Raw genomic sequence first — 144,179 nt, 5'->3', positions numbered from 1 at the left:
CCAGATACCGGTGACTATGCATAAGTCATTTGCTTGCCAGTGAACATTGCCAATTCTTCAAAGTGCTAGAGTTGATAAGTGATAGTAGGTGTTGACATCAATGACAAAACTATACCAAAATACCAACAATCTCCCCCTTTGGCATTGATGGCAACACAAGATGGAAAACCATCAAAGTGCCAAAACAAAAATGCCAAATACCAAAAACCAACAATCTCCCAAAAAGAGATCATAACCAGAAATCAAAATAGAGATACAGAGAGTAATCAGTTTCTCTCAAAATAACAATCTCTCCCCAAATGAATAATCTCTCCCCAAGAGATAAAGTGTTTTTCCATAGATATCTCTCCCCTTTGACATCAAATGCCAAAGCCAATTCAAATACAAAATACCAACCAATTCAATATACCAACTACTCCCCCTAAGAAGTAGCTTCCTCATCAAAGCCGGAGTAAAAGATTTCTCCGTTAATTCTGTCGGTTGATGACAAACATCAACTGTCTAAGTCTCTACCGGTGGGGGTATGACCCCAAGATGATCTTTAGGATATTCAAAGGTCTCCTTAGGTAGAGGTTTAGTGAAAATATCTGCAATCTGCTCTTTAGTATTCACATAAACCAGTTTTACTTTATTTGCTTCAACATTCTCTTTGAGAAAATTCAGTTTGATAGAAACATGTTTAGTTTTAGAATGTAATATTGGGTTCTTAGATATATCAATTGCTACAGTGTTGACACAATAGATAGTTATAGGTTCCTTGCATTTTACCTTTATGTCCTTCAACATCTTCTTAAGCCATAGTACCTGTGTACAGTTAGTTGCTGCTGCAACATATTCTGATTCAGCTGTTGATAAAGATGTACAACTTTGTTTCTTACTCAACTAAGAAATTAATCTGCTTCCAATGCTCCGCTAGTGGTGTTTTTTCTATCATCCACATCTCCTACCCAATTTGCATCTATGTATGCACATAATTCAAAGTTTTTATCTCTTGGATACCATAAGCCAAGATTTGTAGTGTCTTGTAAGTACCGGAAAATCCTTTTTATTGTTGATTCATGATTTTCTCTAGGATTACTCTAAAATATTGAAACAATACATACTGCATTCATAATATTAGGTCTTGTTTGTGTTAAATATAGTAGACCTCCTATCATAGATTTGTACCTAGTTGGATTAATAGGTGTAGATTCATCCCTTAGTGATAATTTGTCATTTGTAGTCATAGGTGTGCTTACCGGTTTAGAGTTTTCCATCCCAAATTTTTTTAGTAACTCCTTCAGGTACTTGGATTGACTCAAGAATATACCTTTATCAGTCTGTGAAATCTACAATCCTAAAAATAATTTTATCTCTCCAATCATAGACATTTCAAATTCTTGTTTCATTTCAATAGAAAAGTCATTACATAATCCATCTTCTCCTCCAAAGATTATATCATCAACAAAAACTTCTATAACCAAGATGTCATCATTAGTCACTTTGTAGTATAATTTTTTGTCAGCATTACCTTTAGAAAAACTAATCTTAAAAAAATACTTATCCAATCTTGCATACCAAGCTCTTTGAGCTTGTTTCAATTCATACAAAGCTTTCCTTAACCTGCAAACCATATCTTTGTTATCTGTCAAAGAAAATCCATCAGGTTGTTCAATGTAAACTTCTTCTTCAAGATCTCCATTCAAAAATCCACATTTAATATCCATTTGATATACTTTGTAGTTCTTGTGTGCTGCAAAAGCCAAGAATAATCTGACTGCCTCAATTCTAGCTACCAGTGGAAAGGTTTCATTATAATCAATTCCTTCTTTCTGAGAATATCCCTTACACACTAGTCTTGTTTTATTCCAGATTACCTTACCATCTTCATTGAGTTTTTTTCTGAATACCCATTTTGTTCCAATCACATTTTTGTCTTTAGGCCAGGGAACTAATTTTCATGAGTTATTTTTCTCAATTTGTTCTAGTTCCTCTTCCATAGTTTTAATCCAGTGTTTATCTTCACATGCCTCATTAATTGGTGATGGTTCAATTTGAGAAATAAGACATACCTCTTCATTTTCAAGTCTTCCTCTTGTCATAACTCCTTTATACTTGTTTCCAATTATCTAATCTTCAGAGTGATTTAGTCTTACATACCGAGGTGTCTTTGTTTGCTGTTGTTCCTCAGTTACAGTGGAATTTTCAGATGATACCGGTGTAATTAGATCTTCATTCTGTACCGGTGGGTTTAATGTAGATTCATTTGTCAGAATCTCTATTGCTGGTTCAGAGTCTATATACCTTGAAGTTCCTCTGAATTGTTCATCAATCTTCACATTTGTACTCTCAACAATTTTCTGTAATCTTTTGTTAAAAGATCTATATGCCTTGCTCTTAGATGAATAACCAAGAAATATTCCTTCATCACTTCTAGGATAAAATTTGTCAATATACTCATCTCTTCTAATATAGCATTTACTTCCAAATATTCTGAAATATTTAAGAGTAGGAGTAATACCAAACCATAGTTCATGAGAGGTCTTACCAGTTTCTCCTTTGATGTGAACTATATTGAATGTATAGACCCCAGTGCTTACTGCCTCTCTCTAATATACATGTGGTAAATTTTCTTCAGATAACATACTTCTAGCTGCATCCAAGATAGTTTTGTTTTTCCTTTCAACAACTCCATTCTGCTGTGGTGTCCGAGGTGCTAATAATTATCTTCTGATTCCATTCACTTCACAGAATGTAATAAATTCCTTAGATGTAAATTCTTCTCCTTGATCTGATCTCAGACATTTGATTTTCTTACCGGTTTCATTCTCTACCATTGCTTTGAATAGTTTGAACTTCCCAAGTGCTTCTGATTTTTCTTTGAGAAAAGTAACCCAACACATTCTAGAATAGTCATCAATGATTAGCATGAAATATCTATCACCTTGTAAACTTTTAGTTCTAGCTGGACCACATAAATCAATATGAATTAATTCAAGAGCATTATTGGATTTTTTTGGAATATTTTAAAAAGTTTCTCTAACTTATTTTCCAAATTGACATTCCTTACATACCAGATTGTGAGGTTTGACAATCTTAGGTAAATCTCTAACTGCTGTAGTAGTACTAATTTTTACCATGCAATCAAAATTTACATGACAAAGTATTTTATGCCATAGCCAACTTTCATCAATATGTGCAACCAACTATGTCTTTTCACTGTTATTCAAATGAAAGATATTACCTCTAGTTTGATTAGTGGTTGCAATTTCCAAACTAGTTATGTTCATAATTTTGCATTTACCATTTTTGAATTGTAATTGAAATCCTTTCTCAACTAATTGACCAAAACTCAAAAGATTATTCTTTAAACCTTCCACATAGTAAACATTGTCTGTATTGTGCTTACCATCAAGAGATATTGCACCTTTACCTTTGATCAAGAAAGCTTTGTCATCTCCAAATCTTACTAGATCTCCATTATATTCTTGAAAGTTCAAGAATTTACCTTTATCACTAGTCATATGATGTGAGCATCCTGAATCAATAATCCAATCATCCTTAACTTCAACTTTAGCTGCTAGGGCCTGCTCTACCAGTTGAAAAGTAGGTACCGGTTGATCTTCTATTATAGCAGCAAAAACCATCCATTTTTTGCCAGATCTTCATCAAAATCATCAGTGACTCCTTCATCAGCAAGATAATAAGATTTATCTTTATTCTTTTTAAATCTGTATCTCTGATATTTAGGGTTAGGCTTGTATGTTCTCCTAGCTTCTTCTCTTAGTCTAGCATGTCAATCAGGGCATCTAGAAGCCATATGACCAATCTTATTATAGTTAAAGCATTTAAAGTGTGCTTTACCTTCATACTTACTTCCAACTGGACCTTTAGGCATTTTTCTTGTTAATAGTGCTTCAAGTTTTTCAAGTTCTTCATTTTCTCTCCCTCTTTCTTCAAGTTCTCTTGCATAAAAGGCTTTCCAATCAGACTTGTCAAATGATGGTGCAGATGATGTTGATGCGTTAAAAGATAAATCTATCTTTATAATAGCAACAGGACCAAATTCCTCAATTTCAAAAGCTCAAACTTTTCCAATCAATGTATCCCTAGTTACTAATGTATTAGGCATTGTTCTTAACTCATTTATACCAATAACCTTCATTTTATATGCCAGTGGCAATCCTCTTAAAACTTTTGAAACAATTTCATCTTCACTTAAGGTTCCTCTACATCATTCAATACCCAAAACAATTTCATTTACTCTTTCCATAAAAGTAGAAATCCTTTCATATTCTTCCATTTTCAAATTTTCATACCTGACCCAGAAGCTTTCAAGTTTTACAATTTTGTCTATGGAATCTCCTTCATTCAATGTTTCCAAGTGATCCCAAATAGCTTTAGCAGTTGATCTATCTGATAATCCCATGATTTGCTGATCTGATAATGCGCTCAAAAGTTCTTCTCTAGCTTTGCAATCTTTTTCCTCATCTTTTCCTAAGGTAGGTGGATTAGGCTGACTGGGAATAGGAGCAGTATAGCCATTCTTTATAACTTCCCAAATGTCCTTTCCAGTTCAATTTAAATGTTTTTCCATCCTGATCTTCCATATGCCATAGTTGGTTCCATCAAGTTTAGGACTGTCCTTCCTAAAATAGTTAGTAGACATTGGATCTCCTCAAGCTGTTAAACTTCTGCAAAAAGAGGAATAGGCTCTGATACCAATTGTTAGGTCTTGGGGACAATTGAGAGTGGGGGTGAATCAGTTGTCAAATAAATTAAACCAAAACAACTTAACCAACTTAAATGCTTAATACCGGTAAACCAAACTTTTATGCCGGTAGACAGTTTTATCAGTTAATTACAATACCGATAAAGATTAATGCATGAAAAAGAAAGACAGTAACATCCACAACACATAACACTAATATTTGTACGTGGAAACACTGTAAGGGGAAAAACCATGCTGGGAAACCTTACCCACAATCAGACGATACTACTACAGATAGTATATGTATGCAAATGGGGCCTGCACATGCAGAAAGGCCAAGTGCCTAGAGCTCACTGCTCAAACACAAATAGGAGTCACACTGACTACAATTGGATGGTTAAATCCAATAAGGTTGTACTTCTCAAAATAGCATCTTACTATGCTGGATTCAGTACCGGTGTAGTTCTGATTGTCTTTAAAAAAAACTTGCTTCAACCTTCAAATGAAGTCTCCATGTAAAGCTCTGCTTCTTCTTGCATATACCAATTTATTCCTTTCTTTGCATTCCACACTTGATCTTACAAATAAGATCTTACATTTATATCATAACCTAAGACCAAATTTTAGTAGGTCGGCTCTAAAGGATATTACAATAAAATTAATTTACAAATAAAACAATATCCAATGCAATAACTGATTCAACATGTTGTCTTGATGCATTTACAACAATAATAAAACATCTCCATAGCATGTTGTATTGATCTAGAATAGATAAGCCTGTCGATCAATGATCTGGACTTATTTGCCAGTAACAACAAATATGCAAATACGAATATGCCAATGAACAAATCTCCAAGACAAAGTGTCCAAACGATGTCTTTGAAGAAACCAGGTGTTTTCCATGCCATTCCAAGTGTCAGTGAACATTATATCATGGTATTGTACCAGATACCAGTGACTGTGCATAAGTCATTTGCTTGCCAGTGAATATTGCCAATTCTTCAAAGTGCTAGAGTTGATAAGTGATAGTAGGTGTTGACATCAATGACAAAACTATACCAAAATAACAATAGTCTTCACCATCCTTTTCCCTTAATAAATCCATATCCTTTGCAAAATATTCAACACTTTTAAATAAGAACATGTGCATCAACAGGGAGTACCAATTGAAAGATCTATCCACCTTAGCATTATTTATCCTGATAGACCTTCATGAATGGCATCTTTAAGATAAGGTGCAAAATCATAGGTTACTGCTAAGGATGGGTTCAAAATTTGTGCCATCATAAGCATAAAATGGGTAGGCATGACATTTTCTACATCTTCCCCAAGAATTTGACATAGTGACCAATATATACCCTTAGCCCTTAAAGTAAAAAAAAAAATCATAGGGAAGGGCTCCATTGTGCTAGGGCCTACCAATGTCAATCCTCTTATCTTTGCAAAAGACTCCTTCAACAACCCACTCCTAAGATGATACCTTTGGGCATCATAAACCTTCTTGAACATCTTAGAATCAATGTGTTCCAAATAGTTTGAGGCCTCACTCAACCGGAAAACCCTTCTGAATTCATCATCATTAATTTCAATTAAGGCCCCCCCATTTTTATTTCTCATATTCCTAGTAATAGGGTCATAACTTTTTGCAATTTGGGTCAACAAATCGACTCTAGGGACCACCAATTTTCCAACATATAATTCCCATATACTATTTATAAGAGCAGGTGCATTCTACTGACCAAATCATACCTTGAACAAAACTAGACCTGTGATACCTATTTGGGAAGCTCTCACCCAACATCCCTTGTCATACAAACCATCACCAATCCGAAGGCGGGGAGATTTGGGCATGAGTTCATTTATCTTGGCCACACTATTAGTAGATTGAGCCAGTTGTTCTAAAACATCATCAGAGATAGCCCTCTCTTGGTAATCTATCTTTCCCTTGAATTCCCTTCATGGTGCCATCTTAAAACTATCCTTACTTCAATTATTATGCAAATAACCTCTTCTGAATTTCAAGCACTAAATAATGCCACACAAATAGGAATTGTAAAGCACAGTCGCATAAGAACTTACCTATTGCTTGTGAAATCACAAAACCATGCACCTATTCTCTGCAGATCTTCTTGAATTCTTCTTTGCAAATTTACAATTCAAAACAATGTTGTATGGAGGGACCTTAATTGGAAACTGAGCATTAATTACTATTAATAAATCTGCACACTTCTGTAATTAATCCTTTTAAAATTTCCAATTTCGGCTCCAACGGACCAAAAAGGCTTCTTCTATGTACTTTTTCCTTCTATCGCTGATCCGCAAAGATTAAAGTTCAAGCAACATTCAATTGTGATCTAGCGACTGCTGTCGGATCATGCGAAACTAGCACATCCTTTAATCATACTAGTTTTCAAAGTGGGCCCATCACTTAGTCACTTGTCTTCTCTTTGTCGCTGATCCACAAAGCTTAAAGTTTGAGCATCTCCTCATTGCAGTCCAGCAATAGCCGTCAGATCATTTCATCGTTACTCAGGATTTAAAGAACAATCATAGCTTAACCATCATCACTTAACCGCCAACACATGACAGATAAAACTTAACAGTCGGGACTACTGACGGCTTGTCACTGACTCACAAAGTTTAAAATTCGAGCAACTTCCAATCGTAGTCCAACAACAGTCGTTGATTTCCTTCGAACTTACCAATCTGTTAACACACCCGAACTGCCCATAATAGCTGAGCCCACCACTTAGTCTCTTGTTCACGATGAATAAAAGATGAGCATCTCTCAATCATAGTCTAGCAACAATCGTTGGATCATGAGCTAACCATTCGATCCCTAAGATCCTTCATTACTTAACTGCCACCACTTCACTGTTTGCACTAATTGCTTGCATTAACTGTCTGACTGGGCCCATTGCTAGTGGTTTGTTGCTGGGTGGTGATGAATATTCAATGCACAACTTCCAATTGCGGTATCATGACAACCGTTGGATAAAAATAAACTCATTTAGCCTTTAGGAACCTGACACATACATATGGAAAAACTTAGGACTTAGGAGAATAAGAAACATTTCAAATTTAAAATAGAGCCCGCCTAAGCCTAAAAAAAATCAAAATGTTCCCTTTTGATGACATGCTAACCCTTCCACTTAAGTGGAAAAAGAAACGAGTAAACAAAAGTGACTTGGAAATAATGCGACACAAAGGTTTATTGTTTAAATAATTTTGAAATTGTAAAACCCTATACCCTTAAGAACCATGGACTCACAGACAAGGATACCCCCCAAAATTTGAAAGACTTTTAAGGAATAAAGGTAGGACTTCCAACAATATTGAAAACACTGATAACAGAATGAATTTGAGATGTCATTAGTAGGGGAAATAAAAAATTTCATAGGATTGCAGATACATCAAATGAAGAATGGTATTTTCATTACTCAATCTAAATATGTGAAAGAGATTTTAAATTTTTTTGGCATGAGTGATTGTAAACCAGTTGGAAATCCAATGATTAAAGGTTGTAAATTGTCCAAGGAAGATGCATCTAAGTCTATAGATGAAAAGGAATATAGGTCAATGATTGACAAATTACACTATATTGTTCATAGTCAACCGGATATTGCCCATGCAGTTGGTATAGTTGCTAGATTTCAGAAAAATCCAAAGGAAGCACATTTGATAGCAACTAAGAGAAGTTTTAGATATCTGAAAGGTATAGTTGACTATGGGTTATGGTATCCATATGGAGGGAATTTTGATTTGAAGGCATACTCTGATGTTGATTGGGCAGAAAATATTGATGACCGAAAGAGTACCACCGGTGGAGCATTCTTTCTAGGAGAAAGGCTAGTTTCATTGAGTAGTAAAAAGAAGAGTTGTACTTCACAATCTACAGCTGAAGCTAAGTATGTAGAAGCTTACATGAATTGCACACAAGCTATTTGGATGACACATATTTTGGAAGGTTTTAAGATGAAGATCTCAGAACCTATAAATATTTTGTGTGATAATACAAGTGCAATAAATATTTCTAAGAATCCTATTTTGCACACAAGTACTAAGCACATTGAATTGAAGTATCACTGTTTGAGGGAAAAATCTCAAAGTAAAGATGTTATCTTAGAGCATGTTTCTACTTAGGAGCAACTTGCGGATATCTTTACCAAACCTCTTCCTAAGACCACTTTTGAGTATCTTAGAAGTCAGTTGGGGGTTGTCCCTCTTCATGAAGTTAGTTGAGCATGATGTTGATTGCATCAGTCACTGAATTACTTGCAAAATATTACATGGATTGGTTGTATTTTTGGAAGTGGATGTATTCCACAAGGGGAGCATTAAGTTGCAATATGTTGATGCACAATGAGAATTTGGAATTACATGTTTTACTTTCAATCAAAGGGGGAGAAGAATTATGTGATTGCGGAGAAGAATTATGTGTCCGATTAGGTGAACCTGTGACAGACTGAAGACAGAAAAAGCATGGCGAATACTTGGTAATGTAAACCGAGATTCCTATTCACTAATCACAACAAAAAATGAGAGGCGTTGATATTTGTATTTCCATCAATGCCAAAGGGGGAGATTGTTGGCATTTGCATTAATGATATGTTCTCATTGATGTCAATTGAACCGGTGAATGCTATTCATGATATTGCTGATATTATTGTTGTTATTGCTATTATCTTGTAACCGATATGATAAACTTTGAGGAATATGTTGTAAACCGATATATGGTAGTTTGTAAGTTGAATCGGTGTAAAGGGTTAAACCTCTCTATGTTATATAACCGGTAAACCCTACTAGTTGTTTTCTATTAAACCCTAACTGATCAAGTTTGTTGGTTTAAGATTTAATGTTGAGTGGTAATGATGGAGACATGTGTGATCATTGAATGAGGATTAGTTCAGATTGATTTGGCACGTTTGTTATCTTGAAAAGGAGCAAAGTTGATTGCATCTAATGCATAACACACGATGAGTTACAAAGTCCGATGAAGCGGTGATCATGGAGCAGTTGGAATTTTCTTGAAGGACGTGAAGAGATTGTTATGATTTTTAACGGTCAAGATTGTACCAACTTGTTTGTAATCTTGATGATGAGAATTAGGTTTTTGTTGTGTTACTGACCTAGTTGATTTGTATTTAAGGTCGATGATATTGTTTTGTTAAGTGTTGGCAAAGTTGACAAGATTCGTAGAAACTAGTTGAGTGTGTGGTTGCCTACCCAGTGGATGGATCTGTAGTTTGGGTAAAGACAAATTGAAGCTTAAGAAGGATTTGATCAAGCAGATGTAGTGCTATTCAGACAGATCAAGAAAACCTATTGTTTTCTAACAATTATAGTAGAAATTGAAATCCCTTAACTGGGTAAGCTCTAAGAAGCTTGGTTAATTTCTAAATCCTCTAACAAGGTGGTCCATTAGTTTTGATTCTCAAATCCTCAAGCAAGGTTACTCCTAACAGGGTATTGTGCTTTTCATCAAGGCATGTTTATAAATCCCTTAACCGGGTGATTCCTAACTAGAATTAGTTCTTAATAACCCTTATTGTAAAAGCTTTATTAGGATTGGATCCTAACAGGGCGAACTTCAGAAGAGTTTAGATAGCTATCCTTGTGAGTCTCATCTCACCGTGGTTTTTACCTATTTGAGTTTTCCACATATAAATATTTGTGTCAAGTGGTGAATGCCTTTGTGGTTATGATCTTATTTGTTGATTTGATTAACTACTTAACTATTCTGATAAGGCATGATAATTGGAAGCATTGAGAGATGAATATGTTGACATATGATTAAGCATTTTTGATGTTTACAAGATTGAAGTTGTTTACTATTAAGTATTCATAACTGTCAAACTGGTTGATGTTGGTAATCATTGATATATTATCTTGATTGAGTTACTTGTTGATAAGTTTATTTTTGAGTTTGGGAGTTTGTATCAGTTTTGTTGGTGTAAATAAATATTCATTATGGATATTATTACACTTTACTTAAGTTAACTTAGGATAATGCATTTCTTCGTAGTTTGGTTTTGAGACACTTAGGGAAGTGTGAACATAGGGATAGAGCTTGTAGGATAAATTCCACCTTTTGTGGTCTTATTTTGCTGTTACACTCCACATTCGGTGGGTCATCCACCTCTTGTGGAATATTATATTATTTCTCCTACCTACCCCTATTATTTCTTACCTACCCTTGTTTCTCATTGAGCCACATGTCATGATTGTGTGCTCGTACATCCATATGACCTTGCCTATATAAGAAGGCCTATATTCATTGTATTGGAGAATCCAGTTGATCATTTTCATATTGATGAGAATACAGTTTATTCTTGTCATTCTTTTGTCTCTATTTTTATACTTTTCATTGTGCCCTTGATCTTGGCAAAATCTCACATGGTATCAGAGCCATTGGGGCTTCATTTATTGGTTTTTGGAGACATCGTGGAAGGCTTCTATTTTTGGATATGAGGAACTGTATTTTTTGGAGGCATATTAGAGTGTTTCAACCTCACCGTTGCGTTCGGGAGGCCGTTTCCATAAAAATCGAGTATAAATTTGGCCTATTTTGGCGAAAATCGATTTTTGGGTGTGGAGGAAATTTTCTGCCCAATTTGAGTGGTATGTTACAGAATTTTCAGATTTTTTTCAAAAAATTTTTTTTTTTTTTTTTGCTGAAAATTGTTTTCCAGTTTGAAAATTTTTTTTGAAAAAAAAAAAAATTGAAAATTATTTTTGGGATTCATACCTTCTGCCCAGTCAGTAGTGCACAGTCAGCACCTAGTCAACAGCACCCAGTCAGCGCCCAGTCAGCATTTTCTTTGGAAATTTTTAGACCCTTCTCCATTGAGCAGTTTGTATTTTTGGGTCAACTTTGGAGGCCCATAACTTGCTCAATTTTGCTCCTTTTTGGATGCAATTTTTTTTATTTGGGCTAATTTTTTGTGCTCTTCGCAGTGGTGTGGTTATTTTTTAGTTTTGGTGCATAGGGTTTTTGGAATTTTCAGATTCTCTCAGCTATACCTATCCAATCCTTAATTCTGCAACTTCAAAGGCCTCATTTGAGCTCATACGACCTCCTTTTCAGGGGCTATTTTTTTTGAAAGTGCATTTTTTTTAATCTACTTTCATAATCTATGATCAGATTTCAGAGATTGTAAGTATAAATTGTACTTTCATATATTCATCTTATTTGGCCTATTTGGTACTTGTAAATTGCTTGGATTTTAGTTTAAATCTCTTGTATTATTAGTTTGAGTCTCTTTTAGCCTTATTGAGGCAGTTGTAAAATTGAAATCAGAAGTCCACTTTGCCATTTTTTACAAGTGGCCCATTGTACATGCACTAAGTATAAAGTGCCAAATCATCACTTTGGGGGGGTTTCTTTGATTGAGTGAATTTGGGGGGGTGTCTTGTGTGATTGCGCCTCTCTTTCCTTGTGCTCTTTCATTTTTGTTGCAATGAGTCCTCATAAATTTCCACCTTTAACTCCACATAATTATGCATCATGGAAAATTAAAGTATGGAGCAAATTAATGGAAAAAGGTCTCACGCATTACATAGATGGAACAATAGCAGCACCACCTAATCCTAAGGCTGATCTTAATGCTCAGTTAGAATGGCTCACTAAGAATTGCATGACTCTTGGAACTTTGCGCAAGTATGTATCAGATGACCTCATCTTTCATATTGAGAAGTGTACTACAATCAAAGATGCTTGGGATATGTTTCAGAAATTGTATGGTCAAGTTGATGAAATCAGAGGTTATAAGATTGACAATGAGCTCACCAACTTGGATCCCAAGAGTTTTGATACAATCCAAGATTATGTCACCAAAGCAAATGAGCTAAGAGCAAAGCTTAAGGATTGTGGAATTGACAAAAAGGATGCTCAATTGATATTCAACTTATTGGACAAGCTTGCACTAGAATATGCAGCATTTGTGTCTAGCTTCCAAACTCATTGTTTGATAGTGGAGAGTTCCTATGTTATGCCTTTATTTGATGCTTTCATAGAAATGTTGATATTGGAACAATCTAAGTTGTTGAACATGGGGTTTCTCAAGTCTTCAAATTCCAAGGCTTTGGTGGCTAATCAAGGGAATCAAGGAAATCAAGGCAAAGATTCCAACAAGAAGAAGAAGTAATCTAAGTCATAGCTACAATAGGAAAAAGGACAATCATGCTCTCCATCACAAGGCAATTTTTCATCCTCTTCCAAGAAGGGGACACCACCTAAGAAGGATAAGCCAACTTGTGCATATTGCAAGAAGTATGGTCATGATGAGCATCGATGCCACACAAAGCAAGTTGAAGAGTTAACTAATCTTCTTAAGAAAAACAACATCAACTTGCCATCCACCTACACAAAGAAGGATTCATCTCCTTCCTCTTCCTCACAGTCTAAGGGAAAAGGGCAAGCATTTGTGGCTACAACAAGTTCTTCACAGCAGTGAATACTTAACTCAGGTGCCTCATATCACATGGGTTCTACAAAGGAGTAGTCTTCTTCATTAGAGCCATCTAAGGTACCTCACATTTACATAGGTGATGATACACAAGTAGAGGTTGAAGGGAAAGGTTCAGTTGACATGGATGATGGAACATTTGAGAATATTCTCTATGTTCCTAACTTGTCTACCAACCTTCTCTCTATCTACCAAATTACTCACTATGGGAATGGGAAAAAGGTTGAGTTTACACCAGATTCAGTTGTGGTAAAGGAACTTGATGATGATGCCTTGGTAGCAGTGGGACAAGTCAATGACAACTCAAGGCTTTAATCGTTCTCCCACTTTGTGCCAAGTTCACCTTCTAGGGCCTTGCTTACTCATTCAAATTCAGAAAGTAAGCTATGGCATGAACGGTTTGGTCACCTCAACTACTGCTATCTTCAACAGCTCATCACTAAAGACATGGTCACAGGTCTACCTTGAATTAGTTTTTCAGAGGGTGTATGTTCAGGTTGTTCCATGGGCAAGCATCCCAAGGAAAAGTTTGATAAAGGGAAAGCTTGGAGAGCTTTGGAAGTTCTTCAACTTGTTCACAGGGATGTAGCAGGTCCATTTCCAGCACCTTCATTTAGTAAGGCTTGCTATGTTCTCACCTTCATTGATGACTACTCCCGCTTCACTTGGGTCTACTTTCTTATTCATAAGAGTGAAGTATTTGATAGATTTCAGGACTTCAAGACTCGTGTGGAGAAGCAATCCGGGAAAGTGGTGAAGATTCTTCGCACAGATAATGGAAGGGAATATGTGAACAAAAGACTTGAGGTTTTTTGTACATTTGAGGGGATTGATCTTCAACATTCTATAGCATACACTCCACAGTAGAATGGAGTTGCAGAATGCAAGAATAGAACTCTCAAAGAAATGGCTAGTTGTATGATTCATGCATGTTCTCTTGATCCCACTTTTTGGGCCGAGGCTATTAGTTGTGCCACACACATCCAGAATTGGGTTCCTCATAAAGCTTTGCAAGGTATTGATCCTTTTGAATCTTGGGCTAGTAGGAAACTGATTGTGAGACATTTCAGAGTCTTTGGGTGTCTAGCATGGGCTTGCATACCTCCACAGAAAAGCAAGGCATTGGAACCTCAGCGTCGGCCTTGCATATTTGTTGGATATCCTGAGGGTGTTAAGGCATATAGATTGATGGATCTTGAGACACATGAGGTGTTCATTGAGAGGAGTGTTCACTTTGAGGAAAGCTCTCCTAGCTTAGCCTCTCTACCTCCTCCACCTTCCTCCATTGTGGATAGTGATGCTAGTGATTCAGATGATGAGACTCCTTCAACTCTGACTCGCAGGGTTATACCTCCATAGGGTCCACTTGTAGTTGAGGAGCCTTGTTCTCCACCTCCACCTAGACCTCGTTGGGCTCGACAGACACTTGAGTTTGTGGGTTCTCTTGTTGGGGATCCTTCAGATACACAGAGAACTCGATCACAACATCAGGATTTTCCACATGCATTCATTTCTACCACTTCCGATCCACAAACATTTAGGGAAGCATCAGGGGTTCCTGAGTGGGACCAGGCTATGGAGGAAGAGTATAGTTCCTTGATGAGGAACAACACATGGGATTTAGTCCATCTCCCTAAGGGGAGAAAGATGGTTCGATGTAAGTGGATCTATCAGACCAAGTATGTTGTGGATGGTAGTGTGGATAAGTATAAGGCTCGGCTTGTTGTGAAAGGTTTCTCTCAGGTTGCAGGTGTTGACTATACTGAGACATTTGCACCCATAGCCAAGATGAACTCCGTTCGCTTGACACTTACTATTGCTGTAGCTCATGGTTGGGTTGTACATCAGATGGATGTGAAGAGTGCTTTTCTTCATGGTGACCTTGATGAGGAGATTTATATGGAGCAGCCGCAGGGTTTCATCCAGGATACTTCCTTGGTTTGTAGACTAAGGAAATCTCTTTATGGCCTTAAGCAGGCCCCCAGGGCTTGGTATGCCAAGATGGATTCCTTTCTTCTCTCCGCAGGGTTCCCCAGATGTCATTCTGATCTGAATGTCTACATTTTGCTATAGGATGAATCTCACTTGATACTTATGCTCTATGTTGATGATTTGATCATTACAGGGAGTATCACATCCATCATTAGCAGGGTCAAATCTGCTTTGCATGACAGATTTGCTATCACTGACTTGGGTCTTTTGCACTACTTTCTTGGGATAGAGATTTCATAGTCACCTTTCGGGATTACACTATCACAACCCAAGTATGCTCTTGATCTACTTGCACGCTTTCATATGGCCGATTGTAAGCCTACACCGACTCCCTTTCTTTTAGGAATCAAGCTTGAGGCTCAGTGTTCTTCTCCACCAGTTGATGCCACTTTGTATCATTAGCTTGTGGGTAGTCTCATCTATTTGACCCATACATGCCCTGATATTTCATTTGCAGTTGGCATGGTTTCCCACTTCATGCAAAAACCACATGAGCTTCATTGGAAAGCCACCAAACACATCCTTCATTACATCCAAGGTACACATCACTATGGGATTCACTATGCAGTAGGCACAAGACTTTGCCTGGTTGGTTACACAGACTCCTATTGGGCTAGCGATCTTGATGATCATAAGTCTACTTCCGGTTATAGTTTTCACCTTGGTTTAGGATAGTTTTCACCTTGGTTTAGGCCCCATTTGTTAGTAGAGAAAGATGTAGCATGATATTGCTCTTTCTTCGACTGAGGCTGAGTATCGAGGCGCTATTAATGTTGCGACTAAGACCATTTGGCTTCAGCAAATTCTCACAAAGTTTGGGTTCACCACTCCATGACCGACAGTTCTACATTGCGACAATTAGAGTGCTATTGCTATCTCGAAGAACCCGGTCCAACATCAGTGGACCAAACACATCGAGATTCATATGCACTATATCTGAGAGCTCATTCAGGAGCAAGTCATTGATTTGCAATATTGTCCTATAGTGGAGCAGGTTGCTGACATATTCACCAAACCTTTCACCGAGAGTAAGTTCCAGTAGTTGCGAGCTCTCTTGGGGGTGCAGGATGTGTCATAAGGGGGGGTTAGCTAACTTCTCCTTCCTCTCTTATGGGGGGGACTTTTTCCTCTTTGAGGTTTTGTCCATCTTCTTTGAGAGTCTTTTGTACATTCATCTCTCTTTTGGGGGGGGAGTTTTTTTCCACTGGGTTTTCTCCTTTTCTCTGTTTGTGAGAGATTTCATTGCATAGTTTTTCTTGCATTTGCATATTGTACATGGGACCCTATCATGGCCTAGTAGCTAGGATCCATCTTGCATTGTTGACTTAAGTCTTCATTCCCCTAAGTTGCACTTAAGGGGGGGTGTTGGTGTAAATAAATATTCATTATGGATATTATTACACTTTACTTAAGTTAACTTAGGATAATACATTTCTTTGTAGTTTGGATTTGAGACACTTAGGGAAGTGTGCACATAGGGATAGAGCTTGTAGGAGAGATTCCACCTTTTGTGTTCTTATTTTTCTATTACACTCCACATTCGGTGGGTCATCCACCTCTTGTGGAATATTATATTATTTCTCCTACCTACCCCTAGTATTTCTTACCTACCCTTGTTTCTCATTGAGCCACATGTCATGATTGTGTGCTCATACATCCATATGGCCTTGCCTATATAAGAAGGCCTATATTCATTGTATTGGAGAATCCAGTTGATCATTCTCATATTGACGAGAATATAGTTTGTTCTTGTCATTCTTTTGTCTCTATTTTTATACTTTTCATTGTGCCCTTGATCTTGGCAAAATCTCACAAGTTTTTTAGTATACTAATTTACACCCCCCCCCCTTCTTAGTATTTTACCGGATACTTATTCTTTCATCATACCATCATAGAGGTTCTTTTAATATGTGAGAGGTTCCCTTTAGAGTTATTACATTTATATATGTGTAAATACCAATTCCGCAACCTAATATTTTTAATCTTTATTTTGAAAATCACCATATTGTTTGTGATTATTAGTGTTCTCTTTCAATTCTTGTAAGTTTTGAGTAATTATTTCATATGCCTAAAACTTCTTCCTTCCATATCATACTCAACTTCGTCTATGGTATAGGAGCACCCTAGGGGCCTAGGTTTGGCCAATAAGGTCAAAATTTGATTTTCTTATTTATTTTGTGTGTTTTTTTTTAAATAAGGCCATTTGAGGCCATTTTGATGTTTTGGGACCTAATTGTGAAAGTTTGAGGTCCATTGGCCAAAAAGTTATCATTTTGCCATGACAACTTTTGCATTTCTTGTAGCAACTTCTTAAAAATATGGTTGGAAAGATAGTTTATGGTGGTTTGAGGTTTTAACCCACTTGGATGGGCATAAATAGGACTTTGGCATTCCATCCAAGAGTTTTTCTTAATGAAATTGTGGTTTTCTGCGCATTTTTAGACATTTTGATCTGATTCTCTTCATTTTTCATTATGAAAATCATCATAATTTGATAGGAAGTCAACTGGATGTGGTAGAGAAGTGAGTTAAATTCATTTTTTTTTTTTTGTGGTATCTAATTTCATTGTGTTTTAAATAAGATATCATAGTTTTTCCAAAAATTGTCAAAACCCTACCTAGGGTTTTAGTGAGAGGACTAAATAATGTATAGTTTGGTCTCCCATGCATATAAATTCACCCAAATGTGTGGGAAGACCTATGTTCATGCTATGTATCATATTACGTTGTGTGCATGGCTCCAAATTGGATTTGGTACGTGTTTGGGCATGATGACAGTCTAATATCTCTATGTATTAGATAGTAAAAGGCAGTAAGAGTGAATAATTTGGTGGGAAGACCAAACGATTGGTATTTTGAAGTGGTTGATGATAGAGAGAGGGGTGAGGGGACCCTATGCAACCTTTAGAAGGGCTTGTGGATCAAAACCAAAGGAAATGGATTAAATTTCTATGACTGTCCTAAGGGTATTAACTGTCACAGTCATAGTTTTACTAGTGATATTATTTTTGTTTTGACAGAGTTGTGTTTGTAAACCCAAGTGTGGACATGTAATGGAGTCATGAGATGTCTTAAGACTATATCAATACTTAACAACAACTTGAGAAGTTGATTCAAAAGGGTCATATTGACCAACTACTTTTGCATTGTGGAAGCCCATTTTGTACTTTCCAAGAAGAAGATGGGACATGGTGATTCAAATCGACCATTGGGTCCTAATCAAGACCACTATTAAGAACAAGCTTTTTGATCCCTCAAATTTCTGACCTCTTGAACTAGATCTGAGGAGATGAATTTTTCAACAAGATTTATTTGAAATCAAGGAACCATCAATTCCTTGTTGAGCTAATTAACATTTGGAAGACTTTCTTTGAGTCCAAGAAGGGCTTGTTTGAGTGGTTATTGATGCCCTTTGGCATAATCACTACACCAATAACACTCATTTGGATGATGAATAATGTACCTATATTCTTCATAAGTTGTTTGTGGTTGTCTACTTGGATGACATTCTTATGTTCAAAAAGATATGGGAATAACACGTGACAAGTTCTTTCCAACTTGCATCAACTTAAGTTGTATGCCAATATAGAGAAATGCTCTTTTATCATGGAGAGGATCTAGTAATTCAAGTACGTTATTGATGAAGATGGTGTACATGTTGGCCTAGAGAAGATCTTGATCTATAAAGAATCTATTGTTCCTAGGATTCTCATAAAGCTCTAAATCACCACAAAGCCATTAGATATGTTTTGAGATGAAAAAGAAGAGTTTAATGGTTTTGGTTCAGTTTACATTATTTCTATGTTCAAGTAATTTAATTTGGTATATTATACTGAAACGTGATTTCATAACTAACATTTCAACTTCTATATAACTAGTTTTATAGCCCGATTTTTTTGCCTGTGAAGAAACACCATGTTAGACAATATTAGCGAACAAAAAAATAAGGAGACAATTGCTAGATTGTGGTCTAATTTGAAAACAAAAGGTGATGGAAAATGTTATTGTCCCTGCAAAATTTGTAAGGGGTTAAATACTAGAAGACTTGTAATCAAAACATCTAAGAAACATTGTAGGTTGCATGGTCACATTGAAGGGGGACATGATTATCATCCATTGGTAAGTTTTTCATTATATCATTTTAACAATTTATATACATAAGAAATAACTTAATGATGAGATCATGATCATGGTTTATTTATGTTTATCATTTTTATATAGGTCGAGCACCCCAGAGCACATGATATGGATAAACACAACCTGAAGAATATGGTTTTCAAAGTGGAGGAACATGGAGGTGTGAATATCGAAGTTGAAGATAATGATCCCATGGAAGATGATGATCATGAGCCACAAAACACAATTGAATATGATGGTATAAATACATTGATCCATGACACTTAGTATTGGCATAGCCGATCATGATGATGAGGATGAACTTGATGTTGTTGATGATTTACCTCTACTTTAGAAGGCATATGAGGCCCTTTATGAAGGCTCATAGACAACTCCTCTCCATTGTATTATTGTTGGTGAACTTGAAGGTTATGAATGGTTTAACCAACATAACAATCTCATGTATGTTAAGGTATGTCATATATGTCATTATAGTTAATAAATGGTGAATCATGTACCATTAATATTATTTATATTAACAAATTATAATTTTTTGTTGTAGATTGATAGGTGAGTTTTTGTTACCACCATCAAATATTCTACCTCACTGATACCAAGAATTATCTTCAATTATGAAAGATATTGGAATGGAGTATCAAGCAATAGATGCTTGTCCCAATGATCATATTATATATCACAAACAACATGAATTTCGAACTAAATGCCCTGAATGTCATATTAGTAGATATCGAACAGATCAAATAACAAAAAAAGTTCCTCGCAAGGTTCTTCATTATATTCACATTATTCCATGTATGCAATGATTATTCAAGTGCACGACTACAAGAATTGAGTGGGCAAACACAAGATTATGATGCATCTATCACACAGGTAAATAAGCTAAATGAAAATTGTTTCAAATTGAATACTTTACCAATAATCTAATTGATGTTGAGTTTGTTAGGATTCCCAAAGATACTGAGAGGGGGGGGGGGGGTGAATCAGTATCTAGCCGGTTAATGGATTTTCTTATCTTATTAAATGAATTGTATCTCAAAATAGTGTACTGGTAAACCATAATTAATGTAGTAAATAAGAACAAAAACCACAACATAGAAAGCACACCATAACACAATATTTTTAACAAGGAAACCTAGTGTGGGAAAAACCTTGGTGGGATTTGTGACCCATAATATTCGCTCACTGGCCAGTAAGTGAATATTACTGATACAATAGGGGCCTACACATGCAGGAAGGCCAACTACCTAAAGCTCACTGCTTAAGTACAAAAAGGGAAGTCTCATTGACTTACAAAAGTGGATTATGTAAATCAAATGTTATGTACTACTTCGGTTCAGCATTTGCTATGCCAGGTTCAGTACCAGTTTAAGCTCTTGCTATAATCATAAACCTTATTCCACAATCTGCCTTAATATTCGCACATATTATCCATCTTGCATATTCCTATTACAGATGTTAGATAAGATCTCATACTTATATATAAGTCCTAATACAATTCACCTTGTCGGCTTAAAAAATATTTTACAATTAAATACAAAATAAAATAAACAAAATCTTGTCGGCCATGGTGCCGGTAAACATCTTTGCCACTATCAGTGTCAATGTCTGTGCTTGTGCTGGTGTCTATTGGTGCCATAGGATTGTAAGGTTGCCATCAATGACAATACCTTCAATCACCTACAATTTCTCATTGGAGTGTGCATTTTCCAACAATCTCCCCCTTTGGCATTGATGGCAACACTCATGAGAAAAAGCCAAAATGTGTATCCAAAAATATTGTCCAAAACTGTCTTACCAAAACTGTGTGCTCCCCCTGAGTAGATGATCTCTTCTATCATACATTTTTCTCATCCTTATTCCTTTTTCTCATCCTCTACTACTCCCCCTTTGGAATCAATGACAAAGGATGTCATTCAATGTCAATTGAGTGTAGTTCCTGTTATGATCCTTGGTGGGTTTACAAAAGCAACATTCAGACCATTGTAGAATCTCTCGCTGTCCTTTAGTGCTACTTCAATCCTCTATATTGTACTAGTGAGAAAGTGCATTTTCTCTTCCTATGTCTTAATTCCTGGAACAAGAGCCTCAGAAATCTCTTTTCTCAAAGAGATGAGGATATCCAATTTAGGACTTAGTCTGCACTTAAGTTCTTTTTCTTTATTTTTTAATCTCTCTTTATCTTTTTCAATTTTTTCTATTTTCTCTTCAAATCCTACAATTTCCTGTTCTAATACTGATATTGAATCTGATGAACCTATTAAATTATCATCCATATCATTGATTTCCTTCTGAGCTATGCTGATCTCTTTATCTATATCTTCTGTCAAAATGTTTGTTTTGCATATTTCTCTATACAATTTCTTGAATTCCAAAATTGTCTTGCCTAGTACTGGTAATAAGGTATCCATATGTTCCTTATTTTTCTTTACTATCTCCTCAAAGAATTTTTCCTTCTCTTTATTCATTTTCTCTCTGAAAGTATCCTCATTGATTTGATCAATTGTTAGTAGGTTGCCGGTTATGTACTTAGACAATGTGTCTAATTGGCCTAAAGAATCTTTATTCTCCATGTTACACTTGGGTACAATCATCTTCAAAATTCGTATGGTGTCATCAATAGCCTTATATGCTAGTGCATTACAATTTGTTATTTTCTTGATTGAATCTAGCAATACCTCTGTCACATTGGTTGGTCTAAATTCAGTCATAAAGGTTCCAGATGACTGTCCAACTACCTTCACAATTTGTAATCTGCCGGTGGTACTACTAGCTTTGCTTTCCTCTTTCTCTAGAGGGTTAGTTTGTGTCTGCATTTCAACTACCAAAGGTTTAGGTTTTTCAGTTGTAGCCAAGGGTACTATTTCTGTATGTACCTATGAATCCTATTGCTCTACCTGTTTCTTTGTACTCTCTATTGATGGTGCCTCTGATGATTTTTCAGTGATATCCACAGCCGGTTTTTCTATTTATGACTCTATGTTTACTACCGGTTTCTCTGTGCTTACTCATGAAATGTCTACAACCGATATCTCAATAGATTTTTTATTGCTATCAGTTGTCGGTTGCTCAATAGATACATCATTATGTACACCAGTGTTATATACTTTTCCTATATCTGTTGTCTATTCAGTTTGCTGCTCACTCCCAATTTCAATGTCTCCAACTGTATCTTCAACATTTGTCTCAACTATTGTGTCTTCTACTGGTGGCTCAGTTGCCATGTCTCTTTTCTCACTTGATACCTTATCAACCACAATGTTTACTTCCTATGTGTCGATATTCATTGTGTACAACACTTCTGAATCAGGATTTGTATCTTCATATGTTGTCTCCATACTCTCTGTTGCCAGTGGAGTATCAACAATTTGTGTCAGTGGAGTATCAAAGGAAGGTGGGGGTAAGTTATCTATCACCTTTATGCTCAGAGGTCCACCTACCTTGCCTTTCCCCTTATCCTTGTCCTTTTGATAGACTCTGATATTTTTTGGTCTCTTAAGCTCTTCTTGTTTTTCTTTTTCAACAAACAATATATCCCACTTGTTTGTAGTTTCTTCTGATATCTCGTTAAATATTCCTACCATTAGTGCTACATGTCGGTGACCGGTTGAGAATACTATCCAGTTTGCCTCACTTAGTAATTCATCTATCTCTTGTGTTGAGTTCACTGGGTGAATTGCAAGTATTTTTTCTATTTTTATCCAATTCAACAATTGCTACCCTTCTTGCTTCTAACTTTCTATATGTCATTGGGTATATCATCTACAACTTCCATCAATTTTTTTTAATAGATATCAAGGTGTAAAATAACACTATTTTCTATACTTTCTTTTTTATCATTTGATAGTGTGTTATACAACTTGTTGATGTTTGACAATTGCCTTCTTTAGTTATCTCACTCAAAAGTTTGTCAAGTGGAGGAACAACTTGTTTTTGTTTCCTCTCCTTTGATGTCAACTTCCTTGCCGGAGGCCTAACTGCTTGTTGTTTTTGTCTTGTTCTTTTTGGTGTAGGAGCATGTGTCGGTGAGGGTTTTCTTTTTCTCTCTACCCTTTTGAACTCTGTTGGTATTTCACTGTTAGAGGGGGTACCAATCGGTGAAAGATGTTTTTCCGGTTGTAGTCCTTCCAAGTCACTCTTCTTATTATCAATTTTATTCAATACATCTTCCTTGATTGCTTTAGCCTACCTTGTTCCTTTTCTAACTATCTTTTCAGTTTTCTTTATTCTTTTCTGTGATTGAATTTTGCTTTCAATTGTTTCCGCATTTCCAAATATTTCTTCTATTAGTTCTTTAGGGGCTTCAAGGAGGGATTTTGCATATGTTTCAATTATGTTCTCATCTGCCTCAAATCCCATTTCTGTAACCCAAATAGTCCTTGGGACCACTGCATCCATCTAGATTTCATCTTTCTTAATCACAAAGCATATCTCCTTTTGATATTTGTCAACAATAGCTTGAGATAGCCTTATCCTGGTTTTCATTCTAGCCTTTAGTATTTGAAAATGTTTATTTATATTCTTTTCTCTATCATCTCCCATGTTGTTGAGTATTTCTATAAGTTGTTTGTTAGGTCCTAGGGACAATTGAGAGGGGGGGTTGAATCACTTGTCTTATAATTACAAGCCAAAAACAACTTGAACAAATTACTGCTTAGTACTGATGAGACAATCTGTTATACCGGTGGACATATTAATAGACAAATGCAATACTGGTAAAGATTAATGCATGAAAATAAAAGACAAAGTCATCCACAACACATAACATCAATGTTTGTACGTGGAAACCCTGTAAGGGGAAAAACCATAGTGGGAAACCTTACCCACAATAAGATGATACTACTGTAGATAGTAAGTGTACTTAAATGGGGTCTGCACATGCAGAAAGGCCTGTTGGCATATGCACACTCCAATGAGACATTGTATGTGATTGAAGGTTTTGTTATTGATGGCAACCTTGCAATCCTATTACACCAGCAAGATAGTGCACCAGCATCAGCTGATCACACTCTACACCAGCACTCAGGACACCGGCACCGACACAGAAGAAAACAAGTATACCGGCATAAAGGCCAACAGGATTTTTGTTATACAATATTTTATTTATTATTGTAAGCCAACTTGGAAATTTTTTTAAATGACTCTTATATATAAAGGAGATCATTGTAGACATTTGTATAAAAAGTAGAAGCATAAAAGAAAATATTAGGCAGACCTAATGTGTGAAATATAGGTCAAAGGGTATATGTAAAGAACAGAGCAGGAACCGGTATTAAATCTGGCATTGAAGATGCTATTGTAAAATAGTAAAAGTTATTGGATTAGTATAATCCTTATTTGTAAGTCAATGTGACTTCCCATTGAGCAGTGAATTCTAGGCAGTTGGCCTTCCTACATGTGCAGGCCCCTATTGTAAGTAATATTCTCTTATTGGCTAGTGAGTGAATATTGTGGATCATAAATCCCACCGAGGTTTTTCCCACACCAGGTTTCCTCGTTAACATCTTGTGTTATGGTGTACTTTTCATGTGGATGTTCTTGATTCTATTTATTGCATTATTTCTTGCATACCGGTACACTGTTATATTATGTTCTGCATATTTTAACTCAAGAAATTCTCATTACCGGTTAGATACTGATTCACCCCCCCCTCTCAGTATCTGTGGGACCCCTAACAAGGCCAACCCCCTAGATCTCAATGCTTAAGCACAAATTAGGAGTCACACTGACTACAATTGGATGGTTAAATCCAATAAGAATGTACTGCATAAAATAGCATCTTCATATGTTGGATTCAGTATCGGTGTAATGCTGATATGCTTTCACAAAAACCTAGCTTCACCTTCAAATGATGTCTACATGTATAGCTCTGCTTAATCTCACATATAACTTCACACAATCCTTTTTCACATTCCACATTTTATCTTACAAATGAGATCTTACATTTATACCATAACCTAAGACCAATTTTAGTAGGTCGGCTCTATAAGATATTACAATAAAAACATTTTACAAACAATATAATATCTGATGCAATAACCGATTGACCATGTCAACTTAATGCATTTACAACAATAATTAATCATCTTCATAGCATGCCATGTTGATCTGAAAAAGATAAACCTACCGTTGTAACCCTAGACCTATTTGTCGGTAACAACAAATATGCAACTATGAATATACCAATGAACAAAACTCCAGAACAAGATGTCCAAATGATGTCTTCGACATAACCATGTGTCTTCCATGCCATTCCAAGTGCCAGTGATCATTATATCCTGCCAGTGTACCATATACCAGTAACTATGCAATAGTTACTTGCTTGCCAGTGAATGCTACTGGATCTCCAAAGTGCTAGTGTTTTAGTAGGTGTTGACATCAATGACAATACCATACCAAAATACCAACAATCTCCCCTTTTGGCATTGATGGCAACACAAGATGGAAAAACCATCAAAGTGCCAAAACAGAAATGCCAAAAACCAAAAACCAAAAATCTCCAAAAGGATCATAACCAGAAATCAGAGAGTAATAATCTCTCCTAAACAACAATCTCTCCCCCTAGGAGCAACATGTGTTTTCCTTGTGTTTCTCAAAGTTTTTCAATACCAATCTCTCCAAAAGATAATGTGTTTTTCCATAGATATCTCTCCCCCTTTGACATCAAATGCCAAAGTTACAATAAAACCAAGTTCATATACAAAATACCAATCAATTCAATATACCAACTACTCCCTTTGAGAAGTAGCTTCTCATCAAAGACCAGAATAAAAGATTTCTCTATTGATTTTGCCAGTTGATGTTAATCATCAACTGTCTAAGTCTCTACTGGTGATGGTATGACTCCAAGCTGATCTCTAAGATATTCAAAAGTCTCCTTAGGCAAAGGTTTAGTGAAAATATCTGCAATCTGCTCTTTAGTATTCACATAAACCAGTTTTATTTCTTTCGCTTCAACATTTTCCCTTAGAAAATTCAGTTTGATAGAAACATGTTTTGTTTTAGAATGTAATACCGGATTCTTAGATATATCAATTGCTGCAGTGTTATCACAATAGATAGTAATAGGTTCCTTTAATTTTACCTTTATGTCTTTCAACATTTTCTTAAGCCATAGTACCTATGTACAGTTAGTTGCTACTGCAACATATTCTGATTTTGCCATTGATAAAGATGTACAACTTTGTTTCTTACTCAACCAAGAAACTAGTCCATTTCCAAGAAAGAATACTCCGCCGGTAGAGCATTTTCTATCATCCACATCTCCTTCCTAATTTGCATCTATGTATGCATATAATTCAAAGTTTTCATCTCTAGGATACCATAATACAAGATTTATAGTGCCTTGTAAGTGCTGGAAAATCCCTTTTACTATTGATTCATGATTTTTTCTAGGATTACTTTGAAATCTTGAAACAATACATACTGCATTCATAATATTAGGTCTGGTTTGTGTCAAATACAGTAAACCTCCTATCATAGATTTGTATCTAGTTGGATTAATAGGTGTAGATTCATCCCTTTGTGATAATTTGTCATTTGTTGTCATTTGTTATCATAGGTGTGCTTAGTACCAATGAGACAGTCTGTTATACCAGTGGATAGATTAACAGATAAATGCAATATCGGTAAAGATTAACGCATGAAAATAAAAGACAAAGTCATCCACAACACATAACACCAATGTTTGTACATGGAAACCCTGTAAGGGGAAAAACCACAGTGGGAAACCTTACCTACAATCAGATGATACTACTATAGATGGTAAGTGTACATAAATGGGGTCTGCACATGCAAAAAGGCCAACCCCCTAGAGCTCACTACTCAATCACAAAATGGGAGTCACACTTACTACAATTGGATGGTTAAATCCAATAAGAATGTACTCCACAAAATAACATCTTCATATGCTAGATTTAGTACCGGTGTAATGCTGATATGCTTTCACAAAAACCTAGCTTCACCTTCAAATGATGTTTGCATGTATAGCTTTGCTCAATCTCGCATATACCTTCATACAATCTTTTTTCGCATTCCACATTTGATCTTACAAATAAGATCTTACATTTATACCATAACCTAAGACCAATTTTAGTAGGTAGGCTCTACAGGATATTACAATAAAAACATTTTACAAACAATATAATATCCAATGCAATAACTGATTGAACATGTCGGCTTAATGCATTTACAACAATAATTAATCATCTGCGTAGCCTGTCATGTTGATCTGGAAAAGATAAACCTGCCGGTGTAACCCTAGACTTATTTGTCGGTAACAACAAATATGCAACTATGAATATACCAATGAACAAAACTCCAGGACAAGATGTCCAAACAATGTCTTCGACATAACCATGTGTCTTCCATGCCATTCTAGGTGTCGGTGATCATTATATCCTGCCGGTGTACCATATACCAGTAACTATGCAATAGTTACTTGCTTGCCGGTGAATGCTGCTGGATCTCCAAAGTGCTAGTGTTTTAGTAGGTGTTGACATCAATGACAAAACCATACCAAAATACCAACATTGTTTTCCTATCGGTATGTCAAAACCAAAATCCTTTCTTCCCATACTAGGAACTTGCTTGGTAATATATAACATTAAACATACAAGAAGATTGTCTATTAGTTCATCTTTCAACCATTCACAAATATCAATTTTTGCATTGTTGTTTACCATGTCATAGGCACTTTTGATACATAAGCTGGAAACAGAGTTTAATTTGTTGGCATGTGTAACCTTGTATCCAAGAATCATGCTTATGAACCTTATGTTGATATCCTTAACACCATTTACTCTTAGGGATCTCTTATCAAAGGTTGCACCGGTTAGGGTTATTACAATGTCATTTGGAACCTTTTTAGTCTTGTCAAGCCTGCTATCGGTGGAAGGTAAGCTTGTCACTGCCTAACTGCTTCTTTGGTTATCTTATGAATTGAATCCAACCAAAAGACCTCTCCTTGTACTCTTCTTAGCACAATCCTCATAACATCCTTCTTAAAATCAGGGATACTAAGAATTTCCACAAAACCTAGGGTTTCAATTTGTGTCAACTTGAATTTCATCCTCAGAATGATACCTGCAATAAGTTAGTTTCACAAAATACTAATGGAAATGCTATAGGAAATCCAAACTCAACCAATGAAATTGCATGAAATACATATGAAATATAATATTAATATTACTTTCATGACTTATGTCTCATTGTTTCCTAACTCCACTATTCCTAGTTGCAAATGGTGTGCTCTCAGACAATGCACCGATGGCTTCCAAGATGACATATGAATAATGAACTGATAACTTGTAGTTAACTGATACTATGATATTCAATAATACATGATTTTGCTAAAATAATTATGCTAAATGATATTATATGATAATTGTTATTTCCTATTTGCTATTTGCTATTTGCTATTTGCTTCAAAAACTCATGGATGCATACGATTGATTTGAAGACTAACTCTCTCTCTCAACTGAAGCTCTTGATTTTATAGACCTTGAGAGATTAGATGATGTGGCTTAGATCAATGGTCATGATCAGATCTATAGATTTGGATGACTGTGAGCAAAGGTGAAGGTTGAGAGAAAGGGGGAAGGAGAAGACAAGTGTCACTCATCTCACCTTGACTAGGTTGCTGACTGACGGAATCTAGGGATAGTTAGAGACGATTTAGGCATGATAGGACAAGTGTGTTGGTATTTTGGTATGGTTTTGTCATTGATGTCAACACCTACTAAAACACTAGCACTTTGGAGATCCAGCAACATTCACCGGCAAGCAAGTAACTATTGCACAGTTACTGGTATATGGTTCACCTGTAGGATATAATGATCACTGGCCCTTGAAATGATATGAAAGACACTTGGTAATACCAAAAAAATTGTGTGGACATCTCATCTTAATGAATTAATCATTGGTATATTCATATTTGCATATTTTCTTTTACCAACAAATAGGTCCAGTGTTACCTAGGGTTACACCGACAGGTTTATCTTTTCCAAATCAGCATAGTACGTTATGGAAATGATTAATTATTGTTGTAAATGCATTAAGTCGACATGTTCAATTAGTTATTGCATTGGATATTATATTATTTGTAAAATGTTTTTATTGTAATATCTTGTAGAGTCGACCTACTAAAATTGGTCTTAGGTTATGGTATAAATGTAAGATCTTATTTGTAAGATCAAGTGTGGAATGCAAAAAAGAATTGTGTGAAGGTATATGCGAGATTAAGTAGTGCAATACACATAGACATCATTTGAAGGTGAAGCTAGGTTTTTGTGAAAGCATATCAATATTACACTAGTACTGAATCTAGCATATAAAGATGCTATTTTGTGCAATACAATCTTATTGGATTTAACCATCCAACTATAGTCAGTGTGACTCCCATTTTGTTATTGAGTAGTGAGCTCTAGGTTGTTGGGCTTTCTGCATGTGCAGACCCCATTTATGTACACTTATTATCTGTAGTAGTATCATCTAATTGTGGGTAAGGTTTCCCACCATGGTTTTTCCCCTTACAGGGTTTCCTCGTACAAATATTGGTGTAATGTGTTGTGGATGACTTTGTGTTTATGTTTCATGCATTAATCTTTACCAGTATAGCAATTAACTGTTAAAACTATCTACCGACATACTTAACTGGTTTACTGGTATTAATCATTAAGTTGGTTAAGTTGTTTTTGGTTTGAATTTATTTGACAATCGATTCACCCCCTCCTCTCAGTTGTCTCCAAGACCTAACAATTGGTATCAAAGCTTAGTCCTCTTTTGCAGAAGTTTAACAGCTTGAGGAGATCCAATGTCTACTAATTATTTCAGGAAGGATAGTCCTAAACTTGATGGAACCAGCTATGGTATATTGAAGATCAGAATGGAGACACATCTAAATTGCATTGGTAAAGACATCTGGGGAATTACAAAGAAAGGTTACACTGCTGCTGTACCTGGTCGGCCCAGTCCAACTACCTTCGCTAAAGATGAGGAAAATGATTGCAAAGCAAGAGAAGCACTTTTGAGCGCATTATCAGATCAACAAATCATGGGATTATCAGATAGGTCTACTGCTAAAGCTATTTGGAATCATTTGGAAACACTGAATGAAGGAGATTCCATAGTCAAAATTATAAAACTTGAAAGCTTCCGGGTCAGGTATAAACATTTGAAAATGGAAGAAGATGAAAGGATTTCTGCTTTTATGGAAAGAGTAAATGAAACTGTTTTGGGTATTAAATATTGTGGAGGAACCTTAAGTGAGGATGAAATTGTTTCAAAAGTTTTAAGAGGATTGCCACCTCATATAAAATGAAGGTTACAGCTATAAATGAGTTAAGAACAATGCCTAATACATCAGTAACTAGGGATACATTGATTGGGAAACTTTCATGTTTTAAAATTGAAGAATTTGGTCCTGTTGCTACTATTAAGATTGATTTAGCCTTTAAAGAATCAACATCATCTACTCCATCATTTGACAAATATGATTGGAAAGTCTTTTATGCAAGAGAACTTGAAGAAAGAAAGAAAGAAAATGAAGAACTTGAAGAACTTGAAGCACCATTTGCAAGGAAAATGCCTAAAGGTCCAATTGGAAGTAAATATGAAGGTAAAGCACACTTTAAATTTTTTAACTGCAATAAGATTGGTCATATGGCTTCGAGATGCCCTGATAGACATGCTAGACTAAGAGAAAAAGCTCCAAGAACATACAAGTCTAATCTTGAATATCAGAGATACAGATTGAAGAAGAACAAAGACAAATCTTGTTACATTGCTGATGAAGGTGTGATTGATGATTCTGATGAGGATCCAACAGACAATGGATGGGTTTTTGTTGCTATAATAGAAGATCAACCGACAACTACTGTTCAATCGGTAGAACAAGCCCTAGTAGCTAAAGTTGAAGTAAAGGATGAATGAATCATTGACTCAGGATGCTCACATCATATGACAAGAGACAAAGGCAAGTTCTTGAACTTTCAAGAATACAATGGAGATTTAGTAAGATTTGGAGATGAAAAAGCCTGTTCAATCAAAGGTAAGGGTACAATATCTCTTGATCGTAAGCATAACACTGACAATGTCTACTATGTTGAAGGATTAAAGCAGCATCTTTTAAGTGTTCATCAATTAGTTGAGAAAGGATTTTAGTTACAATTTAAAAATGGAAAATGCAAAATCAAGAATAGAACTAGTTTGGAAATTGCAACCGGTAATTAGACTAGAGGTAATATCTTTCATTTGAATAACAGTGAAAAGACATGCTTGATTGTACATATAGATGAAAGTTGGTTATGGCATAAGAGACTCTGTCATGTAAACTTTGATTGCATGGTAAAGATCAGCACTACTAAGGCAGTTAGAGATCTACCTAAAATTCTCAAACCTCAGAATACAATATGTAAGGAATGTCAATTTGGAAAACAAGTCAGAGCTAGTTTCAAAAGTATTCTTGAAAAATCCAATAATGCTCTTGATTTGATTCACACTCATTTATGTGGTCCAGCTAGAACTAAAAGCTTACAAGGTGATAGATATTTCATGCTAATCATTGATGACTATTCTAGAATGTGTTGGGTTACTTTTCTTAGAGAAAAATCAAAAGCACTTGGAAAGTTTAAACTATTCAAAGCAATGGTTGAAATTGAAACTGGTAAGAAAATCAAATGCTTAAGATCAGACCAAGGAGGAGAATTCACATCTATGAACTTTAATACATTCTGTGAAGTGAATGGAATCAGAAGACAACTATCAACACCTTGGACACCACAACAGAATGGAGTTGTTGAAAGGAAAAACAAAACTATCTTGGATGCAGCAAGAAGTATGTTATCATAAGCAAATTTACCACATTTGTATTGGAGAGAAGCAGTCAATACAGTGGTCTATACATTCAACAAAGTTCACATCAAAGGTGAAACTGGTAAGACCCCTCATGAACTATGGTTTGGTAATACTCCTACTCTTAAATATTCCAGAATTTTTGGAACTAAATGTTATATTAGAAGAGATGAGTATATTGACAAATTTGATCCTAGAAGTGATGAAGGAATATTTTTTGGTTATTCATCTAAGAGCAAGGCATATAGATGTTTTAACAAGAGATTGCAGAAAATTGTTGAGTACAAATGTAAAAATTGATGAACAATTCAAAGGAACTTCAAGGTATATAGACTCTGAACCGGCAACAGAAATTGTGACAAATGAACCTACACCAAATCCACCAGTACAGAATGAAGATCCAGTTACCCCAGTAACATCTGAGAATTCCACAATAATTGAAGAACAACAACAAACAAAGACACCCCAGTATGTAAGATTGAATCATTCTGAAGATCAGATAATTGGAAATAAATTTAGAGGAGTTATGACAAGAGGAAGATTGGCAAATGAAGAGGTATGTTTTATTTCTCAAATTGAACCATCATCTGTTAATGAGGCATGTGAAGATAAATTTTGGATTAAAGCTATGGAAGAAGAATTAGAACAAATTGAGAAAAATAACACTTGGACATTAGTTCCCCGGCCTAAAGATAAAAATGTAATTGGAACCAAATGGGTATTTAGAAACAAACTTAATGAAGATGGTAAGGTTGTCAGAAATAAAGCAAGACTAGTGTGTAAGGTATATTCTCGGAAAGGAGTTGATTACAAGGAAACCTTTGTACTGGTAGCTAGAATTGAAACAATCAGATTATTCTTGGCTTTTGCAGCACACAAGAACTACAACGTTTATCAAATGGATATTAAATGTGCATTTTTGAATGGAGATCTTGAAGAGGAAGTATACATTGAACAATTTGATGGATTTTGTTTGACAGATGACAATGATATGGTTTGCAGGTTAAGGAAAGCTCTGTATGGATTAAAACAAGTTCCTAGACCTTGGTATGCAAGATTGGATAAGTATCTTTTAAAGATTGGTTTTACTAAAGGAAATGCAGACAACAATTTATATTACAAAATAACTAATGATGACATCTTGATTATAGAAGTATTTGTTGATGATATAATCTCTGGAGGAGAAGATGGTTTATGTAAGGAATTTTCTATTAAAATGTAGCAAGAATTTGAAATGTCTATGATTGGAGAAATAAAATTCTTTTTTACGATTGCAGATTTCACAGTCTAATAAAGGTATATTCTTGAGTCAATCCAAATACTTGAAAGAGTTACTAAAGAAATTTGGGATGGAGAACTCTAAACTGGTAAGCACACCCATGACTACAAATGACAAATTATCTCAAAGGGATGAATCTACACCTGTTAATCCAACTAGATACAAATCTTGATAGGAAGTTTACTGTATTTGACACAAAACAGACCTGATATTATGAATGTAGTATGTATTGTTTCTAGATTTTAAAGTAATCCTAGAGATAATCATGAATCAGCAGTAAAAAGGATTTTCCAGTACTTACAAGGCACTATAAATCTTGGATTATGGTATCCTAGAGATGAAAAATTTGAATTATGTGCATACACAGATGCAAATTGGGCAGAAGATGTGGATGATAGAAAAAGCACCACCGGCAGAGCATTCTTTCTTGGAAACTGATTAGTTTCTTGGTTGAGTAAGAAATAGAGTTGTACATCTTTATCAACAACAGAATCAAAATATGTTGCAGTAGCAACTTACTGTACACAGGTACTATGGCTTAAGCAAATGTTGAAAGACATGAAGGTAAAATGCAAGGAACCTATTACCATATATTGTGATAACACTGCAACAATTGATATATCTAAGAATCCAGTAGTACATTCTAAAACAAAACATGTTTCTATCAAACTAAATTTTCTAAGGGAAAAATTTGAAGAAAAGGAGATAAAACTAGTTTATGTGAATACTAAAGAACAACTTGCAGATATCTTTACAAAACCTTTGCCTAAGGAGACTTTTGAATATCTTAGAGATCAGCTTGGAGTCATACCACCACCGGTAGAGACTTAGACAGTTGATGATTGTTATCAACCGACATAATTAAAAGACAAATCTTTTACCCCGGTCTTTGATGAGGAAGCTACTTCTCAGGGGGAGTAGTTGGTATATTAAATTGATTGGTATTTTATATATGAACTTGGTTTTATTATAACTTTGGCATTTGATGTCAAAGGGGGAGAGATATATATGGAAAAACACATTATATTTTGGAGAGATTGGTATGGAAACTTTGGAAAACACATCTTGCTCCCAGGGGGAGAGATTGTTGTTTGGGAGAGACTATTACTCTCTGTATTCTGGTTATGATCTTTTTGGAGATTGTTGGTTTTTAGCATTTCTGTTTTGGCACTTTGATGGTTTTTCCATCTTGTGTTGCCATCAATGCCAAAAGGGGAGATTGTATGTATTTTTTTTTTGATTTTTTCATTGATGTCAACACCTACTAAAACACTAGCACTTTGGAGATCCAGCAACATTCACCGACAAGCAAGTAACTATTGCACAGTTACTGGTATATGGTTTATCGGCATGATATACTGATCACCGGCACTTGAAATGATATGGAAGACACTTGGTTATATAAGACATCGTGTGGACATCTTATCTTAATGAATTAATCATTGGTATATTCATATTTGCATATTTTCTTTTTACCGGCAAATAGGTTCAGGGTTACCTAGGGTTACACCGACAGGTTTATCTTTTCCAGATCAACATGGCATGCTATGGAAATGATTAATTATTGTTGTAAATGCATTAAGTCGACATGTTCAATCGATTATTGCATTGGATATTATATTATTTGTAAAATATTTTTATTGTAATATCTTGTAGAGCCGACCTACTAAAATTGGTCTCAGGTTATGGTATAAAGGTAAGATCTTATTTGTAAGATCAAGTGTGGAATGTGAAAAAGAATTGTGTGAAGGTATATGCGAGATTAAGCAGTGCAATACACGGAGACATCATTTGAAGGTGAAGCTAGGTTTTTGTGAAAGCATATCAGCATTACACCGGTACTGAATCAAGCATATGAAGATGTTATTTTGTGCAGTACATTCTTATTGGATTTAACCATCCAACTGTAGTCAATGTGACTCCCATTTTGTGATTGAGTAGTGAGCTCTAGGCTATTGGCCTTTCTACATGTGCAGACCCCATTTATGTACACTTACTATCTATAGTAGTATCATCTGATTGTGGGTAAGGTTTCCCATCATGGTTTTTCCCCTTACAGGGTTTCCACGTACAAATATTGGTGTCATGTGTTGTGGATGACTTTGTGTTTATGTTTCATGCATTAATCTTTACTGGTATAGCAATTAACTGTTAAAACTGTCTATCGACACACTTAACTAGTTTACCAGTATTAAGCATTAAGTTGGTTAAGTTGTTTTTGGTTTGAATTTATTTGACAGCTGATTCACCCCCCCTCTCAGTTGTCTCTGGGACCTAACAAAGTGCACTCAAGTCCTTCCTAAGGTGTAGGGATGTTGGAGAGAATATAGGAAATGGTTATGAAATATGTGTACGTACACAATATTCATTAATTTTGGAGGTTGGGAATAAATGATAAATTAATATTTAAGAAATATTAATTTTCTTAGCCACATGTTGGATGAGTTGGCAAAGGGAAGATGAAGTGGAGATGGAAGGTGAGTTGGAAAACAAAGATTAAATAATTTAAGAAATCATTTAATATTTGAGACTATAGGATAGGAGAATAACTATTAAATATTGGATATTTAATTGTTTGAAGAGGATAATTAAATATTAGATATTTAATTAACTTGATTAAAAGAATAATTAAATATTAGATATTTAATTAATTAGAAGAATATGATAAATGAATTAATTAATAAAATATTAATTAATTGAAAGACATGAAAATGAATTAAATAATTAATCTTTTCAAATTAACTATTTAATAGAAGAATAATTATTAAATAAATATTTATTTAATTGCTCATAGCCAATTTTTATGTGCATACATTTTGACCCTCTTTGAAATAATGTCAAGACAACGTTGTTTCAAAGATTAAATCAAGTCTCGATAGTGCGCCTGATGAAGATAAAAAATCCCGACTGTGTGCCCCCTTAGGAGATTGATCGTGTAATTGTCAAAAATTGTTGTTTGAACGATTGATCTCATGATAATTGATAAAAATTAAGTCAATTAAATCCATTTGGAAAAAACAAATTAAATTGCCCCATTGAAATTAATTAATCTTCAAATAGTAAATATAAAATTAACCAAGGCTAATTTTAATTTCATTGTTATCCTTGTCAGCTTGTGGAGAAAATATTCTTGCTGAGGTGGCAAAATGGTGATTCTCGTGGAGAACCATCGTTTTGAGTGCATTCGACGATATCAACGACCTGTTGAGTATGGGTATCTGGTATGTATCTTATCCCGAGCTTTGTTTTCAAGTTTTCATGCAAGTTTTCATGTTTTTCACGTGTTTTTTTAAATTTTCAAATCTTTTTGCAATTTTTTTCAACGTTAGGTTAGCACTTTTGCAATTTTTTTTAGCGTATATGCTCTTTTTGTTAGCACATATGTTAAGAATATTAGTGCTTTTACATAGGATAGCGCAAATGATTCGTTTGTTAGTGCTTTTGCTCAATAAGGTAGCGCTTTTGCATGGATTTGCACAAATGTCTTTAGATTTAGCGCATTTGTTCAAAAGAATAGCGCAAATGCTCAAGTTTAGCACAAATGCCTTTAGATTTAGTGCATTTGTTGTAGTTTAGCGCAAATGCTCAATAAGATATCACTTTTGCTCAAATTTGATATTTTTGATAAGTGCAAAGGTTTAAGAATCACTTTGATGATTAGATTTAACGTGTTTAATACGCATTGATGATGAAATAGGGACTTGATTGAGCGATGTGTGCTTGATAGATTGATTGATAGTTTTGTTTGCTAGATTGATCGATAGGATTGCTTTGATTAGCTTGATTGATAGATTTCTTGGATTAGCTTAAGTGATAGAGTAGCTCTAAGATACCAATTTAGTTTCTGATATAAGAGCTTAGTAGAGTTTTGAGTGAACTTAGTGATTGATAGAAAACCATGATTGATAGGTTTTAAAATGTTTTGATAGCTTAAGTCACTTCAATTTGATTTGATAGGTAGATAGATGATGATTGCTTCAGTTTGGTTTGATAGATAGATAGATGATGATTGCTTGATTTCTCTTGAAAAATAGGAGAAACTTGATGTTCTCCAGTGTCGGGAAAAATTACCAGTAGTGCGTCATTTAACTCCAGAGTTGACATAGGCTGAGATTAGACATATAGATGCCTGTGGTTTACACCATTTATTGTATATGCCTGAGATTACACATAATAGAGGATTATTGATGGTGTTAGCCGAGAGATGATACAGCGAGCATAACACTTTCCACCTACCTACGAGTGAGATTAGTGTGACTCTTGAGGATGTCTATAGGATTCTGCATATCCTAGTGATTGGTGAATTAGTGTAGTATAATTTTCAGGATCGGGTTGGGACAAAGGCTTATAGAGTCATGTTTGCTAATGAGAGCATTAGTAGAGGAGAGATTCGATGGGTTTATATGGTGATGTATTACGAGGCTCTTCCCATTATTCTTGTTGGTCTGATTGGAGGATTTATATATCCTGATAGGAGATCATGAGGTTTTTCCGTTGGATGGGGGGAGGTTCTCCTGAGTATGATGCAGCATCGTACTTGATATGCTTGGGGTGTTTGCATGCTTGCACATTTATATCATTGTCTTCATCATGTGGTGTATGATGAGAGTGCAAGTTTGTCTACAAGATGCACTTTATTGCAGATTTGGTGCTGGGAGCACATTGCTATTATGCAACCTATCCATCATAGAGTTCTGGGAGAGAGGTAGCCATATGTGTATTCTTATGCAGGTATTCTTACTCAGCATAAGCTAGGTAAGATGGAGTATTGGCATTGGGTGCTTGATTCATTGGATAACATTACTTGGAGACCATATGTTGATTGTGAGCCATGGATGGATGATGCACAAACATTAACATTTATTATGCAGAGTAGATATCTCATTGGTCAGACTCCTTATATTGTTGGGCGATAGTTGATTGGTTGCATTTTGAGACAGTTTGGTATCACTAGCCTATGCCTACTGGTGTGACGATATATGCTCGGCAGTACAGAGATAGGCGAGATTGGGGAACTTCTTTGTCATTTGATATTTCTTGTGTAGAGTTTGTTGCTACTCTAAGAGTGGCTTATGATATGAGATTGCACATTCTTGATCCTAGGGTTACTGCAGATTATGCACAGTACATATTAGCCCATCCATTTCCTGACATTACTGATCTAGCAGATCCTCCTCCCAACTCAGAAGATGAGGATGATGATTCAGATGATCCAGTTGTTAGGAGATGGAGACGGAGACAAGAGCTCAGAGATGCTCATGAAGTTGAGGGAGGTGATTATGAGGGTGGGGATGGAGGTGGTGGTGGTGGTGGTAGGAGACCTGGATGGAGGGGAGGTCGACTGAGAGTCTGTGGACCATTTGGACCGACTGGAAGGATTGAGAGAGCATGTCCTATGGGTTGGAGAGATGTTGGATGAATTGGGAGGGAGCATGGTAGGGCAGGTATGAGATCATCGAGAGAGTTTCCATTGACAGGAGGCAGGGTGATTGGATTGGATGGGGGTTGCAGGAGAGGCATTATTTTGGACATATTCAACCAGACTCTAGGGTTATTGCAGCGCATGGTGGAGATGATGAGGATCCTGAGGATCATGTTCCCCTAATTAGGTGACAGGTTCAGAGAGTTACTCAAACCGAGATTCCAACAGTTGGACAGGGTGGTGGTGAGGGGATTGGGGTTCATGAACCACAATGGGATTTACAAGAGTAGGATGCACCAGTACATGATATGCCAGAGAAGGATGCATTAGAGCATGATGTGCCAGGGTAGGATACCATAGAAAGTCTAAGAGAACAAATTGATCAGCTTATAGAATAGGTGCAGACTCTTATGACTGAGCGGGATAGAGCTGTTAGGAGATAGCAAGATACTCAGGGCCTTCTTGATCACATTCAGCAGGTTGGATCAGGTACTGTCTCAACTGACATTGTTAGAGCATTAGTTTGGGCTGGGAAGGAGACTTCCCACTGGCGACAACAATATGAGGAGGTAGTTGCAGAGAGCCAAAGAGCAGGTAGTTATTATACTACCATGTTGATGGATACTAGCAGTGGTGGGTTCATGGGACCTTAGAGGAGGAGTGGTGAGCATGGGAGACAAGCATCTGGAGAATCTTCTCATGCACAAAAACAAAGATAGATAGAGTTAGTGTTGGCATATACACATTCCAATGAGACATTGTATGTGATTGAAGGTTTTGTCATTGATGGCAACCTTACAATCCTATGGCACCGACATCAACACAAAGAAAGGAAGTATACTAGCACAGAGGTCGACAGGATTTTGTTATATTATATTTTGTTTATTATTGTAAAAACTTTGTAAGCCGACTTGGCAAATTGTAAAATGACTCTTATATATAAAAGAGATCATTTTAGACATTTAGAGAGAGAGATGTGTAAGCGATAAGAAAAATATTAGGCAGACCTATTATGCAAAATATAGGCTAAAGGGTTTATGTAAGAAACAGAGCAGCAACCGATACTAGATCAGGCATTATAGATGCTATTGTAAAGCAGTACAAGATATTGGATTTGTATAATCCTCATTGTAAGTTAGTGAGACTTTCCATTCAGTAGTGAGCTTTAGGTAGTTGGCCTTCCTACATGTGCAGGCCCCTATTGTAAGTAATATTCTCTTATTGGCCAGTGAGTGAATATTGTGGGTCACAAATCCCACCGAGGTTTTTCCCACACCGGGTTTCCTCATTAAAACCTTGTGTTATGGTGTGCTTTTCATGTGGATGTTCTTAATTATTTTTATTGCATTATTTCTTGCATACTGGTACACTATTATAATATGTTCTGCATGTTTTAAGTCAAGAAATTCTATCCGCCAGTTAGATAATGATTCACCCCCCCCCCTCTCAGTATCTGTGGGATTTCTAACAGTCAGGTGGTAGTGGTATAGGACAACCATGACTTGATTTGTATTTGATGAGGCATTTGTATTATTTATCTGATATCATTGTATACTTGGACTTTTATTGTTTTATGATGATCTATATGCAGACATGGACTCTATATGATGATGATGATTTATATGCATGTTACTCTATATGATGATGATGATGCTTATATTATTTGATTATATGGATGCAGTGATTCGATGGATGATGATATGATCTTTTCTTTTCATTATGATGATGCTTTATATGATGATGCGATGATAAATGCTTTTGTTGATTTTCGGTTTTTGATGATCTTGGATGCAAATGAAAATGATTACTAACTTAAATGATATTCAAATGATGCAAAAATGTAATGATGTATATGGAAATGCAAATGAATGATTGATTTGTTTTTAATGATGATGCAAATGATCTATGTGAAATGTTTTTTATTTTTATATTTAATGTTTTATGAATCTAAGTGCAAAGATGCAACTAAATGATCAGTAATGGAATCATAATGCAAATAATAATTATGATACACTACATGATGAATGAAATGCACTTAATTGAATGCTAACTAATGCAAATGATTTATATACAACTAAATGAAATGGAAATGATTTAAAATGATTCTAAAATGAATGCACCTATAATGATTAAATACAAATTGTTTTTGTTTGTCCATTTATACTCAATCTTTATTTATGACTGTTGATCTGTTAATGAAATGAAATGCTTATAATGCAACTGACAAATGAATTCTTATAATGCAGATGAATAATGAGCTAATCCAAAATGATCTAACTAAAAATTGTACTGCCATTCTTCATATGTTATCTTGTAATAGTGCTTTGATTTCATCATTGAGCTTTAAAATGTTGTAAGAAAATACAAGCAACTTGACATTATGATTCAAGATGACCTGAGTATTCCTTACATGGATTTTGATATAGCAAGTTAATACAAGCAACTTGATATAATGGGTCAAGTTGACCTGAGTATTGCTTGCAGAATAGATAAGGATTATCTCCTTTCATGCATGGCTTGGAACGTCCTCCTTTATCTTTTGTCGATCATATCCTTAGACAAATTCATGCCGTAGTAAGAGATAAACCACAGAGAGCAATCAAAGAAAATAATCATGCCTCATCAAAGCTTCTCTAGTCATGGACATCCTTGAGTTGCATAGAGTACATTATTAGCAATAAAATCAAGATATAAACATTGAATCTTGTATGTCATTCACATGTTCTTATGGTCATTAATTGAAATAATCATCTTGATGAATGATCTTTGATAATCCTTTATTTCTTGCTGATTGATTCTTCGGTGTTTTTTTAGTTTCATGATTCAGCTTGTTGATGAAATGTCTTAATTTTTGTTGCTTTGTTTGCTCGTTATCTGTTTCAAAATCCTAGGTGTTTTTGGTTTTTCTAAGTTTTTTGAATGTTTTGGATTTTCAAAGATTCAAAAGATCACCTTAGGAAAAGGAATTTGTATTTTGCTCCTAGTGGAAACAAAAATTTATTATGGATGTATGAATTGATCGAGATCCAAACCATGGAGGGATACAAATGTAGATTGATTGATTTTGATAAGGTCCAAGATAGTGACTACGACAAGTATGTCAAAGATTGATAATTGTTGGTAAGCTGCATATTTCTTGCTAAATGGTTCAGAGCAATGGATGTGAAAGATGGAATGGATAAGCTAAAATATATGAAAGCGATAGATGTGATATGATGGAGTAGATAGGTGCACAAAGTGATCTCATAGATGGCGTAGCTTACTTCTTAGATAGTGCCTGTTTACCAGGTTTTCACCATCTAAATTTATTGCATTTTGTTGGATTTTATATGCTTTTTATTGATTTTTTCAGGACTATATATGTTTTTTATTGATTTTTTCAGGACTATATATCTCAATCATAAAATTTCTTGAGATGGATAGAATTGATAGGTTCATCAAACCAATCACCTTCAGGGGTAGATAACTTGTATGCTCCTAATCCATATGTTGCTACTATGACAAAAGGTCCTAGCCAATTTGGTTCAAATTTTCCCTTCTTTTCCCTATCTTGCTGATTTCTTAGATTCTCCCTGAGAACTATATCTCTAATCTAGAAAATATGTGGCTTGACTCTGTGGTTATAGCTTCTTGGCATTCTTTGTTGGTATACTTTCAAATTCTTTGTTGCATTTTTGCGACATTCCTGAATCAATTCTAGTTCTTGGAGTCAAGAGACTCATTGTTCTTGTTCTAGTATAAGACCTTGCAAGGATACTTGCAGAGAAGGTATCTCTACTTCTATAGGTAATATAGCATCTTATTCATAGACCAAACAATATGGAGTTGCCCCTATTCGAGTGTAGATGCTAGTTTGATATGCCTAAAGAGTAGGGTTTAGCTGAATGTGCCAATCTTTTCCAGCTTCATTGACTATTTTCTTCAAGATTTTCAAGATAGTGTTGTTTGATGCCTCGGCTTGACCATTACCTTGTGGATAATATGGAGTAGAGAACCTATGTTGGATATGAAACTATTCACATAGCTCTTTCACATCTTGATTTTTCAATGGTCTTCAATTATCAGTGATAATGGTCATAGGAACTTCATAGCGACAGATTATGTAATTCAAAATGAATGATGACATTTATTTTCATGTCACTATTGTTAAAGGTACTTCTTCAATCCACTTAGTAAAATATTTAGTAGCAATCAAAATGAACTTATGTCCATTAGAAGATGAAGGATTGATCTTTCCTACGAAATCAAGGCCCCATTGTGAAAATGGCCATGATCCTGTCATAGGATATAACTCTTGTGCTGGTGCATGAATGAGATTTCCATGGATCTGACATTGTTTACATTTTCTAGTATAGGTGAATGATTCTCTTTCCATAGTAGGCCAAAAGTAACCCATACGAAGAAGTTTCTTAGCCAATGTTAAACCACCTGAGTGTTTACCACAAATACCTGCATGAATGTCATTAAGAACTCTCTCAGATTCATCTTTTTCAAGACATCTCAACAAAGTACCACCTAGACCATGCCTATATGGGATATCAAAAATTATAGTATAGTGAGAGGACTGACAAATAAAATTTCATTTCTGATTACGAGATAATTCAAGAGGAAGGATATGATCTTTCAAATATTGGTAGGTTTGATCATATAAGGATTGACTAGTTCCTGATATATGGCAAATTCAATAGGTATGCTAGGATTGGATGGCAGGGGTTAAGATATCTTCCATGAGAAACCCGTAACATTGTTGATTCTCCTTATTTTACAAGAGAGATGCTATTGTAGCCATTGCATCTACTGCTTTATTCTCATTTCCGGGAATCTAGGTGAATGTGATTTCTTTAAGTGTTCTTTAAATTCCTCCACCAACTGTTTGTATGGCGTAATATTATCATCCTTTGTTTGATATTCATCATTTACTTGATTGATGATAAGTTGTGAATCACCATAGACATGTAGTTCTTTGATAGTCCACTCAATAGCCATTTTAAGCCCTATAGCTAATGCTTCATACTTTGCAGTGTTATTTGTGCATGGAAATTGTAGTCTATACAATTTCAGAATTGTGTGTCCTTGAGGTGTGATGAAAAAGATTCTTGTGCCTGATCCATATTGGGTATAAGAACCATCAAAGTACAATTCCCAAAATTTTGTACTTACTGTTAGGATATCTGCATCAGGAAATTTGATGTGCAAAGGCATGTCATTTTGTAAAGGTGCATCAGCTAATTGATCAACGATGACTTGTCCCTTGATAGCTTTCCGGTCAACATATTCTATGTCAAATTCACTCAGTCTCATAACCCATTTGGCTAGTCTCCTAGTCAATGTTGACTTGCTCAACAAATATTTGAGAGGATCTATCTTTGCTATTATTTTTACAGAATGAATCAACATATAATGTTATAGCTTCTGAGTTGCAAATACAACTACTAGACATGTCTTTTAAATTGAGGAATAATTTAATTCGTAGCCAACAAGCATTCTAATGATATAGTAAACTGCTCTTTCTTTTCCTTCATCATCATGTTGAGCTAGGAGAGAACCTAATGATACACTTGTTGCAAAGATATAGAGTATCAATGGTTTCCCTTTGGCTACTGATATTAGTACTAGAGGACTCATAAGATATTCTATAATTTGCAAGAAAGCTTCTTCACATTTTATATCCCATTTGAATGGAACCTTTTTATGTAGAAGATGGGTAAATGGAAGACATCTATTGGCCAACTGAGAAACGAATCTCCTGATTGATTGCAACCTTCCTTGTAAAGATCGTAATTGACTTATGTTTTTGTGTGACTCCATCTCCATGATAGCTTTGACTTTTTCAGGATCTACTTCAATGCCACAAGCTGATATAATGTACACAAGGAGCTTTCTAGAGGTTACCCCAAATGCACATTTCTTTGGATTTAATCTTAATTGACACCTTTCCAGCATATCAAAAATATTGCTTAAAATGTTCAAATGTTCTTTTCTTGTGTGAGATTTTGCAAGTATGTCATCAACATAATCTTCCATAAATATGTGCATCATATCATGGAAAATTGTCGTCATAGCCCTTTGATAAGTTGCTCCTGCATTCTTGAGCCCAAATGGCATAACATTCCAACAATATGTTCCCCATGCACAGGTGAAAGTTATTTTCTCTTGATCTTCAAGTGCTATTCTTATTTGATTATATCTTGAGAAGCCATCCATTAATGAAAACATCTCATGTCCTGCTGACAAGTCCACTATGATATCAATGTTTGGTAGTGGGAAATCATATTTTGGACATGCTTTATTTAGGTTTATGAAATCTGTATAGACTCTTATGCTCTTGTCTGGTTTTGATACTGGTACAATATTTAAAACCCATTCTGGATAAGCAACTAGTCTTATGAAACCCACTTCTAATAGTTTCTTCAGCTCATTCTTTAAAAGAAGAGCAATGTGTGGATGCATTTTTCTTAGCTTCTTCTTAATATGTTTTGCTTTTGAATCCACATTAAGATGATGCATGATAAGATCAGGATTAAGTCTTGGTATATCGGCATAAGACCAAGCAAAATTTATTTGTCTTTGCTTAAAGAATTCCATGTATTCTTTCCTCTCTTTTTCTAATAATGATGCAGCAAAATGAAGGATCCTTTGATGTATCAATGTTTACTACTTCTGTTGGTTCTATCAAAATAGCATATTTCTCTTGAAAATATGTAGGAAGAATGTCAAACTTTCCATTTTCTGGTGCCTCAAGGAGGTTTTCACCATCAGATATGTCCTTTGTTTTCTCTTTTGATTGATCTAATGTTTCTATGAAATGTTTTTCTACAATAGGTCTCTTTCCTTGTTTTATTTCGCTTTTGTGACTAGAAAATTTGGCATTCTCCTGACTATGAGAAACATCACTTGATTCTGCAATGGAAGATATCTTAGTTGGGATGGGTTCTGTTATCACTGATTAAAAATGGGCTTTTCTTTTCCCATAATTGGCTATGGTTTTTTGAAATTTTGAGTAAGGTGCATTTTCAAATGCTTCAACTCTGTTTTAGGCCTTAAAGGTTAGGGTTTCTTGATTTTAAATCCCTTGATGTCTGTTTAAAACCCTCTGGTTTATATTCTTTTGTTACTTTATCCACTTAAATCATAGGTCATGGGATCATAGGAAGTGTCCCCCCTTTTTGTTTTCCTAGGCGGTCATGTTAATTAATTGCAAAAAATTTATGCCTTATGTGTATTCCTCTTAAAGTTGTCGAGCCCAATAAGTAGTGTGCATCTCGCGGATGGATCTATGGCTTTTTGCTATTTCGCTAGGTGAAGTTGCGTGTAGTTTAAAACCAGCAAAGTTGCAAAATTGACATGGCATGCCAACTAGGTGGTCTAGCTGGTCAATGAGGGCGATTAAAATAGCGGCACACGACATAAGCTACAACAGTCAGCAAGTCGAGATTAAAGGTTAAAAGGTGGGTCCCAGAGATGAGTCACATCGCAGGTTAGGAGATGACATGGCAGATACAAGTGTCAAGAATTAATCGAATCCCGGTGCTTTCTCTCGGCAAGTAAAAAAGTAACATGTCAGCTCTAAAGATGACTGTACGCCAGGTGTTCAAAGTGAGTCAGAGGGCCCACCCCTCCCGAAGCCTATTCAGATGGTTAAAAGTTGATGAACTAAAAGTGATCTGACGGCCTGTGCTATTTCGCAAGGGTAAGATGCTCGTGCTTTATACCCTGCAAAATAGTGAAAGTGAACAAGGACTGTCCATGTGTCGGGATGGATGGTAATATGTCCAGAGACACGTGGTCTTAGAAGAAAGCCATGGGCCCACCAGGGTGCAACCGGCAGTATAAAAGAAAGACACGCAGCCAGTGTCGAGTCGAATGCAAAAGGCATTTCAAGGCCAGTGGTTGAGTGCCATGTGGTACAATGTAGCCAATAGAGAAATGGGACCCAGCGTGGAGCCAAGGCTGTTAGTTAGTGTAACGATTGATCAAGTTTCTTTTGATCAGACGGTCGCCACTATTTCACAAGACTAAGCTGCTCGATAGTTATGCTTCATGAAGTTGCGAAAGAACGAAAAGAAAGACTTGCAGGAACGTTGTGACCCGTTAGAGCGAAAAATATGAATTCTCCTATGAATTCAATTTTGAAGGGATGGCCAAAGCATGCGGGATCAATGTTGTAGTTAAGACCCTAGGTACAATATATGATCTCCCATCAACTGGATGAAGATATCTTTTTAAAGAATTATTGCAGAGGAGTGGATGCAGAGTTATCTTCTTCAGGTACAGAGCAAGTCAATTCAGTTGTAGAGTGAATTCCATCAAGTTAAGAATAGGTTTTCTCGTACTCTTGTGTAGCAATTTCTGTGTGGTGTGTTTCAGATATAGATATTGATTCATCACAGAAGTATTTAGGGGTGGTATTCATTTCTTACATTTTTTTAAATGGCACCTAAAAGAGAAATTTCTAGCAAAGTCAATTATTCAGAAAGAAGTGTCTGTGATGATTTTCTTGAACAGTTGACATTGTCAACTAATCAGGCATCAAAGGCAAAATAATTAGTGCCTAGAGCTCCCTGTTTGAAAATAGGAGAAGGACTATATGACAAGGGTAATTGGTTGAGAGACCCATAGGTTGGATTGTCTGGGTTGGGGTTATTTAAGATTGGATTTGGAATGAGAAATTCTTCGGCCCTGCAAAACAGTATTTGGGAATTAGATGTTGGGAAATTGGTAGTCCCAGGGGTATTCATGGACATAGATTTGTTGACCCAAATTGCACTCAACTATGATCTAGTCACAAGTAGTATTTGGGATATAAATGGAAAAACCCTTATTGAGATTAATGCTGAAGAGTTCAGAAATACTTTTGGGCTTAATGAATTTACCAATTTTCTAGAGCCCATAAATTTCAAGTCACTAGCTCAAATTTATAGTGCACAGAGGAATCATCTCAGGAATGGGCCACTCAAGGAATTTTTTGTAAAGATAGGTGGGTTGGCAGTTGTAGAACCCAACACAAAAGAGCCCTTTTCATTGAGTACGTTCACCCTTAGGGCTAAGGGAATGTATTGGGTACTTTGCCAAGTTTTGGGAGAAGATGCTGAAGCAAATATGCCCAATCACTACCTGTTAATGATTGCTCAGATCTTGAATCCTTCTCTTGCAATTACATTTGATTATGCTTCTTTCATTGCTGACACTATCCATGGAGGGTTAATAGGAATAAAGAATGGAAAGGTGGATAGGCCTTTCGGATGGTACTCACTCCTGATGCATCTATTTCTTTTCAAAGGTGTTGATTACTTTGCCAGTGGGTTGGACCTTGTCAAGGAGAAAGAAGGAGAAAAGATGCCAGTACAACTATGGAGTACTGTGTTGTCATGGGATAGGGAGGATGCTAGTTTCTTGAAGTTTGACAAATACTTTGCATCCAAGATCAGGACTCTCCTCTACTCGGAGAACCCAAGAATCCCCAAGGTTATTTTAGAATTCATAAGACCAAAAGAATTTGCAGAGAACATAAAAATTGTTCTGTTGGGACTGATTAAAATTGAGTCAAAGTTTGTAGGCCTATTTCAAAATTTTGCTCAGTATGTCAGAAAGGCACCCAAATAAGTCAGTTTGAATGGCCTAGTTAGCAAGGGGGTAAAATGGAGCCAGTTGATTTTCAGAGGGTAAGGCTCGAGATTCATGTCCCACACCTTTCATTGGCCTATTCAGTGTGTTGCAACTTTCAAAATTCAGTTTGGAGAAGTTTATCAAGTACCCGTTTTGAGGGGTGAGCTAAAAGTGCATTCTAGGCACAAGTGCAAATTTTATTAAGTAGCCTACTTTGGGTGTTTATATCTTTTTCCCTGTTGATCGTCATGGAGAAATTCAATATGGATTCAATTGTATGCATAAAAGTGAGTTACCCTGCAAAATTTCAAGTCTTGACGAATCCGTTTGCTCCGTTTTCATAGCCAAATCCGTTTGTTGTTTGTGATGTTTGCACAAGTGTAAAAATGTTCTGGTGAGCGTCACGTCAGAATGTTTGTTCCGGGATAATGTTGGTATAAATGGTGAGCTATGTTTCAAATTTCAAGGCTCTACCAATCCGTTTGATCGGTTTTCAAAAGAGCTCATTTTGCCATCAAATTCAATTATCCGCACTCCCAGTGTTAGATCAGTTAATGTAGCCATTTTGGTGAGTGCGCCGTTTGCATCCTGTCAGTCTGGTGATTGAACTGAGAATTCAAAGATTTAATATGTACTTAAAGGTACCTATGTTCCAAATTTGAGGGCCTACGGAGGTCGTTTGGTATTTTTAAGAAAGGCATCATGTGTTGCCAGAACATTGACTTCATCAGGTCCGCAGTGTCGACAAAGCCAGTTGGCCGTTTTCGGAAATTAATATCTATTCGCTCAGGACTCATCTTGAGAAACCGTTTGGTAGATTTCATCCTTATATATCAAAGTACATGCCTGTCAGATGGCGAGCTCCAGAAAGGTGTTTTGACAGGTTTGAGAATTACGTCATCGCGATTAAATGCGAAAATTGTGGCGTAATTGCCTGAAGGATGTAAAATGCAATTTTATGATCCGAAAATGGTGCCGATCGATTCCAGAGGTGTGTTTGAGGTCCACGAAGATATTCCAGAGGTCAGTTGCGTGAAAACGAAAATTTTTTTTAGTCGGACCCACTTTGGGGCCTACCTGGCTCTTGCCTGTGCATTGTTATTTTATTGGCAACTTTGTTTATTGAGGAATTTTAGAATATTTAAATGTGGATTGTGATGCAATTGGCATGTGAGTACAAAGTAAATGGGATGTGTTTTGAGAAGGTTTTTTGAAACATTCAGCCAACTGTGTTTTGGCGACTGGTGTAGCGTTTAAAAGAGCAAATGAAATCCAAGCAAATGTAATTCAGCTGGTGGAGGATAATTAAAATGGAGCTCTAACAAAAAATCTCATTGGTGTAAATTTAATTCCACAACCTTTGCCAGTTCCCAGCCATGAAATGGAGGGTGATGGTTTAAAGAAAACTTTCAGCGAAGTGCACAATGTAAAATTGTTAATAATGCATTTAGAAACCCTCAGGAAAATGCCAATTGATATGTGTATTGCACCAATCCTCCCAGTGGCAGATGGAGTGATAATTGAAAGAGAATAAGAGTTTAAACTATGCAATTTGGTGCCTATAAAAACAAATATAATGGCAGCCCTCCCTGTGGGTTACCATTTGAACTAAAAATAAAATACAACAGGCAGCATGGAGTGTAGAAGAGTGCTGGTTGGGAGGTAGCAGCTACAGCAGCAACAAGAAACTCCAATCTATGCACATTGGCAGGTTGAAGGCACATCTCCAGTGCTCACATGGTGCGTTGGAAAGTTTGAAGCAGCAAAGTATAATTTCAAACAGCAAAATCCAAACATTTGCACCCTCCCCTTCCATTCTCTCCTTGCTGTGCATGGCATGTTGAAAAGCCACAGGGAAACATTCAAACAAATTTAAATGCTGGCAATGTTTTGTGCCATTCTCCTCCCCATGTGAAGTCTCTTGTAGCAGCTACAGCAGTTAAAGGATTTCTCAAACAAATGCAATGATCAACAAATCCATTATTCCCTCTCACATGGTAGGGTAAAGGATTAAAACTCTTGCATCAGATGTTTCAAACAAACAAAATGCAAAACGCCATTGAAGAACACTCAAAAATCTTCAAAATACATAGTCCCAGGCTTAATGTTTTAATCCCACATTGGCTGTGCACTGGGCGTTTTTGGTATTTAAATACAAAAACGCACAATAGTATAATGTCTAAGCCTTAAAGGCTTTTGACACAAGGTGCCCATGGGCGCCCAAAGTGGGCCCACATGCGAGCACGCTTCTCGAGGCAATGGAGGAGTTGATTGGACGAAGGCCAAGTGGACCCCACGCAGGCACGCTTCCCGAGGCAAACAGGCGAAATTTTGCAGACGAAGGCCGAGTTAACGAGCTAGCAAGTCCGAGAGAGATCAACGGTGTGCGCTATTTCGCGAAGGGAAGATGCACGTTGTTTAAACCCCGCGAAATAGCGAAAGTGAACGAGAGCCGTGCACGTGGCGGGTACAGTCAGTGGTCCAGCAGGCGGGTCCCGGTGAGGTGGCGCACAGGTGGCAGTCCAGTGGTGATGACGTGGCGGCCAAGTGGCAGTGACGAAGCAGATGACGTGGCAATGATGAGGTGTCATCCCAGGTGGCGTCCGGTCAACCCCATCGACCAATCAGAGGCCGCCACGTGGCAAGGCGTCAGAGCACAAATGGAGGCAAAAAAATCAAATTTAAAATGATTAAATAATATAGTTCAAACTATATTGAAATTCGAAATATTTAAATGATGGATCCATGATGAGAATTAATTCGCCCAGGGTCCAATTTTTGGCCAAAGTATAAAGTGTTATATGTTTTCGGAAAGCTCTCGGAGTGAGGAATCCGATTATGAAGTTAATTTTGACAAATGTGAGATATTTTAGAAGCAGTTTCCACGGGAACAAAATTCAGTTAGAGAGGAGACACTTGACAATTCAGTTGCAGATTTGATTTTCTTCTCTCCTCTTTTTATTCCGAATTCTTCTCAGTTGTAAGGGTTCCAGAATTCTGTGAGGAAGTGCTCCAGTTTTCATGGCTTCCATTTTCTGAAATTCTTGACCCAAACTAGTAAAGTTCTATGGATCTATTCAGGGTATAGAGGCTACATTGCAGGATGACAGATTGTTTTCTAGTTGCAGGTCTTACTTGTGTCAGGCATGAGTAAATTTCCCATGATATTGTCTCTGTGATATGTTTATTCATTATTATGAATTCAATCCTCAAGGAGGATGAAATTTGTCATCTCAAGGAGATTGTGTGACTGTTTGTAGGTATCCTTCAAGGAAGGTTTTAAATTCTATAGTCAGTCATAAATGATGAAATGTATTTCCAGATCTGATAAATTTGTGAATGAATCAAATAGTGCATTAATATCAGGTATTGGTGCATGAATATCTTGTTTAAGGAAAACAAATTTGCATCTATGATTCATATTTGTAGTTCTGTCTGTGACTCTATTGCCCAATGAACAAGGCACTGGTCTTGCAAGTTTTGGGGATGGTTTTAGATTAACATTTTAAAAGACAAATCTATTTCCCTTTATGTTTAGGGGTGTGTGTTCCATTCTTTCCAAGCTCTATTTCATCCTATTGTTTGTACAGATCTAGCCAATCTGTAATGTTTCCTAACCTGTTGAGCTTGTGAAATGATCTATCTGCTTAATGTTGATGCAGTCATGTGTCTGTAATTGTTGTATTTAGTGCATCAAAAGGGTGTCCCCCCCTAGGTCTAGCAGAACCTGAAGTGCAGGAGGATCAATTAGGGTCCTATGTTATGTTGTCCAAGCCCTGATGTGTTTTGTAGACTGAAATTGGCCATTTCATAGAAAGATTTGCAGGTGTTCTTGGGTTATCACTTTTGGTGAACAACATGTTCACAATTGGGGTGACATTTATTTGTATCCTGTCTCGACAGTTTTCAAAGTGTTTGGTTTTAGAGGCACCCCATTCTTGCTACCTTACCAGGTCCCTCTCAAAGTAGGAATTGCAAAGATCCTTAGACAAATTGGTGGTGTACAAGAGGCAGAACTGACAAGCAGGGGTAAAGGGACTATTTTCCCTACAGTTACCATAGCCCACCAATTTGTAATAACAAAAGGGGGTTGGAATTGCTTTGAGGATTTCCTCAAGCCTTATCATTTGTCTACTGCAGTATCCAGGTGTGCTGATCCAGAAGACTTCTTTAACGACATGTTTAGAAAGAGAGCAGCATGCAGAGGTAGGCCTCATCAATTTCAGTTTCCTGAAGACCTTATCAGAAATGAGTTTGATCTAGATGAGAAGGAGCTGAGGAAAGAGAAATGGGTGGCTTATAAGAAATCCTTGGATTTCATGCATTAGTTTGATGCCAGCTATGACCCATTGTCTAGTTTTTTCCCTCTGGAGGAGAAAATAAAGTTTTTAATTATTTGCTTTGAGGATGTGATGCATACCTTGAAGGAGAAGAGGGAAGCTGTAATCAAAAGCAACCCTGAAAAGGAAAGAATGGTCCTAAGTAGGTTAGCTTCTAGAAAAGCAATCCCTCCTAGTGATTATACACTGCACAAGAAATCTAGTTACAGTGTGTTGATGCCTACAACAGGGGAGCCCTCTACCTCTAAAGGAAAGAGGAAGATACAAGATGTCATTGACATCCAAGAAAGCCCAAAGAAGCAAAGGGTAAGGAAAGAAGTACAATCAGATGCACCTTTGTATTCTCCATCCCAATCCCCTATCCACATAGGAGATGAGCAAGCAGCAACTAAGCAACTCCTACAGTTAGGCAGTCTAGGGGAAATTGCCTACACTTATGATGAAGTGGAAGAAGGAATGCCAGAAGAACCCCTTGCTGCTGAAATGGACATTACCACTGCTAAACTCAAAGGCCAGGAGTGGGATCCTGAGATAAAGTAGGCAAGTAATGCCTTCTTGGCTGACAACAATTTTGTCACATCAGAAGCATTTATGCAGTTTATATGGAAACAAAACATAGATAAATACAATGCTAGATGTGAAAAGAGAAAAGGTGAGAAACCTAATAAAGATCTAGCCCTAGTAGAAGAGGAAATAAAGCAAGAGATGATGGAAGAATTCAAAACCATCACCCCTAAGCAAGGGAGAGATATGGTGGCACAAGCTGGAGTGCTTATTTTATCCAAGTGGGATATAGCAGATGCCCTGGTACTAGACACAGTGAGGAAGGAGACCAAACCCATGGAGGGAATTACTTTCAGTAAGGATAATGCTGCACTCGTCATGTGGTCTCTCAAGAGAAATGAGAGTAAAAAAACAAAGACACCCCAGGGTCAAGTTACCTTGGTGGGATGATGGTGAAGAGAGTGTAGAGTATAGGGGTAGTGGAAGCTACTAGCACTGTGCTCGAGACTACAAAATTTAATGTTGCAGTAGTAGAAAAGGAAGCCAAAGAAAAAGAGATCCTCCAAGTCAAGTTGGAAACAATTTTGAAGGCCTACAATAGTGCTAAGGAGGAGGTAAGAGGTAAGGATAGCATCATTGCTAAGCTGCAGAGCTAGTTGACTGGACAATACCATCAAGGTGAGTCTTCAACACTGATGATCTCCTCTTCTCCTGCAAGACCTCCACCCACTAGCCCTATCGTTGAGTTTCCACCATCTCCATCACCCTCTAGTTCTCAAATGGTTGAGATTACTCTTCAAGAATTAGAAAATTTAAAACAGGCTTAGGCCTTATATGCAAAGAAGTATGAGGAGAGAGTAAAGGCTACCATTTCCAGTTTTGCAGATACAATAAATGCCTCATTGCTATATAATAATGTAGGTAAAATTTTGGATATATGGAATGAACTTAGCGGAGATAAGGCCATTTTGACACCTATTTTTGACAAGTGGAGGCCTAGGGAGAAATATGTGCATCTTATGATGAAGAAGGGGCCAATCCTATCATTAAATCCACTTGTGACATCACTAAAGATTTAGTACAATTAGCAGCAGAGGTGGATAATGTTGATAGGAAAGTTAACTTATGCAAAAAGGAATATACTGATCAAGTTTTTGAGTTGCTCCTAGGAGTTTTTGCTATCCCGGATCAACTGAAGGATAAACAAATGTGGCTTAAGGAGATGGAAGCCAAACTGTCAACAAGGATTAAAGGAATTATTGATCTAGATGATGCTTCTTTCTTTGTTATAACAATACAGGAGATAGAGAAAATTAAGGCACATTATGGTTTTCTCAATTCAGAAGTCAACAAATTGAGAAACTCTTGGAAAAGGTTGACCAAGGCTAAAGCTAAGGTGATTAATTTCTCATGGCCTACCGATGATGTGTATGATGAGTGGACCACAAAATATGCCACCCATGAGCACCCCTGAAAAGGTAGAAGAAGTTACAACCAAACAACCTATTGAAGAAACTGCAGAAGCCGAAAAGAGCTTGTAACTGTTTTTGTGAAAAGCTTGTAACCTCTTTGTTTTGAAAGAAATGATTGTAAAAAACTCTCCTCGAGATGTCCGAAGCTTTGTGAATCCATGTTGTTATAAATGGATACTAGGACTAGAGGAAAGGGCATTGCAAAAGGAATTGTAAGAAAATGTTGCAGAAATTTATCTGAGCTTTTCTGAGTCTAATGGGGAATATTAAAAAACTTCTTGTAATATTTTTTTGAATATAATATCAATATAGAAACCATCGGTTTTGAGTAAAGCTTTGTGTCATCTTCGAGTGTGCTTACAATTTGTTTACTGTTTTCATTTTGAATAATCCAAGGTTATTTTGTTTGAATGGGGTAGCAAGGCTATTTTCAGTAGATGTGTTCACTGGCTTTTCTCTTTAGGAGGGAAATTAAAGATGCGGGGATCACTCATACCAGTAAATTCTTTGGGAGAAACTTTGAATCTTGATGATCATAATTTAATTTGGGATGCATAAATTCTTGTAAGTGTTAGGCATGTATAAGGATTAATTGAAACCAAGCCAATGGGATGCATAAAGATATTTTGTTTGAGTATTATCTGAGTTTTAGATGACTCTGTGACCTTGGATAAGGCACTGGTATTGATTGAAGTTGTTTATTGCATTTTTTGTTGATCAAAATATTGAATTTGAGTATAATTTTCATTCTTTTGTTTCAGTTAGTTTCAAGGTGAATAGATCCACTGGTTTTCTGGACTGGTTTGCTATGGATTTATCTTTTGAAAGTGTGAATTCGGTTCACAAAGGTATACCCGCCTAGACTCTAAATAAGTCCAAAGTGTAGAAGGTTGAATTAAACCTTGTCATATGTTGTCCTAAGAGTTTCCTTCCCCTTAACATCCCTCTTGCATAGAGTTTGATCATTTTATTATAAGGGTGTTGAAGTGAGTCAAATTTTGAAGACAATAGGTTCAACAACGTTAAGGTACATGGCTAGGTCATGATCATTGGAAAAGACATTCAATTCGGGGCTGTCTAAATTATCCCAATCAATTTATTTAGGTTGAAGAAGAGGTAAATCGTAATCAGTACGATCATTAAGTGTTTCAACATTCATGACATAATGATCATAGCTTGGCATAGAATAGGTACTGTTTAAATGTTTTTGAGAATTGTCTTTCCCAAGAGTTTCCAAATTAGTCTTAACAAAATTAATATTAGCATTGTGTAGTTCACACTCAAGTGGTTCTTCAATTGATTTTTGTACCTTAAATGAATGGATTATGTCCACATGCACATCTTCAACACTAAAAATTCCTTCTTGATTGACCTCATCTGTATTTTGGAGTTGACATACTTGTGTATGTGATAAAGAGGATTCTTTTGCTAGATTTCATTTTCTTTCAAATTCAACTTCTTTTGGACTAATAGTCAATCCAACTTGACTATCTCTTAATTCTTCTATGGTTCTTTCATATCTGATCTTTGTTTGCACTTCTTGTGCCATTGCTTCTCTATCTTTGTCATTCCCTTTTCTTTTTGCATATGCCTCTTTTCTCTGAATTCTAATTCTCTCTTGTCTTATTTCTAACTTCATCTTTTGTTCTACAATAGAATAGTCTTCTTTCGTGATAGCTGCTTGATCTTCATTGTTTTCCTTAATTGATATAGTAGATAAGACATCTGGACCCCATTCATATTCATTGGAATTTGTCTCTGAATCTTGATCTAAGATTACTCCACTATACCATACTGGAATGCCGTATGGTGCAAAAAGTTCTCTGATTTTTGTCATCTCTATTTTTACTGCTTCTGGAATATCTTGTTTAGATTTTGCCTTTGTTTGTATTTTAAGAACTTGTTGACAATATTTTTTGTCACCTTTGATGATAATCTCCTCTTCTTTCTTTTTATGTTCTTTCTCTTTTTGTTTATTGGTTATTGTTTCAGCTACTTGATGTAGCTTTTCTTGCCAATTTTCTTCTTTAGAAACTGATTTCTTTCTCCAATTTTGCTATTGATGATTATGTTGCTTTTGATTAGACTTTAGATATCCCAGCCCAGATTTATCTTCCATGGACTGTGAGTGTGGACAAATAGGTTCTGAAATACCTTGATGTTGCTTCCCAACTTGTCCTTTTCCTTCATATCCCATCGTTTGCATGATTTCATATCCTTTGCCATATTGTTTTATGGGAATATTGACTTATGTTGTTGTTGATATAGTTTTGTCTTCATCCTTGTACAACCAACCAAGAATGTCTTTGTCTTCATTTTCTTCTTCAAGAGTTCCAACACTAACAAATGTTCCTTTAAACATACGTTTTGGCTTTGATTGAATATCTGTAGTCTTACCATATGACTTTAGGGAAAGTGGAAAATTATGCAAAGAGTATTTTCCCATTCTTTCATCATTTAACTTGAGTTTTTCTTCAAAAGTTTCCCATAACTTTGCTTTAATTTCCTTGGTAGGATATACTGATTCTCTGTTATGTGGAACTCTTGTATCTTGTGTTGGCTTCAAATTATTGCAATATTGATTAGAATCTGCAATTATAGTGACCTCTTTTCCTTTATGTGGAAATTTCACACATTGATGATACATAGAAGGAATTGCTTGCATCTTGTGAATCCATGGTCTTTCTAGAAGAATGTTGTAAGATAGGTTCAAATCTAAGACTTGACACAATGTATCCCTTTCCACATGTCCTATCCTTATTGGTAGTAAAATGGTTCCTTTAGAAGAACATTCTTCTTCATCATAAGCCTTGATGGTTATTTTCTTTTTCGGGTCCACTACATTCTCTGAATATCCCAAATCTTTTATCAGACTTAATGCACAAATGTTTAAGCCAGCTCTTGCATCTATGAGCACACATTTGACATGAGTTTTATTAATGGAGAATTCAACATGTAAGGGAGCATTGTGAGGATGTTGTAAGGATGCATCATCATTTTCAAAAAATGATAAGTAATGAGGAGCTATAAGGTGTCCTACCATGTTTTGGAACTGATCTACATCCAAATCTTTTGAAACTGTTGTTTCCACTAAAGCTTTCTCCAAAATTTCCTTATGCATAGGTGAAACCTTGAGAAGTTCTAGAATTGATATTTGAGTGGGTATTCATTGTAATTGCTCTACTAAATTGTATTGTTGTGATTTGGATGTTGGGTCTTTTGCTATACTAGGAAAGGTAACCTTTGCTTTACTTCTCGTGATAACATTGATTGGTTCTGAAGATGGATTTTTGTTAACAATGATCACATTTACCACATCATCATATGTATTAGTATAATTAACTTTGGCTTTTCCATTGTCATCTTTTAATTGGGATGATTCACCTTTGTCATAATTCAGAAGTGGAGTTTTGAAAGCCAAGTGTGATTTGTTTGTCTTATGGCTATCCATAGTGATGGATCCATTATCGATTAGATCTTGGATAAGGTGTTTCAATCTCTAATAATCATTTGTTAGGTGTCTTTTATTCTGATGATAATTGCAAAAATGATTGTCATTCCACCAATTGGGCTTGACTGGTGGTTCATAACTTCTTGCTTCTGGTAAAACAATCAATTTATTGGCAAGCAAAGTTTTTAGGGCTGATTCCAAGGATTCTCCAATGTTTGTGAATTTCCTCTGAGGATTGGAGAAAAAGGACTTGGCTTTATTGTTTTTTGGATTGTTATTTCTTGGGATTTGACTTGATAGATTAAAAATTGGTTGTTGTTGTTTTGCAGTACTATTATCATCATTCCCTTCATTGCTAGCATTCCTATTCTTTGACCAGAACTTGGGTTTGTCATTGTTGTTGTCATTGTTATTGTTGTTGTTGTTGTTGTATGAATTATTGTAAAGTTTTATTTCTCCTTTCTTTACCATTGCGTTCTCTATTTTCAGACCATTCTCGATCATTTTGGCAAAAGAGGGAGGACATTGCATCCTGAGTCAATAACTCATTTCACTGATAAGATTATCAATGAATATGTCCATTTTTTCTTGATCAAGTACATCTTGGGGATACCTATTAAACATACATTTCCATCATTGTAAGAAAATCATGAAGGATTCACCATTTTTTTATTTAACATTGCAGAGATCCAACATTGTTATTTCATTCCTTATATTGGAAGAGTATTGTGAAATAAACCTATTCACAAGTTCTTCAAAGGATTTGATTCTGGATGGTAATCTTGAAAACCACTCCATTGATTGTCTATTTAAACTCCTAGGAAAAATATGCATAAGGTAAGTTTCATCATGAGAAAATTCCATGCTCATAGTACAAAACTCCCTAATGTGATCTTGAGGATCAGATTTTCCATCGTATTTGTCATATTTAGGAATCTCACAATGTTGTGGAAATGGCATCATATTTAGATTTTTATTGAACGAATATGGGCATATATCTTCTAGTGAATACTTCTTGGAGCTTGTCCCATTTTGCATGTCTTGCAGCTATTGTTGTAGAGTTTGTATTTGTTGAGTAAGATTTGACAATGGATTATCCACATAGTTTCTCCTTGTTTCTTTGTGATTTCTCTTATCACTATGCTATTTTCTTGTGTCATCCTTTTCTTTCCTTGTTTCTTCATGACTTTATTTGTTCATGTCCTTGTTATTTGGATCATCTATGTTTTGGGTGTTACTTGCCTCTGCATCTTGTGTCAAGCTTTCTATGTTAAAGTCTTGTGGTAGTTTAGCTCCAGATTTTGCCAACATCAAGAGATATTTTTCTTTTTGTTTTGCTAACAATTTTTCCATTAGCCTATCAAATTTGAAATCTTGCTCAAGGTCTCTAATGGTGCTATTGACTACTTCTTCGTCAATAATGGTAAATCCAAAAGTGTGGAATATAGGAGTATCTTCTTCCTCCATTTGTTGTTGTTTTCTAAGTTGTTTGTGTTAGGCTCTAGTCCAAACTGGCATGTGATTATTTCAAAGTTTGTTTGAAAGTTCGAAAGGACAAAATCAATAGGTGATTATTGGTTTAGGAAGATATGCCTTGTTGATTTTACCACTATTGTTTGTTCGTTGGGATAAAGCGTCTCTTTATTGAAAAGCACGTCTTTGCAAAATTTCACCGTCAATTTCTATATCGCAGCCACGTAGGTAGTGACGAAAACGGTGTAGAAATGTCCTATGCTTCAATAAGATCTTGCGATTGATATACAAGAATCTTATCCTTTTCTGAGTAGCTTTATAACTGGGTTTTATTTTCTTAAGGTGATACTTAAAAGTCATATAAGCATTTGGTAATCCAGACCATAGCCTTCCCAGCCAAAAAGGAAGATATGTTAGAAGGAAAGGTGTTACTCAAAAGAGGCAAGGTTAAGAAAACTCAACCCACAGTCAAAGAAAGTCTCACTACAAGTCAGATTCTTCTAGAAAAAGGAGGTATGGCCAAGAAAGATGTGATCAAGAAAGGAAAGCCTCTAAAGAAGATGGATAATTCAAAAGAGTAAACATCAGAAAAGAATCCAAAGGGTCTAGAGAGAAATTCCCAAAAGCTCTTATTATGTAGTGTAGAAGGTCAAGTTTTGGGCATGATAACTCAATGATGAACCACTAGTACCAAACCGGTACTGAGAGGGGGGGGTGAATCAGTACAAACATAAATACAGTCCAAAACTGGTTTGATAGCAAATACTCCAAATGACTGGCAATCAAGAATACCTATTCAACACAGACTGCAACTGGTAAAGTCAAGAGTGTCTAAAACAAGCATTGACCGGTTGAACACTTAGCTTTTTATTTAACTCAAAACAACACTACCATTTAACCCTCATGCATGAACAGGTAAACTATCCTCTGATCATCACAACAGTTAGTTCAGTATGCTTTATAGATAGGCATAAAACATAGAACCATCATATGCTCAATAGGTAGTAACAAAGCATCACAAGATAAAAGCATCACACATAACACACATATTTTTCACATGGAAACCCAACTGGGAAAAACCACGGTGGGGATGAATACCCACAAGTTGCTTTTGAACTCTTTTTGAAGTTCACTCTGTTAGGAGCCTTGTTTGGTTAAAGACATTATAATAGGTTCTGCTAGGAATCGATCCTGTTAGGGATCACCCAGTTAAGGGATAGCAATAATACCCATTAGGGTCACCTTGTTAGAGGATTTCAAGAACAAAATAGCTAAAGGATCTCCAGAGCTCTATAGCTTGTCAAAACTCATTAACCTTGAGTTACCCGGTTAAGGGATTTGAATCAAGCCTATTAAGACCACCCTGTTAGGGGATTTTGTATCAAGCCAATTAGGGCTACCCTATTAGGGGATTTTGCAACTATTGAAGTGGTTAGAGATCAATAGGAATTACAATGATCTGTTAACAACACACAGTGCTAATGCAGATCCGTTGAGGTTCCTCTTCTCCTTCTACACATTCACTTTGCAGGAATCTCTTCTCTCCTTTGGTCTCAAAAGAATCATGTATCACTTCCCTTGGATACACATTCACAACTTTTTCCAACAACCCTAGAAAGAAACACAACATCGACCTTATAGGAAACAGACAGGTTGATAGCAAAAACCCTAAACCTTAAACCTATAAGGTTAAGCAATTCAAGCGGTTCAATCCTAACCATTGATACATACTACATTAAATGCAATAGTCTTGAATCGATCTCAAGACATTCTCCATCATCCATTTTCCACCGATTTCATGGCAACTGATAACCCATCATGCATTATCACCATTTGACAGACTTCACACATTCCCGATGTAGATAGGAATAGTCTTCTTCATGCTAGATCCTTCACGTGCACAAAGCTTATGTGGCAACATGATCTGTCCTCCATTATACTGGTAACTCATCACACAAACATCACCGATTGAGTCACACAGACTTGAGGTACTCCAACCAGAAATCTTGAAGTGGAAGCTACCTACCAACCGGTAGTCATACAATGCTTCCATGTGCCAGTTCCCATAACTACATGCCAGTTCACCTTGAACAAATATACTACTTCACTCTGGCATATAAACTGGTTCATACATATGCTAGTTCCGTCTTCTCACATATCACATATGCCGATTCACTTCATAACACATATTGACATCAATGACAACATACAATGTCATTATGTCTTCATGCCGGTTCACATAATGCCAACAATCTCCCCCTTTGGCATTGATGGCAATATACAAAGATATCTTCTTCGCTTGACATCTTCTCCCCATTTGCTGTAGATATCTTTTCGCTTCACTCCTTCTCCCCCTTTGACAACAATGCCAAAGTGGAGGTACAAGCATCTCTGTTCCATCATGCTGCTCCCCCTAAGGAGTAGCATCCTTCAACACATCAATCAACCAAAAATTTGTCTTTCCAATACCTTACTGATGTGGAACAATTACTTTTAATTCACCTCCTGAAGGGGTAGTACCCCCAATTCACCTCTTAAATGCACAAATGTAGTCTTTGGGAGAGGCTTGGTGAATATGTCTACTAACTGCTCCTTACTGGACACATGCTCCAGTGCAATCTCTTTATTCTGAACCTTTTCCCTCAAGAAATGACACTTAATCTCAAAATGCTTGGTTCTAGAATGTAAAACCGAATTCTTTGATATATTGATAGCACTTGTATTATCACAGAATATACTTACCAGTTCAGATACAGGGATCTTGAAGCCTTCCAGTACATGCTTCATCCAGATTGTCTGAGTGCAGTTCATGAAAGTTGCAACATACTCCGCTTCCACTGTAGACTGAGAGATACAACTCTATTTTTTACTCATCCATGAGACCAGTCTACCACCGAGAAAGAATGCACCACCGATTGTGCTTTTTCGATCATCCACATTACCTGCCCAATCAGCATCTATGAACACTTTCAGATTGAAATCATTGCTGTATGGGTACCACAATCCATAGTCAACTGTTCCCTTCAAATACCTAAGAATCCGCTTGACTGCAATCAAGTGGGATTCTCTTGGACTCTTCTGGAACTTTGCAGTAATGTCAACTGCATGTGCAATATCGGATCTGCTATGCACTACATAATGCAACTTACCAATCATTGATCAGTATTCCTTCTTATCAACCAGTGCATAATCATCCTCTTTTGTCAATTTGCGACTGGTCACCATCGGTGTACCAACCGGTTTGATATCTTCCATGCCAAAGGTCTTTAATACCTCTTTGACATATTTGGACTGAGTGATAAAGATTCCATCTTCCATCTATTGGATCTGTAGTCCAATGAAGAACTTAATCTCCCCTATGAGTGACATCTCAAACTCTTTCTTTGTCTCATCAACAAACTCATGACTCATCTTGTCATCTCCTCCAAAGATAATGCCATCAACAAAAACCTCACAGATTAGGATCTAATCTCCTTCAGACTTCAAGTAGATATTGCTATCTTCACTTGTTCTCTCAAATCCAATCTTCACAAGATGGGAATGTAGGTGCTCATACCATGCCCTAGGTGCTTGCTTTAGACCATATAATGCTTTATGTAGCCTGCACACCATATCACTGTCTTCAGATAGGGAAAACCCATCTGGTTGCTCTATATATACCTCCTCTTCAAGTACACCATTTAGGAATGCAGATTTTACATCCATTTGATATACTTTGAACCTCTTAAAAGTTGCATATGCAAGAAGCATACAAACTCCTTCCAATCTGGCTACAGGAGCAAAAGTTTCCCCATAGTCTTCTCCTTCTTCTTGAGCATATCCTTTGCATACCAATCTGGCTTTATTCCTAATCACTGTGCCATCCTCACTCAACTTATTTCTGAACACCCATTTGGTGCCAATGACATTTTTATGCTCAGGTTTGGGTACCAAGGACCATGTACCATTTTTCTCTATCTGATCAATTTCCTCTTCCATTGCCTTGATCTAGTCTCCATCTTTATGATCCTCTTTGAATGATTTAGGCTCAAATTCAGAGATCATACATGATTTTTCTCTGATATTTCTTCTTGTAAGGATTCCTACATCCTTATCACCTATGATCTACTTAGGATCATGATTCAACTTGACATACCAAGGAATAGTCTTAACTCGTTCTTCTTGCTTTTCTTCTTCATCTTCATCTTCATCAGTATCAGGATTCACCGGTTCAGGGACACTGTTACTGGTACTTGGTTGGCTAACAACCGGTTCCCAGAAGGTTGCAACTAGTTCATTTACAGCTTGCTCACTACCATTTTCCTTAGTTTTCTCAGAGGATTCATCAACTCTTACATTGATACTTTCCATAATTCTCTGAGTCCTATTGTTATAGCCCTTGAAAGCTTTACTCTTGGTGGAATATCCTAGAAATATTCCCTCATCACATTTAGCTTCAAATTTGCCCTGATGTTCACTCCTCTTGATGTAACATTTGCTACCAAATACCTTAAAGTAGCTAACCACAGGTGTCTTACCGGTCCAATACTCATAAGGAGTTTTTTCCTTACCCTTTTTGATGAGTACTCGGTTCATAGTGTAGACTGCAGTGCTCACCGCTTCTCTCCAAAAGGTGTGAGCTACCTTTCCTTGAATCAACATGGTTCTAGCTGCTTCAACCAAAGTCCAGTTATTCCTCTTTGCTAGGCCATTATGCTATGGAGTCCAGGGGGCAGATAGTTGTCTCTTGATGCCAAATTCTTCACAATATTTGTTGAATTCATTGGAAGTGAATTCCCCTCCTTGATCAGTTTTGAGACACTTGATCCTTTTACTGCTTTCCTTCTCCACTAATGCTTTGAAAGCTTTGAACTTCCCAAAAGCTTCAGACTTGTCTTTCAAGAATGTGACCCACATCATTCTTGAGCAGTCATCAGTGAGGATCATGAAGTACCTATCACCCTCCACACTTCTAGTTTTCATAGGACCACACAAATCAGTATGTACAAGATCAAGCAAGTTGTCAGCAGTGAAAGATTTACCTTTAAAAGTTGAGGAAGACATTTTCCCCAATTAACACTCTCTACACAAGTTATTATCCAGTTTGTTTAGCACCAACAACCCTCTAATTGCCTTGATCTTACTAGCGTTTACAATGTTATCAAAGTTTATATGACAGAGTCTCCTATTCCATATCCAACTATCATCAAGCTTAGCCATAAGATAGGTACTTACATTTGCATGCAACTAAAATAAGTTACCTTTGGTCTGCATGCCGATGGCCACCGATTTACCATCTTTTCCTTTGATTCTGCAAACTCCATTCTTGAATTGTAGAGTAAGGCCACTGTCATTTAGTTGGGCAACACTTAGAAGGTTGTGTCTGAGACCATCAACCAAGTACACATTGTCAGCACTACTCTTTCCATTCAAAGAGATGGACCCTCTGCCTTTGACCATGCATGGTGTATCATTGCCAAAGCGAACTAAACCACCATCATACTCCTCTAAGGATAGAAACTTGCTCCGGTCACTTGTCATATGGTGAGAACAACCACTATCAATGATCCACTCATTTGAATTATCAAACCGAGAGACAAGAGCCTTCTTGTCTGCCACATCTTCCTTTACAGCAACAAACACAATGTCTTCATTCTCTTCATCTTCTGATTCCTCTTCTGTGACACCTTCATCAACTGCCACAAAACAGTTTCTCCAGTTTCCTCCTTTGAATTTCCTGAACCTTTATGGTTTATCCTTGTTGTCGCTATTAGGACAGTTCAAATCAATATGTCCTATCTGGTTACAGGAAAATCATTTCAAAGGGAGCTTACCTTTGTATTTACTAGTTTCTTTTGGAAATTTCTTGGCAAGAAGAGCTTCAAATTCCATCAGAAACTCTTCATCATTCTTTTATCTATTTTGACTAGGTTCCCCACTAGTGCTAGTCTCTTTTCCTTTTCTGGATGGTATAGCAGAGGCTTTAAAAGTTGATTCTATCTTTTGAACACTGCCATCAAAACTATTTAGCTCATAGGCTATCAACTTGGCTATGATGGAGTCCAAGGACACCTTAGACTTTTCTATTGATCTTAGCTCCTGAATAGCAGCAACCCTTATTGCATAGATTGGCAACAGGGATCTCAGGACTTTGCTTACAACTATGGAATCTTCTATTTTACCACCTACACTCTTGATTTCTCCAACAACTATTTTGATTCTTATTCCATACTGCTAAATGGTCTCTCCTTCAACCATCCGCATGTCTTAAAACTTCCCTCTCAGGCTTTCTTCCTTATCCTATTTTACATGCTCATCACCACCATAGATATTTTGAAGAGCATCCCATACCTCTTTGGGATTTTCCTTGTCCTGAACATCAATAAACTCAATGTTAGATAGACTACTAATGAGGGCTTCCATGACTTGCCCATTTTCTTGTATCTTTCTCTTTTGGTCATCGGTGAGAGTACCGGTAGGAACAACATATACATTTTCAACATAACTCCAGTGTTGATCACCCATGCTTTTGATGAATATCTTCATCCCATCTTTCCATATAACAAAATTTTCCCTGTTAAACTTTGGGCCTTCCCTCTTCATCATTTGACTAGGATCTTTTCCTCAAGCGGTTAAGCTTACAACACAAAGGACCTGGAGGTGCTCTGATACCAATTGATAACTCAATGATGAACCACTAGTACCAAACCAGTACTGAGAGGGGGGGGTGAATCAGTACAAACACAAATACAGTCCAAAATCAGTTTGACAACAAATACTCCAAACGACTGGCAAACGGGAATACCTATTCAACACAGATTGCAACCAGTAAAGTCAAGAGTGTCTAAAACAAGCATTGACTGGTTGAACACTTAGCTTTTCATTTAACTCAAAACAACACTACGATTTCACCCTCATGCATGAATAGGTAAACTATCCTCTGATCATCACAATAGTTAGTTCAGTATGCTTTACAGACAAGCATAAAACACAAAACCATCATATGCTCAACAGGTAGTAACAAAGCATCACAAGATAAAAACATCACACATAACACACATATTTTTCACGTGGAAACCCAACTGGGAAAAACCACGGTGGAGATGAATACCCACCAGTTTCTTTTGAACTCTTTTGAAGTTCGCTCTGTTAGGAGCCTTGTTCGGTTAAAGACATTACAATAGGTTCTGCTAGGAATTGATCCTGTTATGGATCACTTGGTTAAGGGATAGCAATAATACCCAGTTAAGGGTTAAACCTGGTAGGGTCACCTTGTTAGAGGATTTTAAGAACTCAATAGCTAAAGGATCTCCAGAGCTCTATAGCTTCTCAGAACTCATTAACCTTAAGTTACTTGATTAAGGGATTTGGATCAAGCCTGTTAAGACCACCCTGTTAGGGGATTTTGTATCAAGCCAGTTAGGGCTACCTTGTTAGGGGATTTTACAACTATTGAAGTGGTTAGAGATCAATAGGAATTACAATGATCTGTTAACAACACTCAATGCTAATGCAGATCCATTTAGGCTCCTCTTCTCCTTCTGCACATTCACTTTGTAGGTATCTCTTCTCTCCTTTGGTCTGGTAAGAATCACGTATCACTTCCCTTGGATACATATTCACAACTTTTGCCAACAACCCTAGAAAGAAACACAACATTGACCTTATAGGAAACAGACAGGTCGATAGCAAAAACCCTAAACCTTAAACCTGTAAGGTTAAGCAATTCAAGTGGTTCAATCTTGACCATTGAGACATACTACATTAAATACAACAGTCTTGAATCGATCTCAAGACATTCTCCATTGTCCATTTTCCACCGATTTCATAGTGGCTGATAACCCATCACACGTTATCACTATTTGACAGACTTTGCACATTCCCGATGTAGATAGGAATAGTCTTCTTCATGCTAGATCCTTCACGCGCACAGAGCTTACATGGCATCATGATCTGTCCTCCATTATATAGCTAACTCATCACATGAAGATCACTGATTGAGTCACACAAACTTGAGGTACTCCAACCGGAAATCTTGAAGTGGAAGCTACCTACCAACCGGTAGTCATACAATGCTTCCATGTGCCAGTTCCCATAACTACATGCCGGTTCACCTTGAACAAATATACTATTTCACTTTGGCATATAAACTAGTTCATACATATGCTAGTTCCCTCTTCTCACATATCACATATGCCAATTCACTTCATAACACATATTGACATCAATGACAACATACAATGTCATTATGCCTTCATGCTGGTTCACATAATGCCAACATTCTATACTGCAGCCATGTAGGTAGTGACGAAAATGGTGTGGGAATGTCCTATACTTCAATAAGATCTTGCGATTGATATACAAGAATCTTATCCTTTTCTGAGTAGCTTTATAACTGGGTTTTCTTTTCTTAAGGTGATACTTAAAAGTCATATAAGCATTTGGCAATTCACAAGTTTGTTTGATTCCAATGTTGGTGCAATTCTGGTTTTGATATAACCTAGGTTCAAAATAGGAAAGATATATCCAAGATTAGGAACCTAGTATAGATTGATCAAGCTTCGTGATAGAGGATTTGATACTCCTGATGAGAAACTTGACAAGGATGTTGATTTTTGTACTTAAGATGTTTGAATCAATAGCTTGTTGAATGTTGATGTTTATAGAACCTTTTGGGTATAACCTGTTGGATTAGTGACCTAGTTATTTGAGCTAGTTTGAAAATACATGATGGTTTAGAGACAAATCTACTTCAAGAATTATTTTGATATTGATGTTTTGATATTTTGATTTTGATCTGGCGTTTCAAGTGTTGGGAAGCTTTTGTATTACCCTTTTGATCACACTTTTTTAGTAATTTGTTGGATTTTTGCTTTCTTGTAGATGATAATTTTCATCAATCTTTGACCATTCGGAACATGTTACAGACATAGAAGACACAATGTTTAATAAACAAAATGCACAAGCAAGTACAATCCCTATGGCATGATGACAATAGTTGTTGAATCTCACATGGGGTTTCCCCCGAGGCTACGCTATTCAAAGCAAATATTTAGATGCTTGACCCCACTGGCTCCACCCTCGACACTCACTTCTTTGGGGCAGCCAAGTACCAGTTTCCATGAAAACTCCTCATGGAAAACTTTATATCTCTACTAGGAACCATATGTATGTGAGCTGATTTAGAGGTCTGCCCTCCTGCGCCAACAACTAGAAGGATTTTGGCAACTAGTACAAGTGGTTTTTAGTAAAGGCTTCTAGTCATGTGGCCATACATGTGGCACTTTCAGCTCTGTAAATACAGAAGGTTCCCAACCTATAGAGGTTACACTCCATAGGGTTTATGGGGAAACATAGTGTCGGTATGAACTTATCAGCACATGTTGTTTGGAACTTTCGTCACAAACATGATTTATTTATAGTGGATTGGAAGGACTCGGTATTAGCCAGTTTCCACTTTAGGTCATTCCCCTCTCACTAGCCCCCTCAAGGAAGCTCGAGAAGGCAAGCCCTCTAAAGGATTTAATTGCTTGAAAGTAAAGAAAGCGTAAAAGAGTGGGTTTGGCTTTTTGGTCACCCAATTAAGGGGAGAGCATATACCTACCATTTTTGAGACATAGAATACAAGTGTTCTTTTTAACCTTTTCAAAGCAATTTTTGGCTAAGTCCTATTTGGAGATGTTGCTCCAACAAGCATGGTGTTCATTTTAGCCCTTTTAAAAGTCTATGTGCAACTATTTTAGAGGAAATACTAAAAATGAAAGTTGCATGCTGTCAATTCATCCTCTTAGTTAAACTAGATGAACAAGATATGATATATTACTTCCCAAATAAAGACTTTGAATTAACTAGATGAGGAAATGCATAAAATTTGCCTTAAACACCATCCTGCACATGCATGTTAGTAGTTTGAAAATTTTGATTTCTTGGGCATTCGAACCTTTAAGAAATTTTTGACAGTTTGTAAACAAAAGCACTAATCTAACACATGCACTATCTTTTTGCTCAAAAGCGCTAACCTAGGCTGCAAAAGCGTTGCTCTGTGGATACAAAAGCATGATTTCTTTGACAAATTCACCAACCTAGGACACAAATGCACGAACCTGTAATGCATATGAGCAGACTTTAAGACAAAAATGCTAACCTAAAATGCTCATGCGCTAACCTATAGTGCAAATGCGCTAACCTAGAAGGAAAATGCGCTAACCTCCTAAACAAAAGCGTTGTCAGAATTCACACATGTGTGAATCTGCATTACAAATGCGTTAATTTAAATTTTTGCAAGATTTTTAAAGGTATATGCGAGGTCTATGAGCCCCATGATGGGCGCCAAAATGTGTTGACTTGAATTTCATCCTTAGAATGTTACCTGCAATAAGTTAGTTTCACAAAATACTAATGGAAATGCTACAGGAAATCCAAACTCAACCAATGAAACTGCATGAAATACATATGAAATAAAATATTAATATTACCTTCATGACTTATGTCTCATTGTGTCCTAACTTCACTATTCCTGGTTGCAGATGGTGTGCTCTTAGACAATGCACCGATGGCTTCCAAGATGGCATATGAAGAATGGACTGATAATTTGTAGTTAACTGATACTATGATATGCAATACTACATGATTTTGCTAAAATTATTATGCTAAATGATATTATATGATAATTACTATTTTCTATTTACTATTTTCTATTTGCTTCAAAAACTCACGGATGCATATGATTGATTTGAAGACTAACTCTCTCTCAACTGAAGGTCTTGATTTTATAGACCTTGAGAGGATTAGATGATGTGGCTTAGATCAATGGTCATGATTAGATCTACAGATTTGGATGACTATTAGCAAAGGTGAAGGTTGAGAGAAAGGGGGAAGGAGAAGACAAGTGTCACTCATCTCACCTTCACTGGGTTGCTGATTGGTGGAATCTAGGGATGGTTAGAGAAGATTTAGGCATGATAGGACAAGTGGACTCAAGTCCTTCCTGAGATGTAGGGATGTTGGAGAGAATATAAGAAATGGTTATGAAATGGTTATGAGATAAATGACAAATTAATATTTAAGAAATATTAATTTTATTAGCCACATGTTGGATGAGTTGGCAAAGGGAAGATGAAGTGGATATGGAAGGTGAGTTGGAAAACAAAGATTAAATAATTTAAGAAATCATTTAATATTTGAGACTATAGGATAGGAGAATAAGTATTAAATATTGGATATTTAATTGTTTGAAGAGGATAATTAAATATTAGATATTTAATTAACTTGATCAAAAGAATAATTAAATATTAGATATTTAATTAATTAGAAGAATATGATAAATGAATTAATTAAGAAAATATTAATTAATAGAAAGACACGAAAAATGAATTAAATAATTAATCTTTTCAAATTAACTATTTAATAGAAGAATAATTATTAAATAAATATAAAATATTTATTTAATTGCTCATAGCCAGTTTTTACGTGTATACACAATTATCTTGTGTTTCGGTTTAACATTTCCATTTTCATCACATATAACAGTCTTGTACATGTTCTTAATCTCATCATCTCCTAGTTCATCTATATGACAATGTATGTAGATTCTAGGATCCTCGACATATACAACTCCTTTGGGTATTTGTGAGAATTCTTCTGGGGTATCCTCTTTCTTCGCAATTTTGGGAATGATTTTAAATACGGGCCTAGGGCACTTAACAACTTCAATTACAATAGGGTTTGCAATGAATTCATGTGCAGAGGAGGAAGCCATTGTTATAAATACCTTAATTTGCCTTTTGGTATGAGTGCTTGAATGATTTGCTTCACTTATCATTGTGGATGCCTTCGGTCGGGATTTTTCATGCTCTCAGGAAATTTGAATGCTCGGTGAATGAAAAAAGAGCCAAAACACTTGCTTTATAGTGTCATTTCCTTCAACTGCCACATTTAATGTCTGCCAGTTAAGTGAAAACTTAACTCATGTGCCAGTAAAGAAGTATTTCAACTTCTCACCATCAACTGAGGGCAAACTAGCATGTTTTACATTTGTTGCCATACCCCCAAAAGGTTTCTTTTTAGTTAGATGAAGAATCTCCTACCGCTGGAGTGATACTATGTTCTACCGGTGAAGGGATAGCTTCATTAACATTCATATCTGACTTTATAATCCATTGTTTTAAAAATTCTTGCTTTACTTCTTCAAACTTTTCTTTACCTTTCAAACTGGGTCCTTTGTTATTTGTCAATGATGCCTTACTTCTACAAAATTTTGCAATATGTCCAATCTTGTTACAAGCATAACAAGTCACATTGTTTTTTTGAATTGCTTTTCCATATCCTATGCCGGTATGTGTTCTGCATTGATTAGATAAGTGTCCAAATCTTCCACAAACATAACATCTTACATTCATTCTGCAATTTTCTAAGTTATGTCCAAGTTTGTTGCATTTAGAACATTGACCGGTGGGTGCATTGGTGTTCTGATAGTTTCTAGATCTACACTGATTTACTCTATGACCATACTTGTTACAGTTAAAGCATTTTCCATTAAATTTGTAGGCATTAGGTTGTCTTACTGGTTTGTTGTGATCATGTTTGTTTGCAGTGCTGGAGCTTTCACCAACTTCAAAGGCAATTCCATTAGTGTCTCCATTAGGTTTCTGATTTTTTAGCATGTCATCAAGTTCTTCTGAACTTTTCTTGAATTTCTCCTTGTGTTGATTTGCAGTAGCCAACTTATTTTCCAATAAATCCTTCTATCTCATGAGTTAAGTTTTATCATGTTCCAAGTGAATCATATCTATTTTTAACATATCATTCTCATGACTGAGTCTTAGATTTTCATTTGCAGCATCATTGATTCTTCTAGCCAAATCATCTTCATTCTTCTTTTCGTTTTTAGTGTCTTTACAAAATCTCATGGTCATGTCTTGCATCTCACTTCTAAAAGACATATTCTCTTGTTTCAGTTTGCTTACCAGATCATTAAGAGTCTCTTTTTCATCATCATCACTCTGTATCTTCTCATGAAGTTATCTTCTTTTGTTCCTAGTAATAGTAAGATTCTCCTGAAGTCCTTGAATGATTTCCTGTGTAGCCTTCAGATTATCTTCAAGGTTTATATTTTTCAACTTTTCTGCATCATAATCTGCAAGAGATGTTTCCAGTTGCTTTCTCAGATTATCCATTTATATCGGTGTCAGAATATTCCTCAAGCTATTAGGCTTTTGAAAATAGAGGAGCAGGCTTTGATACAAATTGTTAGGATTCCCAAAGATACTGAGAGGGGGGGTGAATCAGTATCTAACTGGTTAATGGATTTCTTATCTTATTAAATTAATTGTATCTCAAAATAGTGTACCGGTAAACCAAAATTAATGCAATAAATAAGAACAATAACCACAACATAGAAAGCACACCATAACACAATATTTTTAATGAGGAAACCCGGTGTGTGAAAAACCTCGGTGGGATTTGTGACCCACAATATTCGCTCACTGGCCAATAAGTGAATATTACTGATACAATAGGGGCCTGCACATACAGGAAGGCCAACTGCCTAAAGCTCATAGCTTAAGTACAAAAAAGGGAAGTCTCACTGACTTACAAAAGTGGATTATGTAAATCCAATGTTATGTACTACTTCGGTTCAGCATTTTTTATGCCAAGTTCAGTATTGGTTTAAGCTCTTTCTATAATCATAAACCTTATTCCACAATCTGCCTTAATATTTAAACATATTATCCATCTCGCATATTCCTTTTATAGATGTCCTATATGATCTCATACTTATATATGAGGCCTAATACAATTTTCCTTGTCAGCTTACAAAAAGATTTTACAATTAAATACAAAATACAATAATAAAATCTTGTCGGCCATGGTGTCGGTAAACATCTTTGTTGTTGCCGCTGCTGGTGTCTGTGCTTGTGCTGGTGTCTGTTGATGCCATAGGATTGTAAGGTTTCCATCAATGACAATACCTTCAATCACCTACAATTTATCATTGGAGTGTGCATTTGCCAATAGAGTTCCAACATAAAGTGACTATATCTGTTTTAAATAAGCAAGCAATGATAACAATGCACATGACATTGGAATGCAGCCTGCTGATCATGAAACACGACCTGCACATGAAGGTTCGAATGTGCATCCCAATAGTGGAGGTATTCAGTTGCTATTCAATTTTTTTTTGTAATTATTAATACAATTAAACATCTTAAATTGTAATTAGTCTAGTAATTAATCTAACCTTTTTGGTTAATATTTTAGAGCATGTAGTCGGTGGTGACCAAGTGGAGCATGATCCGGGTGCACAACGTCAGGAATGTGATGTTCCCCAATCAAGTAAAGAGGACCACTATTATTCCTTTAAATAAATTTAATTTCAATTGGTGTTCAACATTAATGTAACCTTTAGTATTTCAAATCCATTGTATCTAGAGGGTGTTCATCATGTTGAGGTTGAGGCTAGACAAAATGATGTGGCCCCATCAGGTAAAGAGTGCCACAATTATGTTCTTTAAATTAATGAAATACTTATAACAATAATAAAAAATATTTTGAATTAACCCATTTCATTATTATTGCAGAGGACCCCCCTTCGCTTCAATGTCCTCGTCCTCAGTATAGGACTAGGCATACATCGAGATCGCGAGCAGAGGGTAGAACAACTGAAGAGGGGAAATTGTAGGGTCCAACAGAGCCAACATGAACAACAACACCACAAGTTTCTCGGTATAATGAAATCACATATTGTCTTGTATGTACACTAATAGTATGAGTTGCTTCTAGCGTTGATATCCATGGCGGGACTGCAAAAGTTATGAGTATGCCTCATCCTTGTAAATTTTTTTATTAGTTGACATTTTCTTTAACATTTTTAAATTTTCCTTTTCATTTTAAGTCTAACCACGTTTATATGGAATTTATTGTTTTATTTTTTACTATTTGCCAGACATTATCGATATAAGGACTTCCATTGCATCAAGTTTTTCAATTAGGTATTATAAAGGGTTGGTTGAATTTGTAAATGTCTCTTTGAGTTCATCCAAATTTTATAACTGATACCTCACATCTCGTTATTGCTGCAATAGGGATTATGGCCATCATAGGCTACGATTGCAACCTGTCGGTGCCTTAGAATCTCTTTGTTCTTAAAATTATAGCGGACTATCAGGTACATTCCCTCTTTTGCATTCCAAATTGTAGCGGTCAATGCACATGACCAAATTTCCTTCGACATCTAGAGCATAGTATTATCTTTTAAGTAATAGGGGGAGGAACCAAGTATTCAAATTGGTATCCAGTGATATAATATTACTACTACTTCTATCTTTCTTTTTTTCTTCATGGTTTAAACTATTCATTTGTTCTTTTTTGCTTCGTGTTTTGAATTATTCATTCAAGAACTTATTGTCTTTTTCTTTAGTTCTATATACTTTTTTTATGCATCTTGGATTTGCAAGTGCATCATAACTCAAATCCTCTAACGGATTTTTCTATTACTTGCATCCTTTAAAGAGCATGCAACTTTGCAAATGAATCATTATTTTTCCGCCACCAAAATAGTATAACACACAACCTTTTTGCACATAGATCTAGAGTAGCAATCATCAATTATAGACAATTATAACATATAATTGATTTTCAAAATGAAAGAATCTATAACAGCATTTGCAAATAAAGGAACTAGCTTTGTATTAATCTGAAAATAATGTGTTTTTCTTCAGTACAAAAAGAAAATCTGTTCTTCACTTTTTTTTATCTATTTTATCCTACCAAAAAACTCCCCTATCAAATGATTACATCGAATATTATATAACATATCAAAAGGTCATGCCTTTTGATCCAAGTCTTTTGAAAACAAAAGAGAACTAACAACTAATCACTTAGTTAAACACAAATGCACACTAGTTAGATGTGCTAGATACTTCTCATTGTATTTGGTATCACAATCGTAGATGGTGTCTCAGGCTTCTACTTCCATCAAAACCATGCTCTCTACGAAGTCCGCCACCTTTTCAACATCCTAGTCTTTTGTTGCTTTCAGTGCACTCTGAAGTATATGCTGGCAGTCACAAGTCTCAGACACCTTTTCCTTTTGTTCTCCATTATTGCTGTGAAATGAAGGAATACTATTCGTTTTTCCATCAAGGAAGGTTTCTCCTTCTCCTCTCAACTCCTCTAGGTATTTGTTGTGAGCCTTTATCAAATCTTCACAGTTTTGTATATCACTAGGGTGCCTCTCATCCCTATTTTGTAGTTCCAGGATTTTCTCATGTAGTCGCTTATCCAACTGCTCATGTTCTTCTATGACAGTGTGGTTCTTGTTGTATATATCCCAGTATTTATCCATCCATGTCATCATATTAGTGAATCTTTTCTCAATCAGGGCTAACATGGTTTCACTTTTCGTTGTCTTCAACTAGGCTTGCAGTTGGTAGTTTTCTTCCTTCAATTGATTGGCCTTAGTTTAGGGTTGGGAAGATTCACCCCATATTAACAATCTTTGTGGCTCCCCCTGTTTCATCATTTCTCTAAGTCAATCAACCTCTGTTCTCATTTTTATGATTTCAAGCTTATTTGATTGGTTTTCTTTCACTAAGAATTGAATCTGTGCTTTGTTCAATTTGGCTATGTTTACCCCTAAACCTGTTGTTATCTTGGGGTCTGCCTCTCAAACCTGTAAGGTCATAATGTGCTTGAAGTCCTTTTAAGTATCAATAACCATATGATTTTTGGTTGGAGGATATAGTGACCATATTTGCATGGCATGCTTGTCGGGGTTGTATATGATCCCATGTACACTTGGGTCACACCCTCAGGAGATAATTTGTGCTTGGCACCAATATCATTGAGAAAAATGTCAAAGATTAGGGCCGAATTCATATCCCACCTAGGAAAAATCAAAACACCAGCATCCTTTAGAAGCTTCCTCCCCTTTTCAAGAGTCATCAGAGCCATTTCTTGTGCTACTTTATTTTCTAAGGTGACTGATAATTGCCTTTCATTGGAGGTATTGACCTCATCGACATTTTTTGTGATTTCTTTCCCTTTTATCCTATATAAAAATGACATGAACTCAGGATATTCTATGAAATCATCATCAAATATCAGAGTGTCACATGCCAATTGGATCAACTCACAATAATGGTTCCCACTTTTTTGCCACTTTTGACACTGAGATGTACATTTTTAAAATAATCTTCAACTTCCGAGAACTATAACTTTTAAACTATTAAAAATTTGAAGATGATGTAAATTAGTGATTTCTATCATTTTGTTTGTAGATTCTATATACATTTTTTTCAAATTTTTTTGAAGGATTTTTAAAAAAAATTTCCATCTCCCTCGAAAAGTAGTTTTTTACAAACAAACTACATTTTTTAAGAGTGATGTGCCTCCCAAAACTCATAACTTTTTTTCTATAAATCATAAAAACTCAATTCTTTCAAATTTTGGTTTGTAACATCAATATCTAGAGCTTACATTTGGTTTTGTAGTGATATGTTCAATATTTTTAATTTTATAGACTTTTGAAGTCCGATTAGTCATAATTCAGACATAGGTTTACGTTTGAATACATAACTTGTTCTATATAAATCAAAATTCAATTTATTTATTTTTGTTAGAAAGAAGACATCAATACCAGGGGCATAGATATTTTTCAGAATTTTTTTGAATTAGTTTCTTATTTTTCCCAATGGGTTGAACAGAGAAGTTCATGTTCAGTGAAAAACCAATTTTTCATAAAATTAAAAAAACAAGAACATAATAAATTCAAAATATAAAAAAATTATACTCATTGGAAAGCTTGCTCCGAGTACTACCATCTAATATTTTGGGTTATCAAGATTATTTCATTCGTGCTTTGAACCAGAGCTCCGAAGTCATTAATTCTTTAGAACTCTGAAATTTTTTGGGAGAAACCTCTAATTGGAGGGTTCAAATGAACAATACTTCGAGCGAATTGGGTTCACTCAAACCATAAGGGGTTCGAGTGAACCCCCATTCGCTTGAACCAATGGGCTTGATTTTGGCCTGTAATTTTTTGTAACTGTCATGTTCGAATGAACTCGGCCATTTTTAACTGTCAGGTTTCGTTCGAACTCTAGCAGACGCATTTTTTGTTTTTTGTTTTCATTTGTGGAGTCGTATAAATGTCCATAATTTTTTTCATTTTTTATCACACAAATGATTAAAATAATTTGCTTTTTTGGATGAGAGAAGACATTTCAAAATTATTTTGAGGGCAATAATTTGAAGGATTTTTGTAAAAGCATAGGGAACAAGAAGAGAAGGCAAAATAAGACTTCAAGGAATTATTCTCCCGAAACGGAAGAAAGATATCGAGAACAAAGAAGACAAAGATATCATGATGCAAGTATGTATTTTTAATTTTATTTTGATTTAATTTAATATGTATTGCCGAACAATTAATTAGTTCAATATTTTTTATCTAATATTTTTAATGAAAATTAATTTAAAAATCTTAATTAAATTAATTGGAAATAATAGGATTAAAAATAATCTTGTTTTAATTGGAAAGCATAATTAATTTGAGATAATACATGTATATTTGCAAATTTCAAATTCCATCAACTTGCTTGTTGTGTAATTGCATTTTTCTCCTATATAATTAAGTCCATTTATAATAGATAAGATCTATTAAGTCATAAAATTAGTAAGCCCTATTATGTCATAATTTTTAGGTTCTAAATTATATATATTGAATATTTAATCTACATGTACAAGTAATTTCATGTGATAGGTCCTTTAATATCACATAATATATCTGTCTTAAGGGGAGTTAAGTATATTAATTGTGAAATGTTTTTTCATATGTGGTCATATTGATTTTAATAATAAGGCCTATTAGGACTATTACATTGATTATAGGTCTTAAATGTGACATAAATTTATAAGGTCTATTAAACATGTTGAATAATTTAGGTGAACTATTTATATGACTTCACGTACATGCAAAAACATTTCAGATTAGGAGGTCTATTATGCAATAATAGGTCTTAAATATACACAGATGTGACAAATTATAGTCCACCTACATTATGATCCATAACAAATTAATATGAGGTCACCTTTATCGTATGCATGCATCAAAATATTTGTACTTTTAATTTTCAAAATTGGAATTTCTAATTTATCAAAATTTTATTTTATGTGTTAAATTAGTGCTCAAAATTAGAGATTGAACTTTAATCCTAACCTGAGAACAAATTGAACTTTAAACCTAAATAGGGAATTTAATTAGAGTTATAACAATAAGGTCCTGAAAGTAATTAAATTTAATAAACCAAATTGAACGGGCTAATTTTAACATGTAAAGCTTTAAGCCAAATTCAACCCTATTCTTAAACCTAATTGAATAATCTCTGATTAATTCAAGAACCTTACACAAACTCTTAAATTATGTGCAGAATGAGCTCGAGAAGAAGGGAGTTCTGAAGTGAGAGTCGAGGCAAACGAACCTGTTGAAGAACACAATATAGTTGATGAACATAGGGAGGAGATTGTCCAAGTTGAACCAATGGAGACCTTTGAAGGAGAGGGGTCAGGATCCTTACCTCCTACCACTGATATGGATGAGAATATTGTGGATCTAGCTAAACAGGTGAAGAGAAATATTTCTTATAAAAATTTAGATCATTTACTTGAAATGGATGTGGATGAGTTGAAACGTCTCAGTGAAGAACCTAGACATACTAAAAGGAGGTCAATGAATAAAAGTGGAAAATAAATAATGTCTCATTTCAACAATCTTGATACTACACTAGAAAAAGCTCAATTGTTATCAATTGTACTTACTCATAAAGACTTAATAGATCCAATGTAATTGTTGGGTATAGATACAACAAGTCAAAAGAGGAAAACTTCTCAGCTACAAAAATCTATTGTTGAGAATGTTAAGAAAGGTTTGGTGAACATTGGTAAAAAATATTGAAAAATAGATAAGACCATTTCAAGAAGAGTGATGTTGACATCTTTAGTAAATGAAAGATTGCCTCAAAAAAGACAAATCTCTTCACTGTCATCTGAGTTTGGTTTTAGTAGAAGGACAATATCTAAATATGTTAAAAGGAGAAAGATTTTGGATGATACCACCTCAGAAGGGAATTGGGCAATTATGTGTAGAGCTCCTCATTCTGATAGAATTGAAGATGTTGTTAGGAACTTTATGACAAGTTTTTGGAATGATAATACTTGTCCTTCATCAAATAGTAGAGATGTTATCAAGCAAATGATTAGTCCTGATCGTTATGATCTCCATGTAAAACATTGGATAGACACAACAAAACATGAATTGTATGTATTGTTTACTAAAACAAACCCTCATATAAAGATTGGACAAACCATGTTTGAACGGTTAAGGCCATATTATGTGAAGTTAAACAAAGTTTTCAAAATTGTCGTTGTCATTATCACATCAAATTTGACTTGTACTATCAGGTGTTTCGAAAGATTAGAGAAGATAGTGATGGTTTTGAAAATGCTCCTCCTAAATGAACATGTCAATTCATAGAATCCATCTTATGTGATAAATCAGATGATAATGCAACTGGTCAAATAAAATGCATAAGAGGAATTTGTGGAACATGCGGGGACTTGGCTAAATTGCCTTTGAGAGATGAAGATACTGACACGAGGAAGATGGTAAATTGCAAGAGTTACAAGTACACAAAATTTGAAACAAAATTTGGAAAGGAATCTACAAGGCTAGATTATGTAGAAGAGGAAATACCTATTGGAACATTTATGGAAAATTTTCGTAAGTTAATAAAACCATACATATGCCATGGTTTTTTTGCCAAGTGGAAAGAAAAACAATTTAAAAGATTAAGAGACACTTTCCCATTTGGAACTATTCTATTTGTAGTTGACTTCATAGAGAATTACTCTTTTGCACATCAAAAAGAGATTCAATCAGAGTATTACTTTTCAAAGAAAATCACTATTTTGGTGCATGTGTGTTATCAACATGCACAGATGAATTTGGATGGTGTTGATAGTACATTTGAAAATTGTGTCATTAAGAAAGAGTACCACTTCTATATCAGTGATGATAAGGAGCATGACACACTTTTTGTACAACATTGCTTTAAGAAGTTTTTTGAATATTTGAAAGATAGAGGCATAACAATAGTTAAACATTTTGTTTCGTCTTATGGATGTGCGACACAATTCAAATCTTTGAGGCCATTTTATGCACTATGTAGATATCATCGAAATGACAAAATACCACATGTTTGGAGTTTTTTTGAGAGTGGTCATGGAAAGGGTGAACATGATGGTGCAGGAGCTTGTATCAAACATGCTCTAAGAAAGAATCAAATAAAGTACACAAGAGAATGTATAGAAGATGCACATGATGTTGTTGAATGGTGTAAGAAACACTTTGAGCAACCTAATTATCTTGGGGAATCATCATCGAGAACATACAAACCCATTCCATATAGAGTGTTTTGGGAGATAACCGGTACGTGTTCTCTTTTAGTATTTTATTTTATTTTATTTTATTTTATTTTATTTTATTAAAAAATGTTCCTAGTTCAAATGTTTCAATTTAACAACTTGATCTACATGTACATTCTTGTACACATGTACATTTTGCAGATGTGGATAGAAAATCAATGCATGGATGCAAGAGTGTGGAGAGGACGAGATCTTTGCATTGTGTCATGAGTATAGATAATCGCCCATGGACATTATACACTAGGGATTATTCATTTTTTTGTTCTGAATGCATTTTCAAAAACTATGTTGATTGCAAGAACCAAGAGCTTGGATATGTTAGTGAATGGAAAATGGTGCCACTAGATGTTTCTAACACATACGAGGATTCAAATGAGGATAAAAACTTTGAAGACATTCCTTTGATTTCTATTGATTACAATCATATTTCAGGATTGATTAAAAAAGGTACATACATGACGTACACAAGTAAATATTTCCTTTAAAATGACATATAACTTAGAATTTATTTAACTTGTGTCAAATTGTAGGAGATATATTTGCAGTCATAGCAAAAGATGGAAATATAGAAGGTGTTAGTTATTATTTATTGTGTTGCACAAAAGAGAGAAAGAAGTTATCAAAATCTGAGATAAGTGATGGAATGTCATTTCCCATAGGTTTGAGTTCTGATTTGAATATGTACATGTACAAATTGCTTACATGGAAATTTTTAATTTCTCACGTTTCTTATATACATGTACATGCAGGATCAGTTGTAGTGCAAGGGACATATTTCAAACAAGTAAAATTGTTCAACATGGGATTCATTTCACTGAATACCAAATTGACAACAAGGTATATCAGTATAGTCACTTGGTCATTGTTGTTGGCCTAATTCTTCAAACAGTTCCACGTCGAGGGTAGTCTCAAAAGTGGAGACTAGATAGTGAAGATCATGACAAAATATTAAGTGTTATTGAAGAGCATTCTGAACCACTTGATGTGGTATGAAATATATATATATATATATATATATATATATATATATATATATATATATATATATATATATATATATATATATATATAGTAATCTAGAGTACACATGTGGTTCAACCCACATGAATTGAATTAATACTCAAGATAAATTCTAGATCTCTTAACTTGTTTTGAAACTAAAGGATAAATATTTTTTAAGTTTAAATACATTATATCAAATTAGGATGTATTCAAAGTTAATTCAAGTACATGTACATGTTTAAACACATGTTTAATTTGAATGTATAAGGTACTGTATCTAATTCTAAATGCATCTAATTTGTAAGGACCACTAGTTAAAATAATTTAATTAAAAAATGCATATTTAAATTAGAATGCAATATGTACATTTGTAAAATTGATATAATATGGAATTAGGACAAATTTGTAATTAGGACATGTACATGTTGTCAACTATTTAACTATAGTATACATACCTAGAAGCTCACATACCATGTGAACTATTCAATACATGACCTATTAAGTTTAGTTTGTTCATTTCATACATACTCTTTTGTTTGAACATGTTCTTTTAAATTTTAATGCATATCTACTTGTATTTCTAACATGTGCACGTGATATATATATAATCCAATCCAGTCCATCGAACATAAAGTACATATATAATCTAACATGTATGTACATGTGCACATGGAATATATAATTTAACACATGTACATGTGCATGAAATATATATAATCTCTAGTCTAAACTTCATATCACATGATGCAGTGGAAATATATATAATCCGATCAAACACAATGAAGATAAAAAGTATAATCTAGTCTAAACTTCATTGTACATGAATGTGAAATATGCAATCTAATCAAACATGCATTTAAATCTAATCTAATCAAACATGTATAAATCTAATATAATCAAACATGTATAAATCTAATCTAATCAAACATGTATAAATCTAATATAATCAAACACAGACCAAGTATAAAGTATAATCTAATCAAACATGTATAAATCTAATATAATCAAACATATATAATCTGATCAAACACAAACGAGGTATAAAGTATAATCTAGTCTAAACTCCATGTACGTGCATGAATATATATAATATGAAAGTCTATAAAAAGATAAATGTAAATGAGCTATAAAGTTTGGAGCAAATCAACAGGGATCATGTTGGCTACGAACTAAGTGACCATCTGAGGGGGAGTCCTGCAAAAGTAGAATTTATTTAAATATTAAATATAATATATCTATCTCTCTAGACGTGCATGTACATCAAATCCAAGTACAGTTAAATAAAAATTTAAATATAAATTGTAACGTGCATGTATACATACATGTACATATATATACCAAAAACCATAACTAACCTATACACTAACAACATCTAAAGAATCTCTCCTACACACATGCTCAGAGCTCAAGGAAGGAGTGACATGAGCTAACTGTCAATTTAAGGATTAGTCCATGATCAATTTAAATGATCTACAAATTAAAACTTAAAACTCTAGATTATTTATTAAACATGATATATATATATATATATATATATATATATATATATAGATTTATCCTACAAATGTGCAACATGTATACATATCTTCTAAAAATTTAAATGCACATGTACATGTACATACCTGTGTATCACTTGGAGTAGGCTGTATAGTCTGATCCTATCCTGTGATCATATCAACAACATCACTTGTGCCTGCATATCTCTCTCTAGCTATACGTATCACTGGGGAGTGCAAGGGGCTAACGAGATGAGTGGGCATCGTGGATGAAGTGTCTGACTGTGGTAGCATGTCCATAAATCTAGTATGGCTCAAATCTCTTAGCTGATCCTCAAATGAGTCCAAACCCTCATCTGTGATATGGACCTGATCAGCTTGTATCTCCTCCTTAAATGAATCCAAGCAGCCCTCATCTGTGATATGGACATGATCAGCTCGTAGCTCCTCCTCTGCAACAACAAAGTGATATGTAGGTGGGTTAGTTCCTGGAGCATACGTAGAGTGATGAGAATGTTGTGATCACCTCAGGGTATGTGTCGATGTTGTTGTAACCTGACCATCTTTGAGAATCTCCTCTCTAACATCAGCCAATGGTATCCCAAGTCAGGATGAAATAAAACTATAAGAATGTAGTAGGTCCTCAGCTAAATACTGTGACATCTGTACATGTCTACTACCTCTAACTATAGCTGCTACCTCATCTGGGGAGGGGATGCCAATAGAAATATATAGATCATCTGAATCTAAATCCCTCCCATGACTAGAAGATGCATGATCTGTGGATGATCGCGAATGTGGTCGATTCATCATATATCTGCCCACCCTGTCAGAAGATATGGTGGCTGTTGTTGATGCAATCTATCCAATCCTATCAATTGCTTCTCTCTGAGAAGCAATCGCAACATGATCCACTATGGGTGCCATGGTTGGGACTATTGTAGGAAATCTCTAGCCAATAAGGTCCCTGTGTCTAGGCGAAGCTCTATCATGCCTACGATATGCATCTCTATTAGCAATCCTACCCCTCCCCTATCAATAATATCCTGGAATATCAAGGTAGTTTGGTTTCATCTGACAATGAACCTCAACATATACCTGCTGTGCAAAGTATAATGGTATCTGGTTGTTATTAGGATAATGACCATGGGCAGCTAAGAAGCGTGGGTAAATCAGTGATGCAACCTGTGGGTCGATACATCTGGTAACCTAATATCCCCTCACCTTACTCTTCTCTTGATATTGTGGAAAGCATCTCTCCTTGATGGTCTCCTTCGAGAACACCCCCACCACATCACCAAAAGAATGAGGACCCCTCACCTCACTCCTCAACTATCTATATATATCCTCTATAACCTCAAGTGAGACTGAGGTATGAGAAACTAAGTGGTCCCTCAATATCCGCATACTATCAAAAATGGGCATGCATGTACTCTTGTACACGCCATCAGTACAAGGGTCATCTAATATGGCCCTCAATCTATGCAACTCCTGATCACTGTACTGAAAAATAGTAGCAATATCGGGCAAGGGAGGATCCTGCTGTGGAGGATCAACACCATCAATGTGTGGCTCTTGATGTGGAGCCTGCGAAGTTATATCCTAGGATGCCATCTATCTAGGTAAATGTCATAAAGTTAAAATAAATACGTAAGTAGAGAGAGAGATCATTTTCATTTTCAAAAAATACATGTAAAAATTTCAAATATTTTAGTGAGAGAGAGAGATAACATATATTTCAGATCAAGAGATAACATATATTTCAGAGAGATAGAGAGATCTAACATGTGTATATTTAAATCTTTGACATACATAAAAAATTCAAGAACATGATATATAACATTTGGGCCTGGATATGATTATATTTGGGCCCATATGATTATAAAATTATTAAATCTACAATATGTGATCTTAACGGAAATGTCATACGACCCCTTAAGACACTATGTGATGGACTAAGGGGTATGTCATTCACACTAGGATTTTATAAGGGGTCATATGCGGTTCTAATGGGTCAGGACCACACCTGACCCCTTAAGACACTATATGATCCTAAGGGGAATGTCATATGTATAGTAGGATGTTATAAGGGGTCATATGTGACCTACTAAGGGGCCACACATGTGTCAATGCATACGTGACCCCTTAGGACCACATACGACCCCTTAAGACACTATGTGATGAACTAAGGGGTATGTCGTTCACACTAGGATTTTATAAGGAGTCATATGTGGTTCTAATGGGTCAGGACCATATATGACCCCTTAGGACACTATATGATCCTAAGGGGAATGTCATATGTATAGTAGGATGTTATAAGGGGTCATATGTGACCTACTAAGGGGTCACGCATGTGTTATAATACATGCATGACCCCTCAAGAACACATATGACCCTTTAGGACACATAGGAAATGTCATATGTATAGTAGGATGTTATAAGGGGTCATATGTGACCTACTAAGGGGTCACACATGTGTTAATGCATGTATGACCCCTTAGGACCACATATGACCCCTTAAGACACTATGTGATGAACTAAGGGGTATGTCATTCACACTAGGATTTTATAAGGGGTCATATGGGGTTCTAATGGGTGAGGACCACATATGACCCCTTAGGACACTATATGATCCTAAGGGGAATGTCATATGTATAGTAGGATGTTAGAAGGGGTCATATGTGACCTACTAAGGGGTCATGCATGTGTTATAACACATGCGTGACCCCTCAAGACCACATATGACCCCTTAGGACACATAGGAAATGTCATATGTACAATAGGACGTTATAAGGGCTCATGCATGTGTCAATGCATCTATGACCCCTTAGGACCACATACGACCCCTTAAGACACTATGTGATGAACTAAGGGGTATGTTTTTTACACTAGGATTTTATAAGGGGTCATATGCGGTTCTAATGGGTGAGGACCACATATGACCCCTTAGGACACTATATGATCCTAAGGGGAATGTCATATGTATAGTAGGATGTTATAAGGGGTCATATGTGACCTACTAAGGGGTCACGCATGTGTTATAACACATGCGTGACCCCTCAAGACCACATATGACCCCTTAGGACACATAGGAAATGTCATATGTACAGTAGGAATGTCATATGTACAGTAGGATGTTATAAGGGGTCCTATGTGACCTACTAAGGGGTCACACATGTGTTAATGCATGCGTGATCCCTTAGGACCACATACGACCCCTTAAGACACTATGTGATGGACTAAGGGGTATGTCGTTCACACTAGGATTTTATAAATGGTCATATGTGGTTCTAATGGGTCACGCATGTGTTAAGATACTATTTGATGGACTAAGGGGTATGTCATTCACACTACAATTTTATAAGGGGTCATATGCGGTTCTAAGGGGTCACGCATGTGTTATAACACATGTGTGACCCCTTAGGACCACGTATGACCCCTTAGGACACTATGTGATCCTAAAGGGAATGTCATATGTACACTAGTATATTATATGTGATCCTCTATGACCTCCTAAGGGAATGTATAGTGTCATCAGGGCATATGTGGTCTTAAGGGGTCATGTTGTGCGTGTAATAGGATGTGAAAATGGGTCACATTGTAGAGGATTTATTTTGTCTAATTTGTTTAAATTTGTTATCTAAATTTTCTAATATTTATTTAAATTAAAATTAATTAATTTTTCTAACGTTTAATTTATTATATTTACGTTTGCAACATTTTTCTAATTTTCTTTTTTTGCTAATGTTTTTCTAAGTTCTAATTTACTACCTTAGTTTTCTATGTTTTTCATAACAATTTTTTAAAATGTTGAAAAAAATATACATATATACAATTATGTAATTTTAAAAACAAATTGACACATTTTAGTTAAAACATTAAATTATCAAACATTTTTCTAAAATAATGAAAAACAATAAATTATCAAACATTTTTCTAAAATAATAAAAAACAATAAATTATCAAACCACTTTCTAAAATGTTGAAAAATAATAACTATATACAATTATTTAATTAAAAAAATAAATTAATAAACAATTTATTTATTAATTTAATTAAAAAAGACATTATTAAACCAAACAAAGGGTTATTTTGTGCACTTGATATAATAAAGGTCGAAAACTGAAATATGAAAGACGCTAGCTGCTGCAGACAAAGCTCTATGATGTGATGCTGACGACTGGTTCGATCCAACCCCCACTAGACAGAAAAAGACAACTTTGATGATGACCCTTTAACTGTCACTTTCGCTATTTATAAAGGTTTTAAAAAGCCCTAACTGAAAAATAGTTCAAGCGAAGGGGGGTTCGCTCAAACCCAAAAGTCACCTGTGGTTCGAGTGAACCCAGGTCCGCAATGCAGTTCGCTCGAACTCCCAAGGGTAGTTTGAGTGAAGACCCCTATTTCACTCGAACACCTAGAAAATCGAACTTCCCACTTTCGCCAAATTCCTTCGTTGGCAAAAGTGGGAACCAGCTTTGTGAATTCACCCAATTGCCTTGGATCATCTTCCACCAGGGCTCCTTCATTAGGATCTCTTACATGTGGCATGCGTTCCTCAATCAGTATTTTAGAGAATTGTTCAAATGAAAGTTCATCCTCCTCTAATGATTGCTTATCCTCTAAATATGATATGTTTATAGTCTTCTTCTCCTTATTCTTTTATTAAACATCTCTATTGTGATCATCTATAGCTACTTCACCATCATTTTCATCCATATTTCTTATCAAGTCATCTCTTAGATACGAGATGTGTTCATAGGCACCTAGTTTCTATCTTTTTCTCATCGAATGAATATACCCCTTTGCATCAAAGCCTTTTCTTGGTGCTCCCAATTTCATGTTATAATGGAACAATTTGTTCCATGCGATCTCTTGCCCTTCTCTTCCATTTACAACAAATTCTCCTATGCATAGAGTCCTACGTAGAAATGATTGCTTATCATGTGAAGCCAGATGCATAGAATTTGATTCCCCCGATTGCCTTATGATCTCTAGATAAGCTATCCTGTTGGGAACTTTTTTAGGCAACAATAGTGGGGCATCTTCAAATCCATAAACCCTTATCATGGTTACATTGGAGAAGCAGTACCAATCTCCCTAGTTGTGTTTGATAGTTTCTAGTCTCCCAAAGGCTACATGCCTCAAGAATCTTTTTACATCTTCTAAAATTGCAGAGTGGTAAGGATAACTATAAAACCTGTAAAGTGTTTTAACAAAATATTCTTCAAAATGAATGTAATTAGATCTAACAAATCTACAATCCCATATTGAAGTCCATAATGGTTACATTGGAGAAGCAGTACCAATCTCCCTAGTTGTGTTTGATAGTTTCTAGTCTCCCAAAGGCTACATGCCTCAAGAATCTTTTTACATCTTCTAAAATTGCAGAGTGGTAAGGATAACTATAAAACCTGTAAAGTGTTTTAACAAAATATTCTTCAAAATGAATGTAATTAGATCTAACAAATCTACAATCCCATATTGAAGTCCATAATTAGGCTAGTAGAGAATGGTTGTTATCATCATGTCTTCTTATATTCATCTCTTTAGGCCATAGACCCATCTCGTGCCCATAGAATAGAACCATATGCATAAGTAGGGAATAGTGTGAGGAGTAAATTTTTCCAGAGTCCCTCTGGATGGTTGTGAGTCCAAGGACAAATTGTTCTGCCACAAATGTTGCATAGTGAAATTCCCTGGCTTTCTGTGATTGATTGTCTACTGCAATGACCACAGATTCAATTCTCATGAAATATGGAGTATTTAGCCCCAATACTTGTCCTACTGAATAATATGTGTATTTTAAGTAGTCCTTAAATAGATTTACATGAAATGTCAGACTTTCCTCTATTTCCATGGGACCTCAGGATTTAGTAAATGAAATGGTAATCTCCACCCAACATAAGTGGTATCCAATCTTATATATTCCTCCAACAAATTTTCAAGAATTATGGGATGGTCATAAACTCCAGGAAAATCAAAAACCTCAAAAACTGCTTCTCGTGACACGAAGAAACAAGGATTTCCATCTCGGTCACATATTGGTCTTTTGTTTGGATTAAAATTCAGTGCTAACAATTCTAGGAGATCAATATTAACAAAGATATTTGGGACTACAAGTTTTACTAGACCTAATTGCCATGGATTGCAGATGGTTTCTAGTTTCTCTCATCTGTGATAGTGAAACAAAAACAATTCATATCCCCTGATGGTTATGTACATGTCTCCCACATTAGTATAATTATCCTCTAATTTCCACTCTAAAGATCTCTTAGTCTTTGGGGTGGAACTTGGAAGTTGATCTAGCAAGTCTTGATTTAGTTTTCTATCTTCATCCTTAGTTTTAGGACTTGTCTCACCTATTTTTTTTTCTTTCCCTTACCCTTGCTTGTTTCCCCTCTCTGCCTCCTTACAACACCACTAGGGTTTTCCATTTCACAAGCAATTTAACATATTATTCAAAACAATAATAGGGGAATTGATCAAAGCACTTACTCACCCCTATCCAATGCGCCTTCAACCTGCCTCAATATCATCTCAAGTCTGTAATTCTAAATGCAACGTTCTCCTTAATATGCTTCTCAGAAAGAATCTTTCATGCAATAATAAATATACCTTTACTCTGTGAATCAATGTGCCATCTTTTAGAAATTTAAATTTTTTGATGATGTACATGTTGGTGTAAATAATTATTCATCTTGGATATTGTTACACCTTACTTAAGTTTACTTAGGTACATGCATTTCATAGTAGTTTGGGTATGAGACACTTGGGTGTTTTTGCCACATTGGGATAGTGTGTAGGAGAATTTCCACCTTTTGTGGACTTATCTTGTTGTTAAATTTCACATTCAGTGGGCAATCCACCTCATGTGGAATATTATATTGTTTCTCCTACCTACCCACACCTATTTCCTACCTACCCTTGTTTCTTATTGAGCCACATGTCATGTTTGTGTGCTCACATATCCATATAGCCTTGCCTATATAAGCAGGCTCATATTCATTGTATGTAACATCGATTGAATCCAGTTGATCATTTTCATATTGATGAGAATACAGTTTTTTCTTGTCATTCTTTTGTCTCTATTTTTATACTTTTCATTGTGCCCTTGATCTTGGAAAAATCTCACATGGTATCAAAGCTGGTCCATGTCTCACATGGTATCAGAGCCATTAGAGTGTCATTGGTTTGCTAATTGAGAGATATTTGATGCTATTTGGGGTTGTGTATTTTGGAGTTTTCTATTGCAAGTTATTATTGAAGCTTGATGGGTCAAATCTGAGGTCAACATTGGATTGAATAGGTCCAAGAAATTCATTTTTGCCTTTTGTTTCATCCAAATTAGACTTTGGAGGCTAAATCTAGAGGCATTTGAAGTTTGACGCTGCGGCAGAAATTTTCCAGAAATTATAATTTTGCAGGCATTTTTCAAATAGCGATATTTAACTCATCCAGACTCATTTTTTCGAGCAATTGTTTTTGTTTTGGGGTAGAATCTAGTGATCTGTATAGTGGTGTAATTTTTTTCTGATTTTCGGATACAGGTTTTTTGAAACCACGAAATCCCAATTTTTACAACTTTGGAGGCTTCGTTTGGGCTCATATGGTCTCCTTTTCAGGTGCCGTTTTTTTTGAAAGTGCATTATTTTTCATCTACTTTCATAATCTTCCATTTGTTTGCAGTGATTTTAAGTAGAAATTGTAGTTTCAGTATTTGGCCATTTTTGGCATATTTGGTACTTGCATTTTGCTTGGATCTCAGTTTAGATCACTAGCAATATTTGTTGAAGTCTCTTAGATCTCATTTTGAGAAGTTTAAAATTGAAATTAGAAGTCCACTTTGCATTGTTTTGCAAGTGGCCCATTGTATACGCACTAAGTATAAAGTACCAAAATCACCATTTTGGGGGGATTTCTTGATTGAGTATTTTGGGGGGTGTCTTGTGTGATTGTGTCTCTCTCTATCTTGTATTTTTTCATTTTGGTGCTATGGGTTCTCCTAAATTTCCACTTTTAACTCCTCATAATTATACATCATGAAAAATTAAGGCATGGAGTAAACTAATGAAAAAAGACTCATTCATTATGTAAATGAAACTATTACAACACCACCTAATCCTAAGGCTGATCCTAATGCTCGAATTGAATGGCTTACTAAGAATGCTATGGCACTTGGAACTCTTAGAAAGTATGTATTAGATGACCTCATTTTTCACATTGATAAGTGTACAACAATTAAAGAGGCTTGGGATATTTTTAAGAAATTGTATGGTCAAGTTGATGAGATTAAGGGCTACAAGCTTGATAGTGAACTCACAACTTTGGATCCCAAGGATTTTGATACAATCCAAGATTATGTCACAAAAGCAACTGAGCTAAGAGAAAAGCTAAAGGATTGTGGAATTGACAAAAAGGATGCTCAATTGGTTTATGACTTGTTGGACAATCTTCCTTTAGAGTATGCAACCTTTGTATCTAGCTTTCACACCCATAGGTTAGCTCAAGGTTCCTCATACACTTCTTCCTCATTTGATTCATTCATGGAGATGTTGATACTTGAGCAATCTAAGTTGACCATGATGGGGATTCTCAAATCTTCAAAGTCACAAGATTTGGTGGCTAACAAAGGGAATCAAAGTAATCAAGGAAAGGACAAGAATCAAAAGCAACCTAAGTCTAAACCACAACAAGGTGATTCACCATTCTCACCTAAGAGGAAATCATATAAGGATAATATTTTTTGTGGATATTTAAAGAAGTCAGGACATGATGAACATCATTGTTATAAGAAGGATATTGATGAGTTGAAGAATCTTTTTGAGAAGAATAGAATCAACCTACCTTCTAGAATTTCTACATCAACTTCTTCTTCCAAGGATAAAGGAAATGATCACTCTTTTGGGACAGATAAAGGAAAGGGACAAGCTCTTTGTGCTACTGCAAGTCATGCTTCAAGGATATGGCTTCTAGACTCAAGGGCTTCCCATCATATGGCATCTTTGCAATCTATATTTTCTACATTTGAGCCTTGCCACATGCTGCAGATTTTGATGGGCAATCATACATATATGGATGTGATTGGGAAAGGATCTATTGCCATTGGGGATAACTCCTTCAATGATGTGTTGTGTGTACCCCACTTGACAAATAATCTTCTTTCCATCTATCAAATCACACATGGGGCAACTAGGAAAACTATAGAGTTCACACCTGATTCGGTTATCATTAGAGACTTGGAGAGTGGAGCTATAATTGCGATTGGGGTGGTTGAGCATGCATCTTGGTTGTACTCTTTTTTAGATTTTGGTCCTATTGATAAGGTTGATTCTTCCTATGTTGATGATTTAGATTTTGAGGAGAACTTTAGGCATTTGAACTTGGGGATTCTAACATGTGACCCCATTCTTGAGCCTTGCATATCATCTCCTTCTATTGATATCAATCCACCTGTTGCATGTGATGATGCATCTAGTGCAACAGTTTTGCCTTCTTATGATTTGGTGCAACAGGATATTTCATGTCTTCTAGCTTCAGTTGATTGGGATGCCTACTTGACAGACATTGTAGATTTGAGAGACACCATTGATGACATTCATCTTCTCTTTGATGAAGATGATCCTTCTTTGATTGTTGTGAGGGATCACTCTGACCCTCTTGTGCATTCTATACATAATCAATCTTTAGAGGTTGACATGATTGTGGATACTTTTGTACAACACTTGGAGGAGGTCTCTTTATCTTTTGAGGAGACATATGAGTCTTTGGACATTGTTCTACATTCATCTCCACTAGATCTTGGAGTTCCTTTTTCAGCAGTGTGGCATAGTTTACCACTTTGGAGGGGGTACCTTTCAACATCAACATGGGGACACTTGAGCAGTTTTCAGAGATTCCTTTCATCATGAGTATTTTTTCTCCATCTTCCTTTCATGGTTGGGGAGACTTTTTGGATCCACCTTTGGTTTTGTTTCTTCCTAAGGGGAGGAACAGGGTTCGATATTCATGGAGCAGTTTCTTCATTAATCTTCGAGCTTCTATCATTGGTGCAGATTCCACATTGAGGGGGGGCTTCCTAGTCTCTCTTCTTCTTCTCTCATTTGGTGGGGACTTTTTCCTCTCATGGGGTTTTGTCCTTCACATACTTCTATGAGAGTTCTTTGTATCTAGTTTTCATCTCTTTTTTGGGGGAGGGTTTTTTCCCATTAAGTTTTTCTCTCTTTCCCCACTTTATGAGAGATTTCATTTAATTGGTTTGCATGCATTTCCATTTGTACATGGGTACCTAACATGGCCTTGTAGCCGGGACCCATCTTGCATTGCTTAGTTGCATTGTAGAATTAAGTGCATTCCCCTAAGTTGCACTTAAGGGGGGGTGTTGGTGTAAATAATTATTCATCTTGGATATTATTACACCTTACTTAAGTTTACTTAGGTACATGCATTTCATAGTATTCTGGGTATGAGACACTTGGGTGTTTGTGCCACATTGGGATAGTGTGTGTAGGAGAATTTCCACCTTTTGTGGACTTATCTTGTTGTTACATTCCACATTCAGTGGGTGATCCACCTCATGTGGAATATTATATTGTTTCTCCTACCTACCCACACCTATTTCCTACCTACCCTTGTTTCTTATTGAGCCACATGTCATGCTTGTGTGCTCACTTATCCATATAGCCTTGCTTATATAAGCAGACTCATATTCATTGTATGTAACATCGATTGAATCCAGTTGATCATTTTCATATTGATGAGAATACAGTTTGTTCTTGTCAATGTTTTGTCTCTATTTTTATACTTTTCATTGTGCCCTTGATCTTGGCAAAATCTCACAGTAGGACATTGGCTTAACTCCTTCTGTCATTGCTCCAAATTTGGCACTTTTCTAACAAATTAGTCACCATAGATAAATATGGTTATATTAGTAACCGTCTACCTCTTGTGTCATTTTGTCTTGAGCTGTCCTGACAAGTAATCTTCAATTTGTTTTATTTTTTATCTATCTACACCTATAATGTCTCGATCGGTGTCCATCGACATTGTTTTAACTATCGACATACCCAAAGTTCATTTTCTCGATACCACAAGTTATCTTGATAAGGGTTTTATCCTTCTCCACTCTGCTATCGGGTTTTTTGTTTTGTGAATGTCAGATCGGGATAACTTTCCCGATGTTGTTTCATTTGTAAAGCATCGAGATAACTTCATTGATTAGAGAGGCTTTTATGTGTTATTCCACTTATGTAAGTTATCCCGAATACCTCTTAAGCAGTTCTTTATTAGAATTACCTTTACCATCAACGAAGCAGAAAGATGATATCCCGTCTTTATAAGTTATATCGATATAGGTACTTAGAAGAGGATGCATTATCGAAGTGTCTTATTTTGATGTTATTATATATATTCATTATTGGGATAGGATGTTCTATCGACCTTTTGATGATCCTTGTAGATGTCTAAAAATGGTCAATGCTTGCGGAGTCATACTTTAACATTTGCGCATTGCCTTATTTTAGGGTTTTTTGCATCGCATTAACATTTCTTCTATGTTGTGCACTTGGTCTTTATCATTTGTGAACATCGAGTCCTTCTTCTACATTCTTCAATTGTCTCTCTTTTGAATTTGGTCTTGTCGATAACAATCTTCAGTCATGATTTTGGTCAATCTTATCCTGTCGCATCAATGTGCATGCTCATTTGTCGTATTTTGGAGATCGTCAATCCTAATCGATGATAGAATTAGGGTTTTGTCCTCTTGTCAATTTTTCAATCGATTTGTCATCGATCGTTGTTCTTTTCAATCTTATCATTTTGCAGTCGATTTGTCATTGATCGTTGTCGTTTTTCAATCTTATCATTTTGTGATCGATTTGTCATCAATCCTTGTCCTGGTCAATCTTGTCATTTTGCGATCGATTTGTCATCGATCGTTGTCCTTTTCAATCATGTCAATTTGGATCAATTAGTCATTGTTCCTCATCAATTGGCGCTTATCAATTTGGTCTCTTTATCAATCTTGGTTAATTTGTTAACCAATCTCAATCGTTTGTCTGCATTGGTCCTTTGTTAATTAGAATCATGATCGAATCGACATCAATTATCTTTTGTCAAGACCTAATTATCATCCTTGCATTTCTAATTCATCTTCTAAGGTTTTATGATTTATTCATTTAATCTTCTTTGTCATTTTCCCTTTTAGGTTAAATAATTTATTTATTTATCCTAAGTCTTCTTGTCACAATTAAATACTTATTTAATTGGCTAATTAATTCCTCTCTCTTTTTGTGAATTAATTAATGAATGAAAAATTATTAATTAATTTACCTAATTTTCCAATTTACTAATTTCTCCTAGTTCCTAATTTCCTAAATTCCATCAATTTCTAATTTCCTAATTTCCAATTCATCTAATTTTCTATTTTCTCCTATTTTTCTAATATTTCTCCTAATTTCATTAGAATGACATTTCAATCTTGTCATAATTTGTCATAATTTGTCAATCAATCAATTTTGCATATCAACCTTGTCAATTTTGTCATAATTTGTCAATCAATCAATCTTGCATAGAAAGTGTCAATTTTGTCATAATTTGTCATATTTGTCATTCTTGATTTGAAATTTCCTTTCAAATCTCTTCATGCTAATCTTGTCCTCTCTCCAATTTGTCTATAAATTGGATGAATTTCTTCAATCAGGAATCTAATCAACTAATCATCCCCCGATCAATCAATCACACTTCTAGTATCCTTACGCTGTCATCTCATCTTGTCAATCTTGCTTTCATGCTATACCTTTGCATTTGTAGGTGAGATCCACAAACAAAGCAATTTGAAGGAGAAAGAAGGACAATGGAGAATTCTGGAGGAGACATTCACATTTGCGATGGTTTGCATTTGATTTGAATGTCTTGTTTTCATGTCTCTATTGAATATTTTTAGGATTTGTCATTGCAATTTAGTTTTTCATGATTGAGCTAGTCTAATTTGCTACTTGCTTTGATGGTTTCCAAAATAGTCCTGAAAGGAGCTCCTACAGTTCCTCCCAAATCAACTCCTACAACTCAATATAATCTCCTAGATCATCTAGGGAAGACACCTGCACAAATATCAATTCTTGAATTGTTGAAAATGTCCCCTATGCAACGCGCAATCCTAGATAAAGATTTAATTGAGTCCACTATCCTGACAAACATTGATGTTGACCAGTTTCAAGCCTGAATTGGACGTTTAGCCATCTCCCAACATGTCGCCTTTTCTGATAATGATATTTCACTTGATAAGCTCCTGCATAATGATCCTTTACATCTTGAAGTCTTTGTCCATAATTGCAAGATCCGATGAGTCTTGATAGATGGCGGAGCAGGTCTTAACATTTGTACCCTGAGAGTGGTCATTGGTCTTGGTTATATAGAAAATGACATTGATTCTTCCAGAAGAATAACAATCAAAGCATATGATGATGCTGAGCACCCATCTAAAGGGATAATTACATTTCCTATCAGAGTCGGTCCAGTGACAGAAAACACTTTCTTGCAGGTCCTAGACCTCGATCTCCCTTACAATATGATTCTTGGTCATCCGTGGATCCACGCAATGAAAGTAGTTCCATCCACTTATCATCAATGTTTAAAATATCCTTACAATGGGACTGAGATAACAATTCCAGGAGATCCTAATCCATTTCAATTTTGTGCTAATCTAAAGGATTCCCCATAGCAACAAGTCCCAGTCAATAGAGAGGCCCACTCACATAATTATATGGATCCTAATGAATTGTTAGATGCTATCAAAGGAAAATTGAAGATACAGGACCAAGGATGCGGAGAGTATTCAATGGCTCAAACATTCCTCATTGGGAATTTACCAATATCTCTAAAATCACATGGCAAACCACATTTGTTGCAAAAGGAACCTAAGATAGTCATTCAATATTAGCCCAACACTACATTTACAAGATGGGGTGAACTTGACAAAGAAACTTTGGATGATGATGTCATAGATTGGCTTTATAAGGATCCAACTGAGACCCCAACTATCAAGTTTCCGGTGGAGCGGTACGGTAAAGGATTTACTATGCTATAGAAGAAAGGATATGATGGCTACAGTGGCTTGGGCCCTGACAAGAAAGGAAGGCTAGAACCTATTATACCCAAGATGCGACCTCCAACTTTAGGGTTAGGTTTTGTACCATTGCAAATTGGACCCTCGCCTACCAAAGTGACCACATGTAGAAAGGAGCGTGACTCTTTTGATGAAATGACACTTGAGGATACCCGACCCGAATCTGATTCCAATGAATGGGAGTGGAGTTCCTTTTCTTCTAGCTCCTATGCCCTTGATAATATTTTCCTTGACCCTGATGATTTGCCCATGGAAGACAAACATGAAATAACTCCCCCTCCCAAAACATGTCCTAATGCCTGGATAGAGTCATTCTGGGACCCAAGCTCCGAATCAGATACGAGTAGTTCAGACAGTGATACCATGAATGTTTACATCTTTACCATCTCAGCCCTCTCTCTCCTTAAAACTGATGATGACATGCCCCTTGTCTATCCTCAGCTTATCCAACATGACCAACAAGAACCACTCACATTAGATTGTTTTCAAAATGATGAAGCAATTGCCGAATTTCTGGGACTCCGAGAAGGCATACCACAAGGTGATCATAAGGCAGGATTTGCTATTGATCTAGATTCCACAACATATTTTGGCAAGTCAACTCCATCTTCCAGTCATAAAAATGAAAAAAGAAAAGAAAAAGTAAAAAATCAAAAGAATAGGTCTTTGAGTGAAAACCGTAAGGGGCTCTCTAACCATGAAAAAGTAAAAATAAAAGATGTACCTGTGGGTGAAAACCTCTCTGAGGCACCGAAAGGTGGAAGATTGGACATACCCCTATCAAGTCAGGATAAATCAACATTGCTTGTGGAAAAGACCGAAGAGATAAATTTGGGTACACCTAACAACCCTAAGGTCATTCATTTTGCTACTTCTCTATCAAAATAGGAAAAGATAGATTTTGTCAATTTCTTTCTTGAGAAGAAGATCGGTTTTGCATGGTCCTATGCAGATATGCCTGGCCTTGATCCAGAATTAGTCCTTCATCACTTGCCATTAAAATCAGATGCCAAGCCCGTCAAACAAAAACTTAGAAAGATGCATCCCCAGGTGGCTCTCTTGGTCAAGGTAGAACTAAAAAAATTATTAGATGTGGGCTTTATCAGACCCATTGATTATGCAGATTGGATTTCAAATTTGGTACTAGTTAGCAAAGTAACTGGGGGCATTAGAATCTATACGGATTTTAGGGATCTCAATAAAGCATGCCCTAAAGATGACTTTCCACTGCCAAATATAGACATCATAGTTGACATGATTGCTGGATATGAGATGCTATCATTGATGGATGGTTTCTCTGGATATAACCAAATTCACATTGCTCCTAAAGATCAACATAAGACTGCATTCACATGTGCTTGGAGTACCTACTGCTAGAATGTGATGCCCTTTGGTCTTAAAAATGCTGGAGCAACATATCAAAGAGCTATGATGACAATTTTCCATGATTTTATGCATACTTTGATGGAAGACTATGTTGATGACCTATTATGCAAGTCTGTCACAAGAGATAGTCATTTAGCCATCCTTGGCCCAATCTTTGACCGAATGGAAACCTACAAGCTCAGACTCAACCCAAAGAAGTGTGTCTTTGGTGTCACAGCTGGCAAATTATTAGGGTACATTGTTTCTCACAGAGGCATCGAAGTAGACCCTGCCAAGGTTAAAGCAATAATGGATATGCCTCCTCCTTCCAATCTCTATCAACTAAGAAGTCTGCAAGGAAAGCTATAGTCAATCCACCATTTTATAGCTCAACTGGTAGAGAAATGTCATCCCTTCCAGCATTTATTGCATAAAGGTGTCGCCTTTAAATGGATTGAGCAATGTCAATCAACATTTCAAACTCTCAAGGATTATCTGTTGTCGCCACCTATTCTAATGCCTCCTATAGAAGGGAAGCCATTCATATTGTATATCTCTATAACTAAAATGACACTGGGAGTTCTCTTAGCCCAACGGGATGAGAAAGACAAAGAGCAGGCTATTTATTATATCAGTCGGACACTAGTGGGCTATGAGCTGAATTATTCAACTATTGAATGGGCATGTTTAGCAATGGTCTTTGCAACACAGAAACTTCGACACTATATGTTAAATCATCAGACATTGCTAGTTGCAAAAATTGATCCCTTGAAATACTTGCTTAGTAGGTTAGCTTTGACAGGTCACCTAGCAAAGTGGGTTATGATCCTCAGTGAGTTTGATATTGAGTACATTGAGTGAAAGGCAATAAAAGGACAAATCATAGTGGATCAACTTGCTGAGGCTCCTATCTATGATGATCATCCCATGTTGACCGATTTTTTAGATGAATCAGTCTTTTCTCTCACATCTTCTAATGAATGGAAGTTATATTTTGATGGATCCCATACCAAGTTCAGGTCTAGTGTAGGTATATTGTTTTTCACCCCTCAAGGTGATGCTATTTCCAAATCCTATAGAATAACTTTCCATTGTACCAATAACATTGTAGAATATGAAGCTCTGGTCATAGGACTCCAAGTAGTGATCCACTGGAACATCACACATTTACAAGTCTATGGAGATTCCTAGTTAGTCATCCATCAAGTGAATGATGACTACGAAACAAAAGATGAAAAGCTTATTCCTTACAAGCATATGGTGGATTTCTTCAAGACAAAATTTATGGCTATCCATTTCAGTCAAGTTCTACGAATTCAAAACAAGTCGGCACATGTGATGGCCACTATTGCTTCCATGTTAAATATGCCCCATAATATGGACAGATGTGAATTTTTGGTCAAACAATTGCTTGTCCCTTCTTTTGAAATTTCGACATCAGATATGATGTGTGTTCTTGTTGGTCCTAATTCCTCATGGTACAATGACATCTATCAATATTTGAAATCCCAAACCTTACCACCTAACCTTTCCTCTAACCAACGCCGAGCCTTCATCTGCCAGACAGCCAAATATGTCATCATCACAGACACCCTTTTACCGTTGTTCCTTTGACCACACCCTCCTCATGTGTTTGGATTTTGACGAAGCACAAATGGCTTTACACGAGGTTCATGATGGTATATGTGGGGGCCATTTCAATGGTCTGAGCTTAGCCAAAAATTTGGTTCGTGTTGGGTATTATTGGCCCACTATGGAAAAGGATGTTCATGATTTTGTCAAGAAGTGCTACAAATACCAAATCCATGGAAATTACATTCATGCGCCAGCCCAAGAACTTCATTCTATCATATCTCCATGGCCCTTTTGTGAATGGGGATTGGATCTTATTGGCAAGATTCACCCAACATCGAAAAATGGACACAAGTTTATCATTACAGCCACAGAGTACTTTACAAAATGGATCGAGGCTATTCCTATGACCTATATCACTAGTGTGCAAATTTCAAAATTCCTATTGAATTATATCATCTGCAGATATGGAGTTCCCCTTGCAATTGTCATAGATAATGGTCGTCCATTCAAGAACAAAGATGTCAAGGAACTCTATGAAAAGTTTCACATTCAACACCATTTCTCAAGTCCTTACTATCCACAAGGTAATGGTCAGGTCGAAGCATCAAATAAAACCATCATTAAGATCCTGAAAAAGGTTATCAATGACACTGGTCGAGATTGGCATGTATAGTTGAATCCAACACTATGGGCTTATCGTACTTCTATCCACACACCTACTGGCGCAACACCTTATTCCCTGGTGTATGGTGCAGAAGCCATTTTACCCTTGGAAGTGGAGATTCCCTCATTGCATGTTTCCTTGCAACATTTGATTGATGATGAGATGCACAGAGTCTCACGGTTGCATCAGCTTGAGATGTTAGATGAGAAACGTCAGACAACCCTGACACATTTGCAAGCATATCAAAACCGTCTTCATCACTCTTATAATAAGAAGGTTAAAGGGCGACACTTCAAAGTGGGAGATCTGGTTCTAAAGGCAAACCCCAAGAATGCACAATCTACTGACATCATCAAAGGAAAGTTTGAACCTAATTGGGTTGGGCCTTTCATAGTTATTGTAGCCTATGGCTCGGGGGCATATCAGCTTGCCACCCTAGAAGGTGAACCTTTGTCAGATCTAGTCATTAGCATGCACCTTTGCAAGTACTAGGCATAGTTTTCTATCAGCAGTTCTTCAAATATGATCCTTAAAAAAAAAATAAAAAAATAAAAAAGCTCAAAAAATACAAAAAAATCAAAAAGTGAAAGAAAAAAAATCAAATAAAAAGTGAAAAAATTGAGAAAAAAACAAACAAAAGTAAAGAAAAATAATTCGCCCTCTAGTGAAAACCTGGCAAACAGGCACTTTGGGCAAGTACCATGGTGAAAACCTGGCAAACAGGTGCCATGTGTAAAAGATTATTGCTCCATCATCTATCATGACCTCTAGCTATACTTTTCCCTTGCAGGTTTATCATGCTTGCTCTGACCCAATGTTTTGTTCCAAGCCTATGATTGGTCAACATCATTGTCTTGCATACTCAGGTTTCCAGTCCTTGTGCATATGTTTCACTCCTGGTCACTGTATATATCTTTCAAAATTTCATTGGGTGCTTGCCCCTTGTCATGATCAATTATTGGAGCTTTCAAATTGAAAAATGTCCTGAAAAAAAATCATAAAAATTGAAAAATGTCCTAAAAAAATCATAAAAATTGCAAAATGTCCTGAAAAAATCATAAAAATTGAAAAATGTCCTGAAAAAAATCCCTAAAAAGTCAAATAAAGTCTTGAAAAAACGAACAAAAAAATTGTAAAAAACTCGAAACCAAATTTTTTTTAAAACATCAAAATCCAAAAACAATTTCTTTGGCATTTTCCATTTTCTCAATAAATATCCCCTCTATGCATAGATAGATCACTGAGCATACATCCAACGACAAAGCATTTGTGTAGACAACAAACAGATAACATGTTACAACATTGTGCTTTAATGAAATCACGCATTAACAGATGAACTTTTCGATCAAACCAGACATTCAAACTGATTAAAATTGTCATATCAATCAATCAATCAACATCAATATCATTTGTCCTTGTCACTATTATCATGGGTCTTATATAGGGTGTGGTATACTCAAAACCAGACAATGTCCTATCTTAGATGGGGTGCCGCATTCCCTGGAACCAGACAGCATGATCATTCTTGTTTTCCACTTTTGATAATGATGATCAGACTGTTTGTTTGACTTGGTTGAATTTGTGCGTCTTATCTTTTTACTGATTTATCTTTGGCTTCGATCATGTTCCTATGTTTCTTGATGATGTCAGTGAGTGATTTAGAGTGACCGGGATGGTTCATGGTCCCTTTCCTTTTTTGTTGTGTTTTCTGTTTGTGCAATGTTTGTTACAAACTGGGGCAACTATATCATTGGGTGTCTGTGATAAGTACGTTCGCTTTGTGAACGCTGCACATACCTCGACCCTTGATGTATGCACACTAGGATGCTTCACTCATTCCTTGTGTGTGATGTGTCTATCTTTTGCAAAAAAGGGTTGCATTCCAGCTCTGGCCTTCAATGCCATGATGCTCTGCATCCATTTTGCTACATTAAATAAAGGTTCTCACCTACAAAGTGCATTGGTGAAAGCAAGTTTTTCTTCATCTCTAACTGTCCTCTGTCTAATTTCTTCTTACTAACATTTCTTCCATCAGTTTGGGTAGTCAATTCAGTCTAGTTCTCTGATCTCCAAACACATATGCGGCATCATGCATTCATTGATAAGTAAATTTGCATTATATCAAGCCCATATCAAGCATTTTATCCATTTCATATTATACATGCATCCAAAAACATAAACATCATTGGTACATAAACAGTGCATAAGACATCCATGCATGGAAAGTCAACATAAGCCATAACACATTACATCCCATCATATAGCTGCATATCATATCATATATCAAAACAATATCGAGGTACAAAATTGGACTGTCTGTCCTAAGTATGGCCCACACGCTGAATACATAATGTCGCACTACATATGTCTTTGTCATAAGGAGAACGTGCCTCTGTCACTGGGTGCTCCCTCTGTCCTCCTCATCCCTGCCATGTCTCAAGGATGATGTCCCTCCTATCCCAGGTCCTGGCTGTGGTGGTCTCATAGCTCCACTCACCCCCATGCTACTCACTGACCTCCGAGAATGTGGCCTGCTCTCTATCCTCGATTGTGCCTAATATGACACTGCTCTCTGCTCTAGTCGAACTGCACTCTCATTTAGTGTCTTCCAATGGCGTATCTCCTCTCTGGTCTCTACCAACATCTATGCCATCTCATGTGCACTGGCATCCCTAATCAACCCAATATACTCAATCACTCTCTGCTCTGCTTGTTGTGCTTGGGCTATCATTGTATCTCGAGCTACTATCAGTTTGGCTATCTCTGCTTTGAACTGATCTTGCTCTATCCCTAAGATAGCATTCTATCTCTCTAATGTCATAATGTGATCATGTTGACTCGCTATGGTGGCCCTACATATCTCCATCTCCTCTATGCTAGCTGTCTCTGGCTCTATGGGTACATCCTACAATGACTCCTGATTGGCCGGATCTAACTCATCCTCTTCGTCCTCATCTTTGTCCTCATCATCCCCTCCATCCTTGTCACCCTCCTCATCATCCCCCTCCTCCTCATCATCCTCCTCATCTCTGTCCTCATCATTTCCCTCCTCCTCTCCAGCGAGTGGGAAGTCCTCCTGTCTCCTCGGTACTGGAATATCAAGGTCTGTCAATGGCATAGGTCATCATCATGCAAACCATCGCTCATACTCCTCTATCATCCTAACATCCACCATATCTGATCTCCAATCCCACTATCTCTATTGTAGCTGTGTGAAGTTGGCATATGCTATGTGTGGCTGAATCATCCTCCCCCACTGACTCGTCTCTCTATGAGATCGGGGAAAGTGTGCAGTCCCTCTGGGTACATCCTGCCTCTCTCCAAACCGTCATCTGACTCTCTCTGGTAGGTACATCTCAATCACTCTTTGGTGATTCACTGGTTGCCCGATCAAGTATCTCTCCTGTCTACAATACGGTAGCTCCTCACTATCATCTAACCATCCAGGGCAATCAAGATATGGCCTCCATGTGAACTCTCTCAATCTGTCTAGCTCATGTCACCAATACAATATGTATCCAAAAGGACCCAATCTCAATGTACCCCCATAACTATACACATATGGTCAGTGTGGTACTACCTGTCTCTCTGCAATCGGTCAACATATGGCTATGTGCTCAAATGCCCATACTTGTAACAATGTGACCCCATAGCTCAAAGTTTGCACCCCCTGATATGCTATCTGATGCAACTGAAAATATAGAATAGCAAGCACACATGGTCCCCATGCATACACAGTCCCCTCTATTGCCATCCGCTCTAGCACTCTTCCCCATCCAATAGGGAATCCATGTCCTCGTCTATCCCCTACTAATAGGCATGCTATAACCATGGCTATCACCACATATTGCTGATCATACTCTGCTGCCATGGTCTCCTAGCCAATCTCCCTCTCTACGATATCTAGATCATCTGTGTCACACTTGAATAATCTACACAAAGCATCTCTCCCTGTCATTGGGTCATACTCTATCATCTCCCCATGAATCGCAATGCGGAGGATACACCACACATCCTCTAGTGTCACAGTTGCCTCTCCAGTCGCCAGATGGAAAGAGGAAGTCTCTGAATGCCATTGCTCTGCCAATGCGGTAAGTAGTCCTGTGTTTGCCCTAATCTTGGGCATGAATGTCATATAGTATAATCCAAGTCCTGCTAATGTATCTCTATCCGTACTCCTGAGCCTATGTCACAACATGAAGTAGTCGGGTCTATTCTCCCACATAATCAATGGATACTGTCGACTCTACATCACAATTGGGGCACACTTTATCAATTTTAGAGTTTTCTCCTAAGGGTTGCATTTCCTTGTTTCATGCATAAATCAAGGTTTTTCTTATTGATTTTGACCTATCCTACCCTTATCCCTCTTTTCGGGATCATCTGCACGCTGTTTTAGGTCAAATTGGTGTTTTCAGTGCACAATTGCACTTGTGTACCCTGTCCTGCACCTGTGCAGTATCAAGCTATGCCTGTGTACCCTACACAGGCACAGAACATCCTACACAAGCATAGAATGCACCCACACATGCGCAGATGTCCAGTTTTGACTTCCTTGTGGGCCCCGTAATGTCCTGCAATCCAATAAAATTCATGCAATTGACAATATGGGTTTTTGAGATACATACTGGTACTCCTGCATCGTCTGGTCGTCTGTAGGTGCGTACACGTTCCCTGAAGTGATTTTCCATTGGAATTTTTGCCATCTCTATGCAAGGGTCCTTTTCCAGAGCAACAAATCCTCCACTTTAGCTAGTGCAAATGAGCTATTTTCCTTCTCCTTGTCTCATTTATAGATCTTTGTCAATGCATAGATGGATGTGCACCCTCTCCATCTTATGCTGGTCGCAGTCTTTTGCACCTTCCACTGCTTGTCATCCATGCATCCGACCTTCAATTCTTGATTTGTTCGAACCTATCATTTTCTACCATTCTTATCAATCAATTGGCCTCTTTTCTGGATGTTTCCGACCAATTCCTTGAGGGGGCATGCATATGTCATTGTCATTATCTGGGGCATTTTCATTATTGTTCTTGGAAACAATGCTTAGAATTGCATTGTCTCAAAGAGGGGCAAAATGTAGACGTCTAAAAATGGTCAACGCTTGCAAAGTCATACTTTAACATTTGCGCATTGCCTTATTTTAGGGTTTTTTGCGTCACATTAACATTTCTTCTATGTTGCACACTTGGTCTTTATCATTTGTGAACATCGAGTCCTTCTGCATTCTTCATTTGTCTCGCTTTCGAATTTGGTCTTGTCAATATCAATCTTCAGTCATGATTTTGGTCGATCTTATCCTATCGCATCAATGTGCGTGCTCATTTGTCATATTTTGGACATCATCAATCCTAATCGATGATAGAATTAGTGTTTTGTCCTCTTGTCGATTTTGCGATCGATTTGTCATCGATCGTTGTTCTTTTCAATCTTGTCATTTTGCGATTGATTTGTCATCGATCGTTGTCCATTTTCAATCTTATCATTTTGCGATCGATTTGTCATCAATCCTTGTCCTGGTCAATCTTGTCATTTTGTGATCGATTTGTCATTGATCATTGTCCTTTTCAATCATGTTAATTTGGATCAATTAGTCATTGTTCCTCGTCAATTGGCGCTTATCAATTTGGTCTCTTTATCAATCTTGGTTAATTTGTTAACCAATCTCAATCGTTTGTCTGCATTGGTCCTTTGTTAATTAGAATCATGATCGAATCGACATCAATTATCTTTTGTCAAGACCTAATTGTCATCCTTGCATTTCTAATTCATCTTCTAAGGTTTTATGATTTATTCATTTAATCTTGTTTTTCATTTTCCCTTTTAGGTTAAATAATTTATTTATTTATCCTAAGTCTTCTTGTCACAATTAAATACTTATTTAATTGGCTAATTAATTCCTCTCTCTTTTTGTGAACTAATTAATGAATGAAAAATTATTAATTAATTTACCTAATTTTCCAATTTACTAATTTCCTAAATTCCATCAATTTCTAATTTCCTAATTTCCAATTCATCTAATTTTCTATTTTCTCCTATTTTTCTAATATTTCTCCTAATTTCATGGGAATGACATTTCAATCTTGTCATAATTTGTCATAATTTGTCAATCAATCAATTTTGCATAGCAACCTTGTCAATTTTGTCATAATTTGTCAATCAATCAATCTTGCATAGAAAGTGTCAATTTTGTCATAATTTGTCATATTTGTCATTCTTGATTTGAAATTTCCTTTCAAATCTCTTCATACTAATCTTGTCCTCTCTCCAATTTGTCTATAAATTGGATGAATTTCTTCAATTAGGAATCTAATCAACTAATCATCCCCCTATCAATCAATCACGCTTCTAGTATCCTTACGCTATCATCTCATCTTGTCAATCTTGCTTTCATGCTATACCTTTGCATTTGTAGGTGAGATCCACAAACAAAGCAATTTGAAGGAGAAAGAAGGACAATGGAGAATTCTGGAGGAGACATTCACATTTGTGATGGTTTGCATTTGATTTGAGTGTCTTGTTTTCATGACTCTATTGAATGTTTTTAGGATTTGTCATTGCAATTTAGTTTTTCATGATTGAGCTAGTCTAATTTGCTACTTGCTTTGATGGTTTCCAAATTCCTATCTACAATCCTATTACTCCATTTTTTATCAGCTTCGCTGATAAGGGTATCATTATCTGTATCGCCATAAATTCCACTAATATCCATCTTCCAACCGCAGGTGTATAGTCGAGATAGTTTCCTCGATACCGCCTTGTTTACATGTCATCAAGATACTTCTCACTAGTCAGAATGTCTCTAATATGTTATTCCAATTTCACAAGTTATCCCGATAAGCTCAAATGACACTTATGCTTATACTTTCTTTATCGAGACAACTTCACCTCATCACTATTGTGAAATGTTGCTATTCCATCCTTGTTAGTTATTTCGATAAGCTTCTCAATATCGGCATTCAATATAGCTATTTCGATTACCTCCTTCAGTACTGGCATTACTAGATAGGGTTAGCTATCTTAATATACACGAAATAGTAATTGGTGAAGGATGTTTTACTGGTCCCTTTCTAGTTTAATAAGGGATGATCCTAGGACACTATGGTTGTATTATGTGAGATTTTATATTGAATAGGAGTTAGTACCAATCTTTGTTTTGTCTGATTTGTAGAAATATTTTGAGATCAAAATAGATTCCTTAGAGCATGTATGGGGAGCAATCTTGGTGACATTAGCTTCTATTTTCCTACCATAGTGAGACTAGGCACCCGAAATATGACAGAGATTTATGCTATTGTTTAGGTCTGTATGCAATAAAAAACTATTCAATGGACTAGCAAAATACATGGATAAAATGGCTCCCCTTGGGGAAGTACCACTATAATACAACTCATCATATTGTCATTGAGTTCAACCCCTTCATGATATTATATGGGTATGAAGATTCAAATTTTTGTTGACCCTGTTTATTTTGATAATAGGTTCCAAGGAGAAAGTGACTTGATCCTACAAGGCTAATACATTTCGAAGTCACTCAAAAATAATCTCCGACAACCATAAAATAAAATAAAAAATGTGTGTTGATTGCGATCATATGGATGAAACATTTTAAATAAGAGAGTTGGTATTTTTTTCATTGTAGCCTTGCAAGCAGTCATTTGTAAAGGCAATCAAATATGAAAAAATCGGTCCTCACTTTTAGAGGTCATATAAGGTCCAAAAGTAGGTAGTTGAGGTAGCGTATGAGTTTTAATTACTAGATGAAATTAAAATGCATAATATGTTTTATATATTCTAATTGAAGAGGGTATTGGGAAACCATATTGAACCTTCCTTGAAGATACCTCTTCATCTTGGTCTCTAAGACAATCATAGAGACCAAAAAAGGAAGTTCAAGAGAAAAACCATAACCAAGTGCTTGATTAGATGGAATAATATTCTTACTTATAAGGATGCAACATGGGAAGGCCCACGCTTTCTTGAATATCCAAGCTTTTAATTGCTCGAGGGAAATATAAATTGGTTAGGTTAGACTTGTCATGTCCCCTTTTCATGTAACTCATGTCATGGATTGAAATGCACATTTATTGACTTTGAAACTTTCCTTGATATCACTTTTCATGTAGATCCTTCCCCTTTATTTTCCAAGTGTTGTTCTAAGTCCCCTAAAGGTCAAAGTATGAAAGCATAGTAAATCTCATGGGTTTGTGTAAGAAATTAGAGTGACAAAGTTTACCTTCCAAAAATGACTCCCTTCTCAATTTTACTTCTCTCTCTATCCCCATCAAGTTATTTAACCTTCCCCTATTACACCTCCCAACCATTACTTTATTTTTCACTCATCTCTTCATAGGTAATTTAGAGTTGTACATGCCATCATCGATCCCTTTTGCCAACCCCTATCTTCAAACCACATTCCTGTCATTTTTTATTACCCCTCTCAACCTACCACCCTTGGCATTATGAATACCATTAATGGATAAAATATCAATGTGGCTTCATGTGGGATTCCAAATGGCATTGAAATTAATCCCAGTATACTTGAAATTGAACTACTTGGGTCCATCTAGTAGGACATGCTAAAAGGGAACCAACAAGCACCATTATAATTGGCATACGTATTATTTTAAAAAAAAAATCATTGTCAAAATTACGACATCCTCCCAACTTTGCACCGATGACCAAACCGTTAGACAAACAATATCCTTGTCAGTGCATAGTTCCTCGTAGGCATCAGAATTCTAATGCCAATTGATGAAACATCTGATGAGGATGTTGTATGTCTGACAACACTCTATTGTCAGATGCTCTTCGTAATCCTTGTCAGTGCAAGTTCTTGGTAGGCATCAAAATTTTGACAAGGATGCTTTACGCCCGATGACCATTCTCTCACCAGATGAGTGGTCATGGCTACCATCGGAAGAGTTCAGGATGTCATTGGAATTCCGATGTTAGATGGCACTGTCGGAATGACCGACGATGAGTTTTAGACGACTTCATTTGTCAGCAGTCTGATGAAAAATAGTCAAAATTCCGACAATAGGTTGTCGTAAATTAGCCCCAAATGTACTAGTGATCAAATGAGTTTAAAGATTATTGTGAAAAACATGGAATTAGAAGGCAATATTCAGCCCCTAAGACACCACAACAAAATGGTGTGGTAGAAAGAAAGAACATGACAGTTAAGGAGATGGCCAGAACCATGTTAAATGAGGCTAGTTTGCCAAACACATATTGGAAGGAAGTTGTTCATACTGCTGCATATACTTTGAACCAGGTTCAATTAAGAACAAACAACAGAATGACACCTTATGAGTTATGGTATGATCGGAAGCCATTAGTCAAATACTTCAAAGTATTTCGAAGCAAGTGCTTTATCAAGAGAGATATGGATGGTCTAGGAAGTTTTGACTCCAAAAGTGATAAATGAATCTTCCTTGGTTACTCATCTAACAACAAGGCCTACAAATACTACAAAAAAAGACTAAGAAGAGTCATTGAGAGTGTGCATGTAAAAGACGATGAGGAAATGCACAAAGGAAGTCAACCACAAGTTAACCAGTATGATGATTCCGGTGATGAAGGTGATGAAGCTCAGTTAGATAATGAACCAGAAGAAGCATCCAAGAAGACTCCCAACCAGTATATGTAGTTGAATCACTTGGAAGAGAAAATTCTAGGAAATAAGAGTGATGGTGTGCATATGAGAAGAAGACTTGCTTGGAATGATGAACATGTCAACTTCTACCTCATGACTGAAGTACAACCTAAAACATTCAATGAAGCCAACAAAAGACAAGAATGGATGGATGCCATGGAAGAAGAATTACAACAGATTGAGAAGAAAAAGACTTGGGAATTAGTCCCTAGACCAGAAGACAAGAACATCATTGGCACTAAATGGATTTATCGGAACAAGATGAATGAAGAAGGTAACATTGTTAGGCATAAAGCTAGACTAGTGTGCAAAGGATACTCATAGGTAGAAGGAATTGACTTTGAAGAAACATTTGCACCGGTAACTAGACTAGAAGCAGTTAGAATGTTTCTAGCCTTCTTTGCCTACAAGGGTTATAAATTATATCAAATGGATGTAAAATCTGCCTTCCTAAATGGAAAATTGGAAGACAAAGTGTACATGGAGCAACCATAAGGGTTTATGCTGCATGATGATGAAACATTTGTGTGTCAGTTGAAGAAGGCCCTGTATGGTCTAAAGCAAGCTCCTAGAGCATGGTATTCAAGATTATATTAGTACTTGAAGGAGAAGGGATTCAAAAAGGGGAGTGCTGACAACAATCTGTACATAAAGAAAGATGGAAACCACGTGATCATTGTGGTTGTGTATGTAGATGACATTATCTTTTGAGGTAACAAGGACACCCTCTACAAAGAATTTTCTTATCAGATGCAGTCAGAATTTGAGATGTCAATGCTTGGTGAATTGACATACTTCCTTGGTTTGCAAATATTATAGCAAGATAAGGGAATATTTATCTCTGAAATTAAGTATGCTAAGGAAATGTAAAAGAAATTCCAACTAGAGGATTGTAAACCGGTAAGTATCCCCATGGTGACTGAAAGTAAGTTGAGCAAGAATGATGAATCATCGGTAGTGGATTAGACTTTGTATAGATCCATGATAGGAAGTCTATTGTATCTAACCTCTTCTAGACCGGATATAGTACAAGCAGTATGCATGGTGGCCAGATTCCAAGCTGCACCTAATCAGTCACATATGAATGTTATAAGTAGAATCTTTAGGTACCTACAAGGGAGACTCAGTTATGGGTTGTGGTACCCTAAACAAGGGGAATTCATCTTGGAAGCATACACTGATGCTAATTGGGCAGGTTGCATTGATGATTGAAACAACACAAGTGGTGGTACATTCTTCATAGGAGACCAATTGGTCTTATGGCATAGCAAGAAGAAGGAATCAGTCTCTCTATCAACTGTTGAAGAAGAATACATTGTTGTTTCTACATGATGCTCTCAAGTGCTATGGATGAATCAGACCTTGAAAGACATAAAAGTGGACATCACTGATCCTATTCTCATGCGATGTGATAATTCGAGTGCAATCAACATAGCAAATAATCTGATGATGCATTCTAGAACAAAACACATTGCTATCAAGTATCATTTTCTCAGAGAGAAGGTTGAAGGTCAGGAGGTAAGAATGGATTATGTCCCTACTAGAGAACAAGTAGCAGACATTTTCACCAAACCATTACCGGTAAGCACCTTTGAGTACCTCTGAAAAAAGTTGGGAGTTGTGTCGTCCTCCTTTTGCACTTGAGCATAAAATAATTTATATGGTTCAGGGGGAGCTCAGTATGGATCAAAGGGGGAGTGTACAGTTTCCTTTTTCATTGTGTCAAAGGGGGAGAAAGGTAACGATATGAAGTGTCTTGTGGTAAGTTGACATCAATGCCAAAGGGGGAGATTGTTGGCAATTTGGCATTATGTTATCATTGATTTCAACTAGTTTGGCAAGGTCACCGGTAAGTTAGATGTGGTGACCGATATGGTGGCAATACACATGAGAGTGAGTAGACAAAAGGAAGGCTACTAGTACACATTGATGCTATGATGAAAGAATAAGGATCCGACCAACTAATGAGAGGGGGGTGAATCAGTAGATAGAAAACTAAATAGACTTTCACCAATCTCAAAAATAACCTCTCAAAGCAAACTCTAAACTGACTAGTTTAAACACTGAACTTCAAATGCAATAATACTGACAAGTTAAACTGGTTGACTTTTTAACAGACTAATAGTAAAACATCTTTGAAACTCTCAAAACCTTTTAACTGAATCATTCAAATACTTTACTAGCAATAGTTAAAACATAATTCATATTGTTGTCAGTTAACATAACATATCAAAGTGGATTTAGCAGTTAAGCAATTCAACCATAGTAAACATAACCATAAAAGCATTCACCACTTGACACAATATTTTTTATGTGGAAACCCAAATGGGAAAAACCACGATGGGGATGAATACCCACAAGTATTTTGAACTCTTTTGAAGTTCGCCCTATTAGGAGCCAAGCCTATTAAAGCTTTACAAAAAGTCTTGTTAAGAACGGATCCTGTTAGGGACCACTCGATTAAGGGATTGACTATAATGCCATATCAGAAGCAATACCCTATTAGGAGTAACCTCGGTAGAGGATTTGGAATCCAAGCTAATGGATCACCTAGTTAGAGGATTTGAATAACACTAAGCTTGTTAGAGCTTACCTGGTTAGGGGATTTGACTGTTGTAATTGTTAGAAAACAATAGGGGTTTGCTGATTTGTTTGAATAGAACTACACTTGCTTGTTCAGATCCTTTTCATTCTCCTATGTGCCTTTACACATACTATAGATACATCATCTGGTTCAGCAACCATACTCTCTTACTCTCAATCACAAATTGCCAACACTTCAACAAAACAACTCATCAACCTTATAAACAAATCAATAGGTTGGTAACACATCACAAATCTAATATCTCCTAGATATTACAAACAAATCGGTTCACGTATGAGCATTGCATTACATAACAATCATTTCACAACATTCAAGATATCCTTGACTGCTCCTTGATCACCACTTCATCGAACTCTGTAACTCATTACATAGTTTACATTACATGCAATGAACTTGTTCATTCCCAAGACAAAAACCATTATCTCTATGCACCAAAAACGTTTTGAAACTCTTCTCATACAACATGCATATGTGTTATAATCATTTTTTCTCATCATTTGATCATAAACCAATACAATCGATTCACCAAACTTCATCGGTTAGGATTTAACATATCAACAGGTAGGATTTACCGATTGATCTCACTTCATCTCTAGTAATACGGGTTTCCTTCACAAGCTCACTTATCGGTAGAAAAACAACATTATAACAATATCATTATCGGTTAATTGACATCAATGGCAACATAACATTTCATTAATGCAATCTTCATGTAAATGCCAATAGTCTCCCCCTTTGGCATTAATGGCAATAGAAGTATCAATACCCTTGATTACTATGATTGTGAATAGGAATCTTGGTTTACATTTTACCATGTATTCACCTTCAATTGAGTCTCCATGTCTTTAGCTAGTAACTAGTTGTAGATCTTTTCTCTATCAATCATACAATTCTTCCCAATCATATAGTTCTTCTCCCCCTTTGACATTAATGCCAAAGTGAAAGTAAAACATGCAGTGTCAAACATCACTATTAAGCATCTTCAACTTGCAACTTCATGCTCCCCCTATGGAATAACTTCCACTCTACACCAATCCTACTGTAAAATTTTGCAAGTAGCTCTGGGACTGATGTATTCTACATCATGCTCAATTGACCTCATGTAGGGGCACAACCCCTACCTAACTTCTAAGATACACAAAAGCAGTCTTAGGAAGAAGTTTTTTAAAGATATCTGCAAGCTTCTCCTTGGTAGAAACATGCTCTAATAACACATCTTTACTCTGCACTTTTTCTCTCAAGAAATGATACTTCAATTCAATATGCTTGGTTCGTGCATGCAAAATAGGGTTCTTTGAAATATTTATGGCACTAGTGTTGTCACATAAGATCTTTATTGGTTCCGTAAACTTCATCTTGAATCCTTCTAGTATGTGTTTCATCAAGATAGCCTGGGTACAATTCATATAAGCTGCAACATACTTAGCTTCAACAGTGGACTGTGATATACAACTCTACTTCTTGCTACTCCATGAAACAAGTCTTCCACCAAGAAAGAATGCTCCACCGGTTGTTCTTTTTCTATCATCAACATTACCTGCCTAGTATGCATCTGTATACACCATCAAATCAAAGTTACCTGCATATGGATACCATAATCCATAGTCAATAGTACCTTTCTAATATCTAAATATCCTCTTGGTTTCTATCAAGTGTGTTTCCTTTGGATTATTCTAAAATTTGGCAACTAGACCAACTTCATGAGCTATATCCAGTCTACTGTGAACAACATAGTGCAATTTCCCTATCATTGACCTGTACTCCTTTTCATTAACAGACGTGGCTTCATCTTCCTTAGACAATTTACAACCTATAACCATTGGTGTCCCAATTGGTTTACAATCACTCATTCTAAATGTCTTTAATACTTCTTTCACATATTTAGACTGTGTACATGATAAAAATACCACTCTTCATCTGTTGTATTTGCAAACCTATGAATAATTTAATCTATCCCACTAGAGACATTTCAAATTCATTTTTCATCTCATTTGCAAATTCATTACTCATGTCATCATTGCCTCCAAATATGATATCATCCACAAACACTTCACTAACCAGTATCTTATCTCCTTCAGATTTGAGATATATATTGTTGCCTTCACTAGTTCTCTAAAAACCTATCTTCATCAGGTGTGAATATAACCTTCCATACCATGCTCTCAATGCTTGCTTCAAACCATATAGTTCCTTATGCAACTTACACACCATATCTTTTGCATCAGTCAAAGAATAACCATTTGGGTGCTCAATGCGTACTTCTTCTTCCAGTATTCCATTCAAAAATGTTGACTTCACATCCATCTGATATACTTTGAATCCCTTATGTGCTACAAATACAAATAGAGTTCTGATGCCTTCCAGTCTAGCAACTGTTGCAAAAGTATCACCATAGTCTTCTTCGTCTTCCCATGAATAACCTTTGCATACCAATCTAGCTTTGTTTTAGACTACTAGTCCATCTTCATTCAGTTTATTCCTGAATACCCATTTAGTACCTATCACATTTTTATTCACTAGTCTGGGTACTAGGTGTTGGGACTCATTAAATTTGAGTCAAGTTTTGAATCCCATTTCAAAATTTTGATCTGCACTTTCAAAGGACCACCTAATGAATCAACCTAATAGGTCTACTTTGAGGGCATGTAAAATGGAGCCAGTCAATCATTAAGAGGTAAAGCTTTGAAATTTGTCCTACACCTTTTGTTTGACCTATGAAGTGTTGTGCAACTTTCAGATTTCAGTTTGAATTAGTTTATTAAGTACCCATTTCAAGGGGTGAGCTGAAAGTGCATCATAGGTGTAAATGCAGATTTTATTAAATAGCCTACTTTGAGCTCCTATATCTTTTGACCAGATGATCATCATGTCAAAATTAAAAGTACATTGAATTTTATGCATATAAGTGTGCCTACATGCAAAGTTTCAGGTCTTTATGAATCCGTTTGATCAATTTTCCAAGATGATTTCTTGAGGCACTTCATTCAATTTTCTGCATTTTCATTGCTACATCTTTATAAGTTTCTATTTTCATGAGCGCACCATTTGCACCTAGTCAATATTTTGGTCGAACTAAGAATTCCAAGGTCTTCTTTATACTTCAAGGTATCTCTTCCTTAGATTTGGGGGTCTACAGAGATTGTTTGATATTTTTAAGAAAGGCATTTTGAGGTCCCTGCGCATTGGTTTGATCAGGTTCATAGTGTTGACAGAGCCATTTGGTCATCTTTGACCATTAATATTTCTTCACCCAGGATTCCTCTTGAGAAATGGCTTGGTAGAGTTAATTCTTATATATCAGACAGTACACTTGCCAGTTTGCGAAGTCCAGAAAGGTGTTTTGACTAGTTTGAAAATTACATCTTTGGGATTAAATGCAAAAATGTGGCACAAGCGCCTAAAAGTTGCAAAACTCAGTTCAGTGATCAGAAAATTGTGTCGATCAACTCTAGAGGTATGTTCAAGGTTCCTAAGGCATTTCAAAGGTCAGTTGCATGAAAATGAATTTTTTTTTAGTCGGACCCACTTTGGGGCCCAACTTGGCTCATGCATTAATTTTATGGCGAAGTGGTCTCAATTCATAACAATATATATCAATACCAGCTCTACTGTAATTGACAATTTTATTTGGTGAGAGAAGATTTTATTTCATTCTTGTGACTGGATAAAGAAGAGAAGTTTTCAAGCAATGCAATTGGTAGGTGTTAAACCAAATTCAACAACCAATAAATGCAGTTTTAGAGCAAATGAAAGTGGCAAATGTGAGAAGACATTTAAGTTTCTAAACAAATGAAGAGAAGATCCTTTGTAGATAATGGCGACACAAAATTGACAAATATGAACACAATTTCAAATCCATTATGTCTAGAGGTGATTAAAAATCCCACAAATGACTTCAACCCTGAGAATAAGATAGGAGAAGGAGGATTCAGTGTTGTTTTCAAGGGAATTCTTCCAGACCAAAAAATGATTGCAGTCAAGCAGATATATCCCAAGGAAAGACAAGGCATCATGGTTTACTTCGATTCCCACACTCCTATTAGGATTTTTCGTTCATCCTGAAGCAGCCAAGGCCACGACTATGAAGGAGATATTGTCAATACTTGAATCCCACCAGACTTTGCTGGAAAAAACTGTTTATAAACTTCAAGCAAAGGCATTTAAACTTAATGCAATGACCCCTTGTCATGAGGTAAGTTGGGAAAGAGAGGCAATAAAATTTAAAATAAATGCAAGTGTTAGGCATAAAAGCCAAGTTCCACACCCTCTACCAGAACTTTCTGAGTATGTCATGGTGGTTGGAAAAGGTATTAAATAAAAAATTTCAAGCAAATTGAAATGGCAGGTTTAATGCCCAATGTCGTTGCCTTTGTCAACATTCCTCCCTTTGCAAGTGTCCTAAGTCTGCATGGTGTTTGGGAGGTGTTGTTCTCAAATTCAGATTTCTTTATCCTCTCTGCAAGAATTCTCAAGCCTTTGCTACTTACAGAGAGAAACAACAAGAAACAAAAGCAAAAGACAACATATAACAAGGTTTATATAGAAACCTTCTACACTTTAAGCTTCCACTTACCTTAGGCGGGTATACCCTTTGTGATCATTCTTTCACAGCTGCAATTAGAGACTTACAAAGAAAACCAATGCCAACCTCTGCAAACCCTATCACTTTGAACATAAATGAACATTAAAGAAAGGCTTGTAATCATTTTCATTGATCACCAAGAAGGTTATAGAACCTAGAAAACTATACCAGTGCCTTATCTCAGGCTTCAGAGTCACCTAAGCTATACAAGAATTTTGAATTTGGACATTCACATACATCCTATCACTTCAACTTCATCAACTTAATATATGCCTAGCATATATGTAAGTTTTTCCTTTATGCTAAACCTGTTCATTAAATTCAAGCAGAAAACACTATTGAATCACTGATAGAGGGGTTTTACGTATATTTAATTCCTCCCCTTGAGAGAAAAACCTAAAACACGTCTGTAAGCTTGCCTTGCAATCCCCATCCAATCAAGTAACCCTTGATTATTTAAAAGAACATGGTAAATCAACAAATGCATGCAAGAAGACAACATAAATATTAGCTCAAAATGATATGATCTGTATATTAATATCCATCATCAAATTCTACATAACTCAGAGTGATCTTCTCAAAACCTGAAAAAAACCCTAAATATATTTTGCTAGAGTTTCTTTACAAAAGTCTTGTGACGATCCCTTACAAAATGAGAAGAATTGGGAATATGAAGGAGAGGGAAAAAGATCAGATTTCATCATAACAAGCCATGTGTCTTCTTTCCCTTACTGAATTTCATTTCCTTCCCATGGAAACTTCTCTCTAAATATCTAATTTTTGTTAAAACAAACTAAATACCTGCATTCCTCATTCCAAGATCTTTCCAATGATATATAATACTTTCATATTTGGCCAGAAAACAACCCCTAGGTGAATTAATCTCTCAATGCACCTCTATCATTTAAATTTTTTAAATTCTTCTATAGTTGAAACTATGCAATTTAACTTTAGTTTTTCACCATTTTTTGGCCTAACACCCTACCACGTGGCAGACTGTGATTTGCTAGGAGGATCCACTGGGCACCACTTGGTATGACACCTCATCTTCTGCCATTTGTTCGCCTCGTCACCACCACTGGACTACCACTTGTCTACCTCATCACCACCTATACGCCATGTCATCTTTCACCATTTCGTGATGGTTAATCCTCGAGCATCTTTGGCTTGCGAAACAACAGCCATCATCGGATCTCGATGAACCTACACGATCATTAACCATCCCCTTTTCCATGCGTGCTTTTCACCACTTCATGATGGTTAATCCTCGAGGAACTTCGGCTTGCAAAATTGCGTGCATCGTTGATCTGCTGTGAACTTGCTCACCACTTAAGTCGCCCTTTCACTGCAAAATTTTCCTTGGGAACCGTGTCCACATGGGATCCACCTGGTCGTCACTTGGCCTCCTTGGTCACCTTGGAAAACAGGCCTACATGTGTGGGGTCCACTTGGGCGCCCAACCGACACCATCCGTCAAAAGCCCTTGAGGCTTTGACACTATGTTTGTGTGGAGCGTTGCTTTTAAATATCAAATACTTTCATTCCCCAACCAATGTGGGATATATGCATTTGCATATTCTGAAGCTTTTCAATGGCACTACAGTAGCCAATACATTTGCTTGGAAATTTCCTTAATGCTCTTCTACACTATGCCACACAGGAGGAGTTTGAAAAGCTTTACACCTGAAAGTTTCTATTATCCTTTCAACATGCCCCGTGGCAGGGAAGACTGCATTTTCACCTGGGAATTGTGTTTGACATTGCATCTGCCATAGATTTTTTAAATGCCTTCCTTCACCCACAGCTCTGCGCAGGGGGATATTAATTAGTTTACACCTCACGTGTTGTGTAGGAGAACACTTGTAGAATTTCTAAAACCTTTTCAAAACATTTGCCCTCACGTAACCCCTTGTAGATGCCTAGAGGTTTCTAAAGTTTTGAACGCCCTCTCCACAAGATGTTGGCTTCATGCCCAGCAATTGCATTTGCTAATAGTTTCAACACCTTCTCCATTGTTTGCAGAGGATCTATGCCATAGTAGTGAGGAAGACTTGGCAGGGGCCGCGAGATTTGTCTTACACCTGCCATTACCCTTGCTTGCATTTCTACGACCTTTTCACTAGCCATGCAGAGGGGAATTTGCTTCAAATCTGCCAATTGCATTTGGTTGATAGCTCATAAAATCCCTCTCCTTTCAGCCAGGCGTGGGAAGAGCTTGGCATTATGTATGCCCATGGGATTTGCTTGCAAATTTATAAAGCTTCTTCAACGCCTTCTCCACTTCACCCACCACACTGAGGACTATACTAGAATTACACTAGCCAATTTGCATTTGTTGAAAGTTTAAATGACTTCTTACAATACCAAGCCATGCATAGGCAAGGAGGAGTTGCCAAAGGTTATGGAATCACACCTTACACCTGCCATTTACATTGAAAGTTTCTGAGGTTTTTGAATGTAGTCTTTTATCAGGTAAGCTAAGATAGATCCAATGTCTTATCCACAAGATGTTGATCAACACTTGGCCCCAAATTGTAAATATGATGTGTAACAACACCTACAATGTTTTATCCTGATTTCATGAAGAAATTCCTTAAACCAATTTGCATCAAAGAACCATCAGGTGCAACAAGTTGGGGTTTCACTTGAAAAATCCTCATAACTCTTTGTCAATATCCTATTAAGCTTAATTACATCAGCTGCATACTACTTAGAGCTAATTCTTGTTTAAAACATATATGAAGTGGCAAGTCAGGTCGGGCCCCAGGGTGGGCCAGACTAAAAAAAAATTCGTTTTCATGCAATTGACTCCTAAAAACACCTTAGGAACCTTGAACATACCTCTGGAATCGATCAGCACCATTTTTGGATCATCAAACTGAGTTTTGCAACTTTCGAGCACTTGTGCCACATTTTTGCATTTGATCGCAAAGACGTAATTGTCAAACTAGTTAAAACATCTTTTTGGACATCGCCATCTGATAGGCGTGTACTCTGATATACAAACATGAAATCTACCAAGCGGTTTGTCTAGACAAATCCCAAGTGAAGAAATATTAATGGTCAAAGATGACCATCTGGCTTTGTTAGCACTGCGGACTTGATGAAGTCAATGCGCAAGCAACTCATGATGACTTTCTTAAAAATATCAAATGATCTCCGTAGACCCTCAAATCTGAGGCATAGGTACCTTGAAGTATAGATCAAATCTTAGAATGCTCAGTTCGATTGGGAAGCTGACTGGGTGCAAATGGTGCACTCATGAAAATGGCTACTTTAACTGATGTGGCAATGAAAGTACGGAAACACTGAATAAGGTGGCTCAAGAAACCCTTTTGAAAATTGATCAAACGGATTGGCAGGAGCTTGAAACTAGAAACGTAGCTTATTTTTTATACCAGCAATAGCCTGGAAAAAAAATTCTCACATGACATTCATCGGGGCAACTTTTACACTTCTGCAAAACAAGGCTTCGACTAGCTACTGAAACAGGGACTTGTCAAACAACACAAACTACAAACAGATTGAGCCTGCTAAACTGAGCAAATGGATTCACAAAGACTTGAAATTTTGCATGGAGGCTCACATTTATGCATGGAATTTAGTGCACTTTGAAATTCAATATGACAATCAACCGATCAATAGTTATAGGTGCTCAAAGTAGGCCACTTAATAAAATCTGCATTTGCGCCTAACATGCACTTTGAGCTCACCCCTTGAAATGGGTACCTGATCAATTGATCCAAATTGAATTTTTAAAGTTGCACAACACTTCATTAGCTAAATGAAAGGTGTAGGACACATTTCAAATCTTTACCTCTTGATGATTAACTGAGTCCATTTTACCCTCTTTCTAACTAAGCCATTCAAACTGACTCATTTTATGATCATTTGGAAATGTAGAGTAAAATTTTGAAATGGGCCTCTCAAATTCACTCAAATTTAATGAGTCCTAACAGGAGGCATGGAAGGTTTTAATAAATGCATATTTGCAGCTCCAAAGCCAAAGCCCTCCCTGCAAACATGAAGGCAAATAGAAACATTTTCAAACAAATGCAATTTGTTAGGTAAAGCCAATATCTTCCCCTGTCGTGTAGCAATGCTGACAAAGAATTTCAAGAAATTTCAATTGGTAGGAGTAAATCTAATGGCTGGAAAAGGCAAGGTGGGAAATAGTGGAGTTTGGCGTGGGTTTAGAAACTTGCAGCAAATGTTGTTGGCAATGAAAAAGTCAGAAAACTATCAAACAAATGCAAATGGCATGTTAAATGCCAGATCCTGTCCTCTGCATGGCAGCAGGTATAGACCACATAAAACTCAAAGCAAGTTGCATTGCCAGGTTGAAAACCAACCTCCCGGTGTTGAAGGTATAATTCGAGTTTCCCCTACGCAGAATGCTGTTGAAGGGCATAAACAAAAATTTCTACAAATGGATGGCAGGTTTGAATGCCAAATATCCTCTTCTGCATAGTATTGGAAGAGGCAACATGAAACTTGTTAGAAAATGCCTTGGTAGGTTTAAAACATGAAGTTCTCCCTGTTGTGCGTGGAAATGGAGAAGGAGTTTGGAAGGCAATCAAATTCAGGATAATGAAAATGGAAGGTGTAAACCAGTCCTCATCCTCTCCTGCATGAATGCAAAGAGAATTATAACTTTCAGCAAGTGCAATGGCAAAGCACCCAGCTCCTCCCTGCACGAAAAACTTTCAAAAAATGCATTCCAAGGAAAAAGGCTATTATCCCACATGGGCTGGGCAAAGAAATATTTTGGTGCTTAAAAGTAAGAACACACACAACCATAGTGTCAAAGCCTTGAAGTTTTTTGATGCAAGGTGTTGGTTGATGCCCAATGTGTTAGGGTTTCAAGCAAATTCGAAGCAAATATGAACTAACAATTATATGCAGATTTAAATACAAAAGATAAATAAATAAACAATCTGAGGGTACAATACTTTGCTGATCAGTCACCACATTTCAACAATCTCTCACTTGGAGACTAATCAGGCTCCACACCAAACAATCTCCCACTTGGAGACTGATACTAAACAATACCACTATACATGCAACATCCGCTAGATAAAACACTAGGACTTGACTGGTATAAATTCCACAATTATCAATCAAGAAGACCAACAGAAACTGATGAAAAAATCAGCTTCTCCTGTGGAACTACCTTCATGAACATATCGACAAGATTCTCACTTGTGTGAATCTTCTCAAGCCGTATCTGACCCTCCTCCAAAACAGTCCGAATGAAGTGGTACCTGAGCTGAATGTGCTTTGTCCTTGAATGAAAAGCAGAGTTCTTTGCAAGATGAATGACACTCTGGCTATCAGTATACAATGGACGATACTCTTGTGTCTGACCCAATTCCTCCAGAAAACATTGTAACCAAATCATCTCCTTGCTGGCTTCTATAGCAGCAACATACTCAGCTTCAGTGGTTGAAAGTGCAACAACCTTTTGCAGCCTAGAAATCCAACTGATTGTAGTTCCCCCTATAGTAAAAACATACCCTATAGTACTCCTTTGTGAATTAATATCACCTACCAGATCGGAGTCAACAAATCCAATCAAAGTAGCATTAGATCCTTTGAAATGTAATGCCTTCGTAGTGGTTCCTTTCAAATACCGAAGGCTCCATTTCACAACATTCCAATGTTCCATACCTAGATTACTCATAAACCTGCTCACAACTCGCACTGCATGTGCAATATCTAGCCTTCTGCATACCATTGCATACATCAGACTGCCAACAGCTGATGAATACGGGATGTTAGACATTTTATTAACCTCTTCCTATGCCTTTGGGCACATCTCCTTAGTCAATCTGAAATGACTAGCCAAAGGTGTACTAACTACTTTTGCATCTTGCATGTTAAATCTTTTCAACACCTTCTTTATATACTCACTTTGGGACAAATTCAAGGTTCTATTTTTCTTATCCCATGTAATCCTCATATCAAGAATTTTCTTAGCTACACCCAAATCCTTCATAGAAAATGACTTGGCTAATTTCTATTTAAGATCATTTATATGTTGCATGTTAGACCCAGCAACAAGCATGTCATCAACATAAAGCAATAGGATAATATAATTGTCATTATCCAATCTCTTAAAATATACACAATGATCAGAATGACATCTATGATAACTATGTTCAGACATGAAACTATCAAATTTTAAATACCATTGTCGGGGTGCTTGCTTTAGGCCATACAAACTTTTCTTCAACTGCACACCAAGTTCTCCTTACCTTTGACCTCATATCCCTGTGGTTGCAACATGTAAATTTCCTCCTCCAAAACTCCGTAGAGAAAATCTATTTTGACATCTAATTGTTCAAGATGTAAATTATCTGTAATCACAAGACTAAGTACAGTTCTAATTAAAGTCATTTTTACAATTGGAGAAAATATTTCATCATAATCATACCCTTTTTCTGTGCAAAACCTTTTACCACAAGTCTGGCCTTATATATTTCTAACCTCCTTCCTCCTCCTTCAGCCTATAAACCCATTTGTTAGGCAAAGCTCTTTTTTCTACAGGTAAAGGGACTAAGTCCCAAGTCTTATTTGTCATCAAGGAGTCCATCTCCTCTTTCATGCCTAGCTCCCACTATTGTTTGGCATCCACCTACATTGCTTCTTCATATTCTTCAGGTTCACCAGAATCAGTTAATAAAATAGAATACAAAGAAGGAGAAAATCTTTTAGGGGGTCTACTTGACCTCTTAGAACATCTAACACTTGTAGGAGTTTGTGGGACAATCTATTGTTGCTGAGCATCAGGTACCCATGGCATTTCATTTTTAGGAATCTCATCCAACACCACATATTCTTGTTTGTCCTGTTCATGCTTCTTTTCCTGCATATGTTCTTTATACATAACCTTCTCATTGAATATAACATCTCTACTTCTAATTATTTTCTTATTTTCAAAATCCCATAACCGATAGCCATATTCATCTATCCCATATCCAATGAAGGTACATTTTTGAGATTTAGCATCAAGCTTGGTTTCGTTTTCTTTATCAACATGGACAAAAGCTTCACAACCAAAAGTTTTTAGAAAAGAATAATTTACCTTTTACCAGTCCATGCCTCCTCTAGAATACCACCATCCAAAGGGGTTGAAGGTCCTCTATTTATCAAATAGACAATAGTATGTACAACATCTGCCCAAAAATGTAAGGGCAATTCAGCATGCAATCTCATGCTCCTCGTGCGTTCCATGATAGTCCTATTCATTCTCTCTGACACACCATTTTCTTGTGGAGTTCCTAGAACTGTCTTCTACTTTCAAATCCCATTTAAGGAGCATTAATATTCAAATGCTTTGCTACAATACTCACCTCCATTATCTGATCTGAGACACTTCAAATTTTTTCCTGTCTCATTCTCAACCAAAGCTTTCCATTTCTTAAAAGTTTCAAAAACATTTGATTTTTGTTTTAGGAAATATACCCATGTTTTTTTGGTTGAGTCATCAATAAAAATTAACATAATAACAAGAGCCACCAAGAGATGATACTTGAGTCGGTCCCCATAAATCTGAATGTACAAGCTCTAACTTCTCACTCTTCTTCTCTTTCCCAACCTTGAGAAATCTGACTCTTTTCTGTTTACCATAAACACAGTTTTCACAGAACTCTAAATCAATCTTCTTTAGTCCTGGCAATAGATTTTTGGAGTGAAGGGTTTTCATCCCTTTCTCACTCATGTGCCCAAGCCTATGGTGCCACATTATCGAATCTATTCTTGCAACATTTATTGTTGTTGTCCCTGCAGTAACTTTATCTGTAGCAGCTAAGGTAGAGTAAGTGTTACCTGTACATAGATATAATGTGCCTACCTTCACACCTTTAGCTATTACTAATGTTCCTTTAGTGACCTTCCACATACTATCTGAGAGGGTAACTATGCAACCTTCACTACCTAGTTGCCCTGTAGAAATTAAATTTCTTCTTAAATTAGGAACATGTCTTACCTCCTGCAGAAACCAGTCATTTCCATTCTGCAACTTGATCTTTATCTTTCCTTTTCCAATAATTTGACAGGGCTCATCATCACCCAAATATACCTGTCCAAAATCACCTTGAACATAATCTAGAAAATATTTTCTATGGGGTGTAGCATGAAATAAAGCCTGAGAATCTATTACCCAGGAATCATTAACATTATCCAAACATAAGATTAAAGCATCTTGTAAAGTATTACTTGCAATATTAGCTTCCTTACTATCATTTTCATTTTTGTCTCCTTCTTTGTTTTTCTGAGACCAACAGTCTTTCTTTAGATGACCAGGCTTTCCGTAGTACCAACAATCTTTCTTTCCTCTAGATTGAGAGCGTCCTTTCTTTGACTTTCCTCATGACTTCTCATTCCCAGGGCCTTTTCCTCTTTCCTTTTATCTTCCTCTATTCTCCACATTCAAAACACTACCCGATGATGTTGGAGTCTCACCTATGCTTTTCCTTCATATTTCCTCACTTAGGATAACACCAACAATATCATCAAATACCAAAGTATTTTTACCAGAGATAGAGTTACTTACAGCCATAACCAAGCTATTCCAGCTTTCTGGCAAAGAACATAAAATCAAGAGAGCCCTAACCTCTTCTGCAAAAGTAATTTTTACTAAAGACAATTGAATGGTAATTGTATTAAATTCATTTAAGTGCTCCACTACACATCCTCTCTCACTCATTTTCAAATTAAACAAACGCTTCATAAGAAATACCTTATTCGAAGCCGAGGGTTTCTCATACAACTTTGCCAATGTCACCATCAAATCTACAGTCATTTTTGCTTCTGTCTAAAATGTCTCCTAGTGCCTTTCTATCTAAAATTTTCCACTCTTCATCTGACATTGTGGTCGCTTTCTTTGCCTTTCCTTCCAATGGCCACCACAAATCCTTTTGATACAGGTAATCCTCCATCTACATTTTCCATAATTGATAGTTCTGGCCATTAAACTTTTTGACCTTGAATTTGGAATCCTCCATTGCTCCCACTCAAATTTGAGAGTCCTGCCAATTTATAGAAAACCTTGCTCTGATACCAATTGTTAGGGTTTCAAGTAGATCCGAAGCAAATATGAACTAACAATTATATGCAGATTTAAATACAAAAGATAAAGAAATAAAACAGGACACAGATAACACAGAGATTTAACGTGGTTCACCCAGAATGGGCTACGTCCACCATACATAGCCGTCCAATCTTTCTTATTATCCAGTAAAAATAGTACATCAACCTTACAATGCCTTAAGCATCCTAGCCGCTTATAACATGCGTTCTTAGGGCAAAAACAAAGTTGGCCTTTTTAGGGTTTTATTACAATGTCGGTTTTCATAAAAAAAATACCCAAAAAATACCCCGACAAGGATACGTGTTGAGGGTACAATACTTTGCTGATTAGTCACCACATTTCAACATAGTGGACCCCACACATGTATGCACAAACCCTGAGGCGGTGAAGAGATAGTTGGCAAACAGGTGGACTCCATCTGTGCATGATTCCCGAGGTAAGCGCCCTGGTTTTGCAGTAAAAAGGAGAATTAATGAGTTTGTAGGTTTGAGGATGATCAACAACTAGCGTTGTTTCACAAAGAGAAGATGCACAAAAGTTACCCTTCATGAAACAATGAAAAGTTAAGGATCGAGAAAGTTCGATGGTGATAGGCGACTGGCGTTGTTTCGCGAAGTGAAAATGCACAAAGGTTACCCTTCGCAAAATGGTGAAAGATGAGCTGGCAGGTCTAGGTGGCAGGTGATCTAGTGGGTCCAAGTGAGGTGGCATTGAGATGGAGGTGAGCTGGTGGGTCTGGTGGCAATCCAGTGGTAGACAGGTGGCGGCCCGCAAGCCGATGAGATGGAGCTGAGGTGGTAGGTCCAAGTGTCATCCTAGGTGGTGCCACGGGAGAATCACAAGCTGCCACGTGGCAAGGCACAAAGGATAAATTTGTGAAAAAACAAAGTTAAATTGCATAGTCTTAAATATTGAGGAAAATATGAAAATTTAAATGATGGCTTGCACATTCAAGATTAATTTTCTCAAGAGGTATTTTTTACCCGAAATGGCAAGTATTATATATCATTGGAAAGCTCTTGAGACAAGGAAATCAGTCATGTGGTTTGTTTTAACAAATATGAGATATTTTGAGAGAATTTTCAATGGGAAGGAAGAGGGAATATTTTTCAGTTGGGGAAAGAAGGAACTTGGCGATTTCTGATGCAGACCTAATCTTTTTCCCTCCTCTTTTTATCCTCTATTCTTCTCATTTGTAAGGTATCACAAGAATTTTGTAAAAACACTCTGGCAAAATATTTTTAAGGTTTTTTCTGGTTTTTGGAAGATCATTCTGAGTTATGTAAATATTTTGATGAAGGATATCAATACATAGATCACATCATTTTGAGCCTAGATTCATGTTGTCTTCTTGTATGTATGATTGATTTACGAGTTCGGTTAGATAATCTAGGATTGTTTGATTGAATGAGTTGCAAGGCAATTTTATAGAGATGTTTTAGGTTTTTCTCTCAAGGAGGGGGATTAAATATACTTAAAATCTTTTGGTTAGTAATCAGTAATTCTGCTTGAATTTGATAACTGGGTTTAGCACAAAGGTAAAATTTATATATGTCAGGCATATATAAATTTGGTGAAGTCAAAATGATGAAATGTACGTGGATTTCCTATTTAGAATTCTTATCTAGTCTTAGGTGACTCTGAAGCTTGGGATAAGGCATTGGTATAGTTTGATAAGTTTTATAACCTTCTTGGAGATCAAAAATAAAAATGAATATGAATCTTTCCTTTATGTTTAGTTATGTTTAAGGTGATAAGGGTTTGCAGAAGTTGACACTGGTTTTCCAGTGAATCTTTTGTCATAATTGTGAAAAGTGTTCACAAATGGTATACCCACCTAAGCTTAGTATAAGCTTGAAGTGTAGAAGGATTTTGTATAAACCTCGTTAAATGTTGTCTTGGACTTCTATTTTCTTCTCTCCATATGGGATAGAGGCTTGAAAATTCTTATAGAGAAGATAAGGAGATCAAAAATTGGGAACAACACTAGGGTCCATGTGTTGTTCTTCTCAATTTGATGAAGCTCCTCCTCCATAGATTTGATCTAGTGATCATCTCCAAATGTTTCCTTAGAAGTTATAGGCTCAATAGAGGAGATCATGAAAACATTCTCTCTAATTCTTCTTCTGGTTAACACTCCAACATCCTTATCTCTAATAATCTGGTGAGGATTATGATTGAGTCTCACATACCTCAGAATAATATGATCATTGTCTTTAGGTTCTTCTTCTTCATTATCATCATCTTCTGAGTTTACTTGTTTTGATTGAACTGGTACAACAACATTCTCTTTACCAGTTTTAGGTTTCACCAATTCTGGTTCCAAAAATAGAATGCAAGGATCTTCATCCTTTTTCTCCACACTGGTTTCCCCCGAGACTTCAGGATACTCATCCACTCAAACATCAACACTTTCAATAATTCTCTGTGTCTGATTGTTGTAAAATTTATAGGCCTTACTCTTGGTGTAGTAACCAAGAAATATGCCTTCATGACTTTTAGCCTCAAACTTACTAACATAGTCACCTTTCTTAATAAAAAATTTACTGCCAAATATCTTAAAATAACTAACATTACATGATCTACCATACCAGTATTCATAAGGAGTTTTATCCCAACCTTTTTTAACCAATATCCGGTTCATAGTGTAGACAATTGTGCTGACATCTTCTCTCCAGAAAGTTTTTGCTACACCTTCTTGTATCAACATCATTCTAGTAGCTTCAACAATTGAGCGTTTGTTCCTCTCTACAATACCATTCTATTGTGGTGTCCTTGATGTAGAAAGCTTCCTTTTGATACCATTTTCTTCACAATATCTAGTGAATTCACCACCTTGATCAATCCTAAGACACTTTATCTTCTTACTACTTTCCTTTTCAGCTAAGGCCTCGAATGCCTTGAACTTACTAAATGCTTTTTTTTGTCCTTCAAGAATATTACCCACATCATTCTTTAGCAATCATCAGTGAAGATCATAAAATATTTGTCATCTTGAATACTTTTAATCCTTATTGGTCCACAAAGATCTGTATGAACCAAATCTAACAGATGTTTTGCTGAAAAAGATTTTCTCTTAAATTTGAGGATGCCATATTTCCCAACTGACATTCCTTACACATAACATTAACGGGTTTGTCCAACTGAGGAAAACCTCTCACTGACTTGAACTTACTCACTTTGACAATGTTATCAAAATTTATATGACAAAATATCCTATGCCAAAGCCAACTATAATCTACTTTAGCAATTAAACAGTTGTTGACTTTAGGATTCAGGTGAAACAAGTTACCTTTAGTCTGCTTGCCGGTTGCAATCAGTTCACCTTTTCTCCCATAGATTTCTCACATTCTATTCTTAAATTCCAATGGATAGCCTCTATCATTGAGTTGGGCTGCACTTAAAAGATTGTGCTTTAATCCTTCAATCCAGTAGATATCATCTACACTTCTCTTTCCATTAAGAGAAATAGTTCCCTTACCTTTTACCATGCAGGGTGAATCATTACCAAATCTCACAACTCCTCCATCAAATTCCTTCAAGGTAAGAAATTTGTTTCGATCACCGGTGATGTGGTGTGAACAACCACTATCAATGATCCAATCATCAAAATTATCCATGCGAGAAACTAATGCTTTCTAATCAAATGTCTCTTCTTTAATGGCTACAAAAACAATATCCTCATTAGCATCTCCCTTAGATTCCCCATCAGTGATACCACCATCAACTGCAATGAGACAATCTCTTTTGCCTTTTCCTTTGTTCTTCTTGAACTTCTCACGCTTGTTCTCATTGTCACCATTAGGACAGTTAGCTTTAATGTGTCCAATATTGCTTCATGAAAAACATTTCAAGGATAATTTACCTTTGTACTTACAAGTACCTCTGGGAAACCTCTTGGCCAACAATGCTTCAAGCTCAACCAAACTATCTTCATCATCAACTTCTCTGCTGGATCTAGATTCATAACTGTGATAGACATCTCTAATTTTCCTCATAGAAGAGTTAGAAATTGAAGCTCTAAATGCATATTCAGACTCCTAAACACTACCATCATAACCATTTAATTCAAAAGCAGTAAGCTTACTATTGATGGAGTCAAGGGTTACCTTAGTTCTATCAATTGACTTTAGCTCTTGAATGGCTACAACTCAGATAGCATAGACTAGTAGAAGGGTTCTCAACACCTTGCTAACCACTGTGGCATCTTCCACTTTACCACCAACACTCTTGTGTTGGAAATTGACACTCTACTGGTTATGTTTCATTATGTTGTCATTGATGACAAAATTATTTTGAGTTCTAGCTTCATATGGTGTACCGACGGGCACTTCACAGACTCTACACTGGCACCGACACCGACACCGCTAGGATAGAAGATTTCTTTGGTCACTGGCAATGCAGGCCAACATGGTATAGTAAAGGTCATTGGTATTGGAGACGGACACATCTTGGATCCAACATCAGAAACTTGTTTAAATGCTTATTCATTTGTGTTATATGAGCCACATATAAATATGATATTGTATATATCCTTGTAAGATGACATAAGACATACATTTGTATAGGGTATATAGGGGAGATTGATTAGATCATTTTGCATGAATAAGGGAATAGGGATAGACATGTGGAATGGATATATGGATGTAATGTAATGAGAAATATATTAGAGAGGCTATGTATGTGAGGAATTCATTGTAAGGGCTATTCTGGTACTGCAGTTTAGGGTTTTAATCAGAATAGACAGAGCTTAAACCAGAATTGTATTCTGGAATAGGAGATTCTATATTGAGGAGTTCACACTTCTTTGGATTTTGTCTGGATTGTTATGTAGTCAGTGAGACTCCTATTGTGATGGGAAGTGTGCTCTAGGTTGTAAGCCTTCTTACAAGTGCAGACCCATCATATATTGTAATATCTCTTCATATGGCTAGTGAATTGATATTATGGGTCACAAATCCCAATGTGGTTTTTTCTCGTTGAGGTTTTCCACGTATAAATCTATGTGTTATGGTTCTCATTTATGTGTTTTCCTTATTGGTTGCATTACTTCTTTCAATTGTGTTTATACCAGTATACCAGTTGGTGTATGTATGTTTTGTTAAGGCTAAAATCTTCTATTCTAGTATAACACTGATTCACTCCCCCCCCCCCTTCTCAATGTTATTGGTATCAGAGCCTTGTGCATCAGAGGAATCTTAATAGCTTGAGGAAGATCCTGAAATCAGAATCATTGAATATGGATTTGGAGAAACAACTTGAGATGGCACTTGAATATTATGATGCTGAAAGATTGAAGAACTTAAAGCTATAAGATGAGTTGAATTCTACTAAAGAATTTATTCTTGTCCTACAAGAGAGACTATCATATGTTCAAGCTAGGAGGAAGGAATTTTTGCAAAATCGGGATGATGAAGATGCCCTTAAGGAACAATGTCAGAAATTGAGTCAGGAGAACATGGTTATAAAGAATGAAATGCAAACTATGACTATGAGGTTGTCCAAGGATATTAAGGATAGAAAGAAAAAGGAATAAAATCATGTTGTATCCCTAAAGAACAAATTTGAAGAATGTGGTAGGTTGACTCATGAAAATGAGATATTAAGGTCAAATTTGGTACAATCCTAGAGCAATTAGTAAGAGCTTGAGAGACAAATGACAATACTAAGAGATGATTTAACTGTTGCAAGTGAGTACAAAGAAAAATTCAAGAGCTCAGCACAACTTGATGAGTTACTGAAGAGACATAGGTAGATTGGAGATTCTAGTGGACTTGGATTTGAACAAGGATAGAGTTCCGGTACTGCTAATGAAGATAAAAACCATAAAGTACCGGTAAGGAAATTCAATGCTTATAAATTCAATGGTAAATGTTTTGTTTTTAACAAATTTGGTCACATGTCTAGGCAATGTAGAAATAGAGAAAATCAAAACCTTGATTCTGCTCTCGGTAAATGTTGTAAATGCAATAAAATTGGTCATATGATAGAAGATTGCAGAATGAATGTAAAATGCTATACTTGTGGAAAATTTGGACATATGGCTAATCAATGTAGGTCAAGCAATTTTATTGGTTTTAGTAAGGCAATTCAAAAGAACAATATTACATGTTATGCATGTAATGAAGTTGGACATATTGCTAAGTTCTGCAGAAGCAAAAATCCACTGGTTGGCAATGGAGGAACAAATGATAAAGGCAAAGAGAAGGTTAGTGAAATCTGATAAGATCATACTCAAAGATGGGTTAGAAAGACTGAAGAGCAACTGAAGAGCAATCATCAGATGGGAATGTCCTGGTTACCTATCCAACAAAAGAGGTTGCTCCTGCACTAGCAATGAGCTCATCTGGTAACTAAGGCAGATGCCTTAGGGGTAGGCAAATTTCATGGAAGATGATGCATATGCCCCTATAGGAGATTCTAGAAGATGTTTCAAATATTGGAGAGGATTATTCGACATTGATATGTTTAGAGTGAGATCCGGTATCATTCACTGATAGTCATCTATGTCAACATAAAATTAGGGTTTTCTCAATGGATAAAAGGTTGATTACACTTCATCATTATTCACCCAGAATTTAGAGTGATTTCAGAGCAATTCAGAGTGATTTAGTACAATCAGAAGCTATTCAAAGGTGATCAGATTTCTTCGTGAATGATCACACCGACATCTGGAAGGTTTTGTCAGAGGTTTTCACCGGCAGCGTTCTAAAGGTATTTTTCTTGAATCATGGAATTAGGATCACCTTTTTACTCCTATTTTCATTGCAAATCCAACTGTAGTAGAAGTTAAGGACCTCCCAAGGCCAATTTTCAAATGGTATGCACATGTGGCTACCAAGGATGATTCGGTTGGAGCATTTTCTCGTGTCCTAGAGGGAGTGGTCTATGTGGAAGATGTTAGGGCCTATATTCATTTTCATATAGAGGACTTAGGCACTTTGGAGATCAAAGGGATGCATATGAATGAACTCATGGGAGAATCTGGTAAATTCAAACCAACATATCAACACATCGAAGATCTAGGGTTCATTGATATTCTGGATATTTTGGAGTTCGAGGATGAAATTGTCATATATGTACTAACTAGAGTACATGGGGAATTCATATGGCTGGATTGACCCTATAAAATCACTAAGGAAGCCATCCGATCAATTACTAGTTTGCCATCGATAGGGTAACATCTGGATAAGAAAGTATCAAATGACTTTGTAAGGAAGATCACCAGTGCCACATCAGACAAGAGATCTATGAAGGTGAGCACTATCACTAACACCGACATCAAATTTGGAAGCATGATCATAGGCTACAAGGTAAGTCAGTCTAACTGATTGAATTTAGTTTCTAGTTCATGTATTTTGGCCACTTATAGAATGATGAGAGAAAATATCAAGTTAGATCTTTATGTCTGGATGCTTGAGGAGTTATTTATCAATTTAGGAAAGATTAAAGGTGAGAAGAAGGCCACTAATCTATTAGTATGCTTAATGTTATACTTTTTGAATGATACCCTCAGTACTGGAAATAAATAATGGGCTTTTGACATTCTGATAGGAAGACACCTTAAGCAATCAATTGTTGCATTAGTAAGTGTTAGAGATGATAAGGTATGGGGTTACTTCAAGCCTTTTCAAAAATCTATGAGGTCTAGAATAAGAATCCCTGAGCAAATAGTAGAGAAATACTCTATCGACATTTGTTTCATGGTCAAGAAGGATGTGACTCTCATGGAGGCTGTCAAGCCCTAGATGATTTGCATAGAGGAAATGGGATATGAGGTGGATACATTAATTATTGATTCATATCTTAAAATTTTACTTGATACCAAGATAGATAAAGAAGAAAAACCTTATGGAACAACACAACAAAAGACTCTTGAGGTTGAAATTGAGTTCAACTAGAAGAAGAGGGAAAAACAAGAAGGCAAGCAAGTTTGTACAAGAGGTTTCTAAATATATTAAGGCACTCATTAATGTTGTCCCAGAGAAAGGGAGAAAGAGGAAGGATCTGGCAGTTCATATTGAACCCATGACTGCAGATTCTAAACTTGAAGATGAGACACCATTAGCATTCAAAAGGGTTGTGAGGAAGAAATTGGAAGAACCTAAAGTGGAAGAAAAGAAACAACCAATTAGGAAGGTTACCATCAAATTACTGGCATAGAACCAGAAACCCAAGGCTACACCGTCAACTGCATCTAGTACTACCAGAAGGAGGAAGAAGAGTGACATTGATTTGATACCAGATACTGGTAATGTGACTATGTCCTGTGCTAAAATTGTAGATGAAATTACTAAGGATGGGATGCTGAAAAATGTTAAATCTTATTATGATACATTAGAAGTTGATGAACAAAGAGAGGTAGAGGAAGCAATTCTTCTATATTTAGACATCTATAAGAAAGCACTAATTGAAATAGAAAATCAAATACCAACAGAGCTATACATCATGTTAGATGATAGAAGGTCATCTACAATGCAAGAAGATAAACACATTAAGATGCAAGAACTTTTAGCTATATGTGTTTCTATAACTCTAGATGAGATGGAGATGACAATTGAGGTTGCAGACAGAAAGGTTTTTAATAGCAAACATAGAATAACTAGCCTAATGTTAGGAAGGATGAATGAGATTATAATGGAAACACAAAAGGGTTGGATAAAATTTTTGGGAGAGCATAGAGGATTATTCACTTCACTGAAGACAAAGACTAATATTGTAGATACATAGGTTGAAGGGAAAGGTAAAGAAATTATGGGTACTCCACCCTCAGTTTTGAAGAATATCAAGATAGTGGAAATTGAGCCATCGGTTAACACAAATGTACAGACTCATACAGAGACACTAATTAACGTAGAGAAAATTGTACAAGATACTAACATTGAGGACAATTTTCCTCTGGATACTAATGTACAAGTTGAGGATACTATTCCTAGAGAGGAACTGATAGTTGCACAAACTGCACCAAGTGGCAAAGCCACTAGTGCAAGTGAGGAGGCAATAAAAGTTAAATCACCATAGAAAATAGGGGAATCTGGTAGTGAACCAGTTGTTGACACATCATTATTGAAAATTGACACTTCTCTAGTGGAAAATAAAAACATCACAAAGATGAGTCCCACAGAGCTGATGATGATGGCTGCTCAGAAATTGATGGAGGGAACCACAGACAAAGGGATTATAGATCAATCCATAACTGTTTTGCATAGATTGGTCCCAGAATGAAAGATTAAGAATGAAGCAAACCCTTCCGACAAGCTTAAGATAATAACATAATAGATCTCTAAATATTTTCAATCATTACAATAGATCTCTAACCAGCTAGCACTTGAAAAATTCACTTTGGCTAAGAGAGTCACTTTTGATTAGATCATGGTCAGAGAAAGGAAAAAGATTGAGGAGAAGTTAATTTTTATAGAAAACTCTTTGAAAATATATACATGAAAAAGGTAGGCATATATTTTGAACTCCACTTTCCATGCTATCGAGATTGATGCAATGAACTTCCAACTTCATTGTCTTACATAACCTGCAAGTACCTATTAGCATACATGTTGGTAACATCCTACACATATCGGTTAACATCTGGTACTAATTGTTAACCTTTACTCATTGAAGCATGCAGTGGTGATCCAACACTGTTTAGTAGGTGTGTAGTTAATGCAGCTTCTACATACACTTATTACTTCCTTCCTTTTCATTGGAAACAATATGTTCTTCCATGTTTCCTTCTTCACTAAGGGGGGGATGAATAAATAATTCAATATGCTACTCCCCCTAGGGTCCTACATCTCTTTTAGGCCTTAAGAGATATCACATGTGCCTTGGATGCATAGTGCTAGTCCATGGTCTTTTTCCTCCATGCCTGCTTGGTCTCATCCTTTTTCCCATTTTCAAGCTTGAGAGAAGATATTTCCTTCCTCTACTGATGGTTCCTTCCATTTCTTGATTCTTTATTATAGCCAGAAGTAGTGCTATAGTAGCACACAAAATCCATCCCAACTTTATGATTTGGAAATATTTTAGCATACTGGTTTGACCATCTTCTCTTGGTCATGTTGTTGTGATTGGTAACCGAAAGCAGTGGACCTCTTGATATAGTAGAGAGATTTATCCTTTGGTTCCATGCAGGTCTATGTCTTCCATATGCTCTATTTTCACTTTTTTGCAGAGCATAGCCATTTTGTCAGCCTCCATGTGACTACAAGTTCCTCTTCCTACATTCAAACTCTCTATGGGTAGATCCATTACAGTCATGACAAATAACATTTGCATAACTGGGAGAAGGGACATGCATGTATCTATTCCTAGATCAATTTTTCTCATATGCATGTTGTCTATGAGATCCTAGATTATTCCTTCTAGATCTCTTTCTACATTCTTCTTCCCTATGGCCATAGGCATTACATGCAAAACAGTAACCGGTGAATGATGGCATATGACTTATAAATTTATTTTTAGATGCATGAGGAGATCTTACCGATTTTGCATCTTCATTTCTTCTTCTTTGAGAATGGATCCTTGGTTGTCCATTTTGTGCAGCTCTTTCATCTGGTCTCTTCTTGCACATTTTCTTTCCCCTATGGGTGATAGCATTTCTTTGTCCTCTACTGGTAGGAGGTCTTCTTTTCTACTTCCTCATCTTCTTGCTTCTAGTGAAGCTTTCTACTCTCATCTTCCCCTTTCCTTTGGGATATTCAGTGTTCCTTCTTCTTGCAGCACCTGTATTATTTATTGGCTACAAGTCCTCACCGGTTGTATCTAGATCAATCTTCTTCTGGGGAGCATTTCTCACTAAGAAGGTTTGGCCTTTGTTTTCTCCATTGGAGGAGGCAAACATAATGTCATTGTGAGGGACATCCTTGTTGGTGGAGCATTCACTAGCACCACTTCCTGAACCTTCAGTATCCTTGGCATGGTTTTGATTCTTCAGTATCTTGTCCAAGGTATCTTTACTGCCATCAAATCGGACTCTTACCTTGAGCTCATCTTGACACTTCTCAAGGTTATTTTAGAGAATCTTCATTTCTTGATTTTATTCATTCTTCATTTCTAGCCTAGATGCTAGATCTTCACACCAACACTCCTTGGTGTTTCCTACTTGAGACATCAAATCTAAGAGGCTTTTCTAAGATTCCTCAAGGCATTTTGATAACCGGTTCTGATCTACTATGGCAACATTCTTGAATAGCTTGTATTCCCTTCTAACTCTATTGAGTTCTTCAAGTGCATTTACAAGCTCTCCTTCAAGGTCAACCTCTACTTCTTATTCATTATCAAAAGGATCTTGATGGCTAGATCTATCTGCCATGTCTTCCTCTTCATCATCATCACTGCCCAACACATCTTGTTGGGGGGAACTGTTTGCCTAGCCACTTTTAGATTCTTGAACCACAAAGAGGTGAGTTCCTTCTTTACCACAACTACTACTGCTAGTAGATCTATCTTCATCATCTAGATAAATATGAGAGGTATTTCTCATATTTCCTTCAATTGTTGGTTCTATAGTTGAGGGTTCATTTCCATAGAGCTTATCCAATCTTTCCCATAAGCTCTTTGTTATTTTACACCTATTCACCTATAAAGAGACATCACCTATGAGTCCACTGAATATAGCCTTCATGGCCTATTCATTGCACTGGTTTCTTCTTTCTTCTACAAATCCAATAAGGAGACTAAACTTTCTAGGGAGACCATCAACTATTGACATCCATACATCAAACCCTAAAGAGGATAAAAAAATTCCATTCTACAACTCTAAATAGAAAAATTTGAACCATCAAATACAGGAGAAGAGATTGACACTAAACAAACCATTGTGTCCTTAAGCCCAAATCTACCCAAGTTGGAGAAAGCTCATCTAACTAGGAACCTATGCTCTGATACCAATTGTTAGACACAATGCACCACTGAGAGGGGGAGAGGGTGAATCAGTGGTTCTCAAATCATTTTTTTTACTAATCCTACATGAGCATAGATCTACCTCAATGTAGATCGACCGGTTAGTGGAGAGACCAACACAAATACAATCACACAAGGGACATCACATAACACTAGCACATACGAGGAAAACTCAAGATGGGAAAAACCTTGGTGAGCAATGCTGCTGGAGTCTACTACTCCAATCCAGCCTTAAAATGAAAAAATAGTTACAAAGTTTAGGGCACCAACCCAAGGAGCACCAACCCAAGGAGCTAGAACCCCTACCTAATTTATGGGCTACAACCCAAAGGAGCTACAACCCCTACCTTTAGGGCATCTACCCAAGGAGAACCAATCCCTGCACCAAGCTACAACTCAGTGTTCACAATATAAACATCAAATACATAAGTAGTTATCTTGTTACAAGTGAATCTTGCAATCTTATCTTATGTCTTACTCTATTGGTGAGATACCTTCTCTGCTACACTGACTCACTTCTCTACTGCTACTTAATTGTTGATGAACTCTATCGGTATACTTATTCTCTTCTTCTACTCTGTTGGATCTCTACCTTACTCTCTTCTCTTCACTAGTATAACACTTTGCCAGTTCTTTGTCTTCCTTCTCTGTAGCCTCCTTCACTTCTGTTGCTCTGTCGGTATGAACACTACAAACTCTTCTCTCATACCGATTGAACGCTTCAACTAAGTTCTCCCTCACTCTCACTCACTTCTAAGATGCTCATAAAGCACTCAACTAATTTTCTCTTACCTGCAGAAGTATCACACTTTGCAATAGCACTGCATTCTTCTACTATTGTAGCATGTCATAATGTCTTTTGCCTTCATCTTTATAGACTAGTTTCCTGCCAAAAGACCATTTCAAAAATTAGGTGGTTAGGGTTTCTTCACCACCCTCGAGGAAAAACCAAATCCAATTAGATCTTGTCTGATCTGATCTTTCAGACAGCTTGTCTACACAACTCCATCATTTATGTACCTCTTGGATCACGCCTTCCATCTCTCATGATCTACTTTTTATCCTAACAACAGATCTCTTGGTCAAAACACACACAATCCATCATGTTGATTCTTTCATTTCCTTGATCTCCTCAATCACTCTTAGCTGGCTCATAGTTGTCCTTCAGACCTCAAGTCACAAACCCCTATAAAAATTGACAATATGTCTTGTAATTTGTGGGACATTTTATCACAGTCGATCAACTCTACACCTACCCCATCGATGTATATTTCATCTTTATCTGATGCAGGTTTTCCATCTCATGCACGTTTGCCATTTTATCCTTTATTGGCATCATTGTTGGTATCCACCTCATCACACTGTTCTGTCGGTTCATGCCTAGCCACCAAACATTCAAACAACTGGTTCCATCTACCAATAAGAAAACCCTATTGGCATATGACACCTTGCTAGTTGTCCTTCTTGTCATGACCTTTCTTAATCTTTTGGTGTAACCCTCAAACTAGTCTTCAGACATGACATACCTATGCACGCACATTCCCATCAAGTATATGTGCAATGGACTTACATACCGATTACCACTCTTGATGATACCATGTCATCAACCTTCACAAAAATCCATCTTTAATTAGGTTAATCTATCTCTGGTTACATCTGCTTAGCCTTACCTTTTCCCTAATCAATTTTGTTTATTCCTCCACTGGTTTGTCAAGGTGACAAACACTTATCACTTCCTCTGAACTGGTATATCAACATGCCTTCTCTGTCGGTCCTGATCTCATGTACTTAAGGCATTCCCTCAATTCACCGGTGGATCCAATGTGAGCCTTCAAGTACTTGCCTTTACCTCTTCACACTTATGCACACAATGCATAATAAGAGATAATCTCCACTTACTAGTGGAGTGACACCTTATCTTCTGCATCCCACAATATACTCAAGTGGCTTCCCTATTTGTGCAACATCTTTTTAAATAGGTATATTTGATATGATGTGAGAACATTCACTATCAGTCATTTCTTCTCATGAAGACTACAACTTCATCTAGTGGGAGTCTCATTGTTCTACAACCTCACAGCATACCAGTGACTTGTTCATTCTTCTCCTCTAGTGTTGATGTGATTTAGGCAATATTATGTCTCTCTATCACAAACGACCACTCAAACACTCCTCTATCTCATCACACAAGTTAGGCATTAACTTGTGTACTGGTGACTCCACTGGCCACTCTTTCTTGTCTTACTAGTGTTTTGCAACATAAGATGATATCAAGGATATCACATCCTGTACTCCTTCATAGCAGTGTTGTTAATTAATCTCTTCTACTGATGGTCATCTCATAACGGTTGACATCAATGACAACATAGTGCCAACAAAGGTTTTAGAGTTTTAACTGGAATAGACATAGCTAAAACTAGAACTATATTCTAGCATAGGAGATGCTATATTGAGCAGTTCACACTTCTACGAATTGTTGTCTGGATTGTTATGTAGTCACTGACACTCCTATTGTGATGAGCAGTGTGCTCTAGGCTGTAAGCCTTCCTACAAGTCCAAGCCCATCATATATTGTAATATCTCTTCATATGGCCAGTAAATTGATATTGTGGGTCACAAATCCCACCGTGGTTTTTCCTTGTTGAGGTTTTCCATGTATAAATCTCTGTGTTATGGTTCTCATTTATGTGTTTGACTTATTGGTTGCATTACTTCTTTCAATTTTGTTTATACCGGTATACTGGTTGGTGTATGTATGTTTTGTTAAGGCTAAAATCTTCTATTCCAGTATAACATGGATTCACCCCCCCCCTCTCAATGTTATTGGTTTCCAATGTCTTGATCTCATGAACTATCTCTTTCATCCTCTAACCATACTGTTGTATATTCTCACCTTTAGCTATCTGCATGTCATTGAATTTTCCTCTTAGACTATCTTCTTTGGCAATCTTCACATGCTCATCACCACTATAGTTCTCTTCAAGTTTCTTCCATACCTCATAAGCAGTCTCTAGACCGTGGACATCAACATACTTTGCATCAGACAAGGAACTGATAGTGGCCTCTAGTGCTTGATTATTTTCTTGTTTCTCTTTCTTCTGATCATTAGTCATAATCCCACTAGGTGCAACATATTGAGTACCAACATGTTCCTAGTATTGACTTCCTAGACTCTTGATATAAATTTTCATTCCATCACTCCATATCCAGTAGTTTTCTCTATTAAACTTTGGACCCTCTTTCTTCATCATCTTCTTTAAGATCTTTACCTCAAGCTATTAGGCTTACACCTTAGAGGACTTGAAATTATCTGATACCAATTGATGGTATGATGAAAGAATAAGGATCCGGTCAACTATAGAGAGGGGGGGTGCATTAGTATATAGAAAATTGTATAGACTTTCACCAATCTCAGAAACAACCTCTCAAAGCAAACCCTAAACTGACTGGTTTAAACAGTGGACTTCAAATGTAATAATACTAACAAGTTAAACTGGTTGACTGTTTAACAGACTAACAATATAACATCTTTGAAACTATGAAAACCTTTTAACTGAATCATTCAAATACTTTACTAATGGTAGTTAAAACATAATTTAAATTGCTTCTGATTAACATAACATATCAAAGTGGATCTAGCAGTTAAGCAATTCAACCATAGTAAACATAACCACAAAATCATTCACCACTTGACACAATATTTTTTACGTGGAAACCTAAATGGGAAAAACTACAGTGGGGATGAATAGCCACAAGTATTCTAAACTCTTCTAAAGTTCGCCCTATTAGGAGCCAAGCCTGTTAAAGCTTAACAAAAATTCATGTTAAGAACATATCCTGTTAGGGACCACCTGGTTAAGGGATTGACTATAATTCCCTATTAGAAGCAATACCCTGCTAGGAGTAACCTCGATAGAGGATTTGGAATCCAAGCTAATGGATCACTTGGTTAGAGGATTTGAATAACACTAAGCTTGTTAGAGCTTACCCGGTCAAGGGATTTGACTGCTGTAATTGTTAGAAAACAATAGGGGTTTGCTGATCTATTTGAATAGCACTACACTTGCTTGTTCAGATCCTTTTCATGCTCCTATTTTCCTTTACACATACTGTAGATATATCATCTGGTTCGGCCACCACACTCTCTTACTCTCAATCACAAATTGCCAACACTTCAACAAAACAACTCATCGACCTTATAAACAAATCAATAGGTCAGTAACACATCCCAAACCTAATATCTCATAGAGATTACAAACAAATCAGTTTAAGTATGACCGTTGGATTACATAACAATCATTGCACAACATGCAAGATATCCTTGACCACTCCTTAATCATCGCTTCATCAAACTCTGTAACTCATCATGTGGTTTACATTACATGCAATGAACTTGTTCATTCCCAAGACAAAAACTGTTATCTCTACATGCCAAAAACCTTTTGAAATGCTTCTCAAACAACATTCATACGTGTCATAATCATTATCGCTCATCATTTGATCATAAACCAATACAACCGATTCACCAAAATTCATTGGTTAGGGTTTAGCATATCAACTGGTAGTGTTTACTGATTGATCTCACTTCATCTCTAGTAATACTAGTTTCCTTCACAAGCTCAATTATCGGTTCCAAAACAACATTATAACAACATCATTATTAGTTAGTTGACATCAATGACAACATAACATTTCATTAATGCAATCTTCATGAAAATGCTAGTACACATGACTTGGGTCATCTATCAGTAAGGCGTAAACCATAATGAAGGTTGGTTGTATATCATGAAGGGACAACAACTGGTGACTAGAAAAAATAAGAGGTTGATGGTCATACCGGTAACATAAACCAAACTGGTAATCAACCTAGATCGACAAAGGATGTCAAATCAACATAGCAATTCAAGTAAAGGTGGATATCGACAAGCATGACAGTTGGATGTTAGGTGGAGTGTGCATCAAGGTAAAA

Source organism: Cryptomeria japonica, chromosome 5, assembly GCF_030272615.1.
Source record: "Cryptomeria japonica chromosome 5, Sugi_1.0, whole genome shotgun sequence".
NCBI lineage: Eukaryota > Viridiplantae > Streptophyta > Pinopsida > Cupressales > Cupressaceae > Cryptomeria > Cryptomeria japonica.
Note: the sequence above shows the minus strand (reverse complement) of the source record.